Source organism: Anguilla anguilla, chromosome 7 (genome assembly GCF_013347855.1).
Source record: "Anguilla anguilla isolate fAngAng1 chromosome 7, fAngAng1.pri, whole genome shotgun sequence".
Lineage (NCBI taxonomy): Eukaryota > Metazoa > Chordata > Actinopteri > Anguilliformes > Anguillidae > Anguilla > Anguilla anguilla.
Window position 1 is genome coordinate 27,947,724 of NC_049207.1, and position 144,179 is coordinate 28,091,902.

A 144,179-nucleotide genomic window follows, 5' to 3' on the forward strand; every position below is an offset into this window, starting at 1 on the left:
AATTTTATAATATCTTTACTCAATTTTAATGTATATAATAATGCTCTAGTAGTTTATTGCCTGTATTTTATGATTATATGATTTTGTGCTGTATGTGTGTGTGTTTGAAAAGCCCATCTAGGGACAAGCATCGGAAATTAGCGTATACTGTAAATGCTGTGATACACTGCATTGGATATTGTTTGACAATAATCTGTGTTTAAATGTATCTGTCCCTATCAAATAAAGATTAAATAAATAACTAAATAAACAAATATGAGCAACAACATCTCAGCAACGAAGCAGTGGGCCACATAAGCTAATAGTAGGAGACCTAGATCAAGTGCTGAAGCATGTAGCGCATAAAAATCATCTGTCCTCACTGCTCAGTTGCAACACTCACTACAGAGTTCCAAACTACCTCTGGAAACAACGTTGGCACAAGAACTGTTCCTAAGAAGCTTCATGAAATCGGTTTCCATGGCCAAGCAGCTGTACGCAGGCCTAAGATGGCAAGGGCAAGCATCAGCTGGAGTGGTGTAAAGCACACTGCCATTGGACTCTAAAGCAGTCAAACCCCATTATCTAGGGAAAAAAAACGACGTTTTACCTTGTATTTCTGTCAATATTCATCCGTTTAAGATGTAACATGCTGTATGTATCAGTCATAGGTCTTGGCTATAATGAACACGAAATCCATTCATGGTAACACTTGCCACCAAGGGAAAATGAGGACATCAGATGGTTTGTAGTCTATCCAAACTTAGTTCAGTAGGGGAAAAAATAAATAAATAAAAATGAAACAGGCAAAAAAAGTTAATGTAGGCTATTACTGTTATGTAATTATTGTTGTAGTAGTAATTCACGTTTCCCTAGTGAACTGCAGTAACGTTAACACATCAAGAAACGCAAACACAGCATCATTGAAATTTAAGATTATTCCCTTCATCTGAAGGATATGTCTCTGTATATATTTACTGTAAATAGTTTCTATTTCAATGCAAAACAGAATCTTTTGATTTCTAAAACATTCTTTTTCTGTTTTTGATTGTTCAATGTACCCCAGTTAAAGGGGGGGGGGGGGTGCTGGGGTTCAGATAGTTCATAAAACATAATTTAGTTAAAAATAAAAAAGAGAGTGAGATGAAAACTACAGTATGAGGATGTGGAAATATATTTCATAATTAATTATATACCATTGCATTATCAATGAATATTAGGTGATAAAATACAACATTTGCCTGATTTAACGCGACTTCCTGTATAAACCACGCCCACTTCCGGTCTTCCATCCGAATACAGATACAGATAATTTTGTTGGTTGAACAGATACAGATACAGATAATGACGCCTCTGCACACCCCTAATGGATAATAAATGGATAATAATCGAACATCACTGTCAAGTGTGCTGTTTATTTTCAATGAAATAACAAGACTTTTTTTTAACATGTCTCAAAGTAGGCTAGCCAAGGCTACTATTTTATCGACTACATTTTATGAGAAAACGTGATCTACTTAGCCAACGTATATGAACGCTTTAAATTTTAAGCAGCCGTTAGAACAATTCCGCATCTAGGGCTAAAACAACCCATTTTATGAAATGTAGCGAAATGAAATGGCCGCATGAAACACTTTCTTTGAAACTAAATTGTGTGGAGTAAAATCGAAACTAAAACATTTTATGAAAAATAGGGATAGAAAGTGTTTGGTTTTTTTTGGCTTTTAAGCATTCTGTAGGAAAATACTCTCTCTATAAATGCTCCCCTGTGCTCCCACCCCACCCCCGCCCCCCCATGTGCAACCGACACCAACCATAGTGACGCCACTGATTCGGTGAACAAATCTTTTGAACGAATATTTTTAGTGAACTCATTCTACTCATTCAGTACACTAAAAAGAACTGTTTGGGCTGACGCGATTCCAACACAATTTAGCCGTCAATGGACGACTGTTGTTCACTGGGCGTAATCTAGGAAAAGTGCGGGAAGCAGCATTTTACCCCCTCCCCAACCCCATTAACAGTTTTCAATCTGTCCTCCATGCTCTGCTTTTTCTGCTCCGCCAAAAAGCAGCTCTGCTGTGTGTGCGCGCGCGCATGCTACAAAAGGCCATCGTCAGTTCTTCAAATTGCAACTAAATAACTACGATTAGCACCAACTCACATTACGTCGTGTGGTGCTAGCGAGTGAAGCTACACACTATAACTAAGTTAAAGGCTCTGCCCCCGGTCTTACCTGGCTGTCTTGAGCTGTCTGTGGCAGAAGCTAACCTGTAGTCTGCGGGTGTGTCTCGCAGCTGTTGCTAGACGTGCACTATGTGCAAGTTAGCTAGTAGGCTAGACGAAAATGTTTGCAAGGATGGACTTATTGTATCAACTGCACTAATAAAACATATGTACATACACTGAATCATTTGGCAGATTATATAGGATGAGTGCAAATGTAACCAGTCACAATCCAGGTCGCGGGTTGTCCTGAGGCATTGCTCTGAGGTGAGATGGCGGACAGGTAGCGAGAACTCTGACGTCATTTCCTCTTCTAAACGATCCCATTTCCCGAAGTTTATATGTAAACCAATGTCATACTTTTTAACTAATTCAATCTTGCTTGTTCCAAGCTAGTCATATTTAAACCATGTTCATGTTTTTTAACTGATTAAATTTAATTGTTTTCACAATTAACAAATTTATGCTGATTCTAAAGAATTTGAATAAATACATTTAGAAAATATTATTATTTAAATAAAATCAAATAGATGCAAATACTTAATAATAAACTATGCCATGATTCATTTTTTTGAGTGTGGTGCGTCTGACATTTTGCAGGTCTGTCTCTGTGTGTGTATGTGTGTAGCGTTATTTTGTTTCCCACCCCCATTCTGCGAAGACCCGCCCCTACTCTGCCTCTGATTGGCTCTGACCCTGATATTCTTCTTCGCTGAATGCCGGTGGGGAAAAAAAATAAGGCATGCGTGTATGTGTGAAACCGAGACCTGTACTCCTCCTCAAACGACATCACAACCTTAAAACATACCGGTAATACAAAATGAAGAGAGCTATTGATTGTTGTTTTTGTTTTTGCATCAAGAAAAATGCTGCGGTGCCCGTTACACCTGTCCCTGGCCCTAAAAGGCCCAGCCCAGACCTGACATCATCAGCGGAGGTAACCGCTCCACCACCTGTCTCCCCTGTCCCCGGTAAGATGCCTAATCCTGACCCAACATGTTCGGCGGAGATGGCCTCATCTGACTCCGAGCCAGAGCCAGAGCCTACCTACATACAAAAAGGCCAAAATATATGCCTTTCACAAAGAATGGCTTGTCCAATTTCTGAGGCTCAGATATGATAAAACGGCCAACATTATGCATTGCATTTATTGCAAGAGTGCGGCCAAAGCATGGCTGGGAACAGTGCTTTTGCTGTCGGAGCATCGACGTTCCGTATTGAAATGTTAAAAAAGCACAATGTCTCCAAAAAGCATGTCCTGTGCCATGACAGGTGCGTGGCCGGCAGAGCAGCCCCCCTCCCCGCAGCGTTTCAGCGCCAGGCAGCGGCAAACCAAACCAGTGAGGAGTCAGAAATGATAATAAAATTTAACACTGCTTATAATATAGCCAAAGAAGAACTACCTTTTACTAAATTTAAGTCCCAGATCATCCTTATGAAAAAGAACGGGTTCAATGTAAACCCGACCTACAGCAAGGACATTGCCTGTGCCCAGTTCATTGGGGTGATCGCAGACACTGAAAAAAAAGACGTCAGTTCAAATCGCGGATTCAACTTACATGTCATTCATGATTGATGGAGATACAGACATTTCCACGAAGGAGTGTGAGAACGTCTACAGCCGCATCTTGTGCAAAGGGAGACCGGCCAACATATTAATTGGCCACATCGAGGTGAAGCATGCTGATGCACAAGGTGCATGTCAGAGGAGGCTGGTCCATAGAGGCAGAGGAGGTTACTCCTCTATTTTTGAGAAGCAAGAGAGAGATCAAAATATAAAAGAGTAATTGGTTGAAATAAACCATTACCAAATCTCAGTATCATTTATAAAATATTTTTTATCTCTTCTTTGGAAAAAATCTATTATTGAAAATCTGATTAAAATGCTTCAACAGCGACACCTGCAGGGCAGGCAAGAGGGGAAAGGGCAGTCTGTGTGAAGTGGTGGTGGGGGCCAGAGGAGGACGGGCTCCTGCTGTCCTCCTTAGGGCGGGATCTCTTATATCAATTTAATGTACTTCATTTTTTTTTCATGCTAATCTATTATTGGCTAAAACACGTAAAATGATGCTCCAAGGGAGGACGTCCTCCCTAACCAATCAAAAACCAGAATACAATATTGACATCGCGTTAGTCCAATGATAATTTACAAATGTCATCTTCAATTCTCTACCACTGTATTGTATTATAACGTGCAAATTGCAAACTACTTTTAAAACACGTCACTAAAAAATATCGATTTAATCAGCTGAAAGTAAAATATTTTTCCGTGGCCGTTTGGGCATATTATTTTACCGTTGTCAAGCAAAACTCTGGTTGGTATTTGCACCATTGTTAAGCAAACCTCCGGTCGTTAATTCTATGAAAACAATGATTCAATCAAGAAAATATAGTTCCTTCTTGTTTTATACCATACAGTTAGCACCAATTTTGGTTATTTTTATCATTACATTATTTAATAAAACTGCATGAAACCATAAGTCAATCAAATTCATCTCCCTAGTCTTACTTTTTAAATGGTGTGGTCGCACAATGTGGACATAACGTTTTTCTAAGACCCTCTGAAACGGGTTTTGAATGTCAGCTAGCTTTATGACAGGTTCGCCGTCACTTGTCACCTAGCCAATATTAAAATTCTTGGTTTTAGGTCAGAATGGTCTCACGGCATACTTGTTATCCCGGCTAGCTAGCTAGCTAGCTAACTATTGAATTGCATTCAAAACAGCGGTTACTATAAATGCAATCGTTCACAAATATACAGATGAAAATGCGTCCCGTAGCCATGAGTTAAATGCGGAACGCCTATTCTACTGTCCAAATAAGGGACGATTCCGATTTGCGTGATGGCTGGCAACTGTAAATAAAGCTAGCAACAGTAACTAGAAATGTGATACAATGTTGCCATCAATTGTGAAATTTGACATTGAAAAGGCGAGGGGATGTAACAACAATTCAAAAGCGAAAGAATAATGTTGCTGTTTAAACTGCTTTAGAATGCTAGATTTTGTAGCGCATTGATTTTAGAACTGTTAAAAGGCTGAGGTGTCTGTGGTGTGGGGATGGCTGGTTTAAGCAGCCACACCTGCCCTGGGTCAAGCTAATTAGACCTGGCTAGTTAGGTAATTGGTTATGAATTGGATAATTGGCCAGGCTAATTGGGCCCAGGAACAGGGGTGGCTGCACCTGTGCGTAGTGAGGTAATCAGTGCGCACAGGTTAAATCTGCCATCCCCACCCACACAAGGAGAGCCTCTCTGTCATGACAGTGTTTTAACATCTGCTCCTTGGCAGTAACATCTTGCCAAACCCTTGTAAATAAATGTGGACTGTTGGAACATCATCGCCCTGTGTCTCTGTGCTGGAGGGCCCCGTGGAAAGCCACTTCGGTGGCCTGTGGCAGGCGTGTTTGCCACAGTGGTGGCCCGTGCGGGGAGCATAGAAAAAGACGACCAACAGTTTCACAAGAGACAATCATGGAGCACAACCCGGAACAGGGGGAAACTACACAACCAGTGGTGGCGCTGGCAAGAATGCTGGAGGGGATGGCAGCGATGCAGGAAAGACAGGCGGCGTTACACGCCGAACAACTAGAGGCTCTGCTGCAGCTGGCTGCTGCGGGAGAAACCAGCTCCCGAGAGCGACAGACCGGGTCCCCCGTAGCTCTCCATATACCCAAAATGACCCCGGATGATGACGCGGAGGCATTCCTCGAGGGGGTTGAGGTGGCAGCGAGGGCGTGCCGATGGCCGGAGGAGGAGTGGGTCGTCCGCCTCCTGCCCCTCTTAACAGGGGAAGCTCAACAAGCGGCACACAGCCTACCCCCCACAGCGCGGGCTGAGTACGCGAACCTGAGGAAGGCGGTCCTGGACCGCCTGGGGTACAGCCCGGAAGAACACCGGAGGCGGTTCCGGGAGACGGCCCTGGCAGGAGAGGACTGGCCGTTCGCGTACGCCCAGAGACTGCTGGACATGGTGCGTCGGTGGCTGCGACCGGAACTCCGGTCAGCCGACGGGGTGGTGGAGCTGGTGACCCTTGAGCGGTTCATTGATGGCCTCCCGGGGGAGACGGCGAACTGGGTGAGGTGCCATCGACCGACCGGGTTGGCGGCCGCCGTCACCCTGGCGGAGGACCACCTGGCGCTCTACCCCCGCGGCCAGTCACAGCAGCAGCAGCAGCAGCAGCAAGGACAGGCAGAAACGGCTCCGCGCAGGAGAGCCCCTCCTCGTTCCCTTCCTCCCCCCCTTCCTTCCTCCCTTCCCCGTGCCCAAACCCCCTCATTTTCCCGCAACAACCCTTTTTTTTCTGTTTCCCCAGCCCCAGGCTCAGTGGCGGCGGGGTTCGACCCACAGAGCTCCTCAGACGCCCGGACCGGGGTGTTGGCGGTGCGGACAACCGGGTCACCTGCGCCACGAGTGCCCGCTCATGGAGGTGGGGCAGGTGGTTCGTGTTGTCGGCCCGCCCACCTCCGCTCCCGACCCAGACGGGGCGTACTGTATTCCGGTAAGGATTCAAGGGAGTGAACACCAGGCGCTGTTGGACTCAGGGGCTATGCAGACCATGATTCAACAGAGCCTGGTTCGACCCGAGGCGTTGTTAGAAGCATCAAGGGTATCTATAAGGTGTGTGCATGGGGATTTACACGAGTACCCTATAGTCTCAGTGGAAATTCGGTGTCAAGGAAAAAAACATAAAATAAAGGCTGCGGTTAGCTCCCGCCTCTCGCACCCTCTGATTTTAGGCACTGATTGGCCGGGGTTCCGCCAGGCAGCTGGTAAGGTAGGGGGGGTGCATTCACGACGGGTAGGGCTGTGTGATGTGTGTGCTGCTGTCAGCGGTGACGCGGGGTCGTCCGACGCGGCAGAGGGGGAGCCGGCACCAGTGGAGCCTCCGGGGGAGACTCCGCAGGTACCGGTGTTTCGCCCCATGGAGGATTTCCCACTCGAGCAGTCTCGTGATGACGCCCTACGCTTTGCCTTTGACCACGTGATGTCCATTGATGGTCAGCAGGTGCGCACTGATTACCTCACTACGCACAGGTGCAGCCACCCCTGTTTCTGGGCCCAATTAGCCTGGCCAATTATCCAATTCATAACCAATTATCTAACTAGCCAGGTCTAATTAGCTTGACCCAGGGCAGGTGTGGCTGCTTAAACCAGCCATCCCCACACCACAGTGTCCCTTTACTGAGAAATAATGCCCACCCTTGGACCAATCAGAATCGAGTATTCAGCCAAGCCGTTGTATAAATGATAATATGATATTTGTTCCTTATGGAAGATGGGGATAAACATCAGGTGCATTACTTACCTTAGTTGTATAGTAAGTTTGCATTAGGTTGCTAGTTGGATTATTGCTACATTTGAACATAATAACATAACATAACTTGAACATAAGGAAGTAGAGATAAGTAGCCAACTAGTGTAAAATAACATGACGCCGTGGGTTGGTTTTCTTCCTGTCCTCCCCAATTCTTTGAGTCACCAGCCCCCACTGGTGCATGTACAACAAAGTTTGTCAAGGACTTTAAACATCAGCACTTTTTAATTATATTTTTTAAACAATTGAGGTTATTGCGATTTCTTGTTTGTGCTGTGATTTAAATAAAGAAAAAACATTTATCTGCACCTTTATTCCTGTTTACAATCATTTACATAATGTGTTAAGAAATTACCAATGTGTATGGGAACTGACAAAAAAGGTAAGGCTTAAAATGTATTATTGCAGCGCCAAAAGGCGCGGTGAAAAATTTTGGGTGCACCTAAATTATGTGCTGGTGCACCTAAATGAAAAAGTTAAGCGCACCAGTGAATCTACTGGTACCAGCAACTGAATGGCTATATAGACAGTTTGTGGATGTTGGAGAGAGCAGACGTATCTCTGTAAGCTGCTGCCGTTTTATCTATTTTATCTGTTCTATCTATTTTATTATCATTTTATTTCATTTTATTTTATCAGCCTTTTTATTCTTTTTTATTTTATCAGCCTTTTTATTCTTTTTTATTTTATCAGCCTTTTTAGTCTTTTTCTCATACTTTTACCGACTGCCAAATTTGCGGATTGCCAACCTGTGGATCGGGATTCAAGCTCTAACGCGATGAGAGAGGTGAGCGCAGAGACTGGATCGAATCAGGTAAAACACTCTTTTTTCAACCAGAAAGAAGCATTTCTGCCATGCCAACACTCACCTCTTCTCTGGAATGTGCTAACTGTTCCAAACTGAGCCAAAGGATCGCTGAGCTCGAGGGTAGAGTATCTGTCCTCCATCAGATAAATGATGACAAACAGCTGCTTGACTCCTGGGTAGCGGCTGCTGCTCCCACGATCACCGGAGGATTAGAAATCACTACACTGGATCCTGGGCCATGCACTGCCCCATCTCAAACAGCAGAGTCCTAGCTGCATCAAGGTGCAAGGCCCAAGTCCATGACGTGTTCCAAGCCGCAAGCATCTGAACCCTGGACTGTAGCCTGTGGGTCAAAAGGTGGTCACAAGCGCTCCTCCATTTCTCCTCCACCAAACTATATCCAGCTGAGCAATATGTTTCTTGTTCTGGATGAGACGGGGGCTTCCACTATGGCCGTCCCGTCATCTCCACCTGTGGTGCCAGCCGTGCCGGCATGGAGTCCGAGCAGCTTGGTTTTAGCTGCTGCTGTGAATCCCCATCGCAGATTTCACGTCACCCCTCAGTCAGTCCCGACTCTACCTGACCCGGACCCCTCTCTGGCTATGGCACCTCCCGTCACCACTGCGTCTTCCCCACCTGTGGCCAGCACTGATCGGGCGGCTCGTCACTCCACCACGGGAAAGAAAAATAAGCGGTTTCCTCACCCCCGTCTGCCTGCGCAGACCCTCCAGCCTAGTTCGCCAAACTCAATGCAGACAGGCAGCCCACACACACCATCTCCTCGTCCCCTCTTCCTCCCCACTACAATAATTATTGGAGAGTCCATAACCAGGAACATCCGCTTCTTAAACGTAATCACACAGTTTCCCTGGAGCCACAGTCCCTGGCATCCTGGGTAAACTCCAGGATCTACTGCCCTCACTCCCAATCTCTATTAAAAAAATAATAGTTCATGTGGGGACAAATGACACAACCCATCAGGAGTCCTCTACGATACAACCTCAGCATACTGTTTCCCATGAGAGCTCCCCCCACCGGACCCTCCTGTCATTTAAACCCCTATCTGATCACACTCATCTCTCTGTTTCTATTATTAGGCGTAAACCTCCCACTCCCACACCTATGGACATTCCAGTCAGAATCACCGACAGATCTATATCCTATAGCAAAGCTAAAAATAAAAATGTCATAGTACCTAGACCAGTCATGACAAATAACACTCTTATTCCATTAAAACACTGTGCACAGCAGCATAACCCACAGAAACTGCAAATGGCACTTTTAAATATTAGGTCCCTGTCAAACAAAACTATCCTGGTCAATGACCTTATTGTAGAGCACCACCTAGATTGTGTGTTTTTAACTGAAACTTGGCTGAACTCTGATGCACCTGCTGTCCTCATCGAAACGGCCCCCTTAAACTATGATTTCTCCGATTCTTTTAGACGAAAAAAGGGGAGGGGGGTTAGCTACTATTGCTTCTAAGGCCTTTGAGTGTAGACATGTCTCCTTTGATGTTTTTAGCTCTTTTGAATATCTTGCTACTGTTTTCAAATGCCAGTCACCCATACTAACAATTACTGTATATACCAAATTACTGTTCCAAGTTTTTAACAGATTTCTCAGAGCTTTTATCTATTGTTAACACAAATTATGATAAAATTCTTATTGTTGGTGATTTTAACTTACATATAGACAACACAAATGACAAAAGGGCCATCGATTTTATTAATCTATTAAAAGATCTTGGTTTCACACAACACGTCTATGGACCAACCCACAATCGTGGCCATACGTTAGACCTGGTAGTTAGTAAGGGGCTACATATTGAAATGTCATCAATTAGGGATGTCGCTCTATCTGATCATTATTGCATTGAATTTAGTGTGTCAGTGCCCATGCCTCAGGTTAATGCTGAACTCACTGTAAAGAAAAGACATCTTACACCTGAAGTGGCTGAAAGTTTTATGATGCATATGAACACGTTGCCCTTACAAACTCTCCCTTCATCTGTTGATTCCCTAGTAAATGAGTTTAATACTAAATTACGGACAAAAATTGACCTTGTTGTGCCACTAAAACTCAAAAAACCTGTTTTAAAGTGTAAGCCATTGTGGAAAAATTAGACTGAGAGTCTAATGAAAAGCTGAGCGTAGATGGAGGAAAAGTAAACTCCAGATCTACTATAATATTCTACGTGATCATCTTTCAGAATATAATAAGGCGCTGAGAAATGCCAGGCTCACTTCTCTGAACTCATAAATAAGAACCAAAACAATCCTAGGGTCCTTTTAACAACCATTGACAGCCTGATAAATCCCACTTCTACATGCCCCAGTGATTTTTTATAAAATACTAAGTGCAGCAAATTTTCAGCCTACTTCAGAGACATGATAACAAAAATTAGAACAAACATTAATCAGACAAGGTCGGATAATGTTTTCGAAAGCAATAAGCACTGTCAATATACTTTGCACTCTTTTACTCTGGTGGATACAGAGGTGATTAGAAAGGTGGGCTCTGAGTTAAAACCCTCTACATGCTCGCTTGACACCATACCTACCCCGTTTTTTAAAACTGTTTTTAACTGCCTGTCAGAGGAATTATTATGTATTGTAAACCATTCTCTGTTCACAGGCACCTTCCCTCATGCATTAAAGACTGCCGTTAGACCACTTATCAAAAAAAGTAATATAGATTCCTCAGTTTTTAGTAACTACCGACCCACATCAAATTTCCCTTTCCTAGGTAAGATTTTAGAAAAACAATTTTTTGAACAGGTGAATACCTTCATTAAAAACAACAATATCTTTGAGACATTTTTGTCAGGTTTCAGAGCCCACCACAGCACAGAAACTGCATTAGTTAAAGTGGTGAACGATATAAGAATTAACACTGATTCAAATAAGCTTTCAGTCCTGGTTCTCCTGGACCTTAGTGCGGCCTTTGATACCGTCGACCAGGAAATCCTACTGCACAGACTTGAAAACTGGGTTGGTCTCTCAGGAATGGTTCCAAGTTGGTTTAGATCATATTTGACTGGCCGGGAGTTTTTTGTTTCCCTGGGTGACTACTTCTCAGAGAAAACAGACATAACCTCTAGGCTTGACTATTGCAGTGCTCTCGTTTGGTCTACCTAAAAATGCTGTTGGCCACCTACAACTTGTTCAGTACTGTATTTCGATCTCTTTCTTATACTTGAACAATCTTTTCATTTTTATTTAATGTAGTTAAAATGAGAGCTACAGTACTGGCACAAATTATGGATAGAATGCATTTACAAACAATTTGACGGTAATGCAATATTTTGCAACTATATATTTTTGGCATGATACATGTAACATGTAATAAAAGTAATATCAACATGAAACAAAAATGTGGAAGTAATTAGCATTTGAGTTAAAGAAGTAATAATCATTCCAAATTCCTATATGTATTAGTTCAGCAGTCTAATGTACCTTACTGGTTGAAATTTTATAATCAACTTGAACATTTACTATATTGCTCTGCATACTTCTTTCTACATAAAATCATGATATTTGGACGCATTGTTTCTCCTGATTAATTTTCCTGTTGAACTCAATGGAAAAATATTCAGGAGAAACAATGCTTGTAGTATCTACTGCATATCTGGCAGCAGCACGGTGGTTTGAGGCTCATTTGATACCTTGGACCATTGATGACTTAAAGCCATCTAGACAACAATTGTGTTCCGTACTGTATCAGCATAATTTACAGCTGAATCTAGTCCCACCCCCCAATTCCCATAGAGATCCATTCAAATGCAAAGAGTTTTTGTATCGCTTGTAGGACAACCTTACAATAAGATATCCAGACTCTGATGATGTTGATAGGCCACAGACATCAGGAAGTCATGGCATGAAAATGATGTGCAACCAAATACAAAACATGACTCTTTTATTTGACATTGTTAATTTGTCTAAAAACACTGAAATGGGGGACTTGTCATGGTTCTGTGTTTTCCTGTCTGTGTTTCCCTTGTTGGGCCGCCAGATGGCGGCACTTCTGTTTTGTGTCCTGCTCCCCCCTGTTAATTGTATTATTGTTGTCTTGTTATTCTATCATTGTTCCCACCTGTGTCTTGTTATCCCCTCCTTTTCTGGGTTGATTGTTTTTTGAGTTCACCTGTGTCTTGTTACCCCCTGTCTATTCAAGTTCTTTGTTCCCTTGACTCGGGTTCTGGTTCCTTGTGTTTGTTCCCGACTGGTGTTTGTTTGACTTACATGTATCTGCCTGCCTGTGTTTTTGACCTGCTTGTGTGTGTGACTGTGTTTCCGCCTGTTAGTTCCTGCCTGGTTTCTGTCCTACCTGTGTTCTGCTCTGTGTGTGTTTTTAATTTTGAGTTTTCTGTTTTGTGTTTTTTGGTAGTGCCCTGCGTGGCCTTTTGGTTTCCTGTTATTTTTTGTCCCCTGTCATGTAAGTAAAGTCTTTGTTAATTTTCCCTTTTTGAGTTTGTGTTTTTTTTCCCTCTGCGTTTGGGTCCCCCCTACCCGTTACGTGACAGGACTATGTTTAAAAAGTGCTGTAATTACTACATGGTGAAACCAAAAAGTATAAGAATACCCTTTAATAAAGCTCTGAGTCTGCGCTTTGACCACGTGCGAATTGTTTGATTACAAACAGAGAAAATAAAATATTAAATCAGAAAAATTCAGGTGGTTTTGTTGTGGCTGATCGGTGTATGTGTATGTTGTATTTACATTCTCTAAGTAGATACATATAGAATGCCCCAAGGGGATAGACTTGCTGTTTCATTGTTCAGCAATGTACATGAACTGAGCAATACAAGTGAAGCAAGCCTATGCTGATTTGGAACCAGGAGATAAATAATCAAAATATGTTCATTTAAAACATGACAAAACCATAACTCGACCAATCCTGCACAGTTCAGTTAAGCTTTTGTTAAGCTCAGTTTTCAGTTAAGCTTCAGTCATGCTTTTGTTGTGAATTAACAATGGACTATGTTATAATTTTTCTTTCATTTGAGCAACACAAGTCATTTTACTGCACTGAATGGGATCACTGGCATTGTATGATCTTTACAGGTTTTATTTAGTTTAATAAAACCTCAAGATACTTTTGTCATTAGTTCTTTAGTTATAACATTGCATGTTCAAGCTATGTAGCTACAGAGTTTTCATGGAAAATTGGAATTGCCCTATAACAAAAATTTAGGCAATGTTTTATTTTAATTCTGATGGAAGAAAGCTTGGAACAAATTTGGCACACCTGATTCTACTAATTAGCAGCTCACTAAATCTCAAGCTGTTGAGTGAGATGTGATTTGTTAGGGCTGGAGTGGAAGCCAACAGGACAGTAGATCTTCAGGAATAGGGATGTGCAGCCCTGCATTAGAGTATATTCTTCCCTGTGACACCAGTCATCATGATAGATATGATTTGCTACAGTGGTTGAACTCTCCATCCATACCTACACCAAGCCAGTACATTAAATTTCAGACACTCTTATATAGAACAACTTTGAGGAACACACAATAGCTGGAAGGGAATTAATTAAACACAGTACAGTAGTTTGGTTTAAATATTAAATATAGTTCAGCCCCTTTAAATGTGTCATCCATTGTTAATGATATGTGACTCAGGTGAAATTTTACAACAGTAGTTTGTTAGATTTCCATATGATGAAGCGGTATGCACCCTATGAAACATCAGACTTTTCCACTTCATTGTAGCTTTGGTGGGCTATAGGCAGCATTTGTATAAAACCGCCACTCGATTGTACATGGTACAAAATCACAAATGACATAAAACAATGTGTACACACATCACCCCATTGTGATACCATAGATAAAACTTTTTAAAATCAGCATTATTCCTAAATTACAGTGTAGTCAGTGTACTTATGGGAATGGAAAGAAATGGCTTCTTAGAATATTGGCAAGTTCATAAACCAGATGATCTTCAAATGCAAACACAGACTTTATTTAGAATTGCATTACGCTACCAAGTTGCAAAGCACCTGGAAAAAATGGTGGAAATAAAAAAGGACCAAACTTAACATCAGATCATTAAACCCTTATCTAAGCATTTAGAACCAATCTTAAAGAGCCAAGCCAACAGCTAAACTATTCACAGTACCATTAGCCCAACCTGTCGGTAGGTCCAATTGGCTACTTCCTGGATGAGCTGGACACCTTCCTGAGCTCCCTCCCTGAGGATGGCATTCCTGCTATTCAACTGGGAGACTTCAACCGCTCACCCTCCCAACTATCCAGGGTTGCCTCACTCCTCCAGTCCTTTGCCCTCAACCAGTTTTCTTCTCGCCCCACATACAAGGCTGGAAACCAACTAGACCTTGTATTCACCAGAAGCTGCTTCACTTCCCAACTCATGGTGACGTCCTACCATGTATCAGACCACTTCTTTCTTTCCTTCTTGCTCTCCTCTTTCTCCCCCACAACTCCTTTAACACCCCACCCAACTTTCAGGAGAAATGTCTCCACTCTGTCACACTCCTCCCTCATCTCCACTGCTCTCTCTACACTTCCTCCTCCTGCTTCTTTCTTTAACCTACCTGTTGACCTTGCAACCTTCACCCTCAACTCATACGTCTCCCAATCCCTTGACTCACTTTGTCCTCTTGTCTCCAAACCAGGAAGATCATCACCCCCTGCCTATAGCTGACTGAATCACTATGCTCCAGCAGAACATCACAGCGGGCTGCAGAGAGGAAGTGGAGGAAATCCAGATCCTCTGATGACCTGACCGCATATCACACCTTGCTGGCAACTTTCACATCGGCCCTCACATTAGCTAAGACCTAATTTTTTTAGTCGAAGATCAGTGCATGCATCTCTAACCCACGCTAACTATTCACCTTCTCTTCCCTCCTCATTCTGCCTCCACTCCATTTCCCTCTTCTAGGTTGCTAGAATTCCTTTGCCCATCCAGTGAGTCCCCCTACTCCCCGGGACAAACCCACAGCCACACTGACCTCCTACAAGAGGCTGGAGGAGTCTGATGTACTCAAGCTCATAATTTCTCATCACGCAACCACCTGTCCACTTGACCCCATCCCATCCTTCAGTCCATATCCGGCGAGATCCTTCCCCATCTGTCCTCTATTGTTAAAGAGCATATTGCAGGTTGGAAACCCCAATGAATCAATGTGTAGGAAAATGATGTAGGAACTAGATTTTCATAAAAATATACTTATATATACACTACAGTGACTTCTGGAGTCGTTTTTTGAGAGAGAATTTTACTTCCGCATCTAAAAAGTGTTCACTGTGTGAACTAAACTGTGTTCTTGGCTAGAAATAGCTGTACAAAATAAGTATTGTACCTTACTGAACCTGTGTTTAGCAGTTGTCTATGACCATGAAATGCACTTTTTGTACGTCGCTTTGGATAAAAGCGTCTGCCAAATAAATGCAATGTAATGTAAAAACGCCAAACCGGAAGTGACGTAACAGGAGAGAGCGGTCAAGTTGAACAATAAGAAGAATGGATCTCAACGCTAGTTTTGACACTGAAGAGGTTGTAAATGTTTATGCAAACACATATGATGGACCACAGCCTTACAATTATGAGCCTGCTAGGCGTCCAATAGACCAGGAACAGACCAGGGTTAGAAGGAATAACGGTCATAGGAGAGAAATTGAGTTGTGGTGTGAGGAGAACCAGTGGAGAACGGGGTAGGCGTCTGGTGAGTGACCAGCATTAGCTTATAGATATATCCACATTATATAATACCACTGGCCTAGCCAATTTCAAAAATAACGTATATAACCGAAATATTTTGAGCAGTAATATTTACATAGCAATGATGAAATCTTATGTTTTCGGTAGATAGAGACAGAGACAGTAAATTAATGATATAGTTCTATCTGTTTCTGTCTTCCTCCAGAAAATAATGTCAGCTTGGTCTATCAGCAAACAAATAGCTTAGCTATGCCCAGAAGTCCTCAATAATAATAGTATTTTCCAAGAAATTACGAAAAATCATTGACAACGTTTCGTTAGGTGCGGCGTCTTTTACTGCTACCACTGAGTGTGCGTAAGTGAATGCGATGATGAGAAAAATTTTGGTTATGCTGACCTATAAAACGCTATTCCAAGAGCAAAAAATAGACGTTATACATTGTTAGAAAGCTTATGCTCTCACCTACTGAATAAATCAATTGTCAATCAAGGCTGACCGTACTAAAAAGGGCAACAACGCCGTAACCAACACGTGTGGTATTACGCACAGATATTTTGGAAGGTACCTAGGCGTCACAAATGCGTGTATATTTCACAAACGGATTGTCCAAGACAATATATGATGACTCAGTCTCAAAAGCGACATCTCTATGCGTAAAACCAATGGTAAGTTTTTTATATTTATTCAATATTTAGTCACAGATATTGACTGTAGAGTGAACACGTATATATCTATGGACGTTAGCTAACGATATCTAATGCTGTGTTCACGTCACAACATTGTAAAGTTTGCTATATGTATCAGGCTATAAAAAAACTAGTATTGGTCATCTAATACCGGCAGGAGTATTTTGTAACAAATGCAGCAATGAAGTCCCGAAGCTAGCACAGTTCCTTTTCCTGTTAGGAAAATTGTGTGCTGATGTCCTGACAGGCTGGATTCTATGCAACCTGCACAAACACAATAATTTACCATGATGATACACGGTGAGATGCAATATAAAACTACTGAAAAAAGACCAACTCACTATATCACGACCGTTCAGACTCACTACCACCTACTACTGCACATTGGGCTAAGGCAGGCAGACTCCCTTCTGTTACCTAATATGACGCGATGTTGAAAAGCGTTTTTAGGAGCTTTGCTCAAAACGGCCACTATTTCCTCTGAATTGTGCCCTTATGTCTTGTAAAAATTATTAAATCCTGCATTAACTTTTCAAATGGTCATTTTCAGACAAGGTTAAGTATACATTTCGTAAAAAGTTTTACCCGCATGATGCTCTTTAATACCTCCCTTGCATCTGGCTATGTTCCCTCTGATTTTAAGATGGGTTGCGTTACCCCACTCCTTAAGAAACCCACCTCAGACCCCTCTAATGTAATGAACTATTGACCCATATCACTTCTACCTTTTTTATCCAAAACCCCCCAAAAAAGTGAGCAGTAATTAAACAAGTAACCTTTTCTCCATCAGAACAACTTGCTGGACCCTCACCAGTCTGCCTTCCGATCCAGGCACTCAACGGAGATTGCCCTCCTGGCTGTGATGGAGGCACTCTCCACTGCAAGAGCCTCACACCTCTCCTCTGTCCTGATCCTCCTAGTCCGAACCTGTCTGCAGCATTGGACACGTCAACCACAAACTACTCTGCTCCACCTTGACTGAGATAGGGACTGAATGGGGTCTGCCTCCGCTCCTTATCTCCTTGTTGCAGGAGGACCACCAAATCTGTACTGGGTCCTCTGCTGTTCTCCATACACTCCAAATCTCTTGGTTCTGTTATTAATTCACATGGCTTCTCCTATGATTGTTATGCAGAGGACACACAACTCTTCTTCTCTTTCCCCCCTCTGCCTTACAGGTTAATGATAAAATATCTTCCTGTCTGGCATACATCTCAACCTGGATGGCCAACACCGCCTGAAGCTCAACCTCAACAAAACTGAGCTGCTGTTCTTCCCATACAAGACCTCCCTGCTACGTGAGCTGTCAATCACGGTTGATGGTACCACATTGACTACCTCTCACTATGAAAAGAGCCTGGGGGTGGTCCTGGACGACCAGCTAGACCTCAACGAGCACATCAAGGCAACATCACGGTCCTGCAGATTCCTCCTATACAACATCAGGAGGATTAGACCATACCTGACTACGCATTCCATCCAGCTGCTTGTCCAGGCTATGGTGACCTCCCATCTTGATTACTGCAACTCCCTCCTTGCAAGCCTGCCATCTTGTGCCATACAGCTGAGCCAGTACAGATGATTCAAAATGCTGCTGCCCGACTTGTCTTCAACCTTCCCAAGTTCTCCCACGTCACTCCTTTGCTGAGGTCACTCCACTGGCTACCGGTCGCTACCAGGATCAGGTTCAAAGTCCTCACCCTCGCCTACACTGCAGCCAACAGGACGGCCCCCATCTACTTACAGGACATGATTCAAATCTTTGTGCCTGCTCAACCACTCCACTCTGCAGCAGCAGGGCGCCTTGCACCCCCTCCTATCCGGGTAAAGGGTTCTTACTCATCCTTATCACAGAGTTTCTCCACCCAAGCTCCCCAGTGGTGAAAAAGTCCCTGTCCCTCTTCGAAACCACTCCCTCACTACCCATCTTCGCATCTCTTCAGACTATACTTGGACTGACTACCACCACTCTGCGGATCATTTCACTTAAATTCCCCTCTTTCATATCACTCATGTTACATGTACCTCCATTTCATTGTACTTTGTATTATCATCCTAATGTTGTAGCTTGTACTTCCCTCTAGTTTGACTTAGTTTAGGTTAGGTCAGAATTATGTTCACTGTGTGAACTGGCCTGTGTTTTTGGATATGAATAACTGTGCAAAATGAGTATTGTACCTTATTGAACCTGTGTTTTGTAGTTGTTCCAATGACCTTGACCTTGAATGATATGCTCTTTTGTTCGTCGCTTTGGATATGTAATGTAATGTGAGTAGCCAAAAAATAGCCATGTTAGTGGCTAAGTTGCTAAACAAGTAGCTAAGTGAATATCAGGGCCATTAGCCCAATCTCTAGCTAAGCAAGTAGCCAAACAAATATCCATGCTGGTAGCTAAGTGAATAGCAACTCAGTTTGATACATCATTCGCTTGTTACCACCAAGTATACTATGTCATGTACATGCCACTGTGAAGTTTGAGTCAGTGTTTCAAAATGTCCAAGGTCTCCATGGGATCAAACACGCAAATGATGCTAGTCATGACGTGGCTTTAAAATGAAAGCGTGAAGCAGAGAGCTCACATGGTTCTATGTCCAAAGCGTTGTCAACCATACAATACCATGACAACGAAGAGTTGATAGAAGTAGGAAATAAAGTGGAAGTGGAGAAGTGGTGCAGTAGCAATCCAGCAAGCAAGCCTGCTCCGACCCTGTGGGGGCCCAGTTAGGGCTCTACTAAGAGCCTACAACTGGTTGCCCATGCAGGGCCCAGCCCTAACAGAGTGTGGGCTGCCCACTGAATCCAAGATGTTGTGTGGTCTTCCCTTACTGGACCCAGTATTGATTTTGTGAGGGCCTCCAGACCCCTTGGTGTTTAAAACGTAAGCTGACCACTAGGGCCCCTGGGCCCCTCTGCGCTTACAATGTGAGGGCACCTGGGCCCCTCAGCACTTACAGTGTGAGGGCTCCTGGGCCCCTCAGCACTTACAGTGTGAGGGCCCCCAGGCCCCTTGGCATTTAAAGAGTGAGCTGACCACTAGGGCCCCTAGACCCCTGGGGCTTAAAGCGTGATCTGACCACTAGGGCCCCTGGGCCCCTTGGCATCTAAAGTATGAGGGTCCCTGGGCCCCTCCGCGCTTAAAGCATGAGCTGACCACTAGGGCCCCCGGGCCCCGCAGCGCTTACAATGTGAGGCCCCTCAGTGCTTAAAGCGTGAGCTGACCACTAGGGCCCCAGGCCCCTCGGTGCATACATCGAGCGTGAAACCTGGGCCCCTTGGTACATACAGTGCATGCTTAAAACGAGAGCCTCTCAGAGAGTACAGTGCTGTACAACTAAGCCACTGGTTGGCACGCTACAATATGCTGTGACATGATACAATATTCATCAACAAGTCAGTTCATTCTGAATAAGAGGACAGTTTGAAGTCATATTATGGCAAGCCGTTCTTTATTTGACTTACCGTAACTAGCTATCCCTTTATTTTAGCTAGCTGCCCATTTTCCCTAGCTAGCTGCCCATATGATTCAGCTTGTTAACAGAAATTAGTTAGCTCATAGGCGTAGATTTTGGGGTGGACACAGGGGATACGTCCCCCTCAATATTTTGAACACGTGCATTTGTCCCCCCCCCCAATAAAAACATGAAAGAAGCATTTCCACCATAAATTGATACAGAAAAGGCGCAAATTGGTGCATAAAAATTCACCAGAATGCAGGAAATGAAGTATTTGACGTTCACAATTTAGTGGGGGGGGGGAACCCCAGACCCCCACTTAATGTGTCCCCCCAATGTTCAAACAAAACCTACGCTGCTGAGTTAGCTAGCTGCCGGGGGGCCTCCAAAAGACATGTGCCCAGAGGCCTCACAGGACCATGATCTGGCCCTGGAGACAAGGTATCCCAAACAAATTTAGACCTATATTTATCTTCAGGTATGGTGATGGCTTCTGTTTACCGGCCACCTGGGCCTTATTCTGATTTCTTAAGGGAGTTTTTATCACACCTTGCAATTTCAGCAGATAAGGTCATAATTATTGGTGATTTCAACATACATGTGGATAAAAATGGTGACCCCCTAGGAACAGCTTTTGCCTCTATTATTGATTCTATTGGTTTTGTGCAGAATGTTTGTGAGCCTACTCACTACCGTGGCCATACCTTAGACTTAGTTCTGTCCCATGGTATTAGTGTGGTAAATCTTACCATCACATCTCATAACCCTATACTATCAGATCATTTCCTCATTACGTTTAATATTAAGGCATCAAATCCTCCTGTATCAGAGCCTAGACATTACTACAGCCGATCAGTAAACCCTGAGGTTATTCCAGAGTTTTTAAATATGCTTCCGGAGTCATTCCTCTCCACAGAAGAAAAGGCTGATGAAAATGCTGATGAAGCTGCTCTGGACCAATTGACTAACCAGCTAACCCTTACCCTCAGGAACACTCTTGATGTTATTGCCCCCCTTAAAAGAAGAAACCCTAGTCGGAAAAAGCACACTCCATGGTACAACGATACCACCCGGGCCCTGAAGCAGTGTACTAGAAAATTAGAGCGAAAATGGCGGTCAACAAAGCTAGAAGTATTTCATCTTGCATGGAAAAACAGCTTTCTTCAGTATAAGCAAGCTCTTGCTTCTGCTAGATCTGCCTTTTTCTCAAACCTAATTGAACAAAACAGACATAACCCAAAATTTCTATTTAGTACTGTAAACTACTAAAAACTAAACTAAAAAACCATCAGAGTTTTAAACTTATCCCTCCAATCTTAGCAGCATTGACTTCATTAACTTTTTCGATCAGAAAATTGAGGCTATTAGAGACCAGATTTCCAAACTGTCTCCATCACCCACTATTTCTGTTCATGTTAATAAACAGCCCCACACCTGGGTGAAACAGGAAGATTTACAGACAGCGGTACTAAACTGTTTTAGCATGGTCGAGTTATCCGAATTAGTTATGTCTTCAAAACCGACGACCTGTCTACTCGATCCTATTCCTTCAAACTGGATTAAAGAACTATTTCCAGTACTAGGCCAGCATATACTAAAAATCATTAACACATCCCTAGTCACAGGATACGTACCTGAGTCACTAAAAGCCATTATTGAAGAAACCAAACCTAGAACCTAATAAATTGGAAAATTACAGACCTATTTCATTATAGACTTCCATTTCTATCAAAATTATTGGAGAAAACTGTTGCTAAGCAACTAAGTGCATACCTTAGCTCTAATGGTATCCATGAAGTATTCCAATCTGGGTTTAGACCCCACCACAGCACAGAAACCGCACTTATCAAGGTTACAAATGATTTGCTACTGTTAGCCGACCGTAACTCTGTGTCGGTTCTTGTGCTCCTCGACCTGAGTGCAGCTTTTGACACAATTGACCATGGAATTCTACTGGACAGACTCCAGGCCTGTGTTGGACTTCATGGACAGGCACTCGCATGGTTTAGGTCATACCTATGTGACAGGAAACAGTTTGTCAAATTAAAAGAAGAAGAGTCCAGCTCCTCAATAATGAAATACGGTATTCCACAAGGATCAGTACTAGGACCAGTACTCTTCTCGCTATATATGCTACCACTTGGCAATATTATCCGGGCACATGCGTAGAGTTCCGCTGTTATGCGGACGATACCCAGATTTATATTTCAATGAAACTTGGCGAAGCACTGCCGCTTTCACGGTCAGAGGCCTGTATTGTAGATATCAAGGTTTGGATGCTTTCAAATTTTCTGCTCCTAAATTCAGACAAGACTGAAATGTTGGTTTTAGGTCCCAAAATATTAAGGGAGAAATTGTCTACTCTCACCTTAAACTGTGATGGTTGTTTGGCTGAACCTAATATGGTCGTTAAAGACCTTGGTGTCACCATTGATCCTGATCTATCTTTTGACACCCATATAAAAAACATATCCAGAATTGCCTTCTTTCAGCTGCGCAACATAGCTAAAATTAGACATTTCCTGTCAGTCGGGGATGCTGAAAAATTGATCCATGCATTTGTTACGTCTAGGTTAGATTACTGTAACCCCCTACTTTCTGGCTGCCCTAATAACTCATTAAAGAGTCTCCAGCTTGTGCAGAATGCAGCTGCTCGTATCTTGACCAGAACTAAGAAGTATGAGCACATTACACCAGTACTAGCGTCGCTTCACTGGCTACCCATTAAGCATAGGATAGACTTCAAGGTTTTGCTCCTGACTTTTAAAGCTCTGCATGGACGTGCACCTGTGTACATATCTAACCTGCTCCTACCTTATAAGCCCACAAGGTCACTCCGATCCCAAGACGCAGGCTACTTGGTAGTCCCAAGAATTTCCGAAAACCTTAAAGGTAGTAGGGCTTTCTCCTACAGGGCCCCACTACTGTGGAACCAGCTTCCAAAATTTATAAAGGATGGTTGTCTACCCCTCATGACTGCATGGGCTCTCCATCCCTGTCCTAGTAGATATGCAGCCATATTCTACTCCTCGCGGGGTCCCCCCAATACATACCACTGCCACTGTCTGCTATATTGCAAATTCCCTAATTGCCGTTTCTACCCTCTTCCCCACGCTGCCGGCGGGGCTCTTTCCCCAACGCTCGAGAGTACTTCGAGAGTCGTCTGGTCTCCCCCACCTCTGCGGTCCAGCCCCTCCTCCACTGCCTCCACCCTGCCCACATCTGTCGCGACCTGCTGTTCCCCATCACCACCACCCGGCCCCACCCATCATCTGAGCCACATCACATATCTTATAAAACTGGCTGACATGCTGGTCACCAGTCGGCACCCTGAGCCAACCAGAGGAGGATGGGTTTCCCCCTTGAGCCTGGTTCCTTCCAAGGTTTCTTCCCATCTGCCACAGGGAGTTTTTCCTTGCCACTGTTGCCTTAGGCTTGCTCCTGTGGGGATTTAGGCCAGGGTTATCTGTAAAGCGTATTGTGACAACTGCTGTAAAATACTCTATACAAATAAAATTTGATTGATTGATTGATGGCTTCATCATATTAATGATATGGTTGTCATCGGCATGAAGAAAAGAGTTTGCCAGTGTCACCAGAAATTTGATTAAATGTATTGACAAATTTATAAGAAATTTTAAACTAAATCTGTAGCCTAATTTAGGCTTAAGGTGAATATTTTTTTACAAACATTAAAAAATTTCTACAAAATGGTTTACATCTTCAGATAAAGCAGTATACAGATGAATGATGAATGAGAAAACATTCAATTAATTTGATTGCCAAAATACATAGTAGGGGATCATGATTGTTAAGGGTGCTAATAATTGTTTTTGAGAAAAATATTTATTTAACTTTTTTCTTCAAAACATTTTACTTCAATTATCTCAATTTTTTTCTGTGTAAGATCAAGCTGTTTTATCATCTTTTTTGCTCATTTTTTACCAAAGGTGCCAATATTAGTGGACAGGGACTGTAATAAGTATGATCTACAAAAGTATCATATACAAAACATATTGTAAATATGTGGTAGTCAAACTAGTTTACAAAGTAATATAATTGTATAGTTCCTTGGAGGAGCTAGAAGGGTTGCCAGCAGTTGGACAGCGGCTCATAGATGGTGGGTTGCCAGCAGTTGGATGGTGGCTCATAGATGGAGGGTAGATGGTAACACAGAGCAAGGATGGTGGAAAATTTATAGCTGGTATGACAAGCATATTCAAAAATGGTAAATGACCAAAAATGTCTGAACACATTTTGGTCTGGGGCTGTTTTTCATGGTTTTGACTTGGCCCCTTAACTCCAGTTAAGGCAAATCTTAATGTGGCAGCATATAATGACATTCCCCAGCAGTTTGGGGAAGGCCCTTTCCTGTTTTAGTATGACAATGCCCCTGAACACACTGCGAGGTCCATATAGCAATTAGGGCTGGGCAATATATCAATATTATATCGATATCATGTGAGACTACATATCGTCTGGGATTTTGTATATCGTAATATTGTGATATGCAGGGGTTAAATTGGGATTTGGGAGGTGGGTGGACCCTGAGATCCCGTGGAAGGTGAGTGAAAAAAGTACAATGAATGTCTCAGCTCAAAATACAGTCCCCTCCAAAAGTATTGGAACAGCAAGGCCAATTCCTTTGTTTTTGCAATACATTCAATACATTTGGGGTTGAGATAAAAAGATGAACATGTGACAAGAGTTCAGAATTTCAGCTTTTATTTCCTGGTATTTACACCTAGATGTGTTAAAGTACTTAGAACATAGCACCTTTTGGTATCAGACCACCCAATTTTTAGGTGAGCAAAAGTATTGGAACAGAGAGTATTTAAGTAAATGAAAGTAAATAACACTTAGTATTTGGTAGCATATCCCTTGCTTGCAATAACTGCATCAAGCCTGCGACCCATTGACATCACCAAACTGCATTCTTCTTTTGTGATGCTTTTCCAGGCTTTTAATGCAGCTTCTTTCAGTTGTTTGTTTTGGGGGGTTTTTCCCTTCAATCTCCTCTTCAGGAGGTGAAATGCATGCTCAATTGGGTTAAGGTCTGGTGATTGACTTGGCCAGTCTAAAACCTTCCACTTTTTCTCACTAATGAAGTCCTTTGTTGTGTTGGCAGTATGTTTTGGGTCATTGTCTTGCTGCATGATGAAGTTCCTCCCAATTAGTTTGGATGCATTTCTCCGTAAGTTGGCAGACAGAATGTTTTTGTAGACTTCTGAATTCATCCTGCTGCTACCATCATGAGTTACATCATCAATAAAGATTAGTGAGCCCACTCCAGAAGCAGCCATGCAAGCCCAAGCTATGCCACTTCCTCCACCGTGCTTCACAGAGGAGCTTGTATGTTTTGGATCATGAGCGGATCCCTTCTTTCTCCACTTTGGCCTTTCCATCACTTTGGTTAATCTTGGTCTCATCAGTCCATAAAACTTTGTTCCAGAACTTTTGTGGCTCATCTCTGTACTTCTTTGCAAACTGTAATCTAGCCTTCCGATTCTTACTACTGATGAGTGGTTTGCATCTTGTGGTATAGCCTCTATATTGCTGCTCTCCAAGTCTTCTTCAAACGGTTGATTGAAATACCTTCACCCCTGCCCTGTGGAGATTGTTTGTGATGTCACTGACTGATGTTTTGCGGTTTTTCTTCACAGCTCTCACAATGTTTGTCATCAACTGCTGTTTTCCTTGATCAACCTGTTCAATGTCTGTTGCTCAGTACGCCAGCGGTTTCTTTCTTTTTCAGGACATTCCAAGTTGTTGTACAAGCTATCCCCAATGCTTGTGCAATGGCTCTGGTGGATTTCCCCTCTTTTCCAAGTTTCAAAATGGCTTGCTTTTCTCCCAAAGACAGCTCTCTGGTCTTCATGTTAGTTTCTCTTTCATAACACAAATGCAGTCTTCACAGGCAAAACCCAAGGTTAAAACCAAGAGGAGACATTCAGAACTATTTATTGTTTAACCAATCAATCTAACAAGACACATCTGGGCAACAAGAAACACCCGTCAGTCACATGTTCCAATAATTTTGCTCACCTAAAAATTGGGTTGTCTGATACAAAAGGTGATATGTTCTAAATTGTTTAATACATCTAGATAAAAAATACCAGGAAATAAAAGCTGAAATTCAGATCTGTCATCTCATGTACATCTTTTGACCTCAAACTCAATTGTCTTCATGTCATGGTACGGGTAGGGGGGACCCAAACGCAGAGGAACAAAAGGGAAACTCAAGGGAAAATTAACAAAGATTTTACTAACAAACAGGCAAACAGGGAACGGACAAGGCCACAATGGGCAAAAACACAAACTCAAAAAAAAAAATAGAAATAACAGAAAACAAAAGGAACTCACAAACACGGGCAGGGCAGAACACGGGCAGGCAGAGCATAAGCGCAGGTCAAACAAAACACAGGCAGGTACAGGCGGTTTGAAACAAACAGAAGTCGGGAACAAACACAAGCAGGGCAGAACACGGGAAGGCAGAGCACAAGGGAAGGTCAAACAAAACACAGTCAGGAACAAAATACAGGCAGGTACATACGGACTGAAACATCGGAAACAAACACAAGCAGGGCAGAACACAGGAAGGCAGAGCACAAGGGAAGGTCAAACAAAACACAGTCAGGAACAAAATACAGGCAGGTACATACGGTCTGAAACATCGGAAACAAACACAAGCAACCAGCACCCGAGTCAAGGGAACAGAGAACTTAAATAGACAAGGGGTAACAAGACACAGGTGAACTCAAAAAACAATCAAACCAAAAAAGGAGGGGATAACAAGACACAGGTGGGAACAATGATGGAATAACGAGACAAACAATAATACAATTAACAGGGGGGAACAGGACACAAAACAGAAGTGCCGCCATCTGGCGGCCCAACAGGGAAAACGCAGACAGGAACACCGGAACATGACACTTCAGTGTATAGCAAAAACAAAGGAATTGACCTTGCTGTTCCAATACTTTTGGAGGGGACTGTAGTTGTATCTTTAATGTATTGTGCACAAAATTGTAATGAAGGAAAACAATGTTTTCCTTCATTACAATGTGCCTGTCTATATAAACGACCGTTCCTCCTGAGTTTTTTTCTTTGGATTTTTGCTTGGTTGAGCGAGTAACTGGCTGGAGGGAACACATGGACTGGAGCATACAAAAAATGGACTGGATTGTCATAGTTATTTGTAAAACTACCGGTCAAAATTATTTATTTATTTACCAAAGGTGGGTGGACGCCATCCACCCGCGTCCACCCCCAATTTAACCCCTGGTGATATGGTATAAGTGTTGTCTTTTCCTGGTTTTAAAGGCAGCATTACAGTAAAGTGATGTATTTTTCTGAACTTACCTGACTGTTCTAGCTGTTCTATCATTTGCCTTTACCCACTTAGTTATTACATAGGCATTACTGATGATTATTTATCAAAAATCTCATTGTGTAATTTTGTGAAAGTACCAATAGTCATCCCCACAATATCATCACAATATCGAAATCGAGGTATTTGGTCAAAAATATTGTGATATTTGATTTGTCCATATCGCCCAGCCCTAATCGCAATGGTTTTGTCGAGAATGGTGTTGAAGAACTTGACTGGCCTGCACAGAGCCCTGACCTCAACCCTATCCAACACATTTGGGATCAATTGGAAAGTCAACTGCGAGCCAGGCTTAAGCGCCCAATCAGTGCCCTACCTCGCTAATGCTCTTTTGGTAGAATGGAAGCAAATCCCTGCAGCAATACTCCAACATCTAGTATAAACTCCTTCCCAGAAGAGTGGAAGTTGTTATACAGTGGCAGCAAAGGGTGGACCAACTCCATATTAATGTCCGTAATTTTGGAGTTGTTGGATGTTAGATGTCCACATACTTTTGGCCATGTAGTGTATTTTTGGGTGGGATTGTTGTAGGACAACATATTGTTCAATTAGCCTCACAATTTCTGCTTGATAGTGTCATGTGTCAAAACTATACCTATCTTATAACCCAATCTTGTAACCCACACCAGTGTAGGTACACAAGGTCAGTCTGTGCCATCCAAACGGAAATTACTGTCATGCCCAATTACTTTCTTTAAGGACATACAGCGCATCTCAATCAATCAATCAAATTTTATTTGTATAGCGTATTTTACAGCAGTTGTCACAATACACTTTACAGACAACCCTGGCCTAAACCCCCACAGGAGCAAGCCTAAGGCAAAAGTGGCAAGGAAAAATTCCCTGTGGCAGATGGGAAGAAACCTTGGAAGGAACCTTGGAAGGTCAACTGGTGACCAACATGTCAGTCAGTTTTATAGGGTTTATGATGTGGCATCTGACGTGCATCTGATGACATCATCAGTGCACGCTGCGTTCTAGATCCTTGTCACACTCCACCGGTGTTATAGAAGGAAGTCAAACTGGGACCCAGAAAAGGCTGGCATTTGAACGAGCCTGGGGGCTGGGACTCATCCTGTACTTCAAAGGACCCGAGAGCCTTGTGATAAAACAATAGGTTACTCAGACTTCCTCTGGATGAGCAGGCCATTGGCTCTCTGGACTGTTACCCTCTGGACAAGACTGAGATAAGGGGAACTGGACTGGTTGTTTATGGTTATGTGAGCAAGCCGTTGGCTCTCTGGAATGTTACCATCTGGACAAGACTAAGATAAGGGGAACTAGTCTCTTTGTCTATGGTTGTGGGTGTGTGTGTGTGTTAGGGCCATTAAGGGTGAAAAGATCATCAGGCCTCTGGCAAAATGGTGGGGCAACTACTCTTGACAGTACCACAGTGCCCTTATGTGGGCCCCTCTGCCATTACACTTTTTATTTCTTTTCTGGATCTGGACTCTAAACCGTCTGTTTATCACATTCACAAACCCTGTAAAACCTTACAAACCAAGCACATGTTTTCGTTATATTGCTGTATTATGCCTTATGTAGTAATAACATGGATTGCATGTAAAATGGTTCAACAAAAGGGTATTTTCATGACAACTGCACCATAATATTACATCCCCTTGACATGTATGGACGTATTTCAGGGAAATTCAAGAAATTGAATGAAATATGTTTCATACCAATTAGAATTTGATAAAACATAGTTTCAGAAACTCAGGAAAAAACTATCCCAATGGAATATCCTCTCTGGTAATCATCTCCTTTTTCCAATTTCCCCACTAATTGTTTTGACAACAGCCTCCAAACGGTGGGGGCCTAAATTCCAGATTTTATCATTCGTCCAGGTTAATTTATGGCAATGCCGCCTAGATCAAATGCGGGATTTGGCTTAAAAGGAAGGGAGACAAAGCAATCTGGGAAGATCGTAATCGACTTCCCACACTGCACATACTCTGTGTTCTGTGCGTAGCTGAACAGGGAAGATCGTAATCGACTTCCCACACTGCACATACTCTGTGTTCTGTGCGTAACTGAACAGGGAAGATCGTAATCGACTTCCCACACTGCACATACTATGTTCTGTGCGTAGCTAAACAGGGAAGATCGCAATCGACTTCCCACACTGCGCATACTCTGTGATTTTGTGTGTAGCTAAACAGGCTGGGTAAGAACTTTTTACTCTGTATTTATGTTTTAAAACCTTCCGTATTTTAAATTGATTGTGAATTTGAAGCTAATGACCTACCTGCCTGTTAATAAATTCTTCTTAGTTTTAACTTGCGTGGTCTTCATGACTCTACATTACATTACATTACAGGCATTTAGCAGACGCTCTTATCCAGAGCGACGTACAACAAGACTCTAATCCATTTTATATTCTTTTCAGCCGAAATTCCGATTAAATACTCAGGGGGACAATTATGACTAGGACCTACTGATCAGGGGTCTAGTACAGCAAAAGTCTTTAGTGAGGTCCTCAAGTTAGATAGGCGACCACGATCTGCCCGCTAACGGGATTGGTGTTGTATTGGTTCTGGAGTTTTGGCTTAAGAGGACCCATGGGCGTTATACACCGGTTCTTGTCAAATTCACCTTAAGGAGCCCGATAAATGCACACTGTCCTGGGCTCATAACTATCTATGCACAAAGGAAGGCATGTATTATGGTGGTCAGCCTCCTACCCTCTGTAGGCTTCACCGAACTGAGATTTAACAATAGTGCTAATCCCGGGAGCATATATTGAGGAATGATGGCACAAGATAGAGTCGAGTGTAACCACTCCAAGTTCCACGTATAGTTAAAACCAAATTTTAAATTATAATTTCATTTGGAGTCAGATCAGTACGAGAGTAAACCCTAGTAACTGTTACGTTTACTTGCTGTGGTCACGGATATATTTGATGTGTTGTTCCGCTCATTTGTGAATATTCTGATTCTCCCATTGGAATATTGACAGTTCGGCGACAAGTCAGATATATCTCTGATGACAACATAGCCCCGTTTGCAAACGGAGAGTAACAAGAATGTTACTGGTCCGTTTCAGGCCCGTCTTAAGCGGGATATGAAGCAGCGCATTCATATCTGACCCGTGGCGACGGAACCAGTGCATTCTTAAGTATAATTGTGCCTTGTTTTTACGAACAGAGGAAAAATAAATAACATCTCCGGTTTTGAATCACACCAGCTAAGGGAAAACACGCGGTGCCTTCCCCTCCAGCTACAAACCCTCATTGGTCTAGCTGTGAGGTGTTTACAGTGTGAAGACACCCCCCCCCCCCCCTCCCAGGTATAAAAGTTAAGGACAGTAATCGCCCGCTCTCTCTTTTTACCCTCTAACTGCACGGTCTCTTCCTACCACTGTCCTTTGAGTTCCCAGATACTGTAGAACACCTATGGGCCTAACTCGATTTCTCACAACTCTGTAGAATTCCAATTCAGAGGGGTTTGCAGAATGCCTAAGATCGCTGCAGTCACCGATTTATCTAACACACAGAAAAAAGTCGCTGTACGCAGCTACCAGGCTCTGCCGATTTAGCTCGCCTGCGGCGACTTAGCCTAATCCATCGTTTGTGTAAACCAGCACACGTCCGACGCTGCGCCGGCTAACCACAACAAGCTCCAGGAGAAGAACCTTGCTGACGACCGACCGGGGGGGAGAACTACATCGCCGGTGCATACGGAACAAGGACTCAGTTTGCGCGCCCCACATCTGGAAACCTCCACAATTTCACAACCCCAAGACTGTTCTCTCCAAAACCACACACCGGAGGCTGATACCTGCGTGAATGGGTGGACAGTGAGACTGAGCAAACTTTCCAGGCAATACAAGTTTAGCTTAGTCTGTAGTGAGTTTAATGTGACATTGTGTATTTCCATGTTGTCTTTTGCAATCATTTTCACTGATGATGTAATCTTAGAAAATAATCTCTAAAATCTCTAATAAATCATTGTATTAAACCCGTGTCTGTTTTGATGTTGCTGGAACGTAAGAATCAAAATCAATCAAAATAGCCTATCCAGAACTATATCCTTCAGGTTATCGTAAATCTTTGATTTAATTATTGGATCCTTAATATTTGTAATTTTGATTATAAACTGAAGTTCCAAATTTATGGTCGAATAGTCTGTAATTTTATGAGATTGATTTTTTATTGTGCGGTTATACCACTTCACTTACATAAGTGGCGCCCAATGTGAGAAAATAGAAATATAATCCCGACATAAGTGGTGCCTGTGTAAGGCTATATTGTCATTTTCCCCGACACCAGACAGTGATTAAAATCACATGTTTGGAGTCTGCAGTGTACAAACATCATTGATCAAAAAACACTTTAGTGAAAAAAGAATTGTGTGGTGCTAAAAAACACTTTAGTTAATAACGCTTTGCCCTGTAGTACAATTAAAATAAGCCCAAATCTTTTTTACTTAAATCTATTTTACTTGCACTACAGGCCAATGGTATTAGGCTACCTGTGGTTTTAAAAACTTAGATTTTCAGTCAATTAAACTACCCCTCCACCTCCATCCCACCCCCACATCCTAATTTGCAAAATGATTAACTTCCAATAATTTGTTTAATTATAATTAAAGCCTAATGAGGCTATTTTGAGGAAGTGCGTGTGCTTAATTTGTGGAGCTAGCGTTGCAGCCAGGAAGAGATGTAATGTTGAGTGGCACTTCACCACAATTCACAAGAAGTTCGAACGTGTTTTCCTTCTGGTAGCAGCCTGCGGTCTGAAAAGGTGAGCGAGTTGAAAGTGGGATTGCAACGGCAGCAATCGCTGTTCACGAAACCAGTGAAGAAATCCGAGGCTGGAACCGAAGCATCATTCAAAGTGGCCCATCATTTAGCAAAGCATAAAAAACCTTTTACAGGTGGGGGTTTTGTTAAGGATGCAATGACTCTCCTGGCCGAGTCCTGAAATCCTGTCTGCTATATCAGATGTGCAATTAAGCGCAAATACCATGGCAAGGAGAGCTTCTGCACTCTCAGAATATGTGATGGGGCAGATGGAGCAGGACATGGGTACATGCAAATGGTTTTCAATTCAGTGTGATGAATCAGTGGACTCAAGTGATACTGCTCAGTTGGCTGTTTTTATTAGAATGGTCTTTGAAGACTTCTCTGTTAAAGAGGAATTTCTGGCATTGTTACCTTTGAAAACAACAAACAGAGGCATTGATATGTAGTGAAGAACTACTTTTCTGAAAAGAATGTGCCATTAGAAAAATTGGTGTCAATAACAACAGATGGATGTCCAGCCATGACAGGGAGGCATAATGGCTTCATTGCAAACTGCAAAGCAGACCCTGATTTTCCTCATTTTTTGAACTATCATTCACCAGAAGGCCATTTGTGCAAAAGTCATTGGATTTGATGTCATGACACCTGTCATTAAGATAATAAATTCCATTCGAGCAAAGGCCAAACAACACAGAAGTTTCAAGTTATTTTTAGAAGAGCTGTCATCAGAATATGGTGATCTTTTGCTGCACACAGAAATGAGATGGCTTAGCGAGGAAAGATCCTGCATCATTTTCTAGCACTTCTGACTGAAATCAAAGCTTTCATGGAAGAAAGAAATGAGGATACAACCCTGCTGTCTGACACTGAATGGCTACTGGACCTGGCATTTTTGCCTTGAAACTGTGAATTTCAAGGCAAGGGGAAGACAATCAGTGATATGATTAGTGCGGTCAAGGCTTTCAAGGCAACAAGTCTTCTCCAACAAGTGATGAAAAGGAAAATGCAGCATTTCCCCTCTGTGCAAAAAATGGTGGAAGAAAATGATGCTGCATCTGGGGCCCTGGACATCCAGAAATACACAGATCTCTTGACCAGGCTTGGTCAGAAGTTTGAGGACAGATTGACAGACTTTGTGCGACTGCAACCCTGTGCCACATTCCTTTCAAACCCATTCATAGAGGTGGACATATCTGACATTTCTGAACAGATGGGTGAGGTGTTCAATCTCAGTGCAGTTGATTTGGAGATGGAAATTGTCAGTCTACAAAATGACATCCAGTTGAAGTCATATCAGTCATCCGCTGATTTTTGGAGGCTTGTCGATGCAAAGAAGTACCCCAACATTAGCACAGGAGCCATGAAATTTGCTGCTCTATTTGGCTCAACATATCTTTGCGAATCTGCCTTTTCTGACATGAACTTTATCAAGTCGAAGTTCAGAACTCGCCTGACGGATGTGCACCTGGATGACTCCATCCGAGTCAACCTCTCAGGTTACACTCCAAATTTCAAGGCCCTGGTCGACGGTATCCAGTGTCAAGCCTCTCATTGAAGGTAAACATAATAATGTTAAAATTGTGCGATGGTATATTAATTCATAGTACTAAATGCACTCTGCAAAAAAAAAAAAAAAAACTAACAACAAAAACTAAAACTAAACAAAAAAACAAGGGGGGGGGGAAGTAGCTTGTGACTAGTTTTGTTTTCTTGTAAGTAGCTCTTATCCTAAAAAAGGTTGGAGTCCCCGGCTCTACACTTTTCAGTAAGTGCTGTGGGATCTTTCATGACCAGCTAAATTTGGGACCTTAGTTTAGCACATCATCTGATGGACAGCACCTTTTTATAGTGCAGCACCTCAAGAATGTAATAGTAGCCCACTGAATCATAGAGTCAAATGGAAACAACAGTTCTTGGCTTAATTAAATGTTAAGCAGGGGCCATATATGACCATACTTGTACATAGTTTGCAAATTGGCCATTCCAAATTCTGGTGGGATTGAGAGATGCTAATTAAAAAAAGATAAAACTGTTAAAGATAGGATTCAGGAATTTTTGTGTAAAATGGTATTTGATTGCCAATAAAACATGTAAATAATTCTTGTTGTCAGCCATCTTTTTTCAGTTTCTGTCAACATCCCATTTTTGACACCATTATCATCTGGTTTAAGGGCTCCAAGATCTGTGACGGGTGGTGTCTCCTGGGATGTCAGGTATACAGTCTGCCAAGTTACAGCTTGGCGGAGCATGCCTCGTACCTATACTGAACTGAGAATTTGGCACTTTTCATTTTATAAAGAGTACTCCAGTGTGGCATCACACTGGGCGTGACGGTGCAGGCGGGGCGGCACAGAAATACACAGACCGGAGGTTTGGGGAAAAATAGCCCAACAGAGCCTTTTATTTAACAAAAGTTGAAGACAAACAAAAATCCTGTTCTCAAAAACCAAAGTTGACCAACAGTTGGTACTGTTGTCCAAGAGACGGCTTAGAAAGTCCCTCTTCAAGCTGGAAGAGGGATGCGGTCCTGCGTCTCAACCAGATTCTGAAATATAAACCAAAATCAGAGATAGGGGTTAAAAGCTTTGCTGCAAGCACAAAAAAAACTCCTTTCAAGGGAGGCTAGGGCCTCCTTTGCTCCCAGCTCATTTCCCTGGAGTGGCGTCAGCTGTGTCTCCTCATTGCTTTTTGATTGCAAGTGAGGGGGTTGTGGAATTTCCAGGTTACCGCTCTCCAGGGTCCTGCGGCTGGGCTTCCTATTATGGCGCTGTTCAGGGTACTGAACAGCTGGTCTGGTGGCAGGTTTCAGCTGACACCTTTTAGGCTGGGAGGGGCCGTGCCCCGATCCACGCCACACCAGGGATTTTATAACATTGTACAACTCACAATCTTACCTAATACATATTCTAACCTGGAACACCCTACCACAAGCTGCCTCTCAGCAGGTAGGGTGAGGATTGGGACTGGACTAGCAAGTCACTAGCCTTAGCCTTGGCTCTTCATTTCCTTTTTGACTCTCTCCACTTCTTCCTTTTTGCATGCTGCTCACTCTCACTAATTGCCTTCTTGCCTGTCTTTCCCATTACACCCTCTCTATCTCAAGATCCTTCTCTGACGATTTGCATCATGGTGTTCTCTATATTGCGACACTAAAAGATAGTGCCATTCCTTTAAAAAAACCTGAGTCAATATATATTTCTAATATAATAAGGAACTGTACATGCTATACATAATGTAGTTGGATAATAATACATGAATACTGTGAACATAAAAACATCAAAACATTGGCGTCCAGCATTAATATGTCCACCCAGTTAATGGAAAGTCTACCCTGTTATGTATACAAATACAACAGGGTGGACAACAACAGGTTTGACACTTGAACTAAAATTACTCATTGTGCTCCAAAGGATTGAGGTCAAGTTTGCATAATGGCTGACACTTGAAAAGGAGTTTATATTGTTTAATACAAATTTTTTGAAATTGTGAAAATTATATCAATTTCTTCCGCCTTTTCATGTAACAGGGTGTTATGCTTTCCCCCTACACATTAACAACAAAAAAATGATGAACATTTGATAGTATGAAGGCTAGATACTCATGTCCCTGGCACAAGCTAGAGTACCCACCTGCTTCAAGACCACCACAATCATTCCTGTCCCAAAGTCAGCTGTCATCACATGTCTGAATGACTACCGCCCCGTCGCACTGACCTCCATCATTATGAAGTGCTTCGAGAGGCTGGTCATGGCACACATCAAAGCCAGCATCCCAGACACCATAGATCCGCTCCAGTTTGCCTACTGGACTAACCACTCCACTGAAGATGCAATCTCCACAGCCACCCACCTTGCACTCACCTACCTTGACAACAGAGATGCGTATGTGAGGATGCTGTTCATTAACTTCAGCTCGGCGTTTAACACCATCATTCCTACAAAGCTGGTCGGCATACTACAAGCCCTTGGCCTTCTCAACTCCACATGCAACTGGATCCTGGATTTCCCCACCGGCAGACCTCAGTCTGTCAGGATGGGAGACCACACCTCCACTACACTCATCCTGAACACAGGAGCTCCGCAGGGCTGTGTCCTCAGCCCACTATTATACTCCCTGTTTACCCACGACTGTGTCGCCAGGCATAACACAAATTCCATCATTAAAGGGGAATTGCACTTTATAACACTTCTGCTTCTCATGACTGATATTGTCCTTCTAATGAATGTGTTGCCCTTCATTTTTCGATTAGTTATTTCATTATGTTAATATTTTATGCTGTTTTGTTGTTTTCCTTTACAAATGCAGGAAGTAGACCCAGGCAGTTTAGTGTCGAACTCGAGGATGCATATCATTGCGCAACTTCTGACGTGGGCGTACCTGCAGACAGTAACATTAGGTTGGTCGTAGAAATAGTGTTGTATGACTACTAGCTAGTGAAACTGAAAATGTCTGAGGATGAAGGAGATTTCATTTTTGATCATGGGATTGTTGTGCCCTATCGATTGGAGCCGGAATACACAGAAGAAGAGCTGGCTAATTTGCAGGCTGATCGTGCGAGAGCGAGAACGACTCAGGAGCGGGTCGAGATTGAGGAACCACAGGCTATTCCCAGGACAAACGGCAACTGGTGGTAGACATCCTATGTATCACAGACAGACGCGATAGTGTTAGCCAGCCCGCTTAGTACCTACCTCGAGCGATTCGAATAACGATGGGAAAACGGTGGGTACAGCTCCAGGCTTCAGACGGTTGCCTTGGTAGTCGGTGGCTTCAAAGTGGTCGCTGCATATCCTCAGTCCTCGTTTGCGAACTTCTTCGGCTGTTATGTTGGGGTGTCTGACTACATCCAGCCATGTCTGGCACAAAGTTGCATCGCGTGGAAAACTATGAAAATGTGCTTTCAAGTCAAGTTTAACGGGGGCATTATAACAACCGGGTACAATGCACCTCATTATTACACCAATATCGCATCAAACAAAAGCTAGCAGACATTAGTTTGTTCGATTTCAACTCTAAGTTAACAGAATGTTTTGCTTTGCTTCTTCTCGATTTTGTCGTGAAACAAAATCGAAGAAGAAAAAACCGGAAACCGTACTACTATGTGGACTTGCGCTAAAAACAAATAGGTCTTTCTGTTTCTTTTCTGTTTCTAACGTTAGACATGTAAAATGAAATAACTAATTGAAAAATGAAGGGTGACATATTCATTAGAAGGACAATATCAGTCATGAGAAGCAGAAGTGTTATAAAGTGCAATTCCCCTTTAAATTTGCAGACGACACTGCAGTGGTGGGTTTGATCCATAACAACGAGGCAGCATACAGGGAGGAGGTGGAGCTCCTAGCAGACTGGTGTACTAAGAACAACCTTTGCCTCAACATCAAAAAAACAAAGGAGTTGATTGTGGATTTTAGGAGACACAACACAAACCACACACCTATCTACATTGATGGATCTGCTGTTGAGAGAGTCGAGAGTTTTAAATTTGTGGGAGTCCACATAACTCAAGACCAATCATGGTCCCTCCACATCCCTTCTCTCATCAAAAAGGCTCACCAACGCCTCCACTTTCTGAGGAGCCTGCGGAAGATCAAGCTGCATCCTCAGATCCTCACTAACTTTTACAGATGCACAGTGGAGAGCATACTGACCAGCTGCATCACAGTCTGGCATAGCAGCTCCACTGTGGCTGACCACAAGGCTCTCCAGCGAGTGGTGAAAACAGCCCAGCCTATCACTAGAACTGCACTACCATCCATACAGGACATCTTTGACAAAAGATGTCTGAGGAGAGCCCGCTGCATCACCAGGGACCCATCACACCCCAGCCACCACCTGTTTGACCCCCTGCCATCTGGTAGGATTCTTGAAAGAATTGAGGAAATATTGGGTAGCATTGCTTTGAAATACATCTTATGTCATTTCGATAGTCTATATTGTTTGTAGTACCGTAACTTGGCGTCATTTTGATATCAATACTTTTGAGTAACTTGGCATTTTTGTACGTTGAAAACGTGTTTTTTATGAGATATCATTTCTTTTTGCAAAGCGTTTTATTATGAGAGTGAGAAACGCGAAGTGACCCTGTAAGAAACGGTTGTGGATTATGACTATCCTTGTGTGAATTTGTAGTCTGATGAGCGTGTACTGTTTAGCAGTTTCGGTTTGCTATATATGTAAAACAGTGGCTGTCACAAAGGGTGCGGTGGCGTGTAAGTGTAAAACGAAAGAACGCATATGAAACGCATCAGAAACGCATATGAAATATGGCCAGTGTATACTCACGGATTTGACGTCCATCCAACGAGCCTTGACTGACAAAAGAATCAGCAAGCCTGTAGAATTATAACTCCCTAGGTGGCAACTTGTGTAGCCTTCTGTCCTGCTCCGTTGTCTGTTATTTCGTGGAGATGCACTTTTAGTGTTTGTAAGGTGTGTAAGGCATTTTGATAGGCTTACCTGCAGGTAGGAATCCTCTTTGCTGTTTTGCTAAACTAGAACCGGAAAACATGATAGTGGAGAATGGGAGCAGACGCATATGTCCCAGCAGGCTTTGCATATAAGAAAATAACAACAGTGTGAGAGAAATTAGGATGAAATTATGAAATTGCGTAGTTGAAACAATATGTTTTTAGCAGAATGGGCATGTAGGTGAAGGTTGACATGGTCACGGAGTATAGTGCGAAGTAAATGGAGTGACCATGAGCGAGCTTATATTCCTTATCGAATGGTATATATAACAGTCGCCATTATGGATCTGCTGTTAAAGTGGAGGGTTAAGTAATGTGTGAAATCTATTGCACTGCTGTGTTTTTTCATGTTCAGTACTAGTAGTTATAATTATGAGTGAATCATGTTTTTAAATGTAATGTTTTAATGGGGAGTTGCAGAACGTACATACGTAGTAATTGTTTGTACGTGGCTAGATAGAGAACAGGGCGAGGTAACATGAATGTAGAAACGTGGCGTTTGCTGATAAGAAGGTTTTGTACAGTAGCCAAGTGAAGAAATGTAGTTAGTAGAAATGGCGCAGCTGTGAACTGGTGTAACTTTTTAATAAAAGGAATACATCTGCCGTCATGAAATGCATATGGGTGGCCATGAGTGAGTTTTGGTAAAGCAAATATAAGCGTAAGAGAACGTTAGTGTAAAAGAGGAAATTATCTGCCTGAGGACGAGGCGGGATTCAATCCTTCAACTGGAGGTTTACCAGTCTGTGACTTTGTTAATGCAGCACCATGACATAGCTATGCAATGGGTGAAATGTCATTAGCAAACCTGTCCGTGGTTTTAAAGAACAGAGGCCAGTAAGCACAGAAGAGCTCCCGTTGAATCCATATGGCTTTGCAATATTGTAGCCGGTTAATAACTGAACGTGCAGACGGTATGTCATAATTCAGTGTATACGTTCGGTGAACGGCGGGTAGATACGGTGCAAAAGCAATAATTGAGAAGTAGTAGACAATTATTAGTGAGAGTAAAAGCAGGTTAAAGAAACGTGTCCCTAGCTGGGCTTGAACCTCGGACCCCGTCTTCCCAAGACTGTAACCTTACGCCCGGGCGCGGGAGGCGCGCGGGAGCCGTGGATAGTTAGGCTTAAAGGAGTACCATGGTGGTTGAACGTGACACTTCCCAGTTGTCTTCAGGCAACAACAAAACAAATGTGCATAATTTTTTTATTCTTCAGTCATTTCAATGTACTTTAAAACGTATTTTTCTAAGCCTAAATTTCCCACGATAAAAATTCATCGGAACCGTCTGGGCGTGGTAATGAGAACTGTCAGTTAGCTATGATTGACAGACCGTGCCCCGTTACCATAGCTACCCCCATGATATGCGCTCTCTTTGGGAGACTGAATTTTCACAAGCTAGCTAGCTTAGTAGGGCTAGTATATCAAGTATCGGTAGATAGCTAAGGTAAGGACGTTGACTTATATCTAATGATAATTTTTGATATGTAGCTAGCCAAGTTAAGATAAAAGCACAACTATAACGTCCTCATAAAAGCAAACTAGCAAGCTAACGTTATCGATAACATTGCCTTATGAAAGCAAACCTCCTAGCTAGCTAACGTTAGCTACCTAGCTAAATGAATATAACCAGAAATAATCTAAAGGCACTCTAATTTAAGTGAACCTAACGTTAGTCAAATATTTGCATTGTCTGAACAGCAGGACGGTGTGTTCTGTCAGATTTCTTTACGGGGCGTGGAAATGGGAGTGGTTACTGTATTAATGACGTAGCAAAATGACAACTTTCTCAACCGGTTGAAAATAGGACGATGAATTTAAAACGCATATTTCTCCAAGAATACAGAACGGACATATTTAATACTTTGCTCATTGTGTTTCTTCAATGCCTCTTGTGCAAATAGCACATAAAACCGAGAAAGTGTGAAAATCACCATGGTACTCCTTTAACTTCCCTTAACTTTTACCGTTCGTTCTCAACGGTAGTTCTTAACACTACGGATGTAATATATTTTCGGCCGCGCGTCGATTTCGCGGCGCTGTTCCGTCTCGGATGTGCAGAACGACATGTTCGTCTCTGCCCTTAACTTTCCCCATTCATTCTCAGCGGTAGTTCTTAACGTTGCGGGTGTAATATAGTTTTGGCCACACGCTGCCGTGGCGCTGTTCCGTCCCGAATGAATGAATGACAGCGTATAAACAAATAAATTCGAATATTAAATAAGGCGTTTTTGCGGTTATTTTGTGGTACCTACGCTTCGGTAAGTCTTAATAATTTTATTACAAGCAGGTTCCTGTTTTATATTGATGTCATCGAGGTATTCTGTCATTATTTCAGCTAATAGATCAGTAGTTTCATTTTTCCTATTTGACTTCATTATTGGTTTTCACGTCCCGTTCGTTGGCTTGTCCGTACATAATAACACTTTTAAGTGAGAATATCGCAGGTAAATGGGACATGTGTGTATGTGTACGTTTGTGTCTCAGTATATCAGCTATTATTACCATGGCCCTGCAATCATATTAGGGTTTAGTTTACAATATGTTTCATTTCCCCCTCACTATATTATTGCTGGTATCATCATCATTATTGGTATTGCCCCCTTTACATGTGCCTTGTGTAACACGTCACGGTCTAGACATACATTTTTTAAAATTATTATTACTTATTACACTATTGTTGTCAAGGCAATAAGTAATGCCATCTCTAATTGTTCATTGTCAGTACTGTCATTCAGCCATCTTAACAAACGCTTTCCTATCTATATGTTTCTATACTTACCATTATTATTATTATTATTATTATTATTATTATTATTATTATCAGTCAGTTTTAACTATTCAATATAGAACAGGACACAGTACAAATATTGCTGCCTCCACCTTCAGACAATACAGAATTTGTGTAATGCAATTCATATTAACTACCCCTCCCACCCTATCCCCTGGATTGACAGCACACAAAAAAGGGAGATAAGTGGAAAATCATTATAATAACAATAATAATTTTCATGTTGAGAATTTGATAATACTGGGTGATAGAGCTACACAAGGTTGTGTATCAAAATGGCAAAACATAAGGTTAAGGGCATAAAGAACCTACCATTTATACAGCATCATGATGTACAGTTCCCATGAAAATATAAACCCTCCCCAAATTTTACTGTCCAGGTCTCTGTTTTAGAGTTAACGTTATTTCATTATAGCGAGAATTCTTTGGTCATCAACGGTATAGGTCCACCTTGGCCTACCAGGCCCTTTGTGATTACTGAGCTCACCAGTGCTCTCGTTCTTAATGATGTTCCAAGCGGTTGACTTTGGTAAGCTTAAGGTTTGGCCAATGTCTCTGACTGTTTTTTCATATATCCCAGCCTCATAATGGCTTCCTTCCATTGGCATACCTTATAATTGTACTGAAGAAGCAATTGAACACACCTGACTAATCAGAAACACATGTGAAACCATTTGTCCTGAACATTATGGCACCCTGAAAATATGCATGTACATCCCCAATTCTAAAAAAGTTGAGACGGTAAATGAAATGCAAATAAAACAGAAAGCAGTAATTTTAAAATCTGCTTTGACTTGAAAAATATTGCCCAAATTTAATAAGCGTTATTAAAAGAAATGGTGATGTTACAAAGTGGTAGACACTCGACTGTCCCAACTTTTTTGGAGCGTGTTGCAGTCAACAGATTTGAAATGAGTGTATATTTTCAAAAAACAATTAAATTCCCAAGGTAAAACATCAAATAATGTGCTGTTGTAGTGTTTTAAATATAGTACAGGGTAAATAAAATTTACAATATTTAACATTATCACTCCCTTTTGTTTTTATTAGCATTTTCCATACCGTCTCAGCTTTTTTGGAATTGGGGTTGTACGTATGTATAGAGAGTGCTGTTATTTCTAGAGGGTGAAATCAAAATGTATTAAAATAATCTTTCATAAGAGCTGAGAGCTGATAGCTGCACTTTAACCACATGTGATTACAAATCTAAAATTATGAAGTACAGAACCAAGTAAAGAAAATACGGCTTTGTCCCTAACGTTATGGAGCTCACTGTATATAAAAATATAATTTCTGCTTCAGAAGTGGCCCATGAAGTACTTGGCAAAAGCAGACCAATGCCAGTACTTCTCTTAACACCCAAGCTCCAGGAGCTCGAGCTTCAGGAGACCCAGCAGTCGCGGCAGCATGCGATTGCAGGGAGTCCGGCTGCATGTGTGCCAGTTGTCACCTTGCAGCCTCGGTAAATCCACCTGCTCCAGTCCCAGCCCCAATCCCATTTCATGCTTGTGCATATCAACCCTGCTAATACTGTTACGAACGAAAATACAAATATAGCTTTACATTTATACTTGGCTGTTTATGTGTTTATTAAGAATTGTAATATGTAATGTTGCAATCCTATTTGTACTGTTGCAATAATTGATCCGATGTAAATACTTTGATAACTTTATATGTATTGATTTGGCACAAAAGATTTCCTGATCCTCTCCATAATAAAATGGAGGTGGAGAACAAATATCATGTTAATATCAAACCTAAAAAAAGAAGAAGCGTATCTGAGACACTTCTGTGAAGAACAAATCAATTATGAACAATTATGAACGATTATTTATTTGCCCGCGGGTGGATTCGAACCCTCGTTTCCGTGGGAGCCCGTTACACCTATACACGGCTGGCCCCACTAGGCCACAAGCAGATTAGCTACTTAAACTGGAAATGTTTCAGAGTAAGAACGTATGGGTATTTTGCCTGTGTATGCGAGTTTTTGATTGGGTGCTGAACTGGTGTAACTTTTTAATAAAATGAATACATTTGCCGTGATGAAATGCATATGGGTGGCCGTGAGTGAGTTTTGGTAAAGAAAATATAAAAGCGTAAGAAAACGTTAGTGTAAAAGAGGGAATTATCTGCCTGAGGGCGAGGCGGTATTCAATCCTTCAACCGGAGGTTTACCAGTCTGTGACTTTGTTAGTGCAGCACCATGACATAGCTATGCAATGCGTGAAATAGCATTAGCAAACCTGTCCATGGTTTTAAAGAACAGAGGCCAGTAAGCACAGAAGAGCTCCCGTTGAATCCATATGGCTGTGCAATATTGTAGCCGGTTAATAACTGGACGTGCAGACGGTACGTCATAATTCAGTGTATACGTTTGGTGAACGGCGGGTAGATATGGTGCAAAAGCAATAATTGAGAAGTAGTAGACAATTATTAGTGAGGGTAAAAGCAGGTTTAAAAAACACATTCTTAACTGGGCTTGAACCTCGGACCTGTGTTCCCAAGACTGTAACCGTACCCTCTAGGCCACAGGTGGACTAGCTGTTTGTGCTGAAAATGTTTCAGAATAAAAAGGTATGGGTATTTTGCGTGTGTATGCGAGTTTTTCATTGGGTCGTGTAGGTGAAGATTTGGCGGGTGTCGGTAAAATGTCCAATGGGGAGACATGTTATTAGTGGGATAGGCGGCCGGAAAAATAAGAATGAGAAGAAGAATGAGAAGAAGAAGAAGAAGAAGAAGAAAGAGAAGAAGAAGGAGAAAACGCAAAATCCCCTTAGTTTGGGGCTTTATTGTGTGGACATGTGAAGTTGTTTATGAAATCGGTCTGTTGAAATGGGGTCAGAATGTACAGAATTTAATGTTTTTAAGGGCTGAGTGTCTGTGGCTGTTGTGGTTATTTCTGTGGGGAACCCTGAAAAGTGCCAAACTCTCGGTGCTGTATAGGTATGTATGTATGTATGTATATACAAAAGGCGTAACTTGGCGGGATGGCATACCTGCCATCCCAATATATATAATATAATAATATATATATATATATATATAATAAAAATAAATATATATATAATATATATGGGGCATGCCCCCGCCAAGGCGTAACTTGGCGGGATGGCATACCTGCCATCCCAACAAGGCGTAACTTGGCGGGATGGCATACCTGCCATCCCAATCCCAATGATTTCAATCAATCATCCAAACTTTTCTGAGAAGGTGCATTGAGAGAACAAGTCCGCATTAAGTAAGCATATGCTTACTTTTAGTAGCCTAGCCTAGGCTACTAAAAGTAAAAAATTCTAAATAATATAACCCAATAAATTTAAAAATATACCATGGTATCTCCACCGTCCCGACTCCCTAGCCTAAACACAGCAATATTGACCCCAAATGTGTTCATTTGTCTGGCCCTTAACGGTACGATTGTGATTCTTTCATTTAAATCTTTTTTTTTTTTAGCCTATATTTTTACAAGTGAAAAAATATAAACAGGAGTCAGATCAGCGATAATTTTATTTGATATTTCCGTTTGGCAGCGCGGGCAGCGTAGGCTATTTCCGAAATTTCTGACCTGTTTTTTGCTGGAAAAGCTGCTGGAAGAGGAGGATTGGCAGAGAAATCAATGGCTCTTAAAACACCAAACCGCGTGGTTCGGAAGTGTCATCTGTTGCGTTTCATTAAAATGCGATTAAAGGCGCGAGTATATTTGCACCTTCTGTGGGAGTTCTCACAGCGTCGAACCATGCCATCACACCTCTGGCTGCAATCACCGTGGAGTGGCTCTAAATTCGGGAAGGCATATTAGACCTGCCTTCCCAAATTCGCGAGTGTCACGAATCTGGATCGCTCCAGATGGGGATGGGGGAGGAAAAAAACTTTAATCACAGAAGCGGAGACCTTCTACCCCAACCCATTGTAAAGATCTAGGCCTGCCTTTGACACAGGTAAGCAGCAGATTTCAGGTATAAGGGGCTTGAAACAGATATATGCCCAGAAAGGGTTCTATTCTACAAATGATTCTATTCATAAATTGACATTTTAATATTTATCTTTTTGCTTATTTAAGCTCAAACTAGGTTGTCCAAATTTATTAAAATAATCTCAATAATCGAAATGATCTTATCAAGAGATAACAAGAAAGAGCAGTAATCAAGGCTGTAGTGGAGCTTAACGCACCTAAACGCCATGTATCCACCTTTTTAAATGAGGTAGAGCATTAATTTACTGTTCACTGTTGTAGTTTTAAATTAGCAGTCCCCATTTCATAAACTTAACGCAACGACGGTTATTTAAAAAAAAAAACTAGGGAGGAAAGCCTCCTCTACCATATCGTATATGTTTGTCAAAAACTTTTTGATCTACTTCGCTACCAATGTCTCAAAGTTTTCCGCTTCTACAGCCATCATTGCGCTGTGACAGTTGGGCATTGTTATCTGAAAATAACTGATGTATGCTAATTTACAAAGCATTTTAAATGTAGCCTAATAATTTTATAATATAAAGTAGGATATAGTTGTATCGCTATGGTTATAAAATTTAGTTTATAATTCGTTTTCTTTTTTAAACTAATTTTTATTACGTTTTTCTTAGCCTTTCTGGACTAGACTAGCTAGGTTCATGAAGCTAGGTAGCTAACTATCAAAATGGTTAACGTTACCGATAGTATGTGAGAGCGCTACAAATATGGATCAGTTATTGAACGTTATGTTCTGTCTAGACCGACGTGTTATTAAGACTGCATGACCCCTTTAATTCGCCTGCGCTTGTTATCCTTGTGTAATGGTAAGCATGTTTGGTTCTAATGTAGCAGTTTGTTTTGTTTCTTATAAACTTGTACCTCTGTGAATAAATCATTTTTGGTTTGCATTAATCTCAGAGGCTGTTCAGGCTGTGCTCACAGAGTCGGTACTTCAAGATGATTCTCAGCCAGGTCAGGTAGTCTGCCAGGATGTACAGTTTTTTTAGGGCCAGGTAGCACTAGGTAGGTTATCATTTGGTTGACTCTAATTGATTTTATATCAATGTGCTGCTCCTGATGGGGTGGGTTGTTAATTTTGATGAAAATGTTCTTACAGTGCATGGAGGTTTTCACTTGGGTGTTTGTCTCATTTTGCTACATCTTTATTTGAAAGTGGCCCTACACTTTGCCATATAGGGACATTGGTTGAATTACTACTGATTCATATAGTTTAAGCCAAATTCTAATAGGAATTTCAATGTAAATTTGTAATTTGATAGCAATTTTAAGGCATAAAAAGCCCTGCAATCACTCTTTGTCTCTGTCTATGTTTCTCTCTGTCTCCCAGGTTACCGCCAGATATGGCACAGCGAAGGCTGACCATGCTGCAGGAAAAAGGGCGTCGGCAGGCAGTGCGAGGCCCGGCATTCATGTTCAATGACCGTGCTGCCAGCCTGACGGCGGAGGAGGAGCGCTTTCTGGACGCAGCAGAGTACGGAAACATCCCTGTAGTGCGCAAGATGCTTGAAGAATCACCCACCCTCAATGTCAACTGTGTGGACTACATGGGCCAGAATGCACTGCAGCTGGCGGTGGGCAATGAGCACCTGGAGGTGACAATGCTGCTCCTGAAGAAGGACAACCTGGCGCGCATTGGTGACGCTCTCCTGCTGGGCATCAGCAAAGGGTATGTGCGCATCGTGGAGGCCATCCTCAACCACCCGTCCTTCACCGCCAGTGAGCGCCTGACCCAGAGCCCTGGCCAACTGCAGGATGACGACTTCTACTCCTACGACGAGGACGGGACACGCTTCTCGTCCGACATCACGCCCATCATCCTGGCCGCCCACTGCCAGAAGTACGAGGTGGTGCACATGCTACTGACCAAGGGAGTGCGCATCGAGCGGCCACATGACTACTTTTGCAAGTGCACCGACTGCACTGAAAAACAGCACGACGACTCCTTCAGCCACTCACGCTCTCGCATCAACGCATACCGTGGCCTGGCCAGCCCCGCTTATCTCTCCCTGTCTAGTGAAGACCCTGTCCTCACTGCCCTGGAGCTCAGTAACGAACTCGCTAAGCTGGCCAACATCGAGAAGGAGTTCAAGGTAAGGAAAACACATACTTCAACCCCATCGCTCTCTTTGTTTCTCTCTGTCCACCTCTATCCCTCATCTTGGAACATCAGGTTAATGTTTTTTACTGCTTTTGTTCTTGAGTTTGAGTATTTTTGTCACACATTTTTGTTTTTCTGTAGAGAGCATGACTTTTTGATTGATTGTATAACATGGAAAATTCAATTTGTTTTGTGTGTGTGTGTGTCGTGTCTGTATGCTTTTTTGTCATTGTTCATGTTTTTCTGTGTCTTTGTGTGTGTGTGTGTGGATGTGTATCTTTGCGCTTATGTAAATGCACGTGTGTGTGTGTGTGTGTGTGTGTGTGTGTGTGTGTGTGTGTGTGTATTGTCACCACCAGAATACAAAGAACCATAAAAAAGAGACTGCTTCTCTCTGGTTGTTTAACTACATAACAATTAAAAATGTTAATACTCACTCTTGCTGATGTCTGTTACCATAAGGTAACTGCCACTGGTTTTTGGAACTGGTGATAGGTGTTTTAGCCACAGCTTTGATTTTCACTTAGACCTTGTATGGAATTAGTGGAGGTGGGACACCAAATATACATTGTGTGTTTTTTTATTATGCTGCCTTTATACAAGTTTTGTTAATTATTATTTATTTATACTTTAAAAAATTTTTTATTTCTGCAGATGGGCGACACAGTGTGTGGGGGGTATTTAATCAGATCAGGTGTGAGGTTTGAACAGCATTTGAACACTTCATACTGTGGATTTAATAATGAGATTATGAGCATGGCTGAGGTGGTGGGAATGTTTGTTTGCTTGACCCCCTGTCTATGTGTTAAATTACATTTTGTCCCCTCTCCACACCTCACAGACAAGAGGATATTTTTCAGCAGGATTAGTACAGGATACCGTTAGACCCTGGCAGTATTGTCATGTTTATACAACAGAACGCTACCTGATAAGGAAATACACTACAGAAAGATCAATTTCCCCCTCGAATGTATATTTTTTCCCCCATTTACTTGCCTTCAGCAAACTGTGAAGGTTCTATGTACATCGTTCTGCTATGTTTATCTGCTCTGTATTGCTGTAGAAAATTAGTTCTTGTTACATCTTTGTAAATTGCTTTCTGACTGCCCTGCTACATGTAGGGCTAGGTAATATGGCTAAAAGATAATGTCTCTATATTTTTAAGCTTTTTGCTGATATACAACATATATCTTGATATTAATGCATTCTCTGAAATAGCGTAACAGAGTGATTTTCAATTAGAATCATATACTTAGTGCAATCAGATTTTCAAAAGTCAATAAAAGCTGACTCAATAAAACAATAACAGTGCTCAGACAAACCTACAGTATGCTTGCGCTAAATATTGTTCCAAATTTCAAAAATACTTTGAAAACAAGTCACACCAAATGCAATATAGAAAACTAATGCATGACTGTCAAATGAAAATAAATGGTCGCACATTGGCTTGATCAGGGTTTTTTCTGCATAGAGAATTATGAGGCGGCCGTCTCCGTCAAATTTCGTGCCAAATTTCGACAAAACTCTGACGGGTGTCTTCATGAAAAACACGTTTATTATATGAAAACAACGATTCCATCGAGAAAACTAGTTCTTTCTCGTTTTATACAATACAATTAGCACCAATTTTGGTCATTTTTGTCATTACATTATTTAAGAAAACTGCATGAAACCATAACTCAATCAAATAATCTCCCTAGCTCTGTCTTGCTTTTTAAAATGTTGCGGTCTCGCGGTGTAGACATAGCGTTTCTCCAAGACCCTCTGAAACCGGGTTTTAATGCCAGCTAGCTTTATGATAAGTTCTGTTGTAGTCTGTATTTCCGGTCACTTGTCTCCCCAGTACTGTCTCTGTGTCTGTGTTCCCTGAGCTGCTTCACTCCCCTGTACTTGTGTGATTTCACTATTCGGGTGGTTCCGGGTTTTCGTGGTTTCCCCCCTTCTTTCCAGCCTCGCCTTACTTCCTGCTTATTTCTAGTTTTACTAATTTCTACTAATCCCTACTAATTTATAGATTGTAAAGTACTAACCTCACTAATATACTAACATGTGAATATTACTAATGAACTAACACACACTAGTTTTGGGTTTTTGATAGTTTAGATCACTATACTAATACATTAACCAGTCTCCCCTTTTCCATGCTGCGCTGTAGCTCCGCCCCTTTTCTTTCTAGCCTGCTCTAACGCTGAGTTCTGCAATTGCCTGCACCTGTCTCTTGCTCTAACTGCACCTCTCTCTCTCTGCACGTGTTTACCTGCTTCACCCAGGCCGTCTGTTATCATTGTTGTCTATGTGATTCCAGTCCGCGTTTTGTCAGTCCCCTGTCATTGAATTAGTTTTCCTAATGTTCTTCACCTGGATGTTGTTTGTTACTCCTCCCTCACTCACTTAACCCCTCCTTGATTGTTATCTTCCCCAGTGTATAAATGTCAGTCTTTTCCACCCGTTCTATGTCAGAACGTTGATCATATTCATTGTGCCGATTATTTGTAAGCCTTTGTTTATTGAGATTCCTGCGACACCCCTTTGCCCGACGAGTTTGCCTGCCCCTTTTGGTTTTGTTTGCTTCTGGTTCGACCTTCGCTTTTCTTTGACTTCTCTTTTGCCTGCCCCTTTGTACCTTCGCTATTTCTGATCTCCTGGTTTTTGACTTTTTGCCTGCCTTTTTACTATTCTTTTGGAAACTCGATTCGGTACCGCACTCTCTCTGATCACCTGGCTTCGAACTTCGGACTGAATAAAGACAACGTTTTTTGGATTTCCCTGGTCTGCGTGTGGGTCCTTACACGGAACATCACAAAGTTCACTGTCACTTGTCACCTTGTCACTTGTTATTGTCACCAATATTAAAATTCTGGGTTTTAGGTCAGAATGGTCTCACGGCATGCTTGCTATCCCGGCTAGCTAGCTAGCTAACTAACTATTAAATTGTATACAAAACAGCGGTTACTACAAACGCAATCGTTTACAAAAATGCGTCCCGTAGCCATGACTTAAATATGGAACGCCTATTCTACTGTCAAAATAAGGGACGGTTATGTATTTTGCTGGATGGTTGGCATTCCTAAATTAACCCAGTAACTAGCAATGTGATACAATGTTGCCATCAATTGTGAAATTGTACATTGAAAAGGGGGGGATGTAACAACAATTCAAAAGCGAAAGAATAATGTTGTAGTTTTAACTGCTGAATGCTGGATTTTGTAGCGCATTGATTTTAGATCTGTTAAAAGGCCCGAGGTGTCCCTTTTCTGAGAAATAATACCCACCCTTTGGACCAATCAGAATCGAGTATTCAGCCAAGCCATTGTATAAAAAGTAAAAATTCATGTTACTGACGAGATGCGGTAAATTCGTCTGGTCTGAAATTAGTGCACAACCACAAAAAGGCCCCTGTGAACTGTAAATGAAAACAAAACGATAACTTGTTATATTTGATTTGATTCTAAACAACTTTGTTGTTTGTTAACGGTAAATTAACACATGAGCTTTTATGTTGTATTTAATGTTGAGCAGGGCACCTTTATTTATTTTAATAAAATATGCTTTAACGTGATAATAGTCATTTTCTTCAATTATAATTATTAGAACTCCTAAAATATGTTGCTTGTAAAAAGTGTTTGCTTGAGACAGTTGAAGGCATGGTACACATGCACGTGTGCACACAAGCGTAGATTTTGGGGAGACGTAGGGGATGCGTCCCCCTCAATATTTAGAACATAAAATGAATCCCCCTATTTTGTGTATTCCTTTACATAAAGACATTTCTACCATAAATTGATGCTGAAAAGGCACAAATTGGTGCATAAAAATTCACAAGAATGCAGGAAATTAGGCTAAATGTTTGACACTCAAAATTTCCTGCGGGAGGACCCCCACACCCCATGCTTAATGTGCCTCTGCCTCATTTTGAGCCAGGAAAAACCCTGTTGATGACATAGCATTAAAAAGTCAACAAAAATTCTCCCTGGTACACAACTTTTTTTTTTTCAATAAACCCAATATATTGAGTTAGGTTTGTAGAATACACAGACAGAAATAGTGCACACTGTATAAGCACAAGGCACACACAAAACAAAGGGCATATTAACATAAAAAGGCTTCTTTAAGCACAAACTAATTGTATTCCCTTTTATGTTGGTGTGCATGTGTTCAGACTCTTGTGTAAGGCAAACTTGTTCTCTGGATGCTCAGCTGCTCTTACAAGTTTTAAGCCAGGATCTCAAGTCTATCTAGTTTCTGGCTTGAGTGATGCTTGCCGGCATGACACAGTGTTGCCACTGGTACTAAATACCCTCCCAGAGAGAGAACGACTAGCTGCCTGGGCTCGTTCAAAAACTGGAGTCAACCGTGAAACGACTTTTCCTCAACAGCGACAGCTATCAAAAAAGGGAGATACAAAAATAAAAACAAATAAAATAGGTGAGTGGGTGGACTTGAGGACGGGGGTGACTTTTTCTGCATCCAAAATTTAGGACATCAAACTAGTATATGAATGTTTTTAGTATGTGAAGGTATAGTCTGAATCAAGTAGTATTCAGAAAATACCCAGATGTCAAACTACATCCAGGCTGCATCTTTTGCAGGCAGCATTTGAAGGCAGGAAGACATTGAGTCTCATTATAAAGTTAGCAAAAAAGCATGCCTTCAATCGGACAATTTTGAAGGCATTAACAGATGTGTCCTTTGCTAGGTAGGATATCTCATGGGTCTTTGAGATTACCTCAGGCTTCTCACTTCCATTGAAATAATGCTGGCTGAAAACAGCAAAGTGACAGTTGCAGTTGCAATGGAGGAGCTCATTTACAAGTGTGAACATACATCAAACCTGATGATTTGTTGTGGTCATATTTAGAAATATGTTTAAATTATTTAATACACTGGAATAATGTATGCAATGTTTAAGACTCTGAGCTTTCCATGAACTAGCCAGTAATCACGTTACTTTTCTGTGATGTCTTCTTGCCTTAAATGTGCATCCCAAACTCATTGCCGTTTGAGGTTCCTTTAACATTAGAATGCCATCTTCAGAGGGATGTAGACAGTGTGGCAGCTGCCTTCTGTTTGAGACGCTAGGGGTTTTGATTCTGATGTTGCACTGTACAATCTCATCTCTGGGACATATGAAACAGAAATTGAAATAGTTGATGCCTTTACAGAACATGAGTTTGAACTGGATGACACACACAGATCAAATTCAATCAGAAGGGGATAAGATTATCAAGTCTAACCTTGACCAGTCAGGTCTCCAAACCACCCTTCTTGAACTAAAAGCAAGAAAACATACCTTGCCTGACAAATTAATAATAGCAGTTATTGTTAACCTGATAGTGAAGTTTAGGCGCTGGGTCATATTTGGAATTATTGCATGGATGCGATACATGTGCATCAGAGAGCTGCAGAAAGACATAGGTGTTCATGGTTTAAACACTTTGCGCGATCCCAGTAGTGGTCGGCACGCCAGCATGCCTAGATTGCTCAACTCAGACATTCATTGCTTCTGCAACCAGAAAACAGAAACTCCGTGTTGTACTTTCATTAGTAGACGATATACGACAACTATGCCAAATATGGAGCTTCGCAGCTCCACCATTGTCATGCCGGTTGTTCATTTAACAAGCAACCCCTCCATGCAGTCTCATCTGCAACTACACCCCCCACCCATGACACACTGGACAATAGTGTATCTGGGCATTCATAAAAATATTCTTTCACCACTAAAAAATCATATTCCGTCATAGCAACAAGATAAACCCAACAATATCCTTAAGATATGCAAATACAGCAGTGAAAACGCTGCTCGCTGAATAAACAAGACAATTTTTTCTAAAATTATACCATGTCATTCTACTGTCAATATCTGTGACTAAATATGGAATATATTGTCTTGGACAGTCCGTTTGTGAAATGCGTGTAATACTGCTTTTTATGGTGTTGTCGCCCTTTGTAGTACAATCTGGCTTGATTGACAATTCATCTATCCAATAGGTGACAGTATAAGCTTTCTAACGATGTATAACATGACTAATTTTACTTGGAATACCGTTTTATAAACCTGCGTAACCGAAAGTTTGGGAGAGTTGTGAATCATCATCGCCACCTTATGCATTCACTCTGTAGTAGCAGTAAAAGACACAGCACCCGGCAAAACGTTATCGATCAGTTTTGTCTTTTGTTGTAAAACATTATTATTATAATTGAGGACTTCTGAGCATAGCTAAGCCATATGTTTGCTGATAGCCTAATCCAGAAAATGTCAGCTAGGTCTAAGTCAGAACAGGAGTACGACAGCATTGATTATCTGTCTCTATCTACTGAACACAGATATAATTTCTTCATCGCTATGTAAGTATTACTGCTAAAAATATTTTGGTTATATACATTATTTTTGAAATTGAATGTCTTTAAATAGGTTAGTAGTATTTTATAATGAGGATATTTCACAATGTAAGGTAAGCGTTCACTGGTAGTACAGTAGTGTTTGTGTTTTCATGCACCTGATATGATGTGAAAGCTGGAACATCGCCAAAACATGGTAGACAGTTGAATATTGTTTTAATGTCGTTGCATCCCCATACAAGAAAATATTACATAAGCCTACTGTCAAGTACAAAAAAACATACTAAAGTTAATGATTACTCAATTAGGTACTGTACCACATTGTGTGACGATGATTTTGCATTATTTTTTAATCTGATATCAATGTTTCATCTTCAACCTTCATAAGGGGCTCATTTATATGCTTTATAATTGACAAAAATAAATTTTGTTCATTTTTGGAGAGATTTTGGATTTGTTTCAGGCCCCTCTATGTTTTAGACCCCTGTACTGATGGAAAGCTTGTAATTCCCACATGAAAATGATACAACAGTGAGTTTCTTGAGTCAAAACAGTTTATTTGTTGTGGAATACATGATTATGTTGTGAGTTACAGCAATGCATAATTTAGACATTTTGGATAGAGTAGGAGACACTGGGTACACTGCTTAGTTTTTGCTTCATAAATCTTTAGTAGTTCTACATATCTACCCTTAGAATTTATGGAATTGTCATCAAGGAGTTTTTGATCCAGGACATGTATAGTTTAACCTGTTGTGGAATCTCAGTATTTCATTGTAAACTAAAAAGCAAATTCATTTTTGCTTTTGTGCCTAGACAATTGCCTTTATGGCACATTATTTCTTCCTAAATTATGAATATAAACAAATCTAAGATGCTCATATCTGGAGTTATAAAGCTTTAAATAAGGTACCCCCTAAATGGGCAAGGATTGGGCAGATTTGGCATGTTCGAGAAAGGGTTTAAGATGAAATATTGATTGATCACATTGAAAAATAATCCAAAAACATTGTCGCACACCTACCTAAACATGTAATCATTCATACTTGTATGTTTTTCTGTACTCTAGATTATGTAACATTGTGTTGCATGGGGAAGGGACAACATTTTTACATATGTTACTATTTATGATCACTCCAGGATCTCCAGGAAGGGAAATTTTATGTTCATCTAGCACATATCAGCACACAGGAAATTAGAATAACAATTTTCCATGCCATTTCCATTCCATACTGAGAGCCTGGGCTGTTTGTTAGCCACCAATACAAATGTGCTGAGCATTATTGGTGAAGGTTCACAGTTGACTGAGACAGTCCAGAATTCAAGCCAGGGTGTCCCCTGTCCTGACAAATATCTGCAAAATATCTAGATGTCAAGGTTTTCAACAAATGTCCACAAAGTGTCCCAGTTTGGATGCTAGTAGAAAATATGATTTATGGTGTTCTGAGCTTAAGACATTTCCTACATTTGGTCCCTACGTTCTGTCTCTGTGGTTCTAGGGGTATTTCACAAATCAGGATTACTGAGTTAGCTAGATAACTGCTGAGTAAAACACAACAGCTCTTTACTCAGTGCAGTTATCCTGCTAATTCAGTAATCATATTTTGTGAAACAGGGCCCTACAATCCAATCAGAAAACAAACAATTTCAACCACACATGGGAATTAAATATTGATTTGTTTGTAGGAGTGCCAATCAATAAATTATAGCTACCACGTTGAGCTGCGTCATTGTTGTAATAATTTAGATGCTAGTTAGCTACTCCCCCTCCAAATACTAGCCATGCTGAAGAGAAAGAGCCCCTTAAATAAAGAGCTCCAAAAAACCAACTAATTTATCCACAATGTCAATGGTAATACAAGTGAGGTGTTCTGCAATCGTTGCAAATCTAAGTTTTTGTTAGCTCACGGTGGAAAATCGGACATTAATGACCATCTGAAGATGGCAATCACAAATGGCAGCTAGAGACAGAAAGTAGTTCAGCTGCTAGCTTCTTCAATGCTGGAAACCCCAGAGATAATGATCTAAGATGAGCTGCAAAGGAAAGGACATTTGCTCACCATACTGTGAAACATAACCAGAGCTTTCAATCCAACTGGTTTAATTAATAACCTCTATGATGAATTTTTCTCGTGGGCCCTTAAAAAACCGAGGCGCTTATTAGCAATGTGATAGCACCTCACGCTATGGATATGTTTAAAGCTGAAACTATGGATGTCAATTGTGTTTTGGTTGCAGTTGATGCCTCTAACCACAAAGTGGTGAAACTCATCCCCATAGTGATTTAGTACTTCAAGGCCACCGAGGGGGTAAAAGTGTGCATACATCATGCTCATGTGTGCAGAACACACTACGCACAATGCTATAGCAGCTGACATACTCCCCTGCAACATTGAGAGCTTTGTCATCAATGTCTGCATGCTTTCTCATATGTTCACTGCTGAAGGGATTCTGTGACTTTGTCAAACTTCAGTATGTCAGTCTTCTGGCAAACAGCAACACCTGATGGCTCTCCCTGATACCTGCAGTCAAGTGGGTACTGAAGATATACCCAGCACTGCAATCTTATTTCACATCCCAGGAGAATGTCCCCACTGCAATTATGCAGTTTCTGCAGGACGTTGTGTGAAGTATGGATGTGGTTCCAGCACAATCAGATGACAGCCTTCAACGACTGCATTGCCTTTCATGATTGCTCCATGTCCTACCTGAGTGAATGGGGAGCAACATTCACTGAACTACAGGTCTTTTCGTGGACACTGCTGACCAGTGTGCCTCTGTGCGATGACATTGAAGGCACAGTTCAGTATGTGACATCGAGGCGCTGACAAAGTGATATCAACAAAGCGTATCTATTGCATGAAACAACCACTGTGAAGAAGTACACGGGCGAGAAGGTTGTGCAATACACACCAGCAGATGGACGCTGGATGGAGATGTTAACCCATTTCCAGAAAAATGGAACTCCATTCCAAAACATTGGTTGCATCTGTTAGTCTACCTGCCACAAATGCCCTTGTGGAACAGATCTTCTCTATAATGAACAATACCTTGATGGAGAAGAGAAACCACATAGGACTGGCAACTCTTAAAACACTGGTCATCACAAGAGTTAACGTTGATCACACCTGTGCATAATTCCATGAAGAGCTTCTGAGAAACAGGAATCTGCTATAGAAGATCCACTCCTCAAGAAAGTACTCCCCTGCTTCACCTGATATTTTAAGTTAACATTGGAGTAGCTGAATGCCTTAATGCAGTGCCTTTAATGTGTTTGATTTATACACTTTTAAATGTTATTGTGCAATTTTCTGTGCAGCTTTATTGTTAATGTTTTCAACTTTCAAGAGCTTTAACCCCTTAAACATCACTTAAAATCCAGGGCTTATTGTAAGGATCCCCCTGTCTGAAATAAACCCCATTATCTCAAATTATATACAATACAGTACAGACATTGAAATAGAGAGGACATTTGTCCCAAAATGATCAAATCCCCTGATCCTATGGGAGTCTCATGCTGTAAATATACAGGGAATATTTATTCTGAATAACAACAAACAAATTAAAAAATAATTTTGTATTTTCTTTATTCTGTAGTGAATATATGTACTTCTGATCCTGGATGAAACCAGATGTATTTTTCCAATCATATCCCAGGATGTATACTACACCAGGAAAAAAGTTTGAAGTGGGTTGAACAAAGCAGTAAAATTTTACATGAGTTTTCCCAAAGGTGGGCCCAAATGTCCCAAACATCTCTAAATTCGAATATTGTGTAAATTTTTTTTCCAGCTATATTCCACTTCCAGATGCCATTTCCATTGAGGGTGGTACCCTCTGAAACCCCACAAAAAAATATTCTTTATTTACCCATTTTCTCTTTTTGACTAAGCCTAAGTATTTCAGTCAAATGCTGTCCTTTTGGAGAGCTTCTATGCTACTTAACATTACATTCATTTGCCAGATGCTTTTATCCAAAGCAACATACAATAAGTGCATACCAAAGGTCATTGGAACAACTACAAAACACAGGTCTGATAAGGTACAATACTCATTTTGTAACAGTTATTCATAGCCATGAACACATTAAGTCAAGTTTACACAGTAAACATTACTCTGACCTAACCTATGCTAGGTCAAACTAGGAGGCACAGCAAGCTACAATATCAAGATAATGATGCAAAGTACAATAAGGTACATGTGTAGCTTGAAAGAGGGGGATTTAAAAAATGATCCCAGATTGGGAGTGATAGTTAGTCCAAGGTATGGTCTGAAGAGCTGTGTTCATAATGGTTAATTAATACACAAACTAAATTCCCATAGAAACAATCAAACCACTTAGTTTTACCTTGCTGAGTGCTCAGACCTGCAATCAGCTGCCAGACTGTTGTCAGCAGTAAACCTCCTGATCACAACAGAGTGAGAGCTCACAAGGAGGAAAATGACAAAAATATAAAATCAAATCATAAACGATTTACAATAATATAGTGCCCTTTATCAGTACTGCAGTGTCTTTCATGCAAATCATTTGCATAAAACAAACAAAGCTCCAAGAAAGTGTGTGCTAAGCTTCCACTTTTGTGCTATGTGAAAGTAAGTCAGTACACAGTTGAATAGCTAAGCTGTAGTTTCGGCTAGAGGGAAGCTGTGAGCTATGTTCGAAAACTATGTAACTGAGCTTGTAGAACTTGACTCTGTGTGAATAATGTAACGTGTATGGGGTTTCTAAGCAGGGGCAAACGTCACAATAGGTAGATCTTAGAGAGGGTAGTAGTCGCTTGGTTTTTTGGTCATTTACTCAGCACTGGAATGGCTAATTGAGATATTTTTTTTGCTGCTTGTAAGGTAAGAAGTTGCTTTTTTTATAGAAAAACTGCACTTTTTGCATGTAGCATTCTATTTACTAGGGATGAGCGAGTACACCATTATCTGTATCTGTATCTGTTCAACCAACAAAATTATCTGTATCCGTATCCGTACTCGGAATGGGCGGGGCTTAAACCGGAAGTGGATGGGGCATAACCGGAAGTTGGTATTTTAACCTCTTAGCGCAAAGCCCCTAGTGGTCGGCACGCCGGCTATTTTGGAAGGTACCCAAGCATCACATGCGGTATGCGTAAAACCAATGGTAAGGTTTTGTATTTATTCCCAGATATTGACTGTAGAATGACATGGTATCATTTTTTAAAACTTTGTCTCGTTTATTTCGTTATTCAGTGAGCAGCGTTTTCACTGCTGTATTGGCATATCTTAGGGCTTTTGTCGGGTTTATCTTGTTGCAATGATGGAATACGATTTTTGCGTGGTGAAAGAATATTTTTATGAATGCTCAGACAGATATTGTCCATTATGTCATGGGTGGGGGGGTTAGTTGCAGATGAGACTGCAGGGAGGGGGTGCGTGTTAAATGAATGACCAGAGTGACAATGGTGGCGCGGCGAAACTCCGTATTCGGCATAGTTGTCATGTATGGTCTACTAATGAAACTAAAACAAAGCGTTTCTGTTTTTAACTCATACTTTGGTTGAAGTAGCACTGAATGTCTGAGTTCAGTAATCTCGGCACGCCGGTGTGCCGACCACTAGGGGCTTTGCGCTAAGAGGTTAAAATACCAACTTCCGGTTATGCCCCGTCCACTTCCGGTTTAAGCCCCGCCCATTCCGAGTATGGATATGGATACAGATAATTTTGTTGGTTGAACAGATATAGATACAGATACAGATAATGGTGTACTCGCTCATCCCTAATGCTAGAGATTGGAGCCATAGAAGCCATTGTGGCTAGAAACTAGAAATTGTAAAGAACCTTAAGATTTCCACACTTACAAGGGTCCTGCTGATGGGCAGTAATGTTAAAAAAATGTTTGTACTTTGGTTTTTTATTCAATAAATACTGATAAATTAACTGAATTCTACTCTACCAGAAGTTTTTTTTTTTTTTTTTTAAACCAGTGGTGGCCTAATACTTTTGGCATGTACTGTGTGTGTGTGTGTGTGTGTGTGTACATACTCTTATTTCTGCTGTGTAAGCAGCATACATATTTAAGAAGAGGCTTTTGGGTTTCACCAGTTGTAAACAATTTAGTTTTGTAACCACACCCCCCCCCCCCCCCCCCAATATCACCCCATCCAGAATGAATATCGCAAGCTGTCTATGCAGTGCAAGGACTTTGTGGTGGGCGTGCTGGACCTGTGCCGGGATACAGAGGAGGTGGACGCTATTTTGAATGGTGACATCAGCAAGGAGCTGGAGGAAGGGCAATGCCACCGCACCCTCCTCAGTCGTGTCAAACTGGCCATTAAGTACGAGGTCAAGAAGGTCAGTTACTCCTCTCCCCTGCGGTGCTGCCTTTCCCCTTTATTCCAGCTGCCTGTTCTCCCAGGAGTCGCAACATTCTATGGACTTACCAGATGGTCACCTTTTGCTGTCTGTCTTCTCTACTTTCTTATGACAGGAATATTTCCAATGCCCCAGTGTGCTTGGTCATGTTCCTCTATGAATATGTATAATATTTGTGTTAATATGGCGCAGGAATAATGCCGTTCATGTCATATTGGAGAAATCAGAACAGTTGGACTACTTCCCATTGCTGCAACTTGGAAGTATTCACCCACTGCACAGTGGTTCAGGTCCAACTTGTTTTGGTCTCAAAACAGTTGTCATCTATTAACTCTGACACACAACATAAAAAATTTGAATATCTATTTATCCAGCGGCCTCCCTGCTAGAGGATTGTGCTTAGCTGCTACAGGAGACCTAATTAGTTTGGTTATGTTTTTTTATTTTATTCCCATTTTCCTTACATGGAAGATAAGCCATTACTGTTGTGGGTCAGCTGTAACTGCCACATCCCTTATGCTCAATGGAGTTTTTTTTCAAACCTGTCAGTTTGATCCAGTTCACTGTGCGCACTTGAGGATGCCAAACCCCACCCCCACCCCACCAACCAGTTTGACCCTGACTCAGTAATGACAATCAACAAGGTGCCTGGTTGTGAGAGCAGAAATATAGCCATGGTTTTCAATCCATACACTACTTACACAAACCTGCCCCACCAACCCCACCCACTCCTCACAGGTCCCAGAATGCTCTGTCAGGGTCAGGTCTGCATGGTTTGATTGGACGCTTCTGTCTCACGAGTGAGGGAGTGGTTTCCTGTTACAGGGGCAGGTGGCAAGCATGTGATGTCCCGCCTTTGATCAGGCCCTTTAACGTGCGTACACCTTGCTCCGCCCTGTGTTGTGCACACAGGACCCTATTAAAATGCAAATGGTCACCATGAACCTCAATGCCAAGGCCAGTCAGAGATCAGAGATGGCAGAAAGCATGGCGATAGCTGAAACGCCGGGTGTGCTGCTACTGTTTAATGTGTGCGGTCCTCCTCCTCCTCCTGCTCTTCCTTTCTCTTCTCTGTTTCCCCTTGATTAAAGCACTTTTGACCATTGAGAAAAGTGCTTTAATAAATGAAAGTTTTTGTTATTATTATTATTATTATTATCATTAGTGGGCTATGCTTGCTTCCAGCAAGCCCACTCTTGTTTTCTTTCATATGTATTATCTGCACTTTCTGCGGATCTTTCTAGCTCTAACTAGTCCTACAGTTTTTGCAGTACATTCAAACTTTTTTCACCAAAATGACCGGCTAGTTCCAAACATTTTTGCTTGTATTCAGATTTTTGAAATATTCAAAACTTTTTGAAATATTCAACTTTTTTGTGGTCCATAGAGGGTCGCACATGGATGTTTAGTGCAACGCTTTAGTAGGACGCATGCGCAGGTGGTCACTCACTCACGGACGTTTAGTAGGACGCACTTTCAACGGCACGAGATTTTTAAGCACAGCTTTATCGCCTAACGTTACTTTAGCTATCCGTAACCCTAACATGTTAGCGTTTTGCCTACTTTAGTTAACCTAGTTAGCGTGTACGGATGCTATCCTGCACGCAGGAGTAGGAGCTACGGACACACAGCTACAACCCGCATATGGATACTATCCTGCACGCATGAGTAGGAGCTAATGACACACAGCTACAACCACCGATACAGATGTATGGACACACGGACGGTACAACCACCGATACAGATGCTTAGACACACGGAGGACAACAAATAACGTTACAGAGGTGAGGACATGCCATAGCTAGCTAGCTATATAGTTAGCCAGGTTTTACTCATGACACTTTTAGGATATGACTCATCCCTGGAACATAATCGCTACTTGCTGATCCCTGGCTGTATATGTAACGCTATGGTGCGCCGTGGGTCTGGACGGTTTTGTGCTTCTTCTGAGCTATGCGCCCTCATTGAAATGCATTGAGGCTTGAGGACAGTGCCAGTTGGAATTTGAAGCAAGCCCACACAATTCCTTCAGGAATTGTAATCTTTCTAGTTATTATTGCTGTTGTTGTTGTTGTTGTTGTTGTTGTTCTTTCTTTCTACAGTTTGTGGCCCATCCAAACTGCCAGCAGCAGCTCCTCACAATCTGGTATGAGAATCTATCGGGGCTGAGGGAACAGTTCATAGCAGTGAAGTGCCTAGTGGTGCTGGTTGTGGCCCTTGGGCTGCCCCTGCTGGCTGTTGGCTATTGGTTCGCTCCCTGCAGCAGGGTGAGTCCCAGGCTTTATTCGGTTCCACCTTAATTTTTTTTAACCCCAATTAGACTCAGGTGTCTAATAATAGTCTTTAGGAGGGCTGAAATTGACACACTAGGTTGATTACTATGGTATTTTATAATGTAATAACTGCCTGCAACAAGTCAAATAACTGCTAATACTACAGTGATGACACTGATATTGCTAAATCCCCCTCTGATCCTCTAAGCAATCAACCTGCTCTTTGTATACAGGCTAGCATTATTCATTATGCGTGATTTCCAGTGAACTGAAAGCGTTTTCTTGAGCATTTGAAAACGAGTATTTCTATGAACATAAATTGAATGTCAGACATCGAAAGTGCAGTTTTCCTAAAAAAGCAATATCTTACCTTACAAACAGTGAAAAAATGATCTCAACTGGACATTCCAGTTCCGAGTAAATTACCTAAAACCAAGCTACTACTACTAAATTCCCTCTAAGATCTATCCATCATGACTTTTGCCCCTGCTTGGAAACCCCATACTAGTTGCAATAATCATACAGTGTAGAGTTTTTCAAGTACTTATATAGCTTTTGAACATAGCTTACGGCTTCCTTCTAGCTGAAACTACGGCTAAGCTATTCTACTGCGTACTGACTTACTTTCACTTTGCGTTTTCGCATTGCAAGAATGGAAGCTTAGTGCATGCTTTCTTGGAGGTTTGTTTGTTTATCAGCAAATGCTTTGCATAAAAGACATTGCAGTAGTAATAAGGGGCACTATATTACTGTAAATCGTTTGATTCAATTTTATATTTTATCACTAAGATTTCTGGATTCCTTTGATGGTTTTCAGAATAAATATGTCCCCTATGTTTACTGAGTGACACTCCCATAGAATGATAGGATTTGGTCATTTTGGTACAGATGTGCCCTTTGAAGCTTTGAACCATATCTGCACTGTATATAGTTTTGGAGATATTGGGGTTTATTTAAGAGAAGGGGATTCTTACAAAAAGCCCTAAAGTTTTAAATGGGTTTTAAGGGATTAACACATTCTCTTCTTTTGCTTTCTTCCCTCAAGTGAGATATTTTGTGATGAAATTTATGACATGTAGCAAGGGAACTGTTGTTTTGCAAGAGAGGATAGATGAAGAACAAACCAATATGGAACTGGAATGACCCTTGCAACCTGTATAGGAAGTGCTATACCATCACAACCTCTGCTCCTTGCACGAGTATGTTTTTGTAGGATGGCTTTGTAAGGTTCATGAATAATTCATAGCTACCTTACCCTAGCTTATTTTGAGTGATAATAAAACTTTGGTCTTACAACCAGCTTATAAAACACTCTCCAGTGTTTGCAGCACCTTTTGTGAGGATTTCTTGTGAGAAAACCTCTCTCAAAAACATAAATCACCTTTTTTGCCTTTTAGCTCATAATAAACAAACTTAAGATTTGGACCAGGGAAAACTCATCCTATATCAGCACCTCGTAGACTGAGATACATTATGAATATAGGCTCTAGTCTTTCTCCCCATACACAAAGGAATATACTGCAATATACTGTAAATACATAGACATATTAATAAATATCAATCAGCCTTTATTTATAGAGCACATTTCATACAAATTTGCAACACAATGTGCTGAACAAAAAAATGAAAATGAAGAACTTAAAAATCAGGTTATACATAAAAGTTCATAAAATATAAGATAAAAAAATTAATAAAATGATTTAAGATTAAAATGATTACAAAAGAATATGGATGCCCTAACTAAAAGCAATGCTAAAAAGGTAAGTCTTGAGATTCTTTTTGAAAGTGTCCACAGATGCAGAACCCCGCAGTCCCTCCAGCAATCTGTTCCAAAGGCTAGGGCCACAGAAACTGAATGCCCCCTCACTTCTCTTGGCCCCAACCCTTGAAACAGTCAGAAGGCCAGTACCAGAGGACCTCAGGGATCTGCCGGGCACAATTTAAAAGCATATCTGCTAAATAGGGAGGTGCAATACCATTAAGTGATTTAAAAAACGATAAGAGAATTTTAAAATCTATTCTAAAAGATACAGGGAGCCAGTGCAGGGTTTGTAGTACAGGGGTGATATGATCATGTTTCTTTAATCTGGTTAAAACTCTGGCAGCAGCATTTTGTATCAGTTGAAGTCTGTTTATTTGTTCATTTGTAAATACAATTTATATATATTTCAAAGCAGTTTATTATTGCAACATCCAAAAGTAGGACTAAACAGATTATGTGTTTGCATTTCAACATCTTAATATGTTCTATTTCAATATATTTTCAGTATATTCAGTTTCTGAAAGGGACCATGTGTACAGGTTCAATTCCCAGGTGAGGCACTGCTGTTGTACCCTTGAGCAGAGCTGTGTAACCTGAATTACTTCAGTAAATTACCCAGGTGTATACATGGATTTGTCGCGGTTCAGGGGGTTAGGACCCAGGTGCAGAATGAAAAACACACGAAACTCAAAAGGATAGATACAAATAAGGACTTTACTACAACAACAAAAAAGGCAAACACAAACAGGGAACAGATAAGGCCACGAAAGGCAAAACAACAAACTCAAAAAATTCTTAAGAACAAAAAAACACAGAACAGAACACAGGCAGGCAGGGTACAGGCATGTGGAACACACAGGCATACACATAAAAGAAACGCAAGACAATACATACAGGTCAGGAACAAGCAAAAGTTGGAAACAAACACAAGGAACCAGCACCTGAGTCAAGGGGACAAAGAATTTAAATAGACAGGGGTAACAAGACACAGGTGAACTCAAAGAACAATCAAACCAGAATAGGAGGGGATAACAAGACACAGGTGGGAACAATGATAGAATAACGAGACAATAATGGAAAACAATAATACAATTAACAGGGGAACGAGCAGGACACAAAACAGAAGTGCCGCCATCTGGCGGCCCAACATGGAAAAACAGAAACAGAAAATACAGAACCATGACAGGATTTCAGAAAAGAAAGGTGTCTCGGACCCTCTGCTAAATGCTTCAATTGGAAGTAAATTGATTTTGTTGTTCACTCTTCATTCACAGGCCCCAAATGAGCCTTAGGTCAGTCTGTCCTGGGTATTGGGTGTATGTATTGATGTGGTCTAGTATAAGTGACATTGCTGGTAGCCTTTTGTACTTTCAGGTCTATTATTTTGGTTTAACACTAAAAGCTTTTTTCACATTTGTGCTTGGGGACAGGTACTGGTGCAAGAGCTTTTTATGACTAGAAATACTTTGCCCCCTTTAGAAACAGGAAGACAGTTCTTACAGAAAAACACTGTCCTGTTCTCTGAATACCATTCCTGCAGGTTTTCCAAGTGAAATCTGCCTTTGACCCCAGTCGGTCTTAGTAGTTATTATACTCATACAGCATGTGCATTTATGAGTTAGAATATCAGGTTCATGGATTAAAATACATTATTGCATTTCATAAAAGGGAAGAGTTCTAACAAATTTTTTGCATATGAGATGAAACAATGATTTATGTGAAGATGACTAAACCTGCTGTCCCTTCATGTCCCCCCCCCCTCCATCTGTCCTGCCATCCCCCCCCCAAGTTGGGAAAGGTCCTGCGGAGCCCCTTCATGAAGTTTGTAGCCCACGCCGCATCCTTCATAATCTTCCTCTGCCTCCTGGTGTTCAATGCCTCGGACCGCTTTGAGGGGATCAACACCCTGCCCAACATGACCGTCACAGACTACCCCACCCAGATCTTTCGGGTCAAGACCACACGCTTCAGCTGTACTGAGATGCTCATCATGGTGTGGGTCACAGGTATTGTACCGTACCATAGCTACTCAAGAGTGCCGTGTCAGTCGCCATTCCACTCTGGCCTTCTGGGTAATTTATGACACTGCACGGCGATGGGGGTGGAGGCTTCTAGGATTCAGGTCCACTCCAAAATGCTGGGATCACTGAGCGTATCCTGGGTATGAGATTCCAAGGTCCCTCGTGATCCAGGCTGTAATGCTAGCAGGGTTATGCTCAGGTTTTACCTTCTGACAATAATTTAAATTAATAGATAGAATTTTCAGGTAGAATGGTTCACCTGAAGACAGCAGGACTGCCCAGCCTGTGTCCTCTTCAGAATGCCTCCTTAAAACATTCTGTCATTGAACTGTGTGTAACCTACAATCCATTATTTTTAATATTTACAATTAATTTGTTTTCTGTCTCCAGTTGTGTTAATATTGCTTTGTCCTGTTTATGCTATTTTATTTGCTGTATTTCTACATAAAGATACAGAGACAGTGTAGAGATAGCTCTGATTTCATCTGAAAAATTACAGCACTGTCCTGCCGTTTTAATACCAGCTCCTGAAAACCAAGGACTGGCAGTTTGGGGACACAAACTTTTTATAATGATGGTGTTTCAAAATTTGTTCTTTTTTCCTTGGTGGGGGTGTTCAATGTAAGCTTTATGTATATAGTCCAAGTTTTCAATAAATAGTGCTTCACAGTAAATATGATGAGAACAAGTAGTAGGGCTGTCAAAAAATATTTGAAGTTCGAAAACTATTCAAAAACTTTTTTTTTTTTAAGTTCAAACCCAAATTTGAGCATTTGAATATTAGTTTTGGATCTCGTGTTTTGTAATTAACATAAATATACAGGCTTTAATTTCATGCGGCGAATCATGTTCATGCACGCAAAGTTCATTTCCTGTGCTAACGCTACTGGTCAGCTAACAATTTAGGCTAAATAATGTTCCCATGGCAGCTTTCTGTTCTGAAGATATTGATAAAATTGGATGATGAAAGAAGTTAAACAAACTAAACAGAGTAAGTATATATCTACAGATATTAGCTGTTTGAATAGTTTTTGTGTTATGAAATAAACAAGGATTTCCTATAAACAATCATTTCCCTATTATTGTGATTAATAAATGCCGAGTTGTGGCAAATTACATCCCCGAGAAGTGCTTTATTTATTTGCACATTAGGCTATAGAAACTGCAGGGGGCTCATTTATCAAATAAACTTGCGTGCATACGTCAAGTGAAGACCTGACAGAGCCACAACCCTTTCCACGGTCAAATCGAGACGACGCTGAAGTTGGCTCCCGATTCGCAGCTCCCGATTCGAAATTTCCGGTCCACCTTAAATCGGTTGCGTTATATGATCGGATGGTTTTGCGGTTTGCAAAGGCTATAATTTGCTTCTAAAAGTGAGATACGGCTCAAGTGAGAAATGGAACAAAGGTGGTGATTTGAAATTAGTTTTATTATTATTATGGGGTAGGATGTAGACCAAGACCCCATCTGCCAGGAACAAGTGTCAGAATTTTATGAACTTTTACATTTGGGGAGAAATTCTTATCCACACTTTCATATTTATCTAATATGTCAATTTTTCAATAGGATTTTATTACTATTTGTTTATATAGACAGTTTGGAGTTTTATTTGCATATGGTGCAGTGATATTTCATCCGCACCATTTCACCATGTACATTATTTCCTGTTATCTCATACACACGTAACGTTGAGACGATTAGATTTTGAGGAGGAAACTCAATGTGTGACACTTGGGTGTCTGATATTTCAATATTACAGAAAGCATCGTCTTAGTGAAGTGAACGTAACAAAATAAAAAATAATAATAAAACTAATTTCAAATCACCACCTTTGTTCAATTTCTCACTTGGGCCGTATCTCACTTTTAGAAGCAAATTATAGCCTTTGCAAACCGCGAAACCATCCAATCATATAACGCAACCGATTTAAGGTGGACCGGAAATTTCGAATCGGGAGCTGCGAATCGGGAGCCAACTTCAGCGCCGTCAAATCGAGTCATGGTTGAAATTTTATAAACACTACTTTGACGTGATTTTCTACATACGCGCCACACAGTTGATCTAAAATATGTTTTATAAATGAGGCCCAGATGTAGTAACCTAGTATGAAAGTTCACCGATGTTTACATGTGCTATGTAAAAAGTTGTGTAAGTCGCTCTGGATAAGAGCGTCTGCTAAATGCCTGTAATGTAATGTAATGTCCTCTATTCTACTGCCCGCTTGTGGAAAATAACGCGCAGGCCAGTTTAGAGGGAGCGTCACGTGCATATTGCGCCCGACAATAAGCAGCTTATTTTTGTGAATTATAAGCAAATGATATTCGAATATATTTTAATGCTAACTAATTACAAAAGCTAATATTCAAACTCAATTTCATGGTACTTTTGACAGCCTTAACACGTAGACAAATCAATAAAATCTGAGTAAAACTAAATGTATAATAGAACTATAATGAATGCGCCCTTACTTAAAATCTAGGCCGAAAGGTATGTTTTAATATTTAGGTAAAAAAAAATGTTAACAGATTCTTATGCCTCCAGATCTTCTTGTGTGTGTGTGTGTGTGTGTGTGCGCGTTCGTGTGTGTGTGTGATTTGTTTTTCCACCAGCATTCCAAATACAGTTTCTTTCTTGTGGTCTATACATTTTGGCTAGTAACTTGTTTCTTTCTCAGGTATTTTCAAGTCTCACCAGTACTCAAAAATCAAAAATACATTTAGATACATATTTGACTCCAGTATAAACCCTAAACATTTGAGTATTCAGGGGTTTGTGGTCTAACGCAAAAAAGTGCACTTCACGAGTGTAGATTTCCAAATGATCTTTTAAAAAGTTTAATCTTATTTACAGTTGAAAATATTTCCTAAACTATTTATGGAACCTTGAAATAGGTTGCGACTAATACTTGCCCCTGTGATTGAGAGAAGGGATCTCAGAGTCCCAGCAGAGGCAAATTTGATAGTAGATGTGTGCAGTCAAATCTATAGCTGACTGTTCACATTTCGACCATGGGACTTGTGGACCTAGAACAGCGACTTGCAGTCAAAGGACCGCTGCTCTTATTTTAAGGACAAGGCTACCCATAACATTTCTGTGTGTATTTTGTGAGTCAGATTTACGTTTATAAATGGTTATTCATGGAACTTCGTGGTTTGACTGTGAAACTTACAATACTCAGGGCTGCGTTTCTGAGTTTCGATGTACCTTAACGTTTTACAAAGGTTCTTAAGGTATACCTTCTTAAGGGAAACCGCTTTTTTACGAGTGTTTCCCAGACTATACCTTAAGGCAACTCTTAAGGGACAACTTAAAGGTACATCGTAAATTGGAGCTGGCCTTCACTGTGGTGCTGAAAAGTTTATCAATCGATGCCAAGCGAATCGATTGTCTCACTTGTAAAGGCTTGTGAATGACGTTTTAATATTACACGTGTTGTCATAATCATTTTACATCAATCTAATATTTCAGAAGAGGAAGCTATGCCTACTAGAGATTATCTGCTAATCTCTTTAAGAGTCCGTTAAGACGAGATCTTGTGATAGTTTCAATAAATACGTACATATAGGCTACAATGGATAAAATAAAAAGCGTCAATCGGGACATATAAGCCATAGTCTGGGACTTCGTGGAAGCCCAGGGGAAAGGATATAGGCTACATATGGGTGAATTATTTTGTTCTTATTGAAACAAAGGTCTAATGTTAATTTGTTTTTGTCACACAATATATAGGCAACTGTAGCAGCATATCACTGCACTGCACTGATTCCTGCAAACTTTTCTCTGCAATGCAAAAATGATCGTAGATGAAAGGCAAAAGCGCGTCTGTGGAAAATGATCATGATGAATTATATACAGGGTGCCTTATGAATAGGTCTACCTGTTAAAGTGATTTGTTCGTCCACCTTAATTTGCTGTTGGATAATCTTAAGTTTAACCAAGAATATCATTATTGGGTTGTTTACCGAAAATTGTAAAACAACATGGTAAGAAAAATGTTCCGAAATGTTGATATTTACCCAGTGCTATTTTGTTTTATATAGGAGGTGTGAGCTAAAGGAAGGGGATGTAGATCATTTGGCTATGTTTGTCCATTATGAGCCACTGTACCTGTATGTGTGTTTATGGCTAGGCCAATCAACGTGCTCTAGTTCGGTCATGCAAGTAGACTCACTCAACATTGTTTTTGCACACACAGGTTTTATATTCATAATAAACCGGCGGTTTGTTCCAAGTCAGTGTGATCATTGACTCACACACAAACGAACTAATTTCTACAGGGTATGCAGTCAGAAAAGCCATATCCTAAGTTAGCGCCACTACGTATAAATTTAAAAAAACTTTTTTTTTTCTTTTCACAAATTGGATTATTATCATGGATAGGCCCTATACTTAATTACCATCATGATGGGGATAGACAGGTAAAACGACAACATTCTCACGACGTGCTATGCACAGACACGTTGATTGGATAATTACTTTTCGTAAAGTAAATAAACTCATTTTCGCATGCCGATGTGCTACTAGATGCGCACTGTAGTACAACTGTCGATTTGAAAAGCAAAATGTTGGCATAATAAGGCTGAAACCGCGGAGCGCATCGCTAAGGGACAGCTTACGAGTGCCTCAGACCACCCTTTTAAAGGTATACCTTAATTAAGGTATACCTTAGCTAAGGAGACGCTGAGAAACAACTCGAGAGCTAAAGGAAGAGCTTAAGGGATACCTTACGATGCACGTAGCGCTAAGGAGACTCTGGGAAACGCAGCCCAGATAGGTTTGAGCACAGTCTATAATATCATCTAGTGTTAGCTTCACTTAGAATATTTGTTTGTAATAAGTGTCCAGTAATATTGTTTTTAATTTTGCCCATGAGTCGTTTCTCTTCTCTCAGCAGATCCTTATTTATCAAATACAATCGGATAGCAAAGATTGTAGTGCTGTCACCACAAATTTAATCTGGGCTGCAAAAATGATCCGGGTGATGTAATGAAATTCCAAAACAGCTGTTATTTGTGACATACTTTTTGTTACAGCGTCCGTTGCTATGCCGACGCTGCCAGCCTTGCTACAATCTGTGGCGATAAAGATTCTAAGTCAACTCAGCAATTTCTCTGGTTTAATGGGTTATTTTCCAGGCTGACATGCGATCGTATTAGTAAACGGCTACACGTCATCTAACTTGTAGTAGTTGGCTATCTCCTTGAATATGAATTAAATGTTTTTAACAGAAAATAATAATAATAAATGTGATTTTATCCACGGAAATAGCTAAACAAAAAGGCAAAATTAATGTTGTGGTCACGATCGCCATCGTAGACATCAGAAGGACATGTCACTGAAAAAAAAAAAAAAAAAAGTTGTCTTTCTTTGCAGTGGTTTGGGCTGGAAACAAGCTGTAAGAGCGGAATAAGCCCCCAAAGTGAAGCACAACATATCAAATAAGGATGCTTGGTGCTATTGACTGCAATAGCTGGCAGCAAGCAACTGGCAGGGAGAAGAACAAGCAGAAGTACAAATATTAAGAAACTGCATCAAGTTTTGATATTGAAATCTGGTTGTTTTTAATTAGAAATATTTTTTCTAAAAATAAAATGAAAATTTGACACTTTAGTGATAGGCACGAACCAGTATTCCATTAATTACAAAGTACTCCTACGGGGAAATTGGGTCTTCATTACCATGAAAGTTCATATGTGCACTGCAAATAGTACTACCAGCTACCATTTTGAACCACACTCCATGCTCACTATTTAAAGGGGAATTTCACTTTATAACACTTCTGCTTCATATGATTGATATTGTCCTTCTAATGAATGTGTTGGCCTTCATTTTTCGATTAGTTATTTCATTTTAAATGTCTTAACGTTTTTTTAGCGCAAGTCCACATAGTAGCACGGTTTCTGGTTTTTTCTTCTTCGATTTCGTTTCGCTGCAAAATTGAGAAGAAGCGAAGCAAAACATTCTGTTAACTTAGCGTTGAAATCGAACAAACTAACATCTGCTAGCTTTTTGATGCAATATCGGTGTAATAATGAGGTGCGTTGTACCCGGTTGTTATAATGCCCTCGTTAAACTTGGCTTGAAAGCACATTTTCATAGTTTTTCACGCGATGCAACTTTGTGCCAGACATGGCTGGATGTAATCAGACACCCCAACATAACAGCTGAAGAAGTTCGCAAACGAGGAGTACGGATATGCAGCTACCACTTTGAAGCTACTGACTACCAAGGCAACCGTCTGAAGCCTGGAGCTGTACCCACCGTTTTCCCATCGTTGGTCGAATCGCTCGAGGTAGGTACTAAGCGGGCTGGCTAACGCTATCGCGTCTGTGATGCATAGGATGTTTACCACCAGTTGCCGTTTGTCCTGGGAATAGCCTGTGGTTCCTCGATCTTGGCCCGCTCCTGACTCGCTCTCGCATGATCAGCCTGCAAATTAGCAAGCTCTTCTTCTGTGTATTCTGGCTCCATCAATAGGGCACAACAATCCCATGATCAAAAACAAAATCTCCTTCGTCCTCAGACATTTTCGGTTTCGCTAGCTAGTAGTCATACAACACTATTTCTATGACCAACCTAATGTTATTGTCTACAGGTACGCCACGTCAGAAGTCGCGCAATGATATGCATCCTCGAGTTCGACACTAAACTACCTGGGTCTTCTTCCTGCATTTGTAAAGGAAAACATCAAAACAGCGTAAAATATTAACATAATGAGATAACAAAAAATGAAGGGTGACACATTCATTAGAAGGACAATATCAGTCATGAGAAGCAGAAGTGTTATAAAGTGAAATTCCCCTTTAACCTGTGTATGTATTTTATATTATTTTGCATGTAGATATGTGATTAATTTTTAATTGGCTTATCATAAAAATAATCTATTAATAATTCTATTTGATATAAAGTTATGAAACTTGGTATGTGTATTAATAGTATGATCAGGAGTTTTATCCCAATTCGGTGGTGCTAAATAGCTTCAAATATTAAAGAATTTAGAAAATCCACTATAAATTACAGTTCCTTTGCAGAGATGTCAAACTTGCGACAATGACAAAAGACATCATAAGGAATATATGTGCGCTTTATGTGTTGGTGCCATCTTGAATTGGCCACCATTTTGTAAATGTGCTCATCTATTACTTTTGAGTTCTTTCTAAACCAACTGGCTAATGCTTATGAAACTTTTACTAGACGTTTTACTAGAAGGTGTCGTTTTACGTTTTACTAGAAGGTGTCACCCATAGACCGTATAAAAATATGGACGAAGTGATGATACGTCACCCACTCATTTTCTATGGTTAGTGCTCACTAGTGCATGAAGCCCAAACTAGGGTGCCACCTTTGTTATTTTTTACCGTTTGCAACGAACTCAAGTGCAGTTGAGCAGGAAATTCCACCCCTACTGCCTACATGGTAATTAGACATGCACACGTCTGGACAACTAGCGTGTTTGTGCAACCACAGAACCATAGTCAACAGCTCGTAGCGAGAGGACCCTCCCAGTACAACCATGCTGAAACACTGATATTTAGCCAGATCTCATAACATAACATAACATAATATAATGACGAGAACAGGCCGTTCAGCCCGATGATGCTCGCCATTTTATCGCTAGATTAAATCCCCAGAGTTTCTGCCTCTACTACATGACCTGGCAGGCTATTCCACACATTGACTACTCTCTGTGTGAAAAAAGTCTTCCTAATATATGTGGGTCAAAGACGTGGTGCGTAATTTTGGTCTGAAGGCCATTCATTTAACATAAAAAGATAAATATGTATAAACATAATATTAAATCACTCAACCCTTACCCTTCTTTTGACCCATAAATATTTGCGTTGCAAACTATTAAATTAAGGGAGTTATTGAAGTGTCAAAATGTCCTTCAGTGTAACTGTCCGGGTTAAAATTCTAATGACAAAAGTGTTTTTAAAATGTAGAAATTCATCCTAAAAATATAAATGAACACCCATGGCATAATTGTGTTAGTATTTTCAACAATATATAAGAATAATGGGCTACATACTGTATCAAAAATTTTTTTTAAAACTTGAATAACTGTTGTCCAGACTTTTGCGCTTCATCAATGTCATTCAGTGTAACAAAGGTAAAAAGCCATTTTAAAGCATATTGTGTGACAGTGTGTGACATCACAAAGAAGACCCATTGAAGACCCTTTATCAATGTGATGAGGTGAGTAAATCTCTGAAATAATATTTGATAATTTCACCTTTTCACCCTCTAGTAACCTTGGTGACAAAAACGTATGTCCTTCAGTACAACACAGAAAACATACTTTTAATGTTATTATTTTATGAAAAGCTATATTAAATATGAAAAGTAAGGATAATCTTTATATAGGTGGCCAAGGAACTGCCTGTTAAATATGTTTATGTATGAAATCCGTCCTTAAGTATCATGCTTTTGTCCTTCAGCACAACAAAAGTTTCATGTTATACCACAATATCACCCGTTATGCTGAATGACAGAAGCTTTGTTATCCCATGTTTTCACTAGTTTACAACATTTAATCATGCAATTCATATTTGCTTGTTGTATGAATTCTGAATATAATCATTTTAAACTATTTTATGGCATTTTAAGGTATTTCAAGGCACATTATCTTTATACTGTAGATGCCATTTTCTAATAAGGAGAGGGCTGCACGGCATAGACAAAAGATTAACACAGATCCAGTTGCTAGGGAGGAAAGACTAGCCAGAAGAAAAGCAGAGTATTGTTTTCATGGTTTCATGCTACTGTCAGCAACAGAATAGGATATAATAGGATATAAAGCTGGGTGGATAACACTTAACATTAAGTTGCAGTTAATGCAAATTACACTGTAGTTAATGTTTTATTGCACTGCAGTTAAGGTATAACTAATGGATTATATTAGTTAATATAATATCACACACACACACAATTATTGATTAAAAATGGATTATGAATTATGTTAGTTAATAGCTGCTTCACATTTGGGGCACTTCATGAAATCGAGACTGTACAAGTTTGAATTGAAGTAGTTTGATGGGCATTTTATGTAGCTATTTTGTGTAGGTGTCTTGAAGTTGCATTTGTGTACCTGCATTGAATAGAAATTTATCAGTTACAGTGTAAAAATGCATAATTACAACATTAACTATTATGTAATAATCATGTAATAATGCAACGTAAAGTGTTGCCGCAGGCTCAAATTATAGTAAAGTGATTATTATTAACATTAGCAATGAAATAGTAACAAAACATGTTTGAGAGAGAAAGGGAGAGGGAGTTGATTTAACTTTTAAACTTTGATTAAGTGTTATCATTGTGTAGCCTACTATTAATATACTACTAATAACATTTAGCGGGTGCAAATCCTGCGCCAGTGTCATAACTATTACATTTTCATTTTTTAGCTATCAGAGAAGAAAGAAGGATGTCAATCCTGATCATCCACCGATCCATACAATGACACAACCTGATGCTGACAAGAGGGAAAAATGGAGATTAAATCAGAGGCACTGTGAAAAAATCAAACAAATGTGGTGATGAACTTAACTCCAGTATCCACTGAAGGAAACTTTTTTGAGCAGGCCTCTGAACAACTTGTACAAGTACAACATGAACCTGCACCTCCCGAGCTGGAGCAACCATCTGAGTCCTTGACTCCAGAACTAGAGCAATCCCTTGAGCGTCAATCTCAAACACTGGAGCAACCACTTGCTTCCTCCACTCCAGAAAAAGTAAAAAAGTTATCAAAGCGTTCAAAACGAAAAACGAGAACTAAAGAAATGCAACTGAAACAATCAGAACAAAAAAGCGACAAATTACGAAAGGGCATGCGAATGTCAAATATATTAAAACGCAATCTAAGTGAAAAATACAGGCCACAAGGGCTAAAGAAAATGTCTTTAGTGAGGAAAACACAGGTCATTGCATTTCTCAGTAGAGATGAAAATACTCGCCTTCTCTCAGGGAAGAAAGACATGGTCACGCAAAAGAAGAAGTCATGCAGACAGTTTTTACGACTGCGGCCATTTTACATTACAGAGCCGAAGGCACATGACCGCAACACCTGTGCGTGTCACATGTGAAACTTCTAGTTGAAAGGTTGAGCCAAAGCGGGTTGCTGAAAATCTCAAGTGTTTCCAAGTCACTGTCTTCCATTGTCTGTAATCTCAAGAACAAGCAATGCATGTACCGTGTTTGTGCAAAGTGTTGCTATGGTGAAATAGAGCTGGCCCTACCTGAAGAGAATGCACCAATTTCATGGCAACAGTGGCAAAGGGAGAAATTAAGCAACGGAGAAAGGTCATTTACAAATTTTGTGAAAAAAAAAACAGAGACGGGCATGTGGCTCGATTTGGTTAAAAACTTCAACGAGAAACTGGATGCTCTTGCGCGGCATCAGTTTAACTGGCTGCACCAAGTTAAGCAGTGCCGAAACTTAAAAGACATACTTTAAGAACATGTGGTTGTAATCCACATGGACATTTGAAAATTACGCGTCAGCTGCATACAGAGGTTCAGGCTTTTCATTTTGGGGGCAGCCGTAAGCAGGCAACTATACACACAAGTGTTGTGTACACATCACAGGAATGCCAATGCTATGCCTCCATTTCAGAGTCCCTCCGACATGACGACTGTGCCGTGTGGGCTCATCTGAAGCCAGTCTTGGATGACATGAAGGAAAAAAAACCTATCCCTGACCACACTACATTGCATGAGCGATGGCCCCGTCACGCAATATAGAAATAAAAATAATTTCTACTTCCTGAGCACGGTGTCATTTCTCATGGGTTTCAAAGAGGAAACGTGGAATTTTTCAGAAAAGTCCCACGGAAAAGGTGCACCTGATGGGGTTGGTGGTTCCGTGAAACGTTCTGCAGATGAGTTTGTCAAAAATGGCGGTGATGTTCTGAACCCAAAGGAGCTCTACACCATGCTGGAGAAAATGCAGTCAAGCGTAAAGTACTTCTGGATTGCTGAGGATGAGAATAACCGATTTGATGAAGCAGTTCCAAATGAGTTGCCAGCTGTCAAAGTAACCTTAAAAATCCACCAGATCATCGCAAAGGAACCTGGAAAGTTCTACCATCGGGAGGTGTCCTGCTTCTGCTCACGAGCAGGCATCTCCTGTGAGTGCAATGCTCCAACAGAGGGTGGACTTTCAGAACCAAAATGCAGAAGCAGAAACAGAAGACAGCCTGTCCACGACGGTGAAACCACCAGAGGACTTACAAGGAAAGTTTGTAATGGTCAATTACGATTACCAGCCATTTGTTGGCCAAGTTCTGAAGGTTGTGGGAGAGGAGATGGAAATCAGTTGCATGCAACAAGCAGCTGAAAGAAAGAATTAATTTGCGTGGCCCCAAGTTAAGGACATCACATACTACTTCAAGTCGGATGTCCAAGCAGTAATCTCTGAACCAGAACCGTTTACTACAAAATGAAGGAATTCAAAACTCTGCAAATCTGGCTGGGAAAAGTTTACAGAGCTTTATTAGTCCAAATTCCAAGTTACACACCAGTTAGGCTACAGAATACTGCATAGGCCTACACAAGAAAACGACATACACAAACAATCTAAAAAGAAACCCATGTTTTAAAGATAAAGAAAAAATAGCTAAAAGAAAAATACTATTGCTGCTACTAATAATAGTTTATAGGATCATTATTGTTATTGCTGAAGGAATCACATTTAATCAATATTTGTGAGCCGTAGTGATATGTGTCATTCAGGGTAACAAAATATTGCCATACAGTGTAACACCAGTATTTTATATTAAAATACAGTAACTTTGTTTTGTTGACTCAGAGACAAAAACAAATCTCAACGGATGAAGTGAAAGATATTTTCAGATTTTTGAATTTTTTTACAGTGTAAGGCAGGAAGTTTTTGTGAAAAACCTTCAACAAATTTTGAGTTGTACCTGTGACACATCAAATATGTGGTATTCAAAATAAAATAATGCCATTTTTTCTGGGTAGTTATATTTCTGTCAGTCTAAGCATGGATATATAACCTTGTGATTATGAAAAATGGGCATTTTATTTTTCTTTTTCTTTATTTCTTTCATTATATTCTCTTTTCCTATCAACACACACACACACTTCCCTATATCCTTTATTATTTTTTCTTCTCTTCACGCACTCTTCCCTATAATCCTTTAGTTCTTCTCTAACTCCAATCACTTAACCCCAATCTGAACAGTACTGTTTGTCATCATATTTGTGTCAACAGCAAAATATCTGTAATGTCTGTTTGTCATAATATCTTCAGTGTATGGTTCTAATAATGTCTGTAATGTTCATATTTATGTTAATGTCTGTTTGCTTGTCTGTTAAGCAAAAAAATAAAATTTAATTTTTTGAAAAAACACTTAGTGTTATACTGAATGACATTTTACTAGGGTACATTCATTTGAATCACAATAAAAATGAATTATTGGCTTTATTCTTGAATATAACTAATATAAGGGCATAGGTGACACTCCAATCAACGTTAAAAAGCCTTTTAGGGAATTGTAATTGCTGTTTTATTTTTTTGTTTTTTGCTACTTTGAAAACCTTATATGTCTTTGACCCCTGTATGGAATCTACCTTTTGTTCATTTCCATTTCCCCTTGTTCTACTAACAGAACTCAATCTGAAGAGCCTCTTGTAGTTCACTTTGTTGATCCCCTTTATGAATTTAAAAGCCTCAATCAAATCACCCCTGAGTCTCCTTTTACTAAGCTTGAAGAGGTTAAGCATCTTAAGTCTTCCCTCATATCTTTTATCTTTCATACCAGGAATCAATTTTGTTGCTCTTCTTTGAACTTTTTCCACAGCCTCTATATCTTTCTTGTAGTATGGTCCCCAGAACTGCACACAGTACTCCAAGTGTGGTCTAACAAATGTATTGTATAAGATAAGTATAACTTCCTTGGATTTATACTCAATACTTTTGGCTATATATCCCAGCATCCTGTTGGCCTTTTTTTTTTTTTTTACTGCGACAGCACAGTGCCTAGAACCAGAAAGGCTTTGATCAACCATTACTAAGTCTTTTTCAAACTGAGCACATTCCAATTTTGTTCCTCCCATAAAGTAATCCTGCTTAATGTTCTTATTTCCCACATGCAGAACTTTAGATTTGGCTACATTAAATTCCATTTGCCAGGTTACTTCTGGATTTTATTTAAATCTTCTTGGATTACTTTAGTAGCTTCCAAACTATTAGCTGGGCCTCCCAGTTTTGTATCACCTGCATATTTGACTAATGTACTTTCTATGTCCCTGTTGAAGTAATTGATATAAATGAGGAAGAGCAGTGGTCCCAGCACTGATCCTTGTGGCACTCCACTTTTAACAGCTCCCTGCTCCGATAATATCCCTCCTCTACTACTCTTTGTTTTCTACCCTGTAGCCAGTTCTGAATCCAGTCTGAAATACATCCTCTAATTCCTACTGTCTTCATTTTACTAACACGTCTCTCATGTGGTACCTTATCAAATGCCTTTTGAAAATCTAAGTAGATAATATCATACGCTTTGCTATAATCAAAACACTTGGTAGCTTCTTAAAAGAATACCAGAAGGTTTGTCAGACATGACCTTCCCTTACGAAAACCATGCTGGCTATCCCTTAGGATGTTGCTATTTTCAAGAAATACTTCCAACTTGTCTCTACTGATAGATTCCAGTATTTTACATATTATGCAAGTTAAACTTGCAGGCCTGTCGTTTCCTGGATCAGTATGGTCCCCTTTTTTATATATTGCTATTATATTACCACACTTCCCGTCCTCAGGTATTTCTCCAGTTTCTAAGGACTGTCTAAAAATACCTGCCAATGGTTTAAAAATGATCTCAGCTAACTCTTTGAGTACTCTTGGGTACATGCCATCAGGACCTGCTGCCGTGTTTGTCTTTAGTTTAAGTAATTCATGCAGTACTTCTTTATCCTGTATTTCACTGGTTCTCAAACTATGGTACGCATACCACTGGTGGTACGCATGCTCCCTCTAGTGGTACGGGGAGGAATCTCCGAAATGTTTTTAAAAAATTAAATAAAATTAATTTAAAAACAAATAATGCTATCAAAATACTACTACAAATGAAAATACCTTAACCATGAGATCATTGAAATGGGATTTAAAATAAGTTTAGCCTTTCCTGTAATATTTTTTTTTGATATCAGCCTGTAGTCGGGTAGTAGCGTGCGCAAACATCCACAATTAGTAGGCCTAACTGTTACAAGCTAAACTATGATGAATGGTTCAAAAACACTGCAATCGTGGCTCCAAACGGGAACTATTAGAAAGAAGTGCGGATCAGGAGGAGAATATTTCGAGCAGCCCTGTAGAAACTGAAGTGGACGACAGTGAACCGAGCACAAGTGCTAGTGGCTACTTCAGCAGTGCCAGTGAAGTCTCCACAGCACCTGCTAGTAGCAAACGGCGCAAAACAGTAAGGAAATATGACTCGAGTTACATCAAATTTGGATTCAGCTGGAGCAGGACGGAGGAAGAAACCAGGCCGCAGTGTGTGTATTGTGGTGATGTTCTTAGCAACGAATGCATGAAACCATCGCATCTCAAACGGCATCAACCAACCAAACAAGCAGTGCTGAAAGACAAACCAGTTGATTTGTTTCTAAGAAAATGTGACGAACTGAAGCAGTCCAAGTCCACGATTCAGTCCTGTGTTACATCCGTAGCCAAAGCACAGGAAGCTTCGTATCGTGCCAGCCTCCGCATAGCGAAATCCGGTAAGCCACACGCAATTGGTGAACAACTGAGTCTACCATTAGCCAAAGAGATGACACGCATCATGTGTGGGGAGAAGGCTGCCAAGCAGTTGAACTTGGTGCCACTTTCAAACGACACTGTCGCGGAGAATAGGAGCCATGGCAGGTGACGTTAAAAACACACTGAGCGCATTAAAAGTAGTCCCTATTATTCCATCCAGCTAGACGAGACTACTGATGTTGCAGATTTGGCCAATTTGCTTGTTTACTTCAGATATGAATATGATGGTGCAGGAGGACATTCTGTTCTGTCAATCAATGCAGACCAGAACTACAGCTGAGCACATATTCCAGCTCCTGAACTCATTTGTCCAAGAGAATGGGCTCGATTGGAAAAAGTGTGTTGGAGTCTGCACGGACGGCGCCAGGGCTGTGACAGGTTGCCACAGCAGGGTAGCAGCTCGAATTCGCGAGTTGGCACCCGAGATGCGATGGACTCACTGCAGCATTCATCGCGAGGCCCTGGCGGTGAAGAAGATGCCAAAAGAATTGAAGTCTGTGCTGGACTCGGCCATGAAAGCTGTGAACTTCATTAAGGCCCGACCGAAGCATTCTCGCCTCTTCCATGTGCTCTGCGATGAGATGGGCAGCGAGCATGTCCAACTCTTGCTTCATACAGAAGTAAGGTGGCTATCAAGAGGGTGCTTTCGAGGCTTTTCAAATTGCACAGAGAGGTCCAAATGTTCTTACAGGACAAAAGCTTCCCCTTATCAGATGTTTTCAAAGATACTGTGTGGCTCAGTCAACTGGCATACTTGTCGGACATTTTCTCTTGTTTAAACAAACGGAATTTGGGACTACAGGGACTCACCATCAACGTTTTTGATGTGCAGGACAAAATCAATGCAATGCTGAAAAAGATGGAGTTGTTCGAAATCAAAGTCAAGGTAGGTGATGTTTCAGCTTTCCCCGCTTTGGAGAGTTTTCTGTCTGACAACGGCCTGACCCTTGATGATGGAGTCAGGGACAACATTGTTGCGCACCTCGTCTCGCTCAGACAACAGTTCCGCAAATATTTCCCAGTGACTGCCAAAGCGAACAACTGGATGAGAAACCAGTTCAGGCTCGAAACCTCTGAAATGCCCAAGGACTTCACTGTCGGTGAGCAGGAGAGTTTAATAGAATTGTCTTGCGACGAAACATTGAAGTCTGCTTTCAGAAGTCAGTCGTTGTTGGACTTTTGCCGTTCACTTTCTCCTTCCTTTTGCGACCACGTATCTGTGCGAGAAAGGCTTGTCTTCACTTGCCGTCATAAAAACGAAATACAGAAGCAGGATGGATGCTAAGCCAAACCTGTTACTGAAGCTGACCTCGATTGACCCACACATCACAGGACTGTGTTCAGAGGCAGGCGCACCCTTCTCATTAGGCTTATGTAAGTTGTCAATAGTCACCAACATGCTGGCCAATTTTTAACATTATTTGTATTTAGCCTAAAAAATTTCAAACAGGTTGTTGGTATACAGTTGTTATTCTTAATGTTTTCACTTGCTCTGTGTGTGTGTGTGTGTGTGTGTGTGTGTGTGTGTGCGTTTAAGAATAACAACTGTACTTCATTCAATGTTCTCACTTGTTGTGTGTGTGTGTTTGAATGAAATACAGTTGTTATTCTTAATGTTCTCACTTGCTGTGTGTGTGTGTGTGTGTGTGTGTGTGTGTGTGTGTGCGTGTGTGTAAGGGGCTGCCCCTTGTGTTGTATGAGAGTTGTGTGTAAGAGTTTAAGTGCCAGTTCTAGTGCTACCCCTGTGTACAGTGTGGCTGTGGCTGACGACAGTCAACAATAAATCATTTTCTTAGCCTCCTGCGTGAACTGTGCGTAGTTGAATAGGGTAGGCCTACACTACTGCTACTATATTTTAACGTCGGTCATAATGGTGGTACTTGGACAGCCAAATATTTTCTGAGGTGGTACGCAGTGTAAAAAGTTTGAGAACCACTGCTCTATTTCAATATCTGATGAGACTTTGAGTACTGAATATGCCTTCCAGTCTATTATTAACACACCTGAATAACAAGCAGTAATTTCAGGTGAAAAATGTTACGTAAACACTCGTAAATATATGAATGTTATGTCAGTAACCTAGCTAATATGTGACAGGTGCTGGTATTTTGGTCCTCAAGTAGAGCAAGGTCATTTTTCAGTTTTTTTTTTTTTACAGATTATGAAAGTGCAGATTGTAAGATTTCAAATGATGTGTCATACATTGAAATCTGAAAATAGTTAGAATATATGCTTATTTGAATGTTGGTACTCCTAAAATCAAGTAGCAGAGAAAATCCCCTTGAAAGATTTTGAATTTTCACACTTCTCACAGGGAGATAATGGGTGGGAACAATAGCTGGTTAACTCCACCCCAAACCACTCCCCCACTAGAGTACCTGTCAATCCTTGCCCATTTAGGGGGTACCCTATTTAAAGCTTTATAACTTCAGATGTGAACGCCACAGAGACTTGAAAAATATTTTGAATGAAGCAAGACATTCGTACCATTTACAATACTAACTTAGGTTAGTTTATATTCAGAATTTTGGAAGAAATAAAGTGTCACAAATGCAATTGTCTAGGCAAGAAATCACAAATTAATTTGCTCTTTTTTAGTTTACAATGAAATACTGAGAAATTGCATATATACAGCAGGTTAAACTACATGTCCTGGATCAAAAACATCTTGACCACAAGTTCATAAAATCTAAGGGTGGATATGTAGAACAACTAAAGATCTATGAAGCAAAAACTAAGTAGTGTACCCAGTGTCTACAAATCTACCCAAAATGTCTAAATTATGCATTGCAGTAAATCACAACATAATCATGCATTTCACTACAAATCAACTGTTTTGACTCAAGAAACTCACTGTTGCATCATTTTCAAGTGGGAATTACAAGCTCTCCGTCAGTATAGTGGTCTAAAATAGCTAGGTGTCCAGAAACATATCCAAAATCTCTCCAAAAATGAATAAAATGCTTTTTATTCATTATAAAGCATATAAATGTGCCCCTTATGAAGGTTTAGTATGAAACATTGATGTCGGATTAAAAGGTAATGCAAAAATATTGTCACACAATGCAGTACAGTACCTAAATGTGTAATTAACTCTTGCATGTATTTCTATGCTCTGTACTCTCGTTTGTTTTCTTTTTAGTCCAGACTGCACTAAAAAGGGTGACAATGCCGTAAACACGTGTGGTATTACACACGGCTATTTTGGAAGGTACCCAAGCATCACAAATGCGCGTATATTTCACAAACGGATTGTCCAAGACAATATATGACCACTCAGTTTCAAAAGGGACATCTCTATGCGTAAAATCAATGCTAAGGTTGTGTATTTATTCCCAGATATTGACTGTAGAATGACTTTTTTAAACTTTGTCTCGTTTATTTTGTTATTCAATGAGCAGCGTTTTCACTGCTGTATTGGCATATCTTAGGGCTATTGTCGGGTTTATATTGTTGCTATGACAGAATACGATTTTTGAGTGGTGAAATAATATTTTTATGAATGCTCAGATAGACAATATTATCCATTAGGTCATGGGTGGGGGGTGTAGTTGCAGATGAGACTGCAGGGAGGGGGTGCTTTTTAAATCAACGACCAGTGCGACAATGGTGGCGCTGCAAAACTCCGTATTCGGCATAGTTGTCGCGTATGGTCTAGTAATTAAACTAAAACAAAGCATTTCTGTTTTTAAAGTGACAATCTCGAAGATTTCAGTTTCGTTCTCTATGGCGGTGCCAATGGCGAGAAGCGGTAATTGCAGGTGTGTTTTTGGACCTCACTTCCCATAGATCCAACCGGATACAACCAGTGTCGCCTGTGTGACGTCAGTCAGTTGGCACGCCAACTATAACACTTACTATTTACTGAATAAAAAACGGCTGTTATAAAAGTAATGTTATGTACATACTCATTCGTTGTCTAACATTAGGCTAACTCAAGATGTCTTTACACTGCCGAGCCGGGTTAAAATGCCGTAGCAAACCTGGGGTAGAATTAGTGATGATCAATTTCTGCAAACGTTCTTTATCCACCTTTTGCCCGGTATGAACATCGCAGAGAAGAATTTGCAGGATTCACTGTGGCTCGTGCAATTATGTATCTCGTGCACAATAAGCAGTCTTTTTCGTGAATGATTGTTGTGTGGTATTTTTGAAACAACTGCCTTGCAACATGTTACCCCTGGGTCTGTTCGAGAATAAAGCTGAGCTGGGTGTTAAATTAGCAATCAGAACAAGAAGAATAAAACAAAGGAGATTTCATCAAAAAGGGCATAAAGGCTGAAGGAATATATGAGGAAGCGTAATAAAATAATAACAATGCTAATCCATACTGGCGTATTCTTTTATTTAGTTTGCTCCTGCATGACGTCTTCAGAAATCAGACCCCGGCTCTGCTCCACATACCCCGGCTTTATTCCGATCATTATAATATATTGATGAACTCGATGGTAATGTAAATAACGGTAACGTTAAGGCCAGTTCAGATCAATGATTCGCAACGAGGCGAAACGGTTTTACAATGTTGCAGAGAAAATTTCAGCGGTGTGAACTGGCTAGTAGCGTTTTAAAAGACCGTCCTTGTCAAATCGCCAAGTGCAGTTTTAGAATGTTTCAGACCTCTTGGAATTTTGCAAGTTGAACCCAGTCTCGTTGCGAATCATTGATCTGAACTGGCCTTAAGTTAGCTACACTGCAACGTTGCAACAAGGTTGCATTGCATTCGAGAGATGGTTTGCGAGGTCGGTACCTGTCGGTAGCGTTAGCTAGCGTTTTTTTCTAATTGTTAGCCGACATTAGATTGTGTTAATTACATTAGCTAGCTAGCTAACGCAACGTTACCTGATATGAGAGATGGATACTGTGCGCAACGTTGTCTAAACTAATGTTGTCTTTCTTGACATGGTCCGGTAGCTAGCGTTAGCTGTGCAAATAGCTATGTAATTTAGTAAAGTTACATTGTCATTAAATGTAATACAAAATCTACATCAACAAATAATATGATCTCTCATGTTACACAAAAACTTTTTAGGGTTGCATAACTCCCAACCCCCCCTTTCTCTGTTATTGTAACCAGAGACTGTAAAAAATATGGACAAAGCTACTGTGACATCACCCATTGCCTCTCCGTGGGTCTGTAAAACACGTTTTGAAGCTCAATGGCGGGCGCGGCCATGTTCTCGATTTGGAGCCAAAACCATAGAGTTAAGCGGTCTTGTGATTTTTACAATGTGATTGACAGTCCGGTGCGGAAAAGCCCATCAACTTGAACGAACGATTGCAGAACGAACTTGAGGCTAGCTGACTGTCTGCCGTTATGTTTTAAAATATATTATCAAATGTTTATGGAGTTTAATTTCCATCCGTGACTGTAGGGCCTACTGTGTCATGTAATCACGTTATATGTATGACATTAATAATACAATTATGTTCAGTTATCTTCAATTTATGTTTCTCGGCAAAACGAATATGCTTAGCTAGCATATCAGCTTGCCAGTGAGCTAGGTAAGCTATCCGTGGTTAGCTCATGCATTAGCAATATGAACTACAGGGGAAGAACATCGACTGCACTGATGGTCAATCAATCAGAGATGTGTAGACTACTGGTGATTTGACTAGGCTAATTTTCATATAACTGTCTGGTAGACCTGCTGTTAACCAAGCAAGTTATCGTCGTAGGTTTTCGCCACAGTCAGCCATTAACTGCTACTACTCCATCGCCGTTTGTGGTGTTTACTTGCGAACGATCGGTCAGCTAGCGTCACCCAGCAAGTCAATTTTTACCGAATAAAAATTAACTCTGTCAGCGGTGATTAACAAATCTACCAAGTATTTTAATAACTGATTTACAGGCGTGTAAATATGACAACGCACTTTGAAGAGCAAGTTTTCCACCTGTTGCATAAAGACAAAAATAATGTACATTGAATTTCTAATTATTATTTTCTTGCTAGCTTCTAGCTTTGTCACATTCGTGCAGCATAGCCCAGGTAGACATTTACGGAATGTACACGACTGACAAGCCGTCAAACACGTTTGACAGATGGAATATTTGCCGGTTAGGGTTAGCTAGCCAGTCAAATGGCTTGGTAGCCGAAGTTGCGAACTGTTTTAGCATAGGCTACTGGACTACCACATATAGCAAATAAGCGTTAGCTGATTACGCTTTCTGCCAACGAATTATTTGGTTAAGTGGGCTAAAGGAAATAGTAAAAATGACTCGGCTACCGCAAAACTTCAGAGGAGGATTATTTTATGGTCGTCTGTGCAGCTGTAAATAGCACACGCTATAATGAAACCACTACAAAATGGGATGCCTGCATTTTCTGACTTCGCACAGGTGGACCGTGGTCGGAGCCGCAATGTCAAGGCCAAGAGACGCCACCTCCCACCCAGTAACCACAGATTGTACCCCCTACTGTAGCTCAGTCCTCTGCAGTAATCCGGAAGTGACGCAAGCTGTACCTCATTGGTCCAGAACAAATATTGGCACTGTGCCCAAATGACGCAATAAATCATGAAAATCGACCCATGGACAGTCATAAGACCAATAAAATACACCTATTATGACTATTTGTTCTTGTGAGAAAAAATTATTGACTTTGTATTTTGATCGCATTTGTACCGTAGACTTACATGGAAACCGGATATGAAAACACCTATACTGGAGCCATCCGTAGTGGCGCTAGTGAGCAACCAGGAACTACAAGACCAGGAAATGAGCTTCAAAAACGAAGTCTGGTTTTGGCCGCTTGATTGTAACGCATGCAGACACCGGAAAAAACAGTACGCCGCTCACACACAAGTGAGTCGAAGAGCGAGCCTGTTGCGTTAGTTCCGCCTACCCTCTCTGGCGGACCAACCACTGATGGGTGATGAAAAATGCGTCACTAACTGTGCGCCACTTGTGATTTTTTCCCGGGAATGTCGCCACAGACCCCAAGTTTTTTAATCATTAATTATGATAATAATAATAGTATAAATTAATATAAAAATAGGCTCAATCACCATTGTGTTACCCAATGCAGCGATAGATAGTGACTTAAGACATTTATTTTAATGAAAAAAAATAATCTTCGAGATTATTACTTTTAATTTATACTTTGGTTGCAGTAGCACTGAATGTCTGAGTTCAGCAATCTCAGCACGCCGGCGTGCTGACCACTAGGGGCTTTGCACTAAGAGGTTCACCTAGAGATTTGGAAACTATGTCAGTAAATGTCCCCCCTCACAAAGAACAAATATGTCTCAAAGAACTATAAGACCAACATTTTGAATTTTCTGAAACTTAAAATGATTGTCCTCCTACAAAATTGACCACTTTGCTTGAAATTTGGTATTTTGGCTGAACTCACATACCTTTATACAGGTATTATCTTCTTGTGGTTATGTAAAAATATGGCTGACTGACCATCCAGTGAATTTGCAGTGCACAAAAATGATAATAATCCCAAACCGTTTCAGTTAGGAAAATTTGTATGGGCAGTGACAGTAGGATCAGGACTCCAGCCCTGAAGGTTTAGCCCAATTCAACCCCTTTGTCATGCAATAAAGATCCAAATATGAACAAATATTCAGAAATTCACTGCTGTATCAGTCGTCAGTTTTTCTATGTAATGCAAGGTTTTATCATTGAAATAGACAGTTTTATACACACTGGTGGCTTTCCTCTGTTTTGCAGTAGAAGGCATTAATTATAATTAATATGAATTATATTTTTTTCAGAAATGAATCATTGGGATGGCACATTACGCCTTGGCGTAACATTAAGTTCTGTACCTTCAGACCTTGTCTAAACAGGCAGAATTAAAAAAACAGCTTCATGTGCACACAATAAACCCAAACTTAGGGGTTTTTCCTTCTCTTTCCTGCCAATTACATTAATACAAATGCTCCAGGCCCACACATACGTCTCCCCATTGGATATTTGGTTACATCAGTCAATAAAAACATTGAATACACACACAAAATCTGCATATATTTTTAACCAAAAAAATAAAAAATTAAGCTAACTAATAATTGCCTGTTACTTTAAAACTATTGCTTTTGCAACTGTATTATCTTTGTGGGAACTCATTTATATTCCTGAAATCCATTCGCTATCATTTCACATGCAAACTTCACATAGTATCGTTTGTCTCAGTGAGCACAAGAACGAATACACACGGTATTCAAACGTCTGAAATCTAGGTTGACAGATGTTTTGACAAACAGACTAGGTTAGCTCTATTTACCACTAATTTTTCATGTTTTACCCTGATGTAGCCTGGCTATGTTTTAGCTGGCTAGAGAACCATCATATTTCAACCAGATCCAGCCGGTCTTTCACCAAACATTTAGATTGTATATTTAGCCTACTATCTGCAAGTTTGGTGAAAAACTAGATTTGGTTGAAATGTGAAAGTTTCCTTGCCAGCTATGTTATAGCCAGGCTATGGAAGTGAAGCCTTGGCCGAATTAGGGTTAAGTGGAGCTAACCTAGTCTGTTTATGTAAACACATTTGTCAACCTAAATTTCCACCCCTTTAGACATCTAGATTTCGTCTATATTCGGCCTTGTGGCGGCTTTTATTTCAAAGCCGTTCATGGCCAAGGAGTGTTTTTAACTTTATTCCCTTATGTAATATTGGCATTCAAATTAAATTGGAATTTTCAACGCATATGTTTAGCAAAAGTCACCAACAGGGAGCCATATGCATTTCATGATGGCAGATATATTGATGTTTTTTTAAAAGGGACAATGGCTAACCACTGCGGCGTTTATACTGTTTAATTTTTACTAGGCTACTACTACTGCTATACTTTACCTGCAAATGCAATGCTTCTAAATTAATGTTAGCTTAAATCACTCCCATTTAAAAATAGGACAAACTCTTTCATAACTTGCAGTACATTAAAAAAAAAAAAAAAAAAAACATTTGCACACGGGCCCTTGGATTTGACACATTCATTAAACATCAGAGGATACATGTTCACTGCCATGGTACCATCTGTTTTATATATCATTCTATAAGCAAACTCATCTTTGTCATGGTTAATAAGCCCTGTTTGTATTAATAGCCTGTAATCATGTCAGACTTAACCTATATGCCCATTCTGCAGAAAACATGGTCAACTAAAGAGGAGTCCTAGCTACAACTGAATGCCTTATAAACACAAAAAGTGGATCTCAGAAGATAAGATCAAACGGACCAGGAGAGAAAGGTAGACAAGTTGCCAGAGTTGAACGGCTTTTTAAAAAAGCAATCGCCAAACCCAAAACTCAACCATGTCAAAAAGTATTTGCTGATCACAGGCATAACAGCCTTGCTCAACTGCTGTCATTCAGGCCATGTTTTAAAACTGAGATTGTCAACATACCCCTGTCCTAACTTGCGAAAATGCTTATTATGCATTCTCCAGTAACCTTTGGTGAGCGGTGTAGGCTACTGCAGTTATGACATTGCCTGTGAGAATAGCGACGGCAGAGCATTGTTTAAATGAATGAATCATTTTGAAAATTAAAATTTATCAAGAACTACCTGATGAGCTGCATTGGACAGGAGAGACTGAATGGACTGGCTATAGGCTACTTTCTGTCAAGAGCGTCAGAGCTCAGCAGCTGAAATTGAAAGAGATTGCTGATATTTTTTTTAATGAATAGCCTACTCATGGGATGCCTGTCAAATAAGTGAGTACATAGTGTTTTTCAGGGTGATTTCTGTTGGATTTCTGATGGTGCCAGCCTGTTATAGTTTGAATAATGCCATTGTGCCATTTGTCTCAGCAATTGTAAAACTTCAGATAAGGATAACCGTAATCCTCATGCGTTACTCAAAAGTTCACATTTTTTTACCTAGGTCCACTGAGCTACTCATCACAAATTAGATCATAATTTGGGGGCTCATGCTCTCCCAACTCGGGTATGCACAGATCATTCTGTTTGCCATTAGTTTTCTTAGCCAAGACTACACAGAGGAGACTTAAAACTTGGCAGCAAGGTTCATAATTACGGAGAGTACCCACATATGTAATATTTCCCCAATAGTGTGAGGGAGGGGAAGTGTGAAGACCAGACGTGACCAAACAGGGGATCTATAAGTTACCAAAGGGGCACTCCAGTAACCACTGAGTCTCGTGAGAGGGGGTGCTATACTCCTAAGGGACGTATCCCAAAAAATGAATAAACCCCTAAACGGGTAACTGAGGAAGAAGGAGTATATAAAGAAAATAAAGGAACAGGGAAAAGAAAAGAAAAAACGACTTCGACCCGAAGCAGAGAAAAAGAAAATGTCTTTTCAAAAACAAACAAAAGACGTTCTGAGGCCAACTAAAACCAGGGGGGAAACTAGTTAGTAAGGGGCAGAAAGGTTTGTGCCCCAACGGTGACACAATAACCCCTTAAAACCGCCAGCCTCAGAATCTGGACATATACCGTCCTAATACCTTTTTCTCAAAAGAAAAAACAAACAAACTGAAGTCAGAATTCTTTTTAAATTTCTTTGTTCTTAAATTCCTTACACCTTGTTCAGAAATACGACAGGGAACTGGCTAGAGCAAAACACGTTACACTCAAGCACCGTTCCACTGCCTACTGACGCTTTAAATACCCAGCCACAGGTGTGGCTGGTAATCAGCGGAAGATGTGAGCAACCCACAGGTGAAACCAATCAGAGGTAACCCTGCAGGAATGCACGGAATGTTCAAGCAGGAACAATCCTCCCACAGGAACCAAAAATAACGATTAGCCGAGTGGCTAATCTGCAAGCTCGAACTAATCGTCCCCACACACCAAAATAACGATTAGCCGAGTGGCTAATCGGAATGCTAACCACTGAGCCGGTGCAGGCACAGAAAAATGATCTACCCTGCACAGAAACCGTGACAAATAGCCTGTCAATATTGGCAAAAAATGACGTTCGTATATTCCTGAAAAACAAAGAACACACGTTTGAATATATTCAAATACACTATGTGACCAAACGTATCTGGACACCCCTTGGTCTAGGGCTGTTATTATGGTTTGAACTAGGTCCCTTAGTTCCAGTGCAGACAAATCTTAATGCTACAACAAACAATGAAATTCTAAACAATTCTGTGCTCCCCAGTAGTTTGGGGAAGGCCATTTCCTGTTTCAGCATGACAATGCCCCCAGGCACACAGGGAGATCCATATAGAAATGGTTTTGTCGAGAATGGTGTGGAAGAACTTGACTGGCCTGCACCGAGCCCTGACCTCAACCCCATCCAACACCTTATGTCCACAAGACGGCAAACTAATACAACGAGAGACATACTGTAACTACCAAAGGTAAATTTCATTTTAACATAAACATGAACACAGTCAAGTTGAAAGAAAATTAAAGAAGGCTTTTAATATCTACATATTATAACAGCAAATGAAAATGTGTATAGAGGTTTTTCAGCCCATACTAATCTTAATTAAGGATACACATTAATGGTAATGTGAGACCAGCCACATCCTCAGATCATTAAGCATGGGGCTTTATTTATGACTGTGCAAACATAGATGCACAAGCAGCTTCATAACTTATCGTAAAGTGAGTTGTGATAACGTCCGAATCGATGAGGAAATATGCTTTTCTTTTTTACTTAACACTCAGGTAAGCCTTTTCAAAGCAAGCAGGCTACTATACAGATCAGTCCGGTGGGTGCTTATTATAAATGCCTGTGACCAAGTGGCTGTTTCTTTTCCATTAATCATTTAGAGCATCCAGAGCATTCTACACCATCTAGTGTCCCTAATCTCCAAATCTGAAGCCCTCGCCATGGTCTCCCTGGGTATCAACCATCTCGTTTTCTCTTTAGATATCTTTTAAAAGCTTGTTGTTTCTTGTAGCAACTCAGAGGTGGCATAACTGCAATAGCTGTTGTACATTTATATAGACAGGGATATCATGTTTTTTGGTAACCAAAACTACAGTAAAGAATGAATCAGAAAACTATAAAAACTTTTAAAGGACAAATTAATGCTTAAAATGTTGTTTGATTCGATTTATTGCAAATAAAAAGAATGTCTTTCTCTGAAAATTGCGAATGGTGTTCAAATTGCTCTGTTCTTTTGGCACTCAGTACAATACTGAATTGCACATGTACAAACCTGAAATAGCTACTGTAGCAGCGGTGTTTACCAAAATGTACTGACCGTGATACATTTATGATGCATCTATAATGAAACTCCCCTACCTAAATAAAATTATACAATGTAACTGTTGCGCATTTTAATCTTTTTGCCATGCATGTGTAAGCTACTTGTTTGTACTACTTATGTGAATCCCTGTTTATAATGCGTTTTGCTTAGGCAGCATTAAGGCACCCAATTCTGAGAAATGTGACAAAAAATGTTTTGATTCCGATGGGTAATTTACAATCTCATGAAAAACATGTTTTAAACGTACAAAAATGCCAAGTTACTCACACTTACAAAGCACTGTCTATAAGTCATTCATTCAAACTGTCCAAATCTAGGCCTTCCATGAAAAGTATTGATATCAAAATGACACCAAGTTACTGTACTACAAACAATATAGGCTATCTTGCCTCACCTAAATTAAAAAAGCTGTATTCTAAAGCAATGCTAGCCAATGTCTCCTATCAGTCCTGTAAACAGTTCCAAAAAGGCACTACCCAGTTAGCTACGAAGGAAGTACATGTCAGAGCTGCAAAGCTGTACTATTTTAAATATGCACACTTGTATATATGTTCATTTTGTTTTTGTATCCAATGTTTTTATTGGTTAATGTACGTAAAGTGACCAATGGGGAGACATATTCTTTGTGGGCTAGGTGCATTTATGGCAGAAAGAAAATGCTAAATTCCCTTAGTTTGGTGCTTTATTGTGTGGAGGTGTGAGGTTGTTTATGGATTTACGAGTCGAAATGGGGTCAGAATGTACAGAAAGTAATGTTTTTAAGGGCTGAGAGTCTGTAGTTGATGCGGTTCTTTTTGTGGGGAACCCTGAAAAGTGCCAAACTCTCAGAGCTGTATAGGTACGAGACATGCCCCGCCAAGGTGTAACTTGGTTGGATGGCATACCTGCCATCCCAATAAAGTTCTATGAAAAGTGAAAGGTATACTTTATTGGACCTTTTTGAAAGGGAGCTAAGATCAGCCTATTTTTAACATTATCCTTCCAAGACGCTAGCATGGAAAAAGAAATAGGTAAGACTAAGTTAACTACTCAAGAATTTTATGTCAGGCCTGCAGGTTATTTGCCAAAAACACCAGATGGTCCATTTGCGAGGCCAGTGCTGATATACTTTTCATTCACTATGCTCCCAGCGGTGGAGAAGACACCAAGGATGAAGTGCCCTGATCGTCAACCTGACCCAGCGACTTCCGCTTTCAACCGAGAATGCGAGATTTATTTTTGTTTGAACACAACCGAGGTTGAAAGTAAGACAGCTGCACTAAAACTGCTGCAATTTTTTTTCACATTAATTTTTATGTTATTTTTTTTTTTTTTTTTTTTTTTTTTGGTTTGTTTTTGTTTTTGCAATTCGAATAGTATTTGGATATCAAACCATCGTTACACAGCTCTAGCTCCCACACCCTTTGTCCAATTCATGCAGAACATTTTGCACATAATTTCTGGAGTAACCTATGCAATGCTCCACCTTTCAATTTTAAGTCTGCCATATTGGACTTTTTGCTAATTTGCATATTATGTGAAACAGTTTCTTCCCTTTGTTTCTGCGCCAATTTGTATGATACTTTTAGAATATGTTCAGGTTACCTAAATACACTTGCCAACTGTAAACCAGCTTGTTGGCATAAACAGTGTAGCAACAATGGACCAATGAATTTGAGACTGGACATGGCTTCAGACAAAAATGGCTGTATCTCAGTTTTCATCAGATCTTCACAAGGCTTGGCAGACATGTTTTGTTCACACACTAAAATAGATTGCAAAATATGATTTGATTATATTATATAGCTCAAATTATATGATATATGAAAATAGGATATAAATTGGTGCGACAAATGCCAAAAATGTGTTTCTCCGTAATGGACTGACAAATTATCATGAATTATCATGTTGTAGAGCTAGTTGAGTTGTTTTACTCATTGTGCATCAGCGCTTGACTCTAGTTGGCCAGCATAAGACTCAACATATGACTCTGATTACTGCAACACATACAGTTCATGAACAGACTACAAGGAGCATGACCGTGAAGTAGTTTAAACTTCCATGTTTGCTGAACTGCATATGGATTACTGAACTGCGTATGGATCGCAGAAATGTATCGAGCTAGCACTTCTTAGTGTTCATGAGTGCAGGCCAGATGGAAATACTTGATATGAACCATCAGGAATGAGTGGACAGTCACAAAAACATGATATCCCATTAGCTAATGTAGCCAATGTTATCTATTTGATTTGTTTGCAAAAAAATCTCAGATATAAATAGCTAGCTGGCTGCTATGACATTGTGCTGCCTCTGTAATTTTGCTTGCTAGCTTGCCACTGTCCGGTAGCCATGTGTGTTTACCTGGCATAGGAAAATAAATAGCAAAGCAATGCTGGTATCGGTTACTTCAGCCATGGATTTCTTTGGTTATGTTGGCTGAAGCTTTAGCTTTTGTGCACAGTTATTTAAGTCGCACACATAAAACAAGTAATAGTTGGCTGTTTGAGAAGAGAGGAATGAAACTAATATAGTGCATCAAGAAAGTTGGGCCTTTGTTGTTAAATGTTGCTTTACACAGGCTCATCCATATGGCTATCTAAAACTGTTATATACTATCCAAAGCTCAATTAAGTTAGTTTCTCCTGAAACTGTTTGGCTTATAATCCAGTAACCTCAGAAGACAAACATTGCTGTTGCGTATTATACAGCAGACTGTTCTGATTAATTAACAGCTTGTTAAATTCTTGGAATTAAGGTTGGAACAAACGTGCACACAATGGTCCCCCTGGACTGTGGTTGAGAGCAACTGCCTTATACAACATCCATTAGCTGTGTTCCCATTCATTGCATAATAGCCGTTGCATTCCATCAGATTTCAACAAATTTTTAAATCATCTGCATAGAATTTTTTTCATCCTATTTTTAGCTGACAATGATTTAATTCACATTTTTAACTTGACCATGATTTCAGAGCTTCATTCAATACTGTTGTACATCAGGCAGAATGATATTTTTTCAACTATAAAAACACCTTAAATGACATGCAATGCAAGAGGTGTCCAACCTCTTAAGGGCTGAGTGTCTGTGGCTGTTGTGGTTATTTCTGTGGGGAATCCTTAAAAGTGCCAAATTCTCGTGGCTGTATAGGTATGGGGCATGCCACCCCGCCAAGGTGTAACTTGGCGGGATGGCATACCTGCCATCCCAATTTATGTCATTAAATAAATTGTAAGAAATCGCTTGTGTACTACTGCGATAGAGCTGAAGCCCGTCTGACTGATCTTTCGTTTGTTTCTTTCAGTTCATTTGAAAGACTCAAATGAACGGGATGAAATGAATGTACTGATGACTCAAATGAACTGATTTTGCTGAATGTACTGACTCAAATGAAGAAAATGTACTGAAAGACTCAAATTAACTAAATGTACTGAAAGACTCACATGACCAAAATGAACTGATTGTTCTGAATGTAGCCTACTGAAATATTAAAACAATTGAAACTAACAGAAAGATTTAACTAGTACAAAAACTCTGGAACAAAAACAGCCAGCAGCTGCGACATAAACGCAAACAGGAAATGCAATGCTTTGCGAAAGAAGTTTTTGAAAAATAGTGTCACTGGGATATTTATAATGACGTTAATGGCAATGTTGATGATAATTAGAACTTTTTATAAGGGCATACTCGCTGCATTTTGTAAAAAATAAAATTAGCACATGGACCATTTCTCTATACAAAACCCGACGTATCTGTATAGCATTATATTAGTATGCTTGGGCTGAGAAATGGTGTTGCCCGTAATTATACAGTACAGACAGTACAGGCAGCCCATGGCAAGATCAACAAACAAAAAATAACAGCCAAGAAAAAAGAATAATAAGGAATTAAGAATAATATTAAAAACAAATAAGAACTGTAATAAAGAATGAGAACAATTTTTTTTTAATTATATAAAAAATAAATAAATAGGAAAATAAATAAAATAAAATAACTAAACCCCTCTGGGGCTTCAGTTGGATAAACCAACTAATGTTGGCTACATATCTGTGGCATTCAGTCCGGCGGTGAACCGGATTGGTCTCGGCTGAGCCGGCTGGTGGTGAGCACACGCACCTGGGTTGCGTTAGCTAATCAGCCCAGGTGCTTAAAGGTGTGCCACTCTCCACAGTTCGGGGCTGAGACCGGGAGCTCACACCGAGAGCGTGCTTCTTTATTTGAGTTGCATTTAATTTCTTTTAACATAATGGGGAAAAGGACTGACAGGCTCCAGAGAGAATATTCCTATCACTGTACATCACATTTTGTGTCCAATTATGCTTGTCACAGATGCATTTTAGTATCATAACTTTGTAAACATAGAATAAAATTCTGAATCAATCAAATCACATCATTGTGTAAAGCAACTTTATGTAAACTTTCAATATCACACCAAGGAAAATATGTTCCAAGTGGACCCATCTAAATGCAATAATAATAATAACGTTATTATTATTATTAAAGTACTGAATATTACTCTAGCAATATTATTTCAATAGTAGGTATAACCTTTGACATGAACCCAGCTCAGGCATGGCAAAAACCAAGAAGCAGACCAAGGCAAAACCTAACGCAGGGTAAAATGCAACACAGACTTTTCAGATAGATGCATCAAGCTTGCCTTAACAACGTATTTCAGATAAGCACGCAGAATTATCATCTCTTTGTCTCCAACGAACGACGGGAGAGTTCAATAAATATTTCGGGAGATATTGCCAGAAGTCTGTTTTGGCTATTTGCAAGTAAACTATTTTTTATCGGAAGTGTGATGGAAACAATCGTAACCCCCCCCCCCCCCCCCCTGTCTGATGTCAGTCAGTCGACTATTCTTAAACCAACTGATTGGCTTTGTTCAACTCCCAATCTGAGTTGAATCTGCATTCGCTTAACTTTAGGCAACGTGGTAACATGTGACATCAAATTTCATTGTGGTGTAATCATAGCCAAGGTTGTTTGTATGTAAAAATGATTCATCTATCGCTAGTTATATTTTCATAATTATGCAAAACACGAAAGCCAATAGTTATTTCCCTACTCTCCCCTATGTTCGGCAAAAGTGATTTATTATCAGCAGAACCAAACCGAAGCATCACGTAGGAGCCGGAGGCGCACTGCATTCTGGGAAAATAAATTGAACAAAAATTGACTCGAAAGTATGATTCATTTAGACAAACTGACTCAAACATACTGATTCATTTTAATGAAGCAAACTTCCCAACACTAGTTGTACCGCTGTGCAGTTAACCCAAATGAAGGCACAGCAGCTCTTTTGTATTTTTCAGACCTGGAAGGGTTTTTTTTCTTTTTTCTTAGGGATTTTAAAATCTTTGCACAGTTGTATGCAAATTCTTGTCTTGAAAAGACAGTACAGTAGGCCTATCGAATGTCTGAATTTCAGGCTATGTTTTAATTATGAATTCCGGCCTGGTTTGCTCCAAATGAGTCTTACATCTGTCTGTCAATTTATCGAGCCAGTAGCTAAGACTAATCTTTCAAAGAACCTCTTTTCCATCACTCCCCCTTCTGCTTGCACTGTAAAACACAAGTGCATAATGGGTGCTAGGCTGTGCACTCTGGAAGTTTGTCAAGATGTGTGCATGGAGAACATGTTAACTTTTCGGTTATTTAACCATCCGGTTAGTGTGGCTTATTAATTTGGTAATAATCACAGTTAACTTCTTTCTTTTTAGGCCCTAATACCAAGTTAGGGAATTTTGTTTAGTCATGTATAGGTTTTTGAGGCGTTTCTCTAGAAAGTCCAGGCCTGGCTTGATAAGCCTGTCAAGGGAGTATGGCGAAACTACGGATGAGGGAGACTATAGCTAGTAATGCCTTTGTTGACATGTTATTTCACAGTACTAACAGTGTTATACGATAAATGAATTACATTTTACACTAGCAGATAAAGGGTTCGATGATAGGTTTACCTTATTGCTCTCTGCATCATGCAAAGCCAAGGTACATGCAATTTGGCTTGTATCTTATTGGTTTTATAATATGTTGTTTTTATAGTATACACATTTGCATATTGTAACAGTATGATTAAGAATAGGCAACAAAATCTTAAGGTGAATTGTCTATTTTGAAATGAAACCATTTAGTAAAAAAATGTTATGTGACCCAGTGAACAATACATGCTGAGAAGTTTCTGGGTGTACTTGGTGTAACCCTACCTGATAAATTGTACAAGAAAACTAGTGAATGTTCTAGTTAGCAGAAATGCCTGAACCCTTGTGTTTTGAGGTAAAACCAATCCCTCTGAATTAAAAAATTACATACCATTTAAGAGTACCTTTCTGTCTACTGTAAGAAACTACTGTACAAGCTCCTCATAAAATCGGTTAATCTTTGTTTCGCTCAGGTCAAGTCGTGAGCTGGCATGACAAGCTAGCCACATGGAAATGAATGATTATTTTACTGTGATATACCAAACATTTTTGAATGTATGATTTAGCATGTGGAAGTTTTTGTTCAGTTGTCAGTGTTCCATACAAGAAAGTGTTTCTGTATGCAGTGCAAAAGTGTGTGCAGGTAAACAAATAAGCAATTTTATGCATGACAGGAAAGAGATTGTTGTTGATTATTGTTGTTTGTGTGGCAATCCACATGTGGTTTATAAAAGTGAAAGCATCTGATAATTTTCAAACTCCAAAACGAAGTAGGGTGTGTTCAGTGATCTTGAAAATTGCTTACTACAGATACAAAATAGGCTGTAGCCTACTGTTACATTTGTATGACCCACACACAGCAAACATTAGGCTGAATTATAGCAATGGAGATAGCTAATTCTTGAGAGCAGGTACAGTCCTCAGCTGCGAGATGCGAGCTCTCTCTGAGTGGTGGGAGCTAGCTCCCACCTCGCAGCTCTCAGCTCGCAGCTCCTCATTCAAGAGCTCGCAGTACAGATGTAGTTAGACGTAGTCTAACACTCCTCAAAATGTATTGGCAGCAGTGTAACTAAAAAAATAAATAAGAGTCCGTGAAAGCGGTTTAAACGTTTATAATGTGAAATAAAATAAGTTTGTCCTAAGCGATTGATCCACACCAATGTAACTACTTCCACGCCGACCAGTCAAAGAGGCATACGCATGGTTTTGCATATAAATACAAATCGCAATCAGTATCTGCCTCTAAACATTTCTCTCAGGCACCTCTTGAAGACCACACTTTCTGACGGCCTAGCTGTCCCAATGAGTCAGAGATGGGTGGGTTCAAGTAGCATATATTTCGCAGATTTGTTAAATCCTGCCAAATGTCCAACATTTAACATTAAAATTATATATCAAAGATATAAGAGAAATATTTAATAGAGTGTTATATTTGTGTCATAAATTCAGAAATGGCATTTAATTTAAATATATAATGGTTTACAAAATATTTATTCAATTTTTAATCTAATAATTTTTCTCAGATTTAGATATATTATATATTTAGTATGTCATTATATATTTATTTAAAATCAGAGATTTAACATATAAGTTATATATTTATAAACATAATTTATTTCAATAGATGTTTAATTTAAGTGTGATTAAATGAATATTTGAAGAAAACATATTTATTTAGTGTATTTCTTATATCTGTTCTTCTAAATAAAGATTTAGTGACACATTATACATTTGAGTTAAATGTTGTGTCTGTATTAATGAAACAAATCTTTAGCTTGCAGTTAAATATTTAACTTATACAATAAATCTTTGTTCAGAAAGAAATATTTAACTTATATTTAAATCTTAGATGTGTACTTTGTTAATTTATTTCATTTGAATGTAGATTCCCATAGCAAATTGTTAAATGTGGCAAAGCGTAAAACCAACATTAGATTAGATTTAACTAAAATATTTAATCAAAAATCCAAGATTTAAGATTTAATATAAATATTTGTTTTTGAACTAAATATGCATTTTATCATTGAGGTTTAAGATTTAATGGAAATATTTCATTTCATTATTTAAATATTTAGAAAAACAGAGAGGAGCACGTCTTTTGGAAGTGAGTAAAATGCAACATTTTGCTCTTTGGTACAAGGGTGATGAAGTTGATGAAATAAGATAGCGACCAAGGCACTCTTGTTGTGAAAAAGTAAAAAGCCTTTATTGTATGGCTAATGCATAGCATACAATAAAGGCTTTTTACTTTTTCACAACAAGAGTGCCTTGGTTTTTAAATATTTATTTAGCAGTACATTATACATATATAGCTATATATTTAATTTCTCACTAAATATTTATTTTTATTGCATAGTTAGATATCATTTAAATATTTAATCTTTGTTAAATATTTATTTTGTTACACTAATTTAATATATGATACAAATAAATAAATACCTTCTTTCATTGGTTAGATTTATAAATTAAATCTTCCTAAAGAAAGGTTTATTTATATTACCAGATTTCTAAATGTGAGAAAAAAAGGCCTGTGAACATGTTCCATTCAAGTTTACAAATGGCATCCCATACTCTGCTTCAATAAACACTGTGAACCGTATTTGTACCCTGTATAGTTTTTGAGATATAGAGCTTTGTATTAGTACTAGCACTAGTTAAAACAGGCAAGAATTTGCCTATTTTGCCCTTGGTAGGAAGGGCTTAATGTTATTTATAGCTCATTTGTTTAAATTATGAGGTTGTTTTTCTTCACTTCAGACTGGATTTCTTTATTTAAATGCAGATGAGGCAAGCAAGGATTGGAAAATGTTTCCAACTTTGCTTTCTGTCATTCACAGGTTAAAAAGTTAGTTTTCAATTTCTTGCAGTGATTTTTTTCATGTGGATGATGTATCTTTGGGGATGATGTAGTTTGTAGATAATGTGGGTCGGGTATGGTGTGGTTCTGTGCAGGGTTGATGTGGTTTGTGGATGATGTCATTTGGGTATGATGGGGGCTGTGGACGATGTGGTTTGGGTATGGTATAACTGTACAAAGATGATGTGGCTTGTGAATGGTGTGGCTTGTGGATGATGTGGTTTGGGTAGGTGTGGCTCTGTATGGGGATGATGTGATTTGTAGGTGATGTGGCTCCGTACAAGGACAAGATGGTGTGGCTCTGTACAAGTATTGTGGTTTGGGTATGGTGTGACTTTGTGTAGGGATGATGTGGTCAGAGTGTAAGGAGCTGTGGACAGAGGGCCCCAGGGAGTACATCCTGCAGCTGTGGAATGTTCTGGACTTTGGCATGCTCTCCATATTCATCGCCGCCTTTACTGCCCGCTTCATGGCCTTCCTCCAAGCCACCAAAGCCCAGCAATATGTGGATGAGAAGATCCATGCCAGCGACCTCTCCTTAGTGACTCTACCCCCTGACATTGAGTACTTCACCTACGGTAAGAAGACCAGGAGGCCAGGCTGGTTTAAACTCTTAATAGTATATATAATTTAATAAGACATTTTCAGTAGATGCTCTTTTCATGAAAGATAATACAGCCATGCAAATATTTGAAATGTGTTATGATCACACATACACATTAGAGGGTAATATTATGTGGGGCTGCACTGTGATATTTTTAAGCTTAATAGGAATAAATACCGTCATGGGGCATATAAGCAATCTTTTGTCTTTTTTTGTCTTTGATCATACAATGATGCAACATCTAAGCTTCAGAGGCCATGTGAAATGCTTCCGGGGGAAAAAAACATCACTGATAATGACTGGGTGCTGAATAGACAACCAATCAGCAGCAAGGCCTTGCAGCTTCCAAAGCAAATCACATGATCGCATATAAGCTCTATGAACTTGCTGTTGGTCTTATTTACACCCAATAGTTATCAGTGATTAAGTTTTAAAAAAATTTTAAATCTCATATAGCCCCAATTAGATGTGGGCGTCTAAAAATAGCATTCCCTGAAATTATTGCTTTTATCAGTCACTGCACTTCTGTGACACCAACACCAATGTAAAACTCACACTTTGATGCAAAAAACCTGTCTTGACTGGGAAAACCACTAGAGATAACAGGAAATAACAAGGCAGTCCACTTCCCCAAAGGAGGGCTGAAATTGAAACCCCAGGCTGGTGATTATTGTATTTTATAATCCAATAACTGTCTGCGAAAAGTGAAACAACTGCTAATACTATAGTGATGGTATTAATATCACTAGAATCCTCCTGTAATCCCTAAGCAATCAATCTGGTCTTTGTAGACAGGCTAGCAAAAGTCATTATTCATTATGTGTTATTTCCATTAAGCTGAAAGTGTTTTCAGGGCCATTTGAAAATGAGCATTTCTATGTACGTAAATAGAATTTCAAACGTGAAGTGCCAGTTTTTTAAAAAAGCAATTTACCTTATTAACAGCAAAATTATCTCAATCAGACATTTCAGTGCAGAGTAAATGACCTAAGAGCAAGCTACTACCTGAAATAATGGACCGTCTCTATGATCTACCCATCATGACTTTTAACCCTGCTTGGAAACCATGTATACTTTACAGTAACCTTACAGTGTTATCTTTTTCAAGGTCATTTACACGTAGTTAATTTCTTTCTTCCAGTTGAAATGATGTCTTAGCCATCCTGCTGCATACTCAGTTAATTTCACTTCGCATTTTTGCATTGTACAGGAGTGGAACCTTAGCGCATGCTTTATCAGTTATTTACCAGAGCTTTGTTTGTTTATCGGCAAATGCTTGCATAAAAACAATGCAACTACTATTGTCAATAGTTTATGATGTCATGGTTCTGTATTTTCTGTTTCTGTTTTTCCCCTTTTGGCACTTCAGTTTTGTGTTTCAGTTCGTTCTCCCTCCCTGTGTTAATTGTATTATTGCTTTTAATTATTCTCTCATTGTTCCCACCTGTGTCTTGTTATCCCCTCCTTTTCTGGTTTGATTGTTCTTTGAGTTCACCTGTGTCTTGTTACTCTTGTCTATTTAAGTTCTTTGTTTCCTAACTTGGGTGCTGGTTCCTTGTGTGTGTTTCTGACTGCGTTTCATGTGTGTTTCTGCCTGCCTGTGTTTTTGACCTGCTTGTGTTTCTGCCTGCCTGTGTTTTTGACCTGCTTGTGTTTCTGCCTGCTTGTTTTCTGCCCTGTCTGTATTCTGCCTGCCTGTTTCTGTTCACTGTTTCTGTCCTTGTCATTTGTTTTCTTGTGTCAAGTTTTTTATAGTGTTTGAGTTTTTTGTTTTGCCCATCGTGCCCTTTTTGGTTCCCTGTTTTGTTTATTGTTAATAGTAAAGTCTTTGTTTAAACTTTCCTTTTGAGTTCCTGTGTTTTTTCCACTCCGCGTCTGGGTCCTACCCTCCCGTACGTGACATGATTTGATTTTATATTTTTGCAAGGACCTTGTGGGCTCTCACCCTGTTGTGATCTGCATGAGAAATGTATTTGTGTCTGCGCATGAGGCTGTTGGTGAAAGACATTTTCATGAAAGTTCACTCAATTCACACTTCCCTATGAAGTTTGTTAGCTTTGATAATGAATAAAGGCAGTGCTGGGACGCTGTGCCTTGTTTCCTCCATATGCAAATTACAGCAGCCTACTCACTGCTTACAAGCCTGAATTACAGTAAGCCGGACAGCTGAGTGTGGGTTAGAGCAATGTTTTTCAACCTTTTTTGTGCCACGGCACATTTTTGACATTGAAAAAATCCCACGGCACACCCCCAATCCCAACTGTTACAAAAATAAACTTAGTAGCGTCAGTATGTAATTATTATAAGGACTTATATAGTTATACTTGTAGAATCAGATTCTACTGGTGGCTGCTGGTGTTCCGACTTGCGCGATCCCAAACATTTCCAATAACTGGCGGAGAGGTTTACAGTTCCAAAAAAATCTACATTTAATGACAAAAGATAGATGAAAGCATTTACAATATTCAAACCATCTTATTATCAAACGAAATACTCAAATTCAAACTAATCGGTTGGCGTTTACCCGTTCAAAAAAATAAATTGAAAAAAAAAAAACACACATTGCTGTGGTCTCTCCCGCTTGCTACAGAATCAGACAAAGGCAGCCGCACCTGAATTAAAAGGACTCTCTCTAGCAGCCATCAAGTGCTACACAGGGCTATGTCACTAAATAATAATAATCATCGTAAAACAATAAATAAAATAACAAAAAAATATTTCGCCCCTATATAATATTTGTGTGCATTTACATTTTTCTTTCTTTCTTCTTATTTATTTCGCCTCTAACAATACTCACTCAGTGCGAAACCTGGCCCTGTTTAGATGAACACAAAGATGACGAAAGGCACACACGGAGCTCTTCCTCAACTGCTCTCAATCTCTCTCTGTTCTTAGTTTTTATGGCAGTTAGGCTTGAAAAGGGCTCTGCCACAGTGTGTGGCTTTTTAGATTTGGCCATGAGTTCAGCTACTAGGTAGCTAGCTTCAAGAGCTCTATCAGACACCTTTGTGGCCTTTCTCATCAAAGTTGCTTGTTTCTCAGTTTGACCACGCAGACGAACGAAATAGTCTGTGTTCTTGTTTTGGAGTGACGGGTGTTTCCTTTGCAGGTGGCGTTTAAGCTTGCTGGTGGATACTGTTGGATAGCTTTTCCCCACATACTAAGCACAACGGAGTCGGTGCAGCAGGATCCCCGGTGAACGTAAATCCAAACAACAAATAACTGTCACTGTATTGCCGCAAGCTCACCGTTTTTGCTTTGTTTTGACCCCCGCTCGTAGTGGGCTCTTCATCTGGGTCAGGTCTGGAAGGACTTTGATCAGGAGGATCAAGTCCAGAATCTGTATTTTTCCTCTTGAAATATTTTTCCATCTTTGTTGTTAGCGTTGTCACTTGTTCTAACCACTGCAACCTGCATCTCTTTCTCTTATTGTTTGAAATCAACAAGGTCATTAATAGGCTAATAATCACGCTACCGCTACCCACAGGCATTTAAGAGTATAGCTCAACCATAGACGCTCAACAAGCGCTGTTTGAAATCAATTCTTTGGCGCAAATTATGATTCATTTTTCACATGACAAGTCATGTGTGTTGTGTGTAGTGTTATGTGTAGTTTTTTTTGGCTGTAGTAATAATTAAAAAAATAAATAAAACAACATTTTCCTGGACCAATTAAGTGAAATTGGACAATTTGATCTGACGATCTCTCACGTCACAGTAGTGTGCCGCGGCACAGTGGTTGAAAAACATTGGGTTAGAGGACGCAAGGTAAAACCAAGTGGTTTGATTGTTTCTAAGTGAATTTAGTTTGTGCGATAAGTAACCATTTTGAATACATTTTGTACAGATGCTCTTCAAAAGGACACTATTTGACTGAAATGCTGGGCTTAGTCAAGAGTGAGAATGGATAAATAAAGAATACTTGTTTTGTGGGGTTCCAGAGGGTACTACCTTCAATGGAATTAGCATCTGGAAGTGGAATATGACTGGGAAAAAAGTGTGTCAAATTTCACTGCATTGTTCAATCCATTCCAGACTTTTGTCCTAGTGTTGCATACATCCTGGGGTAAGATTTGAAAAAGAAATCTGGTTTCATGCAGTATCAGAAGTACACGTAATCACTACTGAATAAAGAAAATACGAAACAATTTTTGGATTTCTTGTTTTTCAGAATAAATTTGTCTTGTATGCTTACAGAATGATACTCCCATGTGATCAGGGGATTTTGGTACAAATGTGCTCTTTATTTAAAGCTTTTAACCATGTCTGTACCATATATCATCTTGGAGACAATGTGGTTTATTTAGGACAGGGGGATTTTTACAAAAAGCCCTGGATTTTAAATGGGGTTCAAGGGGTTAAAGAAAAAAAGCCAGAAGATCGCCTGTATGGTCCATAGAGGTTGTTATTCTTATCAGGCTTAAAAATATTGCAAATCGATATATCGTGCAGCCCTAGTAGTATAGCACTGTATAATGGTAAAGGAAATACACCTGTAACTTCCAGGTTTTCTAAATTACTTGAACCTGACCTGCTGGCACTTTCTTCTATTTCTGTGTCCTCTAGCGAGGGATAAATGGCTGCCCTCAGACCCACAGCTGATCTCGGAGGGTCTGTACGCCATCGCTGTGGTACTGAGCTTCTCACGTATTGCCTACATCCTGCCAGCCAATGAGAGCTTCGGTCCGCTGCAGATCTCTCTGGGCCGAACTGTCAAGGACATCTTCAAGTTCATGGTGCTCTTCATCATGGTGTTCCTTGCCTTCATGATCGGCATGTTCATATTGTACTCATACTACCTGGGAGCCAAGGTGAACCCCGCATTCACCACGTGAGTGCACCTCCTGCTGGACAATACCCCACAACAATTATGCATGTTTTTTTTTTTTTTTTTTTTTACCAATAAAATTTCCTGTCCTGTTCAAAAGTAAGATATTGAATAAAACTTAAAGGCCAGACCCCAGGGAAACAGGCTTGTATCTCAGAGATTGCAGTTTCTTTTGTAAAAATGTTCAATTGCTATACAGGCATTATTTAACTTTAATATATATACAATATACAATTATACATATACAATTCTGTACATTTTTATGTTACTTAAAATGTAAGCTGTAAGTCAAAAGTGTGTATGCAGATAATACCCAAATAAGTGAATAAGGGCACAATACCTGAATAACTTTAGTATGATATCTACTAGTATAATGTAATGTAATATTAAATAATTCAATTCCCTCAAAGGGAATTGATAGGCAAGCCATCCATTTTGTAATCACTGCCTGTTTTGAGTGTTCCTTCTCTCTGTAAAACCACTGAGAAATTGACACTGGTTGAGCAACTGCTGAGTATCTCTGTAGTAATATCCTAAGAATCAAATGATCACCTTGATTCTGTTCAGCTCTCAGAAAACAACACCTGTAATGTGTAAATAGACTAAATATGCAGCTGTCTGCATCAGTCTGGAGAAAGACCATGGTCATGACCTGAGTCGAAGATGAAGGCAGCAGCGTAAACTATGTCCTTTTAACCTGGCACAGAGGAGGAGTAGGGACCCACATGTATATAGTGACTCAACTGGCCTCCTGTCGTATCTGTGGCCCTCCACCAGGGCTACAGTCTACGACAAGCATAATTTTCAGCTGCATCACATTGGATGTAAAGGTGGTCTCTAGCCACTTTGTGAAGGAGTTCTTCAGGTGAAAATAAACCTATTTAACAGCCAGTGAGATATTAATTTGAAGTCCCTTGTAACAGGTGGACTTGAGTAATGCTTTTTTATTAAGTGTCTCTCGAATACCAAGCAGAAGACAGGAACACTGCACTTTCTCCTGAAATCTTTCTCCTGATTTTTGTCCTCACAGATGGCGGACATTTCCTGGCCATTAATTTGCATAGTGTTTAAAAAGTGACCTTTAATCTCCCCTCTCAAATTGAATGAATTAATGAGGACTCTTGACCTTGAAAATGGGTTAAAGACATGAAGAGACAAATTACTAGACATTCCATTTTGTTAAGAGCCAAGCTTGTATTTATGGTGGTATAGACAGGGTGACATTACAAAGAACACTGTGTCACTGTGTTTCAGAGTGTGAAATCAGGCTTCAGTTCCCACATCCAGCAATGGTCTAATAGTTATCTATTTGAAATACCTTAACCTTTATGTCACCAGTAGAATTCCGCTGTTTTCTGTTTTCTGTTTTCTGATTCACATCGAATACTGTTCTGGACAGAGGAAGTATGTACTGGTCTCATTCCCCAACTTCTGCAGTTCACAGAAAGTTACATATTTATCTGCTCTTTTGTTATTCTTTGCACTGTGTGTAGCACTAATGTGTTGAAATGTTATATATAAATAAAATTGATTGATTGATTAACTGACATTAATGTTGCATGTTATTCTCTCTCTCTCTTTTAGAGTTGAGGAGAGTTTTAAGACGCTGTTCTGGTCCATATTTGGACTTTCTGAGGTGTCGTCAGTGGTCCTGAAATATGACCACAAGTTTATAGAGAACATCGGCTACGTGCTGTATGGGATTTATAACGTCACCATGGTGGTGGTGCTGCTCAATATGCTAATCGCCATGATCAACAGCTCGTACCAGGAGATCGAGGTGACAACATCTGTCCTGCTTCTCAGAAAAAAAATAATGTTTTTTAATGGAAGCTGTACTGATCTCTTATGTGACAGAACACACTCAGACACACACACAAACGCAAGCACACATACACACACACATATATGTATCATAATTGATTATTAAAAGCACAGCCTATCTGTAGGCGGGTAGTAGAGTTTCACTTCCCCAGTGCCATTAACCACACAGTAGGCAACAGATGGAAGATCCAGCTGTTAACACTTGGTAGAAATGGCTTTAATATAGACAGTGTGATGTGGAGAGGTGACCTCCAGCAACATGTGTCTTCAAGGCTACTGTCCATCTGTGGCCTTGCCCTTGCAAAGTGACATGATATAACACTGCAGTGTCCTCAATTGTTGGTGCTCTGTGTCTGTGTGTGTGGGTGTAGTGTTCTTGGAGTCGGTGCGCATGAGTCAGCTGTCCCTTGGCTCTGCCCCCACAGCGTGATGCAGATGTGGAGTGGAAGTTTGCACGCTCCAAGCTGTGGCTGTCCTACTTCGACACTGGCAAGACGCTGCCCCCCCCCTTCAGCATCGTCCCCAGTCCCAAGTCTTTCTTCCAGTGCCTTCGCCGGGCCTGCTCCCTGCTCTGTTGTAAGCACGACCCACTGAAGAGGGACGTGGAGCTGTGCATGGGCAGCTCCAAATCCAGGGTATGAGCCAGGACAGCCAACGGGTCGGCCGCCTTAGTCTCATTGCTCAAGAGGGAGTCCTCTAGTGGATGAGATGCCTGCAGTCTGCTGCTCCAACTTTGCGTTTTAAAAACCATAATGCGCACTCTTTTTCCGAACACCAAACTGTCCTCAATATTAAACCACACAAGGCTGAATAATAATTTTAATTACTCAGTACTTTCCATACAGTACATTCAAATACATTTCCAAAAATGGAGCTGCAGGTACAACTGGAATATATACAAATGTACAATAAAGATGTGATATACAGACAGATAACTAACTGTAAGATAAAATACTCAATGCTAAAAAGAGAAAGTTAAACAATAAAAAGGGAGAACAGTAGTTTGGAAGTATTGCAACCCTCAGGATAAAGCTGGTCATTGGCCTGCTTGTTTTTCATGTACATATAACAGATGGTATTTTTTGCACTTTTATAATTTCAGCTGAACCTTTTCACCCAGTCGAACCTGCGGATAGCGGAGTCGCACAGCTTCAACAGTATACTGAACCAGCCCACTCGATATCAGGCAAGAACATGTCTGCCCTTTGAAGAGCCTTTTAAACAGTTTCCAATCACAAATTTTCATTTTTCATAATTTACTATTCATGTTTTTACAGCAAATAATGAAACGGCTAATAAAACGCTACGTGTTGAAAGCACAAGTTGACAAGGAAAACGACGAAGTCAATGAAGGTTTGGTGTTTTCTGTTTTCTTTGTTTTCTTTGTAAAAAAGGAACATGATTCACAAACCTGGGTGTTACAACCCTTTACTAAACTGCTTTATCGCTACTATTTATCAGCAAACCTTACTGTATTTAATCATGAAATGATTCATATTTATGTGATAACTGCTGGCCCTGTTTAATGTCACTATATCAGTTCTATCCACTCATTGTTATGTTAGACTGTGCATTTCAGTAGTCTGAGTGTTCCAATTAACCTATTGCCAAGTCTGGCTCCCTTTGGTTACTCTTGCAAACTCAAACAAACAATAGATTTCAGGTCAAAACTATACAATTTCCGAAATAACCCAACAGGTAATTAACGTTTTGGAAAAATGAGAAAGCAATTTCCTCAAGACCCGGCTGAAAAATAACAGCTAAGACCAGCTGGGATTCTAAGCTGGTTTAAGATGGCTTAGCTGTGTTTTCTAGCTGGTTATAGCTGGTCTGTGACTGGTCAAAGCTGGTCTCTAGCTGGACAACCTGGTCAAAGCTGGTAAACTGGTAGAGTAAGCTGGTGGTCAAACTGGTGGACTTGCTGACATAGGCTGGTCAGCTAGTGAACAGCTGGTCGGCCAGCTAAAAGTGTTAAAAACACATCTTAAACCAGTTTTAAGCTGGAATTTTCAGCAGAGGAACCAGACAGGAAGATTTGCCATTAGCAAAGGAGCGATATGTGCAAGAAGTAAAAGCATGTAGAAATGAATACATGATCACATTTTGAGGCCACGTCTATCTACCGCGTCCAATGTAAAAGCGAGAAACCTCACCATCTGATTATTGGTGTTGCTGATAACGACAGGGTAAGATTTAAGAACTAATGTAGTTATAATTAACTATTATATTATGAACATAAATCCCCGAAGCTGTCATATTAAGACAACAGCTTGAGCAAGGTAGCTGACAGTTGTCATGAAATGTCTTCTAACCATGAAGAGTGCCTGACTTGCTTATGTTTTTGTTTACATTCTAGACAGATGTTACCAAAAGGAAATCATGCGTTACCCTTGCAGCTCTTTAAACACAAACAAAGCTAGTGTTTTGCCATTTTTCGATTCCCCTTAATATGAATCTGCATGTGAAGCTACAAACTGTGCTATGAACGATACTTGCTTTTCTTTTGCTTAATTTCTCCAATTAAAATTTAAACGAAAATACAGTGGAGCATACAGACTGAACTGTGTAGATTGATTGTGGCGGGCCTCAATAATTAGGGGTTCAAGCCAGAAGGGCTGAAACCCCATTGTTTTTGCATTTGTGCTGGTTTTTTATTATTAATCTTCTTCAGAAATGTTTGCGCAAATTCCCGTGAGATGATAAATGGTAGAGACATGAAATTCTGCCCACTGATTGGAAGTTGTGTGCATGTGCTTCCCAAGAAATATGACCCCAATCGGCCTGATGAGGGCACTACAATTAAAGGTCAAAATTTTGAACTTTGAAAAGTCATAACTCCTACGCCGTGAGTCTGATTTACACAAAACTTGCTACAGACATCCATCTATCCTCACTCTACATTTGCCTCAAGAACTATTAATTAACTGACTTTGTTACTGACTGAGTTACTGACTGAGTGAGTTAGTGACATTGCCGGTCATAAGGGTGCTTCACATCTAAAAATGACCATTCAAGAATGTAAATTGGAACTGGATTTAGCTCGAATGAGTATATATGGGTATAACCTCGAGTGTACCAGTACAATAAATAACAATTACAAACAGAAATATAGCCATTAATTATAAGTGTGTTGAAGGCTCCCTTTTCCAAAACCCAATACCTATCATTAAATAGTTTTCATCCAGACACAATCAAACCGTCATTTATTTATTTAGTTCTTGTATGATATGATGACTTTTTTTCTTACAGTTCTTGTATGACATGATGATGATGGTCCTATGCTACTGTTCGTTTGTTGTGCAATTAAACCTTTTCATTCATTCATTGAGAATGAACATATTGTGTCAAGTCAAATTCTTTGTATGTATAAATGGAATTGACTATTACAATTACTCTGATTCTGACTAGTTCTTATTGCACTTCGCAGCTTTCACCTTCTAACAGCCCATGTTGGCTTGAACCCCCCCGGAATCGCTACTTGCGGCTATATTTGCCATTTGTATTTGGTGTAGTGGTTAGTGCATTACCCTCTCCCCGGACACCTCGCCAGAACAATAAAGTTCAAGCCTCACCAGATCCCTGTCGTGACAATATGCTGTCATTATTTACAACCTTTTATTACTAATATTGACAGCTAGGAGAGGGAATGACAGGGGAGTCCCATTTTGGTAGATGCCATTTTGAAACTGGCAAATTCTGATTCCCTTCCTATTGTAAAAATGCTAAGTCTGATGATCACCAAACACACCATGTATAATCATCTGTTCATATGCTGTATCTAAAACCTTTTGTTATAATTGGTGCGAGGAGAAGGATTGAGGGGTGAGTAACATCTTTCCAGAATTTAGAGAAAAAGGTAAGCAAGTCAGTGACTCTTCATGGTAAGAAGAAACTTAACTACTGTTTGCTAGCTAACTAAAGTTGACTGACTATATATTGGATTTTGAAACAAAGGGGGACAGTGGCAGGTGGGTATGAACATAATATTAGGCTATTTGTTGGTTTATATACGGTCTCTGGAACAAGCAAAACTTAACTGGACATTTTCAATAATTTAGAAATGGATGGATGTATATTTTTGGTTCCAAAAGAGGAAATGTCCAGGGAAAAAGGATGTTGGGTCAAGCTAGCTAACGTAAACAGCAGCTAGCTATAGATTGCTAAAGTGGGCTATTGTTAGCAACTCAAAGGGGTGCTTTTGCTCCAGAGTGGCAAATTGGCTGGTGCTCCAACACAATTAGGACCACATGTGTGCATATGGCAGGCTGAGAGGGGAAAGGACTGGACGTTGCACACTCTGCATTTCTCCCTCTCTCATTGAAGCATGTAGTGTCCCCCACTGCACACCTGTGGTATGCAGACAACTAAATTGTTGCTAAACTTTGTTTTTATTTTTTCGCTTATTACTTTGTTTATATTTCAGAAAGATACTATGCAGTACTACGCTCCTATGCAGTTCATCCATGGTGCTTGCCCCCCCCCCCCCCCCCCCCCCCCCCCCCCCCCCCCACCACATCGCAGCTATATCGATTTATTTATTTTATTTTCTTTCTCCAGGGAAAATGCTTATATCTCCCAGACGGTATGGTCAAAACTCTTGAAACATGGTAGGCATGTTAGGGATTTGTTAAATTGCAATCTATTAGAACATGGCAGCTACTGTATATGACCTAGTACATTAGCATATACAGTCCCCTCCAAAAGTATTGGAACAGCAAGGCCAATTCCTTTGTTTTTGCAATACATTCAATACATTTGGGGTTGAGAAAAAAAGATGAACATGAGACTGTCAGGGTTCTGTGTCTTCCCCCTGTTATTCCTGGTTGGGCTGCCAGATGGCGGCACCTCTGCTTTGTGTCTTGTTTAATTGTTTTCAATTATCCCATTATTAGTTGCTTATTGTCTCGTGTTCCCTTCCCTCTCTGTAGCCTGATTGTTCATTGTGCCCTCCTGTGTCTCGTCTGCGTCAGGTCTATTTAAGTCTCCTTTCTCGCTGACTCAGGTGCTGGATCCTTGCTTGCCTTATGTTCCTTGCCTGCTCGTTGCTTGTTGCCTGTTCCTTGCCTGTTTTGTTTCTCTACGTTTTTGGGACTTTTGGTTTTTGTTTTCCCGTGTTTTTTGAGGTTTTTCTTTGTGTTTGTTATAACCGCCCTGCAAGTCTTTCTGTTCCCTTTGTTCCCCGTTAATTTCAGTAAAGTCTTTGTTCTCCCTACGTTTGGAGTTTTGAGTTTTTCCCTGCACTCTGCGCTTGGGTCCATTCCTGCGCCCCACCCCGACAGAGACAAGAGTTCAGAATTTCAGCTTTTATTTCCTGGTATTTACACCTAGATGTGTTAAAGTACTTAGAACATAGCACCTTTTGGTATCAGACCACCCAATTTTTAGGTGAGCAAAAGTATTGGAACAGAGAGTATTTAAGTAAATGAAAGTAAATAACACTTAGTATTTGGTAGCATATCCCTTGCTTGCAATAACTGCATCAAGCCTGCGACCCATTGACATCACCAAACTGTTGCATTCTTCTTTTGTGATGCTTTTCCAGGCTTTTACTGCAGCCTCTTTTAGTTGATGTTTGTTTTTGGGGGTTCTTCCTTTCAATCTCCTCTTCAGGAGGTGAAGTGCATGCTCAATTGGGTTAAGGTCTGGCGATTGACTTGGCCAGTCTAAAACCTTCCACTTTTTCTCACTAATGTTGTGTTGGCAGTGTGTTTTGATTCATTGTCTTGCTGCATGATGAAGTTCCTCCCAATTAGTTTGGACGCATTTCTCCGTAAGTTGGCAGACAGAATGTTTTTGTAGACTTCTGAATTCATCCTGCTGCTACCATCATGAGTTACATCATCAATAAAGATTAGTGAGCCCACTCCAGAAGCAGCCATGCAAGCCCAAGCCATGACACTTCCTCCACCGTGCTTTACAGATGAGCTCATATGTTTTGGATCATGAGCAGATCCCTTCTTTCTCCACACTTTGGCCTTTCCGTCACTTTGGTAGAGGTTAATCTTGGTCTCATCAGTCCATAAAACTTTGTTCCAGAACTTTTGTGGCTCATCTCTGTACTTCTTTGCAAATTGTAATCTAGTCTTCCGATTCTCACTACTGTTGAGTGGTTTGCATCTTGTGGTATAGCCTCTATATTGCTGCTCTCTAAGTCTTCTTCAAACGGTTGATTGAGATGCCTTCACCCCTGCCCTGTGGAGATTGTTTGTGATGTCACTGACTGATGTTTTGGGGTTTTTCTTCACAGCTCTCACAATGTTTCTGTCATCAACTGCTGTTGTTTTCCTTGGTCAACCTGTTCGATGTCTGTTGCTCAGTACGCCAGCGGTTTCTTTCTTTTTCAGGACATTCCAAGTTGTTGTACAAGCTATCCCCAATGCTTGTGCAATGGCTCTGGTCGATTTCACCTCTTTTCTAAGCTTCAGAATGGCTTGCTTTTCTCCCAAAGACAGTTCTCTGGTCTTCATGTTAGTTTATCTTTTATAACACAAATGCAGTCTTCAGAGGCAAAACCCAAGGCTAAAACCAAGAGTTGACATTCAGAACTATTTATTGTTTAACCAATCAATCTAACAGGACACATCTGGGCAACAAGAAACACCTGTCAGTCACATGTTCCAATAATTTTACTCACCTAAAAATTGGGTTGTCTGATACAAAAGGTGATATGTTCTAAGTTGTTTAATAAATCTAGATAAAAATACCAGGAAATAAAAGCTGAAATTCGGATCTGTCATCTCATGTACATCATTTGACCTCAAACTCAATCGTCTTCAGTGTATAGCAAAAACAAAGGAATTGACCTTGCTGTTCCAATACTTTTGGAGGGGACTGTATAAGTCACAGCACTAATTCTTGGTCTAATTAATTTCGGGCTTAGTCTTTGGCCTTGAAAAATGTTCTGAATTTTTCTGAACTAGCCAAAACTTTAATAGTGTCAATGGCATGAACAATATGGCTGCCAGTAGGGGTTTAATATTTCACATTCATTTGTGTGGTGGGTGATTCTGTTTTGTGGCTTGCTTGTCTTTAAAGTATAAATCCCTGGCAATGCCTGTTGTTGTTAGATGGACCTGGGCTGACTTTCAGTAAGTCAATTATGGTGTTGATTGCTTGAAAAATATGGGCGCATTAAAAAAGGAATATTCAGCATTGTTGGCTATTTTTCCAACTGAAAAAAACAATACTACTCAATGCCACAAACAGAAATGCAAATGCACATTCTGGACATACACAAGCTGTTTGCGTACATACCATACGTGCGTTTACTGGCTTCTTTTAGCCCTGTCTGAGGTCACGTACTGCTAATCCACAAGGTGGCAGCCTATGCTAATCTAGTTGGAGTGAGTAACCTTGGCGCAGAAATGATTACTTGTTTATTTGTAATTGTTTGTTGAATGGAGTTTACATTTAGCCCAAATGGAAATGTGTTACAAAATATAGATTACACATTTTTCTTCTGTGGAACGCTAGAAACGTGCCTTGCATTGCTATTACTTGCGTAGAGTATGTTACAGGCTTAAGTCTGATCACGACATTTTTTGAACATGAACTCTTTTTTCAATGACTGTGGACATAGCTGATTCCAGCGTCATATTTCATTAGCTGCTTGGACCTCGGAATTGCTGCACACTACTCCTCCTACAGTTTTTAAGCTAGACATGCCATTCAACTTCATAATATTCAGCTTGATTCAGAGCAGTGTGCTTGTTCAAATATTTTTGAAATTCCAAATAGTTTTACAAATATTTAAAGTTTTTTGGAAAAGATTCCCATAGAGAATGAATAGGGAATAAAAAGTAAATTGTAACAATGGCAAATGTTGAGCCATGGTATATGTGATGCTATTTCAGCACATAGGACGTATAGAAATAGAATTTGATGCTATTTCAGCCAGTAGAACACGTAGAGTAAATTGAAAGGATGCCATTTTGTCCCACCAAGTATTCCTAACAAGTAAATACTTATAATAGTGGCAATGTAACAATATCACAACAGACAGGCATAAAAAATGTAGAAAACATGATTTTCCAATTGCATGCCAAATTTCAAATTACTTGAAAGAATTTAGGAAATATTGGGCAGCATTGCTGTGGAATAGAGCTTGTTTCATTTGTGTGAGCTAAGATAGCCAATATTATTTAATGTAACTTGGAACAATTTTGATATGAATACTTTTAATGGCAGATTTGAAGGAATTAATTATAGTAGATAGTGCTTTGTATGTGTGAGTAACATGGCATTTTTGTTCAAAATCTGTTCTTCATCAGATTCATGCTATAGCTTGCCAAATAAATTAACCCTTACAATAATGGTCATATGGTTAGACTGGTAACATTTTATGATGCTACAGCTCTATAAGTTATTCATCAGGTAGCAGCTAAACAACTGCTGAAGCAACCGCACTAAAGTTTGGTCATAAACTTTACATTCTATTCTTCTGTGGTTTCAATGCACCTTGACTGAGCTGCTTGTCTGAGGTCAACGTGCATAGTATGATTTCTGTTTAGGGAGGATCCTAGCCATAGGGCGATTGTCTGAGTATTCTAATTGGCTGAGTGTTCCAATACACTGAGGGTTCCAATAGACTCAGGCTTCCAATTGTCTGAGGGTTCCACCAATAGGCTGACACTCACTGTTCTCTGGCCCATTACAGGAGAGCTGAAAGAGATCAAACAGGACATCTCCAGCCTTCGCTATGAGCTCCTGGAGGACAAGTCTCAGGCCGCAGAGGAGCTGTCTGACCTGATACAGAAACTCAGCAACAACATCAACATGACACACTGCGCTTGACACTGTGACTGGCCACCAATCCACCCAGCAGTTCACTCATCAAAATGCCTGTGCTTCAGCAGGGAGACTGCCAAGCATTATCCAGTCCAGTCAGATGGCGTGTAGACTGCATTCCTGTCACTGTGGAAACCAGCTAAATGCAAATTGTTCCATCTCCTACTCAGAAAGATATTTGCTGGTTTACCTGTGTCTCTGTAAGGACTGGCATTTTTATGCATATCCAAGCTTTAGTAATCCAGCTGTAGTTTCTACCTGTAAGGCAGAATCCAGGAAACTAAGGCAAATGAAAAGAAGATATTTGTTACAGACTGGAAGACGTAATAATTTTTTAGTGGTAAAACCATGTGTTTTGATGTATTGCACATCTGATCGGGATAACTGTTAGTTTGCATTTTAGGTTAATTTAAAAATAAAGAAGCCAGTCAGTGTCTATTTGCTAAATCTGTCAGGACTTGTGGGGGGTACGGACCCAAAAGCAGAGGGAAAAAAAAAAAAAAACACGAAACTCAAAAGGATAGATACGAACAAGGACTTTACTACAACAAAAAAAGGCAAACACAAACAGGGAACAGGTAAGGCCACAAAGGGCAAAACAACAAACTCAAAACATTCTTAAGAACAAAAAAACACAGAACAGAACACAGGCAGGCAGGCAGGGTACAGGCAGGTGGAACACACAGGCAAACACATAAAAGAAACACCAGAAGATACATACAGGTCAGGAACAAGCACAAGTCAGAAGCAAACACAGGTAGGAAACAAACACAAAGAACCAGCACCCGAGTCAAGGGAACAAAGAACTTAAATAGACAGGGGGTAACAAGAAACAGGTGAACTCAAAAAACAATCAAACCAGAAAAGGAGGGGATAACAAGACACAGGTGGGAACAATGATAGAATAACGAGACAACAATTAACAGGGGGGAGCAGGACACAAAACAGAAGTGTTTTGTCTGGCGGCCCAACAAGGGAAACACAGACAGGAAAACACAGAACCATGACAAAATCGTCAGATGGGACATTTAAGTTCAAATTTATGAGGGGTTCACATTTTAATGCATAAAGTCAAAGAAACCTTCCTTTTTAAAAGCCATGTAAGTATACATCAAACCTAGTGTGATCTGTACTAGTATGACTTTGTGCTTATTTTCAATAATGTTTTTTGTATCTTGTCTCCATGAAAAACCACAGTTGGTAAAATAATTATATTATAAAGTTAACATTAATTTCAATGAGTAATTCATCATAATAATCAAATATTTCTACTGATGTGAAGAATACTATGATCTGGAATGAAGATACTTGCTCATAATAATAAAAACCTGTTTGTGAACTGGTGTCGTCTTAATTGACCAAGGACTACAGGCATAAGTGAAGTTTGGGGCAGGGGGCAGATGCAGGGGGTGCAGCGGTACTGGGACCCCACACAGACTTTAATAGTGATGACATTAGTAGCCTACTTCAGAGATTTGCCAGCGATGTACTTAATAATAATAATAATAATAATAATAATAATACATTTATTTTATGTAGCGCTTTTCATGGTCTCAAAGACGCTTTACAATAAATGGTACATACACATACATACATACAATGAAACATACATTTCAGAGAAAAAAAGGGGGGTGTGAGAGGGGGGAGACAAACATCAAGGGAAGCCTAGGGAAAAGAGGTGGGTTTTAAGACTAGATTTGAAGGAGATGAGTGAGTCTGAGGTACAGATGTCAGGGGGGTTTAAGAAAATTGTGTTGCATCCAGGATTTGATGTGTGTCAGACAGTTTTCAATGATGGCAGTGGGTGGCTGATTTGTGGATGTAGAGCTGATATAAATTTGGGTGTCATCTGCATAGAAGTGGAAATTGAGACCTTAGCTGCGGAGGATGGGGCCAAGGGGAAGCATATAGATGATGAAGAGGAGGGGACCAAGAACAGAACCTTGTGGGACACCCTTTGTGACAGTAGCAAGATCTGAGGTGTGACCATGGATAGATATGAATTCTGACCTATTTGTGAGGTATGAGTGAAACCAGTTGAGAGATGGGCCAGTGATGCCTAGGTGAGACAGACGGGTGAGGAGGATGTTGTGGTTTACTGTGTCAAAAGTGAGTATGCTATATGCACCAGAGTCAGAGGATAGGAGGAGGTCATTTACCACTTTGGTGAGGGCTGTTTCTGTGCTGTGATGAGGTTGGAAGCCGGACCGAAGGGGCTCAAAGAGGTTATTGTCGGACATGTATGAACGGAGTTGGGAAGCAATAACTTTTTTCCAGGAGTTTGGACATGAATGGGAGCTTGGAGATGGGGCGGTAGTTGGAGAGGGTGTTTTGGTCCAGGCCAGGTTTTTTAAGGATTGGGGTGACGGCAGCAGTCTTGAAGATGGTGGGGACAGCACAGTGGGTCACGGACAGGTTAATGAGCTTGGTGAAGTAAGGGCAGAGGGTAGGGAGGCAGGCTTTAATTAGGGCAGTGGGGGCGGGATCTAATGAGCAGGTGGTGGATCTGGCAGAGGAAATGAGTTTGGTGAAGCACTGTCAATATGGGTGAAGGTAAAACCAGGGAGGGAGAAGTTGCGGTGGCAGCAGTAGTAGGGAGTGGTTCATCTAAAGGGGGTGTGGATGAGGTGAGAGTTTGGTGTAAGTTGGTGATTTTGGTGTGGAATGTTGGTGATTTTGGTGTGGAAAAAATCACCTAATCACTTAACAGATTTGGTATAATCTAGCCTATATTGTGATCAAAGTATGGTGTTCTAACAACTTCAACTCTGTTGTTTGGATTCTGCGGTAACAGCGAGAACTTCTTATTAGCAAATGAAGCATTGAATTACTCTACAACCCCAAAATTACAAGGCCCCACATCATCATCAAATGATCGATATGCAGCTTCTCATTACTTTTTAAAACTTTTTGTTTTACGAGTCAGATTTGTCTACCAAATACAATGACAAGGATGCCATTGTTATCCATCCTCTGCATGGCCTGTCTCTAGGATGTACCAAAACAAACAAGACCATGGGGTTTTCCTCATCAAGCATGTCATTGGTTGCAGGTTGTCTTCGATATGCTACTGTTGACAGACTTTCTGTCAAAGAAGGAGTTTAGTGCCATTTTAAAATTGCAGTTAAATTGTATCTCTGTAATATAAAAACATAAAACGGGGCAGCTTAGTCATTGAAATTCTCTCATATTCAACATATAGCAATACATTTCTACCCTGAAACACATATTTTGAACGCAGGCTTAAACAGTACGTAGTTTGCTTATATATAGCTTTCACCGCTCTATTTCATAGGGAGGAGTATATCGGAAGTATCGTTCCTGAAGCTTCTGCTTTACCTCCCCACATTGAAAAAGTTTAATTTTTAACAGGCAGTAGAAGTAGTAATACTGCCAATTGATTTCTCAGACCCACATAGTTTATTTAATTAAAGTTACAAGTCGAGCAGGTCGCGTTTCTACGGAGCCCCTACTGAGACATGGTGAGCTTTTCCGAAAACACATACAGTACACACAATATGACCAAAAGTATCTGGGTACCCCTTGGTCTGGGGCTGTTTTTCATGTTCTGTGTTAGGCCCATTAGTTCCAGTGAAGGCAATTCTTAGTGCTAGAGCATACAATCACATTCTAGACGATTCTGTACTTCCCCAACAGTTTGGGGAAAGCCCTTTCCTGTTTCAGCATGACAATGCCCTCCAGCACACAGCGACCTCCATATAGACATGGTTTTGTCGAGAATGTGGAAGAACTTGACTGTCCTGCGCAGAGCCCTAACCTCAATCAATGGGAAACTGCGAGCCAGACCTAATTGCCCAATCAGTGCCCGACCTCACTAATGCTCTTCTGGCTGAATGGAAGCAAATCCCTGCAGCAATGCTTCAACATCTAGTATAAAGCCTTCCCAGAAGAGTGGAGGTTGTCATAGCAGAATAGAGTGGACCAACTCCATATTGTGGAAGAGTACATACACTGAAGTGATCATTTTTAAGTAATCACGTTTTTTTAAAGTTTTTTTGTGGATCTGTTTCTTCTTCAACAGTTAGATAGAGTTGTTTTGCCCTAATGTAAGATTATGATGTTTTGCTTAAGAGCTGATTCAACTGGAATAAGAAGAATATGTACATGGTTGGAACAATGTGCAAAGTATATAGTTTAGACGTACTGTAAATGGAGAGTATATCTACCAGAAAGCTTGTTGTTGTGTTTCAGAGAAAGCACCTGTGACGACCCGCCCCCTTTTGGGTTGTTTCTGTTCATTTCTGTTCTACTTTGTATCATTCTAGGTTGGGAGGCGGCTCGTCAGAGCTGAGGGCGTACACCTGGACCTGGGCATGTCCTCCAGCATAAAGGCTGCTGCCAGTTCCCAGTGCGGGCTCTCTCCACTCTGCTGCGCACTTCATTAGTTTGGTTATTGTTTGGTTCACACCTTGCAACACGCATGACATATTCTACACACACACTCACCTACACCACTGATTCTACTGACACTCATATACATAACTTATTTTATGTAGTTCATTTCATTACTTTTGTTAATAAATTATTTGATTATTTAATAGTTTCATGTGTCCCCCATTCTTTGTTGCAACCTGAGAGCCAGGGGTTGTAACACACTGCTTTGATGTATTGTGAATTCACTACATACAGCATGTAATAGAGGGTGCCTTATCACAGTGGTCCTTATAAAATCAGAGTGGGTTAATTCCTCAACAATATTAATGCCCACAATTTTGGATGAGATGTTGGATGTCAGGCGTCCACATACTTTTGGCCATGTAATGTATATCTGATGTAAAACATGTTTTCAACATACAAAAATGCCAAGTTACTCACATGTACAAAGCACTGTCATTAATTCAAACTGGCAAAAACAAGGCCTGCCATTAAAAGTATTAATATCAATATCAAGTTACAAGAAACAATATTGGCTAGCTAACCTCACACAAATTAAACAAATAATCAAACTTCACTCGATTAAGCACCTTCTTGGCATCCAGAGAAATAACTACCACTCTGTGCTTTGACTGTTTGCATTATTGCATTATGCCAAGACATCTGATATTTTCAAGGGAGTTTCTATGATGAATGAAACCAATCTGATCCATCTTCATCAGCTTGTGCAGGAATTGCTCAAGCCTTTTTGCCGGTGTCTTGGAGAGAATCTTGCTGTCCACATTAATAAGAGAAAGAAGTCAATAAGAAGTTCATTCCTCTGCAGGCTTATTTTTCTTTAAAATAAGGGAAATGTTAGCCTGATTAAGACATGCAGGAAGTTGACCTCGCTCAAAAGAATCCAAGTACATGTGCAGTAATGTTTCAATCAGAAAATGACCACATTTTAAATAAAATTCCAGGTCAAATCCATTGGGACCAGGAGCTCTCTCATTTTTAAGAGTTATGATCACTTCTGAAACTTCCTCCTTTGTAATTCCCTTACAATAGTATGTCTTTATCTACATCTGACACTTTAGGTAGAGAAAATATTGTATATAATTACCGCTTTTTAGGGAGTAACAACTGTAAAAAGAACAATAATAATCTCTCATAGTTTTATTAATGTCTTTTGCAGTTTTACCTGATCCACCCCTTAATAAGGTAATTGAATTAAAGGTGGATCTATCTTTCAACAATTTTGCAAGTAGGCAGCCTGGCTTATTACCCGATTCGTATAATCTATGCCTGGCTAAAAAAAATTGAGGCCTTTGCCTCCTCTGAGAGTAGCCGATCTAAAGCTGACCTAGTCGCTTGTAATTCTTTTGTCAGCTGTTTAGATGGGGTTCTTTTTAGGTCTCCTTCAAGATCACAGTTAGTATTTTATTTGCTGCAACATATTGTATGAAATAATGGCTCCCCTAAGAAAGGCTTTACCTGCCTCCCAGAAAAATGAGGGACATATTTCTGGAGCATCGTTCATTTCCATACATAGGTTCCATTGATTTTTATTATCTGAATCTAAAAATTCAGGGCTATGAAAAGAACATTTTGGTTGTACAGAATATTGAAATACTTACCTTTTGTACCTGTGAAAAGAAAATGCATTTAAGAAAAAAAGCAAATTGATAAAAGAAAGGACCAGAATAATTCACACACAAACTATCGATTTTGGAAAAGTTGTTTGACATTTGTCAGCCTTGCCAATGTATGCCAATGTTGACCCAATATTGTCATGAGATTGCCAAACAAACTGATATTGGATGTTGGCTTGCAACCTGGGAATCATTTTCTTTGTTACATTTTACTGCATGCTTGTTACTACCCGATCTAAGGCAGATCGTAACAGGGTGGATGATGAGGAAAATGATTGGGGAAAAGGAAACTGCAAACTGACCAGTAACTCCAGTCCCTATTTAGCTATCCAAATCTAACTGAAAATTTTCTAGTCTTTGAAGGGCACGGGGTGGCTTTGAACACTAACTTCAGACAATTAGCCAATAGTCTGAAACCAAAAGTTTGAAAAGCATACCCCCCATGGAGTGTTACATCTCCGCCCGGAGTACCTTCAAGAATAATAAAGGAAAAAAAAACCAAACCAAAATAACACACTTTAAAGGATTTGTTTTCCAGCGGGGAACACACTAACTAACCGGAGCACTATCAGCCGAGCAGAGGGCAAAACAAAAGTCAAGGTCAAGAATGAATTGTCGAACACGAAATCCAATCAGCAAACAAGAGGGCTAGGCGAGAATTGGAATAGAATACAAGAGCGAATGGTCAGAAACACAAAATCATGGGGCAAACAAATTAGAAGGGCTAAGGCAAGAAGCGGAGTGGAAGGGATTATACACAAGTACTAATCAGAAAACAAACCAGAAGGGCCAGACGGGAATTGGAATCAAACAAAAATAGGGTAAAATACGCAAAGTCAAAGGAAGCAGTCTCTATACACAACACACCAAACACGAGTTAGAAGTGCTAGTCTCCCCTGGTAAGTGAAAAATTCTGGCTTTTTCATTCTGAGTAACCGGAGACGGATATGGCCAATCAGACAAAACGGAAACACAAAACACACATGCAGAGACAAATATAAACATAAACTTACAACAGGGGTCATAACATGCTTATGTATTAACCAAGGACCAATCATATAAAATTATGTATGTTATTATTTAAAAAAGTAGAGACCGCTCCAGTTTTCTTTATTTCGGGCTTGTCTACCTTGTTGGGTGTAAGTGCCGGACTCGTTCTGCGGAAATAAATCCTATTTCTTAAATGGATATACTAGAGATGGAGCCAAATACAAATACCACATTCGGCAACACTAAAATAATGCATTCTCCACAAATATTTACTCCTCCCGAATTTTGCCAATATTATTCAGATTCGGATATATTTTACCATCTTTTTGAAGTGATTCACTCAAAAGTCAGCAACACGTTTCTCAATTAGACACACACCTGCAGAGAGAGTTTCCTTTAACACTAGATAGGCCAAAGCGAGACCATCGCGCACTGGGTAGTTTATCATTAGAATTACTCCAACATTGTAAATGTTATATCCTCCAACAACTTTGGAAGTATTTGCGTATTTGACCAAATAAATTACTTTGGAAAATATTGCACTTTGCATGTCTTTAACTACTTTTTGTTTTGTCATGCACATTTTAGCACTTTTTTCAGAATTCCTGTAATATGCTTCAATACGTTTTCCCTTAGCCTATAGAACAAATCTGCTATAATTTAGAAATACAAGCATTGAAATTGATTCAGCTGTGTCCTTTATTTCACAGGAAATCATTTTGTCTGATGACACTGGCCATCAGCATAGCGGAAGTACGTAGTAAAAAACAAGACCATGTCACAACAAATTCCATCCCCCCAACAAATGTCATCCCCCCTATTCCCTTTAGGGGTTACTTTTTCGGTTACACTCCCTTGACGACCTTACGTCAAGTTGACCTTGCCTGCTGGTTGCTAATGACAGTGAGATATTGCTAGCTAGGAAGAGAAGCTATTATTATATAAGATTAAGAGAAGATCTTCCAGCTAGCTAGCAGTCTGTATATCTGGCTGTCTCGCTGGCTATCCACAGTTGAGGCCAAATGTTCACATACACCTAGGCTAAAGATATTCAGACAAGTTTTTCACAACTCCGCACATTTCATGTTACCATACATTTCTTTTGGCAAGTCAATTAGGGCATCTACTTTGTTCACTTCAGAGGTAATTTTCAAACAATTGATTAGAGACATATTTATTTCAGCTTTAATTAACTATATCATAATTCCCGTGGGTCAAATGTTTACATACACCAACGTGACCCTCTCTTTTAACAGTCTAGAAAATTCCATAAATTGATGTAAGCAATTTCTCCGGTTTTTAACGGGTTATTTTCCAGCCTGAAATGCAATTGTATTGGTAAATGGCTACACGTGTAATCTAACTTTCAAGTAGTTGGCTATCTCCCTGGATATGAAGTAAATGTTTTTACCAATAAATAATAATAATAATAATAATAATAATAATAATAATAATAATAATAAATGCAATTTTATCCACGGAAATAGCTATATAAAAAAGGCAAAATAAATGTTGTGGTCGCGATCGCCGTCGTAAAAGTCAGAAGGAAATGTCACTGACTAAAAAATACAAAAGTTGGCTCTCTCTCTTTTCCATCGGAATAAACACCCCGAAGTGAAGCACAACCTTACCTACTGATCGTAGATAAGATCGCTGTGAGCTTGCTTTCCATAGAGGATTTAAGCTGCATACTCCCGTATTACTGAAAATGCTGTAGAGGTGGCTAGCTATAACAAGTGTATACCGGCGTATGAGTGCTGTGTGCGTTGTTTTGATGGTGGTAGCGTAGTGCTGGCTAGTGCTAGAAGCTAGCTAATTGTTGAATAGTCCTCTTAGCTACATCAAGTTGACTGTCTCTTTAAATGGTCTGGAAGATTTGAGACATTGATATAATTACTTTTTAAAAGCTTCTGATTGGCCAATTGTCATAAATAGGAGTTAAGTGGCACCTGTGGCTGTATTTAAGGGCCTACCTTTAGAGCCACTGCCTTCTTGCCCTTGATACGATGGGAAAATCCAAGCAACTCAGCCAAGACCTCAGAAAAAAAATTGTGGACCTCCACAAGTCCAGTTCCTCCTTAGGAGCAATTTCCAAGCAAATGAAGGTACCACGAGCATCTGTACAAACAATTGTATGCAAATATTAAAATCTTGGGACCACACAGACACTGCATCTTTTAGGAAGGAGACACAAATTAACTCCCAGGGCTGAACGAACTTTGGTCTGAAAGGTTCAACTGAACCCCAAGACAACAACAAAGGAACTGGTGAAGGAGTTGGAGGCACCAGGTACCAAAGTATCTACATCCACCATTAAGAGAATCTTACATCACTATGTCCTGAAAGGCTGTTACGCAAGGAAGAAGATCACCAGGACAAAGACCTAGCCTTTTGGAGGAGTGTTCTCTGGTCAGATGAAACAAAAATGGAATTGTCCGGCCATAATGATCAGCGCTATGTATGGAGGAAAAAGGGTGAGGCTTTTAATCCGAAGAACACCATCTCAACTGTGAAGCATGCGGGTTGCAGCATCATGTTGTGGGGGTGTTTTGCTGGAAAAGGGACTGGTGCCCTTCAGAAAATAGATGGCATCATGAGGAAGGAGGATTATCTAGAAATACTGAAGCTACACCTGAAGACATCAGTTAGAAAATTAAAACTTGGTCGCAACTGGGTCCTCCAGCAGGACAATGATCCAAAGCATACCTCCAAAGTTGTAACAAAATAGCTTAAAGACAACAAAGTGAAAGTATTGGAGTGGCCATCACAAAGCCCTGACCTGAATCCCATAGAAAATTTGTGGACTGAACTGAAAAAGCATGTCCGAGCAAGGAGGCCCACAAACCTGAGTTACACAAGGAGGAATGGGCAAAAATTCCATTATTGTGAGAAGCTTGTGGAAGGCTACCCCAAGCGTTTGATTCAAGTTAAGCAATTACATTCATTACATTACATTCATTTGGCAGACGCTTTTATCCAAAGCGACGTACAAAAAAGTGCATTTCATGGTCGTAGACAACTGCTAAACACGGGTTCAGTAAGGTACAATACTTATTTTGTACAGCTATATCTGCTATTACAGAATTTGGGGAGGTTGTATATGAGTTGGGCAGCGGCATTCTGAATCATCTGTAGTGGCTGTATGTCACACCAGCTGGCAGGCTTGCAAGGAGAGAGTTGCAGTAATCAAGGCGAGAGGTCACCGTAGCCTGGACGAGCAGCTGGGTGGAGTGTGTCGTCAGGTATGGTCGAATCCTTCTGATGTTGTACAGAAGGAATCTGCAGGATGTTGCCTTGATGTGCTCCTTGAGGTCCAGTTGGTCATCCAGGACCACCCCCAAGCTCACGAAGTAAGGAGGTCTTGCACGGGAAGAAGAGCAGCTCAGTTTTGTTGAGGTTGAGCTTCAGATAGTGGCTGGCCATCCAGGTGGAGATGTCAGCCAGGCAGGAAGAGATCTTATCATTGACCTGTGTGGCCGAGTGGGGGAAAGAAAAGAAGAGTTGTGTGTCATCTGCATAACAATGATAGGAGAAGCCATGTGAATTAATGACTGAACCAAGAGATCTGGTGTATAAGGAGAACAGCAGAGGACCCAGTACAGATCCCTGCGGCACTCCCGTAACAAGTGGATGAGAAGCAGAGACAGACCCCTTCCAGGTGACCTGGTAGGTCCTATCTGCAAGATAGGAAGCGAACCAAGACAGGGCAGTCCCGGCAATTCCCATCCCAGCCAAGGTGGAGAGGAGTATTTTATGGTTGACCGTGTCAAAAGCTGCAGACAGGTCAAGAAGGATCAGGACAGAGGAGAGGCGTGAGGCTCTTGCAGTGACAAGTGCCTCCGTCACAGCTAGGAGTGCAGTCTCTGTAGAGTGCCCGGATCGGAAGCCAGACTGGTGAGGGTCTTGTTCTGATGGAGAAAAGAGGTTAGTTGTTTAAGAACTGCTCGTTCAAGGGTTTTGGACAGAAAGGGTAGAAGCGATACGGGTCGATAATTTGTTACATCGGAGGGGTCTGAGGTGGGTTTTTTGAGAAGTGGGGTAACACGAGCCATCTTAAAATCAGAGGGATTTAAAGGCAATTCCACTGTAGGTACCATAGCCTACAAAAGACACTAAACTACAAAGCCCATATTGTCCACCTCAGAGTGACTCATTTAACCACAGCCCCTAACACAGCTTTTCTTTCCGGCTTCCCTCGACTACTGGCTGCGGGAGGAACGAGGCGCTCCAAAGCGCTCCTATGATTAGTGGTGGTCGAAGAACCAGGAGAGCCAGACACGACCGATGCATCCTGCAGAGATAGTCCCATGAAGCAAGCAACCTGCGACAAGCATCAGGCTGTGTGTTTTGGAACCAGAAAAGGGCGGCCAGCTTCCCCTTTTCCACTACAACTCCCACAGACTTTGCACTGGAAACCAGGAATCATTTCCAACAACGAAACCAAGGACTCATGTTTTTTTCACTAGCTCGTCTAGTTTCAAAAACCCCTCCATTCACACTCCATCTTGTTCCTCTGTTCTTCGTGAACACGTGTCCGCGGTACACAACTCCCACGTAGGAGAACATCCAACACTCCTCACACACATACTCATGTGCACACACACATGCACACACAACACCCAGACACACGTGTACTCACATAGTTTGTTATACATCATTGTAGAGAATTGCTTTGTCCTTTTCGGTACTTTGTGTTTAATAAACTTTATTATATTTACACGGTTGTCTATTGATATTACTCTTGTGTTGAATTGAGTCAGCTGCTGCTAATCAAAAGTTAGAATACCTTCACGTCTTAGCAAAATCATTTATATTAATTTAGTATTAGCTGAATGCATGATATTATGATTTGGTTAAAATTGACTATTAATTTGTAATTTTAATAATAACTAATTTTATTATTAATTTAAGTTGCCCATTTGTAGTTTGTATATTTAAAGTAATAATCTTGAAGATTTTCATTAAAACAAATGTCTGTTAAGTCACTATCTATCGCCGAATTAGGTAACACAATGGTGATTGAGCCTATTATTATATTAATTAATATTATTATTATTATTATAATAATTCATGATTAAAGAACTGGGTGTCTGTGGCGACATTCCCGGGAAAAAAACACAAGCGGCGCATAGTTAGTGACGCGTTTTCCATCACCCATCAGTGGTTGGTCCGCCTGAGAGGGTAGGCTGAACTAACGCAACAGGCTCGCTCTTCAACTCACTTGTGTGTGAGCGGCGTACTGTTTTTTCCGGTGTCTGCATGTGTTACAATAACAGAGAAGGGGGGAGGGGGGGAGGGGGGGGCAGTTATGGAACCCTAAAAAGTTTTTGTGTAACATGAGAGATCATATTATTTGTTGATGTAGATTTAGTATTACATTTAATGACAATGTAACTTTACTAAATTACATAGCTATTTGCACAGCTAACGCTAGCTACTGGACCATGTCAAGAAAGACAACATTAGTTTAGACAACGTTGCGCACAGTATCCATCTCTCATATCAGGTAACGTTGTGTTAGCTAGCTAGCTAATGTAATTAACACAATCTAATGTCAGCTAACAATTAGAAAAAACGCTAGCTAACGCTAGCCGACCTCGCAAACCGTCTCTCGAATGCAATGCAACCTTGTTGCAACGTTGCAGTGTAGCTAACTTAAGGCCAGTTCAGATCAATGATTCGCAACGAGACTGGATGCAACTTGCAAAATTCCAAGACGTCTGATCGTAAACGTTCTAAAACTACACTTGGCGATTTTACAAGGTCAGTCTTTTAAAACCTCAGGGCAGGCAACGGCTCTGCTACTAGCCAGTTCATACCGCTGCAATTTTCTCTGCAACATTCTAAAACCGTTTCGCCTCGTTGCGAATCATTGATCTGAACTGGCGTTACCGTTATTTACATTGCCATCGAGTTCATCAATATATTATAATGATCGGAATAAAGCCGAGGTATGGGGAGCAGAGCCGGGTCTGATTTCTGAAGACGTCACGAGAAAATGAAATAAAAGCATACGGCAGTATGGATTAGCATTGTTATTATTTTATCACGCTTCCCCATATGTTCCTTCAGCCTTTATGCCCTTTTTGATGAAATCCCCTTTGTTTTTGTTTTATTCTTCTTGTTCTGCTTGCTAATTTAACACCCAGCTCAGCTTTATTCTCGAACAGTTTAGCTAGCAAAACCAGAAACACCAGGGGTAACATTTTGCAAGGCAGTTGTTTCAAAAATACCGCACAACAATCATTCACGAAAAAGACTGCTTATTGTGCACGTGATACATAATTGCAGGAGCGAATCCCGCGAATTTTTCTCTGCGGTGTAAATATGTTAATACCGGGAAAAAGGTGGATAAAGAACGTTTGCAGAAATTGATAATCACTAAAGCCGCGTTTCCACCAAAATTACCCGGAACTTTTAGTCCCAGGAACTACTTTTCAAGAAACTAAAAGGTTCCTTCAGCCCATGGTTGTCTGCGTTTCCACCGCGGCCTAAAGTCCCGCGAAGATTAGGCAAATTAGCCCACTGACGTATGAAAAAGCGACGTTGTCGTCCGTCCATCTGTCCTATGATTTCTTCTGTAACCCCATACTACCACCGAAGTAGCCTACATTATTTTCTAATAACCGGGACAGCCCGGAGGGGTTTATTCCACTTATATACAACGGGCTACCAACAATGACTGTATATGGTTACTTTTGTATTCATTTTTTGTATCGATTTAATCACGTGGAATTGAAATATTCTTCTGCAGCCGTTTGGGCATATTTTACCGTTGTCAAGCAAAAATGTTGTTGGTAGTTGAACTTGGACCGTTGTTATGCAACAAATAGTATATAACAGGCCAATAGTCAGATTGTAACTGTTTTATATATCCTCTCAAACACATTCATTATGTTTTTATGCGAACATTCGCTTTCATGTCTTGACATCCGAAGCGACAGAATGCATTCACATTTCCAATATAACTGGCAACAACAGCAGAAAACATACACACATTGTAAACAATTTGCTGTTTGATTACTTTCTCATCGTCAATTCCATATAGCCTAGACTAATCGCAAAATGACAAGAATAGAACGAAAACTCGGACTTTAAAAAAATTTTAATTAGTAGTGGTACAGCCACCGTTTGCTTTCCTTCGAAGTTACTGCTAGCCGAGCAGCGAAGTGTGCCCTCCAGATGCGAACCATGCACCATAAATTAGTCCATAGTCTTCCTGGTCTTTTTGTGGAATTGAAGAATGGCAGTAAAATGGAGTAAAATTACGGCAGTCTGAAAAAGCTAAAGGGACGATTACTAGAATTAACCTGTTATTTTACCCAGACAAAAAGTGCGGAAGGTGATTTCCAGTTTGCTTTTACTGTATCACCAATGTTAATTACGCAGAACTACCGCATACCTCACATAACTGTATCAAACGTTTTGAGTCAATTACAACGGGCTAACAAAGAAAATCCGGAAGAAAATATTCAGCAACCGAATTAATCCGTTTGAATGTTTTGGTAGCCTACGTAATATGCTGTCCCAGCACGAATGCTTAGCATTTTATAAAACGAATACTAAAGCAAGAAAAGAACAGAAGAGCACACGTTATAATTCCAAGACGTTGGCAGGCTATAACCAAAACTAGGCTACTGTGCCGCATAACATACAAGTTTGATTTGAAGTTATTATGAAAATAAATTGGTTTGCGACTGCATATTTTCAAACATGGCGGTTGAAAATAAATACAAAAAAATGCTGCGAGTACTCGACCAATCAGAAATGTTCAGCGCTGCAAGCTCCACCCAAAAGGTTCCTGTACTTTTGGAAAGTACTACCCCCCGAGCAGGAACTTTTTGGGGGGTAACATAAAGCCCCAGGAACTAAATTTAGACCCTAGTTCCTGCGGTGGAAACGCACTGAGTTCCTCAAAAGGTTCCTAGTTCCGGGGTAAAGTTCCTGCGGTGGAAACGCAGCTTAATTCTACCCCAGGTTTGCTACGACATTTTAACCCGGCTCGGCAGTGTAAAGACACCTTCAGTTAGCCTAATGTTAGACAACGAATGAGTATGTACATAACGTTACTTTTATAACAGCCGTTTTTTATTCAGTAAATAGTAAGTGTTATAGTTGGCGTGCCAACTGACTGACGTCACACAGGCGACACTGGTTGGATCCGTTTGGATCTATGGGAAGTGAGGTCCAAAAACACACCTGCAATTACTGCTTCTCGCCATTGGTACCGTCAAAGAGAACGAAACGGAAATCTTTGAGATTGTAACTTTAATTAATGAGACTGATTATAAAATGCTGGCACCATCTGTGATGATATCGGTGTATCTTCTACAGTTTCGTGCCCCACTATGAGAAGTAGCGGCATGTCCCCAACACCAAAGTGTATGTAAACTTTTGACACACTGAAAATCTGATATAGTACTGTCAAACGCCAGTGTGACACACCTGGGGGGGGAGATGCGCCAGTACCGGGGAACACCGTTTCTGTCGTATGGAGAGAGTGAGTGCACCTATATAAACACAAAATAAAATGACCGCTACAAGTACACAAAAGCGAGAGAGAGCATTACAAGCATTGTTTCTCCTGAATATTTTTTCCATTGAGTTCAACAGGAAAATTAATCAGGAAAAGCAATGCTTGTAGTATCTACTGCATATCTGGCAGCAGCACGGTGGTTTGAGGCTCATTTGATACCTTGCACCTTTGACTTAAAGCCATTTAGCCACTGTATCAGCATAATTTACAGCTGAATCTAGTCCCACCCCCAAATTCCCATGGAGATCCATTCAAATGCACAGAGTTTTTGTATCGCTTGTAGGACAACCTGAAAATAATATCCAGACTCTGATGATGCTGATAGGTCACGGACATCAGGAAGTCATTGCATGCAAATGATATGCAACCAAATACAAAACATGACTCTTTTATTTGACATTATATTCATTTGTCTACTGTATAAGTTAATTTCTCTGTTTCTAGCTTTTCCCCAAACAGTTCACTGCAGCAAAAGTAAACAAGCAAATGGTGGCACAGGAGGTCTCAGGAGTGCATTTGTTTAATTCTTGCTAATTTTCTGACCAATGATTTGTTGTTGAGACCATTAAAAGCATAATTTTTTTTTTGCCATTTTGGGCTTGACCCATTTTTTTTTTGCCTGTGTGTCATGCTAATAAAGTTTATTTGAATTTGAATTTGAATTTGAGAGTCACAGAGGCAATGGCTAGCTAGCTAAATTAATCCTTTGCTAGCTAATACAATGCTAGCTAATAAAATATTTTTTTCAACAGTCTGTGGCTAATACATAGCTAACACTGATGTTCTGACAGAGAGATCTGACCAACCAGCACAACGTGACCCGGAAGGGGGGATTAAATTTGTAGGGGGAATGAAATTTATTGTGACAGCTTTTCTAGAGTTAAAATATTAGACACAGGTTCTTCACTAATGACACACCCAGCACTAGGCTGTGTGACTCTAAAATATCTGACCTGACCCCCAACGAGTGTTCCAAGCAAGTTTTCAGCATAGCAAGGGATGCTGTGTCTCCCCATCACAGACTGCTCCGAGCTCATGTGCAGGAGCTTGTCTTTATAAAATACAACTTGGGGAAGTTTGAGTAAAGGACAATAGCTGAAGAAGTATTCCACCCATGGAAGCTTTTCAGTTTCTTCTTTAATTTACCTAATGTTATGCAAATCAAACATACAGGTAATGTGTGGCTTCAATGAAGAGGGAAGAAAAAACATTAGCAAACAAAAAACAACATTTTACCCTTACATTCTGTAAGTTTTTTCTCATTAGGGGTTCACTGCGTACAGTTGTTCAAAACGAAGGCAAAAAAACTATTTTTTAATTAATATTTTTATTATAACATTTTTTCATTTTATAATTGACTTCAGTGTCCCTCAGGTCAGGGTGGTGGTCGGGTTAATGCAGTTCGTACTATGCAGTTCAGAGTAAGAATGAGCAACTATGTGTTAATTAATAAAAACAATTGGCGTGTCTGAAACTTGATTTGACTGTTTACTTCCAGTCTTATAAAAGCCTGTTATGGCTATATAACATATGGGTCATTTGGTAAATTAGTAAATTACCCATTGTCAAACTGGTTATAATAAACTGGTTAGAATAATAAACTAATTATTATTCATGTCATTGTGCAGCCATGACTTTAATGCTTTAATATCTCAATAATAGCAATGCCAGTATTTATCATTGTAAAAATCTGGGATTTTTGGCATTTAAAACAGCTTCCATGTTGAACTCCACCCACTTCGGTTCAGGTCACACCCATTTACGGTTTTATCCAAATACAAAAGCAAATACAAATAATTGTGTTGGTTGAACAAATACAGATACAAATACAAATAGTGACATCTTCTCCAGGATATACCTCCTTGTGCCCTGTTATTACAAGAGGAGAATCTTCTCTGTTTAGAATGTGTGTACTTTTGTTGTGTGTGTACTTTTGTTGTAATTGTATCTGACTCGATTACGTAATGAATGTAATTGATACGGCTAATGACAAGTGATATGTCAAAGCTGTCTGAAGGAAAAATCCAAAAACCTACATTTATAGCAACTCACCCCTATACTCTGCTGCAAGCAGGCTAAATGCTTACTTATTGGTGATCAAGTGAAGTCAAATTTGCACTTTCATTTGTAAGGCTGTCCTAAATTAATTTCTTTCAAATTTGTCAACTAAGTTCTAAGAACTATATGCGGTATGCTTCTGTGGCTGATGGAACGTATCTAGAACCAGTAAGCATAGTTTCACAGCACGGTATGGCAATGGAAAACCACATGGGGGTGCATCCAATACTCAAAAAATGTGTCCTCCTTTCCTCCACTACCACGTTGTCTCCTTTGTGCCCCAGAAACCAATCTTTATGCTCTCCCTCCCTCCAGTGCCCGAATATTGGAGAATATAAGAGAATTATACAATACTTTGTATAATTTGATGATAAACTTGTAGAACATTTTTTGTGGCAAATCATAAACATAGTTCAGTCAGGATATGATAGTAAGAAAACACATTGGCAGTGGTGGATGCAGTTACATTCTTTTGCATTTCAAGTCTGTATAAGAGTCTGCTAAATATATATTCATTTAGCAGACTCTTATACAGACTTGAAATGCAAAAGAATGTAACTGCATCCACCACTGCCAATGTGTTTTTGAAGAAAATAATATTATTTGGGCTGTTTATGGCTTGTTTTGAATTATGTGTTTTGTGTAATTGTGAGTGTTAATAGGTTATGCAAATTATACATTACTGACTTTAAAGATCTGATGCTAATCACATCCAAAACATAAGATACAAACTAAGCATTTTAAAAGATGCAGTAACAAATTAAACATATATATATATATATATATCACATGGGTAATCACACAAATCAAATCCCAATGATTTTGGTGATTTATTCAATCTGAGCCATCGTGAGTAATTCTTATAGGCCTAATTTATCTCAAAAACGTAAGTCCAAAAACAGTAGAGGCACTCCAAAGCCAAGTTGGGCATTGCATGGTTTTTAACCTTGAATCTTCATTGTACATTCAGAAGCTGAGAAAGACTGTAATGCTTGCTATTTGATTGCTATTTTGAGCATTATGGACTAAATTATATTATGGGCATAGTTTTAAAAAAAATATTTCTGCTGTAGCCCCCTCTTCGGATTTTTTATTTATTTATTTATTTACATTTTATACTAGTCTGCTTGTTTTTCCAAATTTTTCCACTGGCAGCTAACTTGCCCATGCGATGGCGCTGTGCGTGACATGTAACTCTCCCCTCACAAGGCTTGAGCGTTGATCTCTGTATCCCAATCAAACGGTCCCTTGGCTGAGTGTGTAACTAACAAGGTGAGAGACATGGCAACTGGTGCACTTAAAAAGAGCACATACTCACATTGCTGAGTGCGTGCAGTCTGCAATGGCTACAACCTATGGTATTATCTTCCCAAACATTCCTTTCCATGTCGTCTCCCGACCAGCCACTTGACCATAGCTACAGCCCATAGTAATGAAGAGGTCGAGCTGTAACTGTACACCGCTGTGCTCAGATCGCTGGGAGTTCCCCGTGTGGAGAGATTTTATTACCTTGTCAGCACGCCAGGTGGAAGCAGCCTGTCGCGAATCCCAGAGCCAGCTGCTAAACGAATAATCAATCAGTTAATCCCCCTACCTAGCAAGTATTGAATTATTTAAAAGTGCTTGCGTGCAAGATAGTTGTTAAAAAAAAACCGATGTCAAACGTTATCTTATCTCCTCTGATGTGATTCCACGTAAGACCAGTAAAACTGAGCTAATTTGGAAATTTGACAAAAATGTTGTCATTTAATATCCAAATAAAAACCGTATTTGGTTGAGGCGAAAGTCGGTGTCATCAGTAGCGGCTGGTGGGATCAGGAGGAAAGGAGGCAAGCCTTTTTGCTCTCGGTAAGGCGGTACTAGTGCTATCCAATTTTATTACTGCTATTCTAAGGTATAAAGACCCCATTATATAGTCCAGAACAATTTTGTATGAAATTTTGAATCGCCAAATTTGCCACATACACACTGCAATCCAATAAATGCCACTGTTTAATATCACAGTTTCTCCGATTCTCCTGTCAGTCACCGCTTGAGACCTTGAGGCCTCGTAGCCAGATGTGATTTTTAATAGTGCTTGGCCGCTGCTGTTGCCACGAGGGTAGCGCCAAGAAAATAGCGCATTGGTCTCTGTTGGGTTACCAAAAATTGAAACGAGTAACCGAGAATTACCCCGCGACGACGTGAGTTACAAACGAGGACACCGCAAATCGCGCATTTTTTTAAAAACACGAAACGAAACGCGGTTAAAAGGATGACTAACGATGTCAGAGGCATAAAACTATTAATACAACACTCTGGTACGAGTAAGACCGTCATATATTAAAAGTGCCGATTTGCATATAATATATAAGTTTTATTGTGCAGTCTTGTTTGTTTCTTTAATCCTTCAGAATGTTTTTTCAGTGTTCAAGAACTTCATGGCTTTCAATTACCAGTAGCGATTGATACATGCATGTTCAGCTTCTACATTCTAATGACATATAAATATTAGGCTAATCAATCAATACTGTTTATTTACAGTGTTTACAATAGTACTGATTCAGAACATTGTTAAACAGCAAACCACAAATCTGGTTTCCAGCTTTTTATCCATTTATGAACATTTTCTATTTTGAAACATGTTCATCATGGAAACAATTTTTCTTAAGAATTAAATACAACAGATAGCATCTGTTATGGCATAATTTAAACAGTGCCATAGCAGTCTAAAATGCTTTACAAATGATCATAATGACAACAACAATACAAAATACATTAACAAAACAGTAATAAATGAAAGACTAGATTAAATTGTCAACATCTGAATGGTATCTTTTATACAGTGCTACAGCAGTCTAAAATTATTTGCAAATGAAAAAAAAATTCTACTACTAGTACTACTACTACTACTACTACTAATAATAATAATTTAATTTAACAGTGTAGTAATACATACAAGACTATAGATTAAATGGATGTCATACATGTGTATACAGTGCTATAGCAGTCTAAAACCCTTCATTCCAGGTTTAAAAAATGCTTTGATTTATTTAGTTTTGCTCATTGCTATTTTTTAAAGTTATAATACAGCCTGTGATATTAATATGACATCATAAATGTCATGCTGCTGGGTCCCAGCCTACTAGAGCTAACACACACACACACACACACAGATGGCAATGACTATTTAATGAAATCATCAAGAATTTTGATTTGGGATCGACTTGCCATAGAAGTGGAAGCACAAATATGGGTGCTCTTATCTATTAGAGTGGATCAGACATGTACACAAAAATAAAAATGGCCATTTGGTTAGCTGGCACCTTATTGGTACATTGTTTTCTGGAATATGGGTACAAAGCAGGTTCTTGAATAACACTATTATAATTATAACTGTCCTGCTTTAATCTGCTATGTTTCATGCTGTAAAGGAGACTATTTTGGCTTTAATGAACTGTTATTGACTTAAAATTTGGAACTACAAATTGAACTTTACAAAGGACCAAATTCCCACAAGTCCTGCAAAATTTCAGCAAATGTTACTGAGCATACTGTCAACACGCTGATAGTTGCAATCATATTATGTACTGCCACTGCACAGTATTGTGAAACAATGAAAACTATGATAGGTTTCTTTTATGCTAAGATGGTTTTATGTTGAATTTTTTGGCATATTAAAAGAAATGGGCGTTATAGTAGCCTTAAAAAACATAGTTGACACAGTGACAGGTGATACAGATGAAAATGACCGATCAGGTGTATAATAAATAAATAAATAAATAAATAAATAAATAAATAAATAAATAAAAATGTAGTGAGCTATAGGTTTTTTCTGGGACATTTTATTTTCTTACAGTGTGAGCTAGGTTATTTGCCTAACTATATATAACTGAAAAATACTCATATAAAACAAGATATTTATAATGCCAAAGAAAATACACTTATAGGTTATAGATATATTTAACTTGTGCCTGATGTAAATTAAGAATGGTTCCTCAGATTAGATCGTCTACCGTAAACCGGTGAACATTAGTTGGCCACCTTGTTTGAAGCTGACCGGTATTAAGGTAACTAGCTAGCTAAAATTAATTTCTCATTACATTTGGTAACGTTGCCATATGGCAAGTATATACTTATCCATAGCTAGCCAGCTAGCTGGCAAGGTAAATTCGCTAGTCATAGCTTTTTCCCTAAGTGAAATTATCATTCAGTGAAATTTGCGGTTATCTTTACCTACCGATGTAGGAAAAGAAAATAACAATTTACCTCATTCAAGATTTGCACGTCTCTCAGCCCGAGGCAGTAGAGAGAGCGATTGGTTAATTCTTGGTAAATTCTGATTGGCCGTGTCTTTCAATTCTTCGTAGTGTTGCGCGACCTGATTGGCTAGTGTCTTCAAATATTGGTAGATTCTTGGTAGCAGGCAGGGATTTGATTGGATTTGACTACCAAGAATTACAGAGAACCACAGCTTCCTCGGGGTGCCAGTGCAGACAATAAACTCAACTCCTCACAGGTATGAAGGATGAAATATGCCAAAATTAAATAAATAATTAAATAAATAAATGTGGAATTAAATACATAAATAAATAAATCATTAAATAAATCATTAAATAAATACATTTTATTTCGAAATAATTAAATAATTCCCACCTCATGGCTATTTAATACGCTGAAGGGGTATACTTACCGAAAGAGGAGAGATCCGAGAACGTCGACCAATTTCGGATCATCTCCTTGCTCAGCGTGGAGAGTAAGATCTTCAGCGTTGTGGCCAAAAGACTCTCCAACTCCCTGCTGAGTAACAAATACATTGACGCGTCGGTACAGAAGGGAGGCATACCGGGGGTCTCTGGTTGCCCTGAACATACAGGCGTGGTGACCTGTGGCTCAATACGCCACAAGCTGGTCGAGGTTGCACTGGAGAGACACCACATACCCCAGAAGGTGAAAGACCTCATCCTGGACTATTACAGCAAGTTCAGCTTGAGGGTCTCCTCTGGTCTGCTGACATCTGACTGGCACCAGCTGGAAATGGGAATAATTACCGGGTGTACCATCTCGGTGACCCTCTTCGCGCTGGCAATGAACATGCTGGTCAAGTCAGCAGAAACAGAGGCCCCCACAGAAAGTCTGGAGTGAGGCAACCACCCATCAGAGCCTTCATGGACGACCTCACAGTGACAACAACAGCAGTGCCAGGAGCCAGGTGGATCCTCCAGGGGTTAGAGAAGCTCGTGTCGTGGGCGCACATGAGTTTCAAACCCACAAAGTCCCGGTCTTTGGTTCTGAAGAGAGGGAAGGTCACTGACAAGTTCCGCTTCAGATTGGGAGAAGATCAGATCCCGTCTGTCACAGAGAAACCAGTGAAGAGTCTCGGGAAGGTCTTCAACTGCAGCCTGAAGGACACAGACTCCATCAAGGCTACTAGTGCCGACCTGGAGGGCTGGTTGAGAGGTGTGGACAAGTCTGGGCTCCCTGGAAGATTTAAGGCCTGGGTCTACCAGCACGGGATCCTCCCAAGATTCCTCTGGCCCCTGCTCATCTATGAAGTCCCCGTGACTGTAGTGGAAGGCTTTGAGCGCAAGGTGAGCAGCTATCTCTGCAGATGGCCAGGCTTGCCATACAGCCTGAGCAGCATTGGGCTGTATGGGAAAAGCAATAAGTCGCTTCACGCACGTCCATTCCTAAGATAGGGTGCAAATCAATAAACAATGCATCCACACAGTTATTGAATGAGTGCAAATCCTTTATTGGAATGAAAGCAATTCGCAAAAACACAAAATGCACAGGTTAAACTTCATGAAGGATAACGCCGCCTCATTTTAATCAATTCTAACACTCCCGTAATTAAGAACATTGCTTGCTTGCTAAGTAGCTAGCAGGGCTAATGCAGCTAGCCGTCCCACTTGCAGTTCCTGCCTTGCCGGGTTGGTGAAGTGTCTTCATGGCTGTGTCCCAGAACACAAACAGAAGCTAGTTTTAACTAGTGACTAGCAAATGAAAGTTCCTTTATTTAGATCGAACACTCAAAGGTTTGCTTGATCCTTTTTTCATAACTATTATCATTAGCATGTTAACTAGATAACACTAGCTAGGAACATCGCTGATTAAGAACCTACTGTTTGGTAGCTAGCAGGGCTACTGCCACTAGCCACCCCAATCACAGTTCCCGGCCAGAAGGGCTGTGTCCTTTATTACTGTCTCTTGGAATGCTGACAGAAACTAGAAGGCTAGTTTTAACTAGCTACTTAGCACATGTCAGTGCAGTTATTTTGATCCAATGTTTACTTAACTACTCTTCATCAGGGCCGGATTAACAACGGGGCTAAGGGGGGCTTAAGCCCCAGGACCCGCAGGCTGGCAGGGCCCTGGTTGACAGGTGACCCAGCCGGGGTTGATCAGTATCATATCTGAACAAAACCTTAGCTTTATTTACACCATTATTGATCAGATATTGAAAGTGGAATTCCCTGCCAAAAATGGACCAGATTTATAGTGTCACCACCATGACTGCTCTGCTCCCTGGCAAAGGTCTTGTGTTACTATCATGTGATATTGGATATTTACATGAACATACCATAAGATTTTGAGTGCTTAATTGTGTCTATATCATGAATGGGAATGTATAATGTTACAAAGCTCTCATCAGCAGCAGATAGGTCTCATTTCATGTCAATATAGTTTACCTGTCTGTCAGGTTGAAGCAGTAGGGAAGAGTGATGAAAATGGAGATAATTAAAATATATATATTTTTTTAATGGCTACCAACATGACCTCCACAATTGACTGGTCGATCATGATCAACGTAATAAGTCGCTTTTCCACCGCATGGTACCGGTTCAACTCGACTTTTTTGGTTTTCCATCGGGCAAAAGTTGTGGATAGTACCTAGTACCTGGTACTTTTTTTGGTATCACCTCCGTCGAGGTTCCAAGCGAGCTGAGGTGATACCAAAAGGTGGCGTGAATGAAAACACTGCAGACCACTGATTGGTCAGAGAGAATTGTCACTAGAAACTAGCAACCAGAGTCGTCTCGTCGTCTGAGCTCTGATGTAGGATTTCCCAAACTCTTCTGTTTTTTTCAGCAGTCTTTTGTCTTGCTGCCTTCAGCCTCTTCTGAAACAAAATTTGCCTCCTTGCTGTGAAAAACAGCCACATACCAAGAACACTATCCCTTCGATATCCTCCATTGTTCCATTGTGTGTGTCGCGTTGAAGATGATGTCACGGCAGTTTCATGCGGCATCACTATGACGACCAGCTACATTGACGGGGGTGCTATTATCTGCAGTGGAAAATGAAGTACCTGGTACCAAAATCGAGTAGAGTCGAGTCGAGTTGAGCCGGTACCATGCAGTGGAAAAGTGGCTTTAGGCGCCCCTGACCTAGATGAAGAATATACGTGATTGCATAAGTTGCAATATGTAACTATTGACATGCGTACAGTAAAGTCAGTCTAACATGACATTCACTATTGCAATTAATCTTTGGAAAGACATACTTCCAGTATTCTGTGATCATGTAAGAAGCTTATCATTTCGAAAGACGCCAGTGTAGGAACTTAGTAGAGAGAAATCCCAGGCAAGGTGTGCAGCAAATATTAGCGCTGATTGCTGAAGAGGGAAGCCTTGTGGCTTCCCATGTCACATAATGGTCAAACTCCCTTCAGCAGGTGCAATCTTGACCAATGAATAGCAGCTCTCGATCAAGTAGGTACCGAAACTTGTTAGCTGGTGCAAAATTGCAACAATGGCAGTTTGTTGAATTAATTCCCTTTCTAACCCCATTGAAACTACAGCGTGAGGAAAAATGTCTGTTAGTTTTGCATAGTCTAGGTAACGATTGTGCGGCACGGTGGTGAAGTGGGTAGCACTGTCGCCGCACAGCAAGAAAGTTGTGTGTTCAAATTTCTGCACATTCTGCATCAGGTGTTTAACCCCTTCTGTAGCGCCGTCTTTTTTACACAAGCCTGAAAATGACATACCCAAAATAAAATGGTTACTATTCTTGAACCATTTGAACTACAGGCATAATCATGGTCTCTTCTGAAAGGTAACCCTTGGGAGTTTGTTTTCCAGTCAGAATTACTCTGAATGTTACTGTAACAAAGGCACAGAATTTCAAAAACTGTTGAGGTTTCATAAACCAAAAAGATTTTTTTGATTTACAGATGCTTGTGGCTGTGCGTGGTCAGCTTAGGAACACAATGGAGCCACAGCGTTGATTTAAATTTGATGACCAAAAATGAGAATTGTCTTGATGGGACCCTCTCCCAGGCCCTCAGAAACAGCTTTTCCCCATCCTTCCTGCCTGTGCTAAACACATGAGGCACCACTGGAAGGACCCCCTTGACTTCCGCCCACGCCATGGGGGAACCCCCGGTTGTCGAACCCTCTATAGCTTGACACCTGAACCCCATGCAGGGAGGGCTTTTGGCGCCACCAAAGCCCACCCTACCGAATAAGATGGACCGTTTCACAGCCTCTAT

General features: G+C 40.2%; 1 protein-coding gene across 7 annotated transcripts; it reads left to right on the forward strand.

Moving 5' to 3' along the window:
- Positions 1–45,339: 45,339 nt before the first annotated feature.
- Positions 45,340–118,851, forward strand: LOC118232505 (short transient receptor potential channel 3-like). 7 transcript variants are annotated; one of them, XM_035427553.1, is made up of 13 exons: positions 45,340–45,488; positions 46,851–47,613; positions 60,096–60,281; positions 62,405–62,569; positions 66,127–66,343; positions 102,395–102,628; positions 107,221–107,485; positions 109,067–109,262; positions 109,732–109,941; positions 110,409–110,492; positions 110,584–110,659; positions 113,864–113,913; positions 117,963–118,091. In XM_035427553.1, the coding sequence occupies exons 2-12, from the start codon at positions 46,864–46,866 to the stop codon at positions 113,905–113,907; spliced, it is 2,427 nt and encodes an 808-aa protein (XP_035283444.1). In that variant the 5' UTR covers positions 45,340–45,488; positions 46,851–46,863; the 3' UTR covers positions 113,908–113,913; positions 117,963–118,091. The 7 variants fall into 7 exon arrangements, with proteins under 7 accessions (XP_035283444.1, XP_035283442.1, XP_035283446.1 ...); XM_035427551.1 differs by lacking the exon at positions 113,864–113,913 and having other exon boundaries at positions 117,963–118,851; XM_035427552.1 differs by lacking the exons at positions 45,340–45,488; positions 113,864–113,913 and adding an exon at positions 46,251–46,326 and having other exon boundaries at positions 117,963–118,851.
- Positions 118,852–144,179: the final 25,328 nt, after the last annotated feature.

Coding starts and splice junctions, on each gene's coding strand:
- LOC118232505 (XM_035427551.1), top strand. CDS start 46,864: ATGGCACAGCGAAGGCTGACCATGCTGCAGGAAAAAGGGCGTCGGCAG. Junction 60,282..62,404: donor TTAAGTACGAGGTCAAGAAG/GTCAGTTACTCC, acceptor TTCTTTCTACAG/TTTGTGGCCCATCCAAACTG. Junction 107,486..109,066: donor GTGAACCCCGCATTCACCAC/GTGAGTGCACCT, acceptor TCTCTCTTTTAG/AGTTGAGGAGAGTTTTAAGA.